The sequence below is a fragment of the Sinohyriopsis cumingii genome, chromosome 13 (genome assembly GCF_028554795.1).
Source record: "Sinohyriopsis cumingii isolate HCF-2022 chromosome 13, ASM2855479v2, whole genome shotgun sequence".
Classification (NCBI taxonomy): Eukaryota; Metazoa; Mollusca; class Bivalvia; order Unionida; family Unionidae; genus Sinohyriopsis; species Sinohyriopsis cumingii.
The window spans coordinates 14,500,613-14,644,791 of record NC_142973.1 but is presented as its reverse complement, the minus strand read 5'-3'; the positions used below and the strand labels follow the sequence as shown (position 1 = coordinate 14,644,791).

The 144,179-nt window shown below is 35.5% G+C and overlaps 2 protein-coding genes across 4 annotated transcripts; one reads left to right on the top strand and one right to left on the bottom strand.

Annotated features, from left to right (window-relative positions):
- Positions 1–12,827: 12,827 nt before the first annotated feature.
- Positions 12,828–36,744, top strand: LOC149784968 (ADP-ribosylation factor-like protein 1). The gene is made up of 6 exons (XM_089978626.1): positions 12,828–12,926; positions 15,792–15,926; positions 22,144–22,225; positions 22,889–23,000; positions 31,698–31,873; positions 34,213–36,744. Exons 1-6 carry the CDS (start codon positions 12,923–12,925, stop codon positions 34,241–34,243), a joined length of 540 nt encoding a protein of 179 aa, XP_089834752.1. The 5' UTR covers positions 12,828–12,922; the 3' UTR covers positions 34,244–36,744.
- A 14,552-nt stretch (positions 36,745–51,296) lies between these two features.
- Positions 51,297–96,291, bottom strand: LOC149784967 (metal cation symporter ZIP14-like). Of its 3 annotated transcripts, none has more exons than XM_089978623.1 (8): positions 95,883–96,290; positions 84,556–84,751; positions 75,629–75,798; positions 70,937–71,065; positions 65,051–65,281; positions 58,767–58,968; positions 56,960–57,147; positions 51,297–54,031 (listed from the first exon to the last, which is right to left on the bottom strand). In XM_089978623.1, exons 1-8 carry the CDS (start codon positions 96,165–96,167, stop codon positions 53,879–53,881), a joined length of 1,554 nt encoding a protein of 517 aa, XP_089834749.1. In that variant the 5' UTR covers positions 96,168–96,290; the 3' UTR covers positions 51,297–53,878. The 3 variants fall into 3 exon arrangements, with proteins under 3 accessions (XP_089834749.1, XP_089834750.1, XP_089834751.1); XM_089978624.1 differs by lacking the exon at positions 95,883–96,290 and adding an exon at positions 88,954–89,555; XM_089978625.1 differs by lacking the exon at positions 51,297–54,031 and having other exon boundaries at positions 56,975–57,147; positions 58,705–58,968; positions 95,883–96,291.
- Between the last annotated feature and the right edge of the window lie 47,888 nt (positions 96,292–144,179).

The following is a 144,179-nucleotide window of genomic DNA, read 5'->3' as shown; positions in this document are numbered from 1 at the left end:
ATCATCTGAGTACACCATAGGCTCTTTTTTACACGTTGTGGGGAGGGGTAGGTTTTATTCTAAAGGATTTATATTTGAAATCTCATTAACTGAGTACACCATAGGCTTTTTTTTTACACGTTGTAGGGAGGGTTTGGTTTGATTCTAAAGGATTTATGTATGAAATCTCATCATCTGAGTGCACCGTAGGCTTCTTTTTACGCGTTGTGGGGAGGGGTTGGTTTGATTCTAAAGGATTTATGTATGAAATCTCATCATCTGAGTACACCATAGGCTCTTTTTTACACGTTGTGGGGAGGGGTAGGTTTTATTCTAAAGGATTTATATATGAAATGTCATAATCTGAGTACACCATAGGCTTTTTTTACACTTTGTAGGGAGGGGTTGGTTTGATTCTAAAGGATTTATGTATGAAATCTCATCATCTGAGTACACCATAGGCTTTTTCTTTTACACGTTGTGGGGAGGGGTTGGTTTTATTCTAAAGGATTTATGTATGAAATATCATCCGATTACACCATAGGCTTTTTTTACACGTTGTGGGGAGGGGTAGGTTTTATTCTAAAGGATTTATATTTGAAATCTCATTAACTGAGTACACCATAGGCTTTTTTTTTACACGTTGTAGGGAGGGTTTGGTTTGATTCTAAAGGATTTATGTATGAAATCTCATCATCTGAGTGCACCGTAGGCTTCTTTTTACACGTTGTGGGGAGGGGTTGGTTTTATTCTAAAGGTTTTATGTATGAAATATCATCATCTGATTACACCATAGGCTTTTTTTACACGTTGTGGGAAGGGGTAGGTTTTATTCTAAAAGATTTATGCTTGAAATCTCATCAACTGAGTACACCATAGACTTTTTTTTTACACGTTGTAGGGAGGGGTTGGTTTGATTCTAAAGGATTTATGTATGAAATCTCATCATCTGAGTGCACCGTAGGCTTCTTTTTACACGTTGTAGGGAGGGGTTGGTTTGATTCTAAAGGATTTATGTATGAAATCTCATCATCTGAGTACACCATAGGCTTTTTTTACACGTTGTGGGGAGGGGTTGGTTTTATTCTAAAGGATTTATGTATGAAATATCATCATCTGATTACACCATAGGCTTTTTTTACACGTTGTGGGAAGGGGTTGGTTTGATTCTAAAGGATTTATGTATGAAATGTCATCCTCTGAGTACACCATAGGCTTTTTTTTACACGTTGTAGGGAGGGATTGGTTTGATTCTAAAGGATTTATGTATGAAATCTCATAATCTGAGTACACCATAGGCTTTTTTTACACTTTGCAGGGAGGGGTTGGTTTGATTCTAAAGGATTTATGTATGAAATGTCATCATCTGAGTACACCATAGGCTTTTTTAACACTTTGCAGGAAGGGGTTGGTTTGATTCTAAAGGATTTATGTATGAAATGTCATCATCTGAGTACACCATAGGCTTTTTTTACACGTTGTGGGGAGGGGTTGGTTTGATTCTAAAGGATTTATGTATGAAATCTCATCATCTGAGTACACCATAGGCTTTCTTTACACGTTGTAGGGAGGGGTTGGTTTGTTTTTAAAGGATTTATGTATGAAATCTCATCACCTGAGTGCACCGTAGGCTTTTTTTTTAATGTTGTGGGGAAGGGCTGGTTCGATTCTAAAGGATTTATGAATGAAATCTCACATCTGATTACACCATAGGCGTTTTTTACGCGTTGTGGGGAGGGGTTGGTTTGATTCTAAAGGATTTATGTATGAAATCTCATCATCTGTGTACACCATAGGCTTTTTTTACACGTTGTGGGGAGGGGTTGGTTTTATTCTAAAAGATTTATGTATGAAATGTCATCATCTGAGTACACCATAGGCTTTTATTTACACGTTGTGCAGAGGGGTTCGATTCTAAAGGATTTATGTATGAAATCTCATATCTGTGTACACCATAGACTTTTTTCCACGTTGTGTGGAGGGGTTTATTCGATTCTAAAGGATTTATGTATGAAATCTCATCATCTGTGTACATCATAGGCTTTTGTTTACACGTTGTGGGGAGGGGTTGGTTTTATTCTAAAGGATTTATGTATGAAATCTCATCACCTGAGTACATCATAGGCTTTTTTTACACGTCGTGGGGAGGGGTTGGTTCGATTCTAAAGGATTTAATCATAGACGGATCAGCTATGCCTTTCCAGTCCTTTAAATATTTCAGTTTCTCGTTTCTATGACAAGTTTGAAAATGAATGCACACAAGACATTCTTTATCACTTCGATAGTACTTTCCTACCCTTCCGTTTGTTGGTATCAACTACCTCTTTTAATAACAAGAAACAGCATGGTTTTATTTTATTTGTTTTTGTTTGAATGCACAAACCTTAGCCATTTCATTGCGTAGTTTAAGCGGAAGTTTCTTTAGCAACACGGTCGCCATATTTGCATGGGCGAATCTATGATTTCAGTCAGCATATGTAAGGTAGTTCAATGTCTTCGATAAGCTCTGCATATTTACTTTCATTTATGATGTACAACTTTCTGAGTACATTTACGCAAAAGTTCCTCCTATTTTATTTTTTTTAAAGTTTTGAAATATCAACACCAGGCATTGCAATATCTTATGCAGACAACAGAGGTTTTAATGAAATGGACAGTCACAGAAACCAGAAAAGGACTGGACTGTTCTAGAAACCAGGGTAGGACAGTGATTAGTCTGAGTGTTTAAATCAACATTTATCTTGACTTAAGTTTACAATGTTGGAGACCATCAAATTAGAAATTATAAATTTAATCAATGAATAAAATCGTCGGGAGGTCAGAGCCCCGGGGATGGGTGGGTCAGGGTTTCCGGACCCCACCTCCTTGCTAAAAAATACACACATACACAAACGTACTGTCATTTGTCATTTGAAATCTCACCAGCATTTTATTCTTGCGCAAGGTTTACTGGGTATTACTCAACTTTGAATAAATACATACATACATTTTTTAAGCCCTTTCGAGAAAAGTCAGGGCCCTTTTGAAATTTTGGAGAGAAAAAAAAAAGCACTTTACATGATCCGGCCCTGGAGTGGGCACCAAACTTCACAAATTCCGGTGTTTTAAAAGCCGACCACTTAGTCATTATGGGACGGTGGACTACATGCAAGATTTACTTACGTGCAAAACTGAGGTGCTTCACATACAAAAATACGCAGCTGCAAAAAACGATGATTTGACATTGGAAGTGCTCCAATAAGCGTTGGCAATTTTACGTTTTCCATAAACTGATGTTAAAACATTTTGTTTATGAAAACTTGGGCTTAGTTTAAATTACAGTCAAGAGATATATTAGAATGACCTCAGTCAGTCATAAAAATAAACAACGTAATGGGGCCAAGTGTTTGGAACTATGTTGTTACTCATAGCATACAGACGTTGTATCCGCGTAGAGGTTGTATCCAAAATTGGATAGCAAATCGAAAAATGGACTCAGGTCACAAGTATCAGTACACGCGAATGCAGTTCCAGGCTACTTTTAGTTGATTTGTTGAATCTCACATTTTGGTGGTGATACAAGAGTAAGATTTATGCTTTATTGGCATTGTTTTAAAGGTAGTTGTTTATTCGTTAGAATATGAGCATGATGATGGCTTTGTCTATTTCGGCGGCAGTGCACAGTGAGCTAGTGACATCTTTTGAATTTCTTGAGTTACCTCCCTAAGTATCTAATGCCAACTAACCAATAGCGTGCTGCATTGCACATCGGCTGAAAATTGTAAAGAGAATGACCTTAAAAGGATACTTTTGGAATTTTAACATCGAAAGTATGACTATGTACCAGCTGTATTTCAGTGAAAGGTGTATGTGCAAACACGGATCAGCAGTGGAAAATTGCTTATTCCCCAGTTCATTCAAGTTGTGTGCTCCCCTTATCTCGATCATGTAGGAACAGTGTTCAAATTTGAACAACTTCATTTTGATTGGATGTGGTTGTTTCCAATGCAATACACAGACCCGAAGCACAGAAATAGCTGCTCGATACGCAATGGTGTAGATACGTTACCACATTGGAATATCGGCTAGCGAAAATGGGATAACCTATGACAATAACTTCACTTTGAGTTCGTCTTTTAAGGTATTTTATCTTAACATATGATTTATTCGATTTGGACACATTGGAAAGTTCAGAACAAAGAAAACAATCAAGAGAGTATATAGAAAAAATGTGAACCGAGTCCGAGTCTTTTAACTTGTTATGGCAAGCCTATCCGGGTACCTTAGGCCGTCAGTTAAAATACTAGTGTTTTGAGCGACGAACCCAGGGTACTCGAATGTGGCAAGCCATGACTGATCGGTGTGAGAAAGATTGTCAAACAAGGAAAGGGTCCGACTAAACACGCAAAGACGCGCAAGGACACGGCAAAAACGGCATATATACATTTTAAACTGACAAGTACTTGGAAATATTGAAGATCGATTCCAACTCAATAAAAATAGAAATGTTTCTATTTTCTATTTGTTGTTCATTCTTTTTGTCTTTTTAATGTCTGTTTGCACTCACACATGTAATGAATTATTGTAAATATTCAAAATTATGTTTTGTCAACAAAAATGAAATCTTCGTGCCATTACTTGTGACATTTTATCTAATTTAAAAGGATGTGGTAAATTTTGTGGGTATATATAGGTAGGTATTGGGAAAGGAGAACGCGCAAAGACATTTTAAATCTTTACTTAACTGAAAATCTGCTGCTATTGGTACATCTTTCATCTAGTTTTATAGTCAAGTCATGTGTTGATTGTTGTAGATTTTTAGAGTACACCGCAAAGACGCGCAAAGACAGGACAAAGACAGGCAGAGATATGCAAAGATAGTTCTAAAACCTTTTTGGATTGTATTTTACTTGGCTAATTTCTTTGTTATACCTTGTTAAGCATATTTAACACATTTGTCTGTTTGGAATAGCACAGTTGTGTATCCGTGACTTGGGTCGTGGACCCTGCTTTTAAAAGGTTTTAGTCTGTTGACAATGCTCTTAAGCATAACCTTGCTTGGGTGACTGATGGGACTGCTGGTTTGGTAGTTCTGGCGCAGCTGCAGATTAATTTTCCAATGGAGAATGATGATCAGAGGCTCGTTCCATGTGGTGGGCCATTCTCGTGTTTGTCAGATTTTGTTGCAGATTGTTGTGAGGACATCTATCACGGAGGTTCCTCCAGCTTGAACAAGTTCTGCTCATATGTTATCTACCCCAACCGACTTCCCTTTCTTTAGTGCATTTATTGCCACCTCATATTCTTCCCTGAGGATTGGGTGGTCAACCTCTGTTGTGGTCAGTGGGAAGTTTAGTACAGCTTTGTCTCAAGAAGTCTCCTCGTTTTAAAGCTCATAACAGTATTCTGTCCATCTATTACGAATCTCTTATACTTCTGCGAGACTGTTGCCAGCGTTGTCCTGGACTGTCATAGATCTCACCTGTTTCACCGTTGTCAAGTCTTTCACTAACTGAAATGTTGATCTGGTTCAGACTTTTCTCGATTTTCTTACATTGGTCCTGCAACCAGTTTTCCTTAGTTCTCTTTTAGCTCTTCTTAATTCTATTGTTAATCTCGCTGTATTTTGTTTTGCAACTTCAAGGTCTCGCGGCTTCCTCCTCAGTTTTCTCATCATATCACAGAGGTCGAGGATATATTTTGTGACCATGAGCTTCTTTATCCTACGATGTTTGCATAGGATCTCACTGACTGTGCCTACTACTTGCAAATTTGACGTCTAGTGACGCCTCAAATGCTTCTGTTTTTGGCTTGATTTTAATCAAACGAAGTTTGATAGGCATCATTAGCAAGTCAGGGTCGCTTCCTATTACAGGTCATGGGAAGCTATGTGTTCTAAGAGTGTTTCTGCTATCCCGGAAGCGCTTCATCACCAAAATGTACTCAGTCTGATTATGGTGTTTCTGTCCAGACTCTGCCAATAACATCTTGCAAATGGTTTGTGGGTGCCAATGTTACTGTAGGTGGCATAGTCCAGGAGCTTTAGTCCTCTCTCACTGGTCTGTTCAATACAGCCCGGATCACAGACTTCTCTCCAGTCTCCACTCTTCATGTGCGTCTTCTCCTACCTTGGCGTTTCTGTCTCTCGAATGACAAGGGTATCCTTTTTGCATGTCTGGTCAGTGAGACTGGTCATAGAACGCATGCACATCTTCGTCATTAGGGTTAGATGTTGGGGCATATACCTCTATAATGGTGATGCTGAAAGATGATTCCCTTATGCGGATGGTATTCGTCCCGTTAAATGTTATGTTTTGCTAAATAACACAAAACACGGTTTGGTCTAACTACTTGAATGGCTAGATTACAGCTGACTAAAACAGGTGACCTGTAACTGTCAGATCTTTTGTAGCAAGAGAATGCTAATACCGTATATTACTACAACTCCCCCTAAACATGAGTTTTGTGCTTTTCTTTTAAATTCACGTATTCATTTTTCCCTTTCTTTTTAATAAATTTGTAAACATATTCAAACTTGACAAAGTTCTATTTTGCACACACACACACACACACACACACACACACATATATATATTTCAAATAGTTTCTGGTGAGTTGGAAAAGTTCTACTAATTGTAGTTATAATGAAGTTATAGCCCTATGACATTCACAATCATTCTTATACTCTAGAAAACAAGTACATGGTGATATATTGGCATTTCCACTCAAATCTTTAGTCCTAATATTTTGTTCTTCAATCCATTTGTTATCACTGCATATAAACTGATGTGATATAACAGATGTATTATTATGCATGTGACCACTTCCAGTTTGTAATATCCACAAGACACAATATAATTCAGAAAACAATTATCAAATTTACATTACAAAATCTCTGTATCTTGCAGGCTTATTTATTAGACGTACACTCCTTGTTCGAATCTGTCCTGTCTGGTTTGGCTCACTGATGACTAATGGTATCTTGTCATTTAGTTCAGTGACCTCCATGTTAGTATCTTCGTATGTCTTTTTTGTTTGTAACATATGTCTTCGGTTTCTCTTGCATATAGCACCATTCTGAGTTTTCACACCATACGACCTTGGACTGCTACTTTTTCTGACGACTACAGCTGGTTTCCAAAGGTCATGTCTTCTGATTCTTACTTTGTTTCCAGCAGCCAGGTGTGGAAGCTCTTTATCTGTTCTGTCATACTGTTTCTTTTGCTGATTTTTCTTTTCACCCATTTTTCACTTTAGGTTTTGTCTCTTTTATAACTTGCGGATGTAGCTGTATGTTGGTAGTAGGTAAAGTCGATCGAAGTCTTCGACTCGGCAGTATTTATGCCGGAGCTATTATATCAACAATTGGTGTATTTTGATACTCCAATATCGATAAAATATGGATCTTTTCCATCTCTCTTTGCCTTACTGAGAATTCCTTTGACAGTTTCAATGGTTCTTTCTACTAAACCATTAGACTGTGGATACGTGGGACTTGACGTGGTGTGTTTGAATCCCCAGGTTTTTGCAAACTGACCATATTATTTTGAGAACTATGGTCCATTATTACTTCTTCTCGTGGTATTCCATGTCTTGCAAAAACTGACTATGTGTGATTACTGTGCTTGCTTGTGTATTTTCTAACTTGGCAACTTCAAAATATCTGGAGCAATGGTCTATAATCAAGACTTAGTTGTAATTATTCCACATAAATTAATCTGGTCCAGCCATTTCCCATGGTACATTAGGTTGTGTAGACAACAATGTTTCTTTTTTTTATTTGACTTTCTTGTATTCCTGGCAAGTAGACCAATTCCATAATGTGTCTGCAATCTGTGCACTCATATCAGGCCAATACATAATGTCTTTTTGTAACACGATAACCGGGTTGGATTTCAGATTTATAACAGAACACTTCTGATGGCGAAGCAAATACGTTTGATGATGAATGACTTGAATGAGAAAATAATTATGATTAATTCGTGCGTGTATAATATCCAAATATTGGGCAAATGAACATAGTCCACGCGAACATAATAATGCAACAAATGAAAATACAAATAAATGACCTTACACAGTACAAGGACAAAACGTGAATGATTCACAGCAGTTTCACACGACGAAAAGAATGATGTGTTTTACACAAATAGTAAAAATGAATTCACTCATATGGTGACAAATGAAGTATTTTACTCAAATAGTAAAATGATGAAAACAAAGGGACAGATATCATACGAGATATCTTTACCATCCCCAAAACACTGGGTATTACAATCCCCCAGATTAGCCCGCGGCTAAAAGATTACATTTAAGGAGTTACACACTCCGTCACCAGCACACTTGGCTACCAGTCATACTGGTCAATCAAGCAGTCAGTATTCCAGGTAGTCACCAACCACCATTCATTTCCTTGGTCAATCAAGCAATCAGCGCCCACCAATCGGTCAGCAACGTCCAGCACCTGCTACTCGACCAACAACACTGTTCACTCAGCTCTACGGCGGCTATGGATCAGCTTTACAGCTGCTATGGTCAACTTCTGTGGTTAACTCTACAGATAGTACCACGTCGTCTCCGATCAGCTCTACAGCTGCGACTTCGATCAGCTGAAAATACATCTAACACCGTGTAATATGCATGGCACGGGCATATACAATAATACATAATGGCGTTATATACGGTAAGTTATACAAATTACATTATCAGCACATCATTACAAAGCAATAACCCGATAAGAATCCTATGGTACTAAACGTTTCTTAATAAAACGCAACTTTATTGCTAATATAAATCTCCTTCCAAGTCACAAACAAGAATAGAAAATATTTGCATTATACTACGTAAGCCGAAGATACATAGAAAATATTCAAAAATAAACGTGGTAGTACAATAATTATAACTTATACACAAGAAATTAGTAAATAACTCACATGCTTCTAAAGCTGAAGATGCACAAGTCCTTAAAGTAGATCGCTCACTGACAAGACGTTTCGTAATGTGAAGATTTAGTCTTACGGTGAGGCATTTATGCACAGACCATGAAGCCATACAATGTCTGTGCGTTGGAAGTATTCGGTTTTCCCATCAAAATCACTTCGCACGCGCGGCAAAGGATGAATCAAACTCACTGTTTCGAAATATTGTTGTTGTTGTTGTTGTGGGGTTTAACGCCATTTTTCAGCACACGATAGGCTATACATGGCGGCCAGTATTAATGGTGTCGAAATATTGTAACAATGTACATAAATCACCATCGGATATCGTAAAAACAAAAAGAAACTCGAGTACTTGTATTTAATAAATAAAGAGATTTATACAATTCCGTGACATTCTTTGCATTCTTTTCTCAATGCCCACATGACATTTGTGCAACTCTTTTAGGATTTCTTTCTGAAGAGCATCTGGTATTATAATCTTCTCTTTTTTTAGAACTAATCCGTCCATTTCTGAAAGTTCATCTCTGCAGTTCCAGAAGTTTCTGATTCCAAGAGGTGCGAGACGTTTATCATTTGATCATCTCTTTTGAATCATTTCTCGTAATTTTGTCATTTTATTATCACGTTTAGTTCCATTCTTTATTGCTTCTGTGTATCTGCAATCTGTATATTTGACGTGACCATATGCACGTAGCAGTCAGTTTCACTATCCATGTTCATGTCAGATGTGTTCGTCTGTCTGTATGCTCTCGACAATGTATCTGTTACAATTAACTATTTTCGTGGACAATACGTTAAGTTAAAACTGTACTTCTGCAGTCTTTAAACGTTGTCTGAAGTCTAGGCGGTGCGGCAGATAGAGGTTTCTTGAGGATTGATTCCAGAGGTTTATGATCCGATTCAACTTGTACTTGACGACCATAAGTATATTGATTACATCTTTCAAGGCCAAATAACACAGTAAGGAGTTATTTTTCCATCTGTGCATACCTTGTTTCTGCATCTGTCAAAGACCTTGATGCAAATGTTATGGGTTTGACTGACTGCATTAACACTTTCCAAGTCCTGATTTTGATGCAACACAAATAACAACGACAGGCTTCTTAACATCGAAGTATTTCAACACAGGTTCTTTGCATAATATATGTTTGATCTCTTCCAATGCATGTTTCTGTGCAGTTTCCCCAAAAATTCAGTGTCACTTTTCAAAAGTGCTCCGATTCGCTCTGTCACTGTAGACATAGTTGGGATAAATTTCGCTAGGTAGTTGACTGTACCCAGTAATCTTTCAATTCATTTCTTGTCCGTCGGAGTGGGCATTTCTGTGATAGCTATGACTTTTTCTGGGTCAGGTTTAATACCTGATGATGTCAACATATGTCCCACGTAGCACACGTCCGTTAGTCCAAATTGGCATTTTCCAAATTCCATATCAGATTTATTTCCTAGCATCTCTTTAAAATATTTTTCAGTTTTCCATCATGCTCTTCCTTTGAAGTTCCCCAAACAATTGTCATCCATATTAGCCTCCATCCCAGGCAGGTCCTCAAAACGCTGTGTAATGCGTTTCTGGAGTACTTCTTGAGCAGATTTAATATCAAAAGGCATTCTCAGATAGCAATATATACCAAACAGGTGTTTCAATATTGTCAATAACTGGCTTTCCTCACCTAGAGGTATGTCAGAGAATAAGACAAGAAATAACTTGGCTTCCCCTTAGAACGATTTGATAATTTTCGTTGTACATGTGTACAACGTTACCTAGGGAGGATAATTGTTTTCCTAGGTAAGCGACTGCACTAGCATGCATCTCGTCGTAGATCGCTTGAGAAGAGATACACTAAAAGTACGGTATGTACGGGTATTTTACCCTTACTAATCGTCTTTAACTGCCTTAAGCCATTCACCCGGCCAAGGCCTACTTCTGTACTTGCTCCTGTCAATGATTTAGTCGAAATCACTACGGGTGTTATTTCAGGCGTAGTAATAGTGTTGGGCTGCTTGGCTCGGGAAGGTCTGTTCTCTTGGGTCGTAAAAAAGAAGTCTGATACATTTCTTTCAGACTCCTTAACTCTGCTAAAATATCTAAGTGTACCGTTACCGTTTGACTTTCACTGTACTAGTTCTTTCCTAGACACTGTTTCTTCTCTGCTGATGCTTCTTCTTCCTGTCGTTTCCCTCTTGTCTCTTCTTCTTGCTGTTGTTGTTGAAGGAGAAAAGCTTATTCTGCTTCTTTCTGCTGCTGTAAAAATTTCTACAAATCTTCTTTATGTTTCTGTTTAAAATCCTCGACGTGTGGTAAAGAAGGACAAGATGGCGAAGGTACTTGTACCGGAACAAATTCTTGCGAAGAAGAGAGAAAATCGACTAAATCCTAATTAAATTGGTCTCTTCTCGAAGTAAGCCTGTTGACTTTGGTAGCCGCTGCTATACCATCGCTTCTCGTCTCCACAGCCGGTGCTCCACGATTCATTGTCTTCTTAGTTTCCGTCATGTTTTAAAACTTTGTCGCATGGATTCACTGCGCACAAACGCTAGCGTATCTATATAAGGAATTTGACGTTACAAGCAGCTCTCTTCGGACTGGAAGACATACTCTACACTGTGACTGAATTTTGTTACGCGCGTTAGGATTGGTGAAAAAACTCAATCCGTTTGTATCCGCTCTTCCACTATTAATAACCGCAGTTCATTTCATTCCCTTCACCTGTTGTCGTCACAAGATGTGGACCAACACTAAATCATCTACTCTCGTTTCGGATCACCGATACGAGCATTTGGGAAAGAAGAATTTATGTGGAGAGAAAAGGCTGTCTGAAGAGAGTCCTCATCTACTGTCCAGAAGTCAGAAGAAACTTGAGGAAGAGAAGAAGACCTATGCGATGCCCTCTATGTTAACGGAATAATTTAAAAAAAATAATAAACAAAGGTCATTTTCAGAGCCACTCATAAGCTCAAAAAGATATTTATTCTCTTTGCCATATATGTGTTTGATGTTTATCAATCTGTGTCTATAAATATGTTGTGTGCGTGTATATATATATATATATATATATATATATATATATATATATATATATATGTATATGCCTATGTCCCGCCAGCCCCACCGCGCCAAGAGTTCTAGTCCCCCCTCCCCGCTGTTTGGTCTGATTGAGGTCAACCCGTTGGTACATTGTTACCAATCTCTAGTACCGTAACACCACCTCACCTGTTTCATTCCTATTGTCCCGATGCAATAACTCCACTTTCCCTAGTCCGTATACAGGCCCAATATGCCCCATGTTCATTTCCCCATTGTCTGTATATCGCCACAGGTTTTTTTTGACTTGGATTTACATTGTCCGTATAAATTTTGTCCGTATATCGCCCCACGACCTTTTTGACTCTTCCACTAATTTATGTGTAATTAATATAATTACTGTGCTGTCATTATCCTGGCGAAATGAAAATATTGCCCATTAACTACTTACATTTCATGGTCAATAAGAAAAAGGGATAGTAGAAGTAACTTCCATATGTAAAAATACCTAATTATCTAAAGAAAGAACAATCAACATGTAGAAAGAGCGAATTTTGCATCAACAGTAAATATTTTCAACGAGTATAAGTTTAAAATGTTTATGTGCCGTCTTTGCTTGTCTTTGGGTGTATTTGCCCGTCGTTGCGGTGTTTAGTAGGCCCGCAAGTGAATAACTCTTTTGCTTCTGAAAATAAAAACAGACCGAAAATTTCCGTATATAAAAAAAAAAAAAAAAAACAAAAAACAATGTTTGTTCTTAAACAATGTTTACAGTGCACAAAATCGAATTAAAAATATGTACATGTCTAAACATGAATTTTAGATGATATATGATTAATAATTATTAGGAAACTTTTAAAAATATAGATTCATGGTAACTACGGATAGAATGGATAAGTTATCATGTCTACTTGCACATGCGCAGTTCGAGTGTACACGTCTGTCTAGTTGTAAAAGCAGTTTTGATGAAGGAGTAAAACATTCCATTTATGATCTAAAAGAGGCGATGGGTAACTAAATAAGCTAGCTGTTTTATGATGAAGTGATTTTATCCACTGTAAAAAAGATTTTGCAGTATGCAGGAAACATTACAGAGAAGGGGAAAAGCAACGTATATATGAGTCTGTTACCGGCATGTACCCAAATAAATCAATACAGCTTTATATTTACAAAATGGCCTTAAATTTAAAAGCAGTTTTCATATTTGCTTAAGATTTAATGCAAAAGTACAATTTTTGTCCGTCCACGAAAACATCTAATTAATAAGTGACCCTTGCATGTGTCGAATGGCAGTAACCAGTTTTCGACGTTGCCATCTAAATGGTCTGCTAGACCAACAAGTAGGTCTCCGCTTTTTTTCTTATTTTGACAGCGGAGACCAACGTTGTCGGGCCGTATTCCATACTGAAGTTTTACGCTGTTTTAACTTCCCCACCAGTTCTGACTATCGGACGCTTGCTAGTAATTAATAAATTTATTTATACTGACCTCGGTTAGTCCTACAATGTAAGACATAACACATGTTTTTGTTTTAGTGCTGTCTTACTATCCAAATAACGGCCTTGTATATGAGTAGTCAGAGTTTCAGGAATATCTCATACTTGGCCGCCTATATCGACACTCTTCCACTAATTTATGTGTAATTAATATACTTACTGTGCTGTCATTATCCTGGCGAAATGAAAATATTACACTAGCAAATGGACACATTTTCATGTTCCATTCACATACATCTGAATTTTTTGCAATGCGATATTAGTCGAGGTATGCTGAAGTATGTTTAAGTAGGATCGTGTGGGGGATGTGTTTCTTGAACGAAATGAAATGTTGTCTTCAGTTCCAGTAGGCATAATATAGTTTTATTCATTTCATTAAAGAGTAATATTTCATATATGAAAACGGGTCCATTTCTTTTGTGAGAATTTTGAATTTATTAGAGAAAAGACATCAGGGTAAGTAAAGTCTGGCCAAAACATTATAACTTTACTTTGTATAAATGCATCGTTATTGGTTGTGTGTGATATTACTGAAAATTTGACTTTTGTTACACTGTTAGTCGACATCAAAACAAACTACACGCGCTGTTATTTAGGCAGTAAGACCCATCACCCCCCAGAACAAAAATATCAGGTGATGTGTCTTATGTTGTAGGACTAGATCTTGGTATGCTGATGGTAACTAAAACACTCTTCTTTTGACCCATGGCGTTAAATTCTTCAGAGCAATTCCTTTTTAGTAATACTCCCTGTCAGAAGAGAACACCTGTGTATACATCTATTCTTGACCTTATTTTTAAATTGCTGGTGCATTTGTGGAAAACAGCATCACCCCATGGCAAGAACATGTGGAAACCTTCTGGTGAGGAGTATATCACTAGGAACTGACTAATACTTGGGATGGAACTGCAGTTAGGTCTAACTGTTACAACAGAATTTTTAGATACAAAGAGAGACAGGGACAGATGTGTCGGAAATTTGAGATCAAGAGAATAATAAATAATTTTGTTTAAACGGGATATTAAAAAAATGCACAAAACTTAGTCACTTCATTCATTTTGTATGTATGTATACATTATTATTATTATTATAATTTAGCAGATCTTTACAGCTCATTTACAGTTTTGATTTTTTTAAATAAAAATTTATTGTCTCTCGATCTCGAATTTCCGACAAGTCTGTCCCTGTCTCTCAAAATTCTGCCGTGACAGCCGGACCTAACCGCAGTTCCATTCCATGCATTAGAGCAGAGACCTACTTGTTTATCTCAATGGTCTACATGTAAAATCACGGTATTACCATGTTACTGTTTGGAAAACATACCCAGAGTTTCAGTAATCATACAGCTTAATGTTGATAAAAAAGTAAAACCAGAAAGAAAGAAAAAAATCGTGGAGTGACAAAATTATCTAACATTACTCCTGTGACCCATTCTGACACAGGGCCTTATCAGTAATATCGTTTATGGACTTGTATTGCCACTTTCCCAGTGCAGAAGGGGTGACCACTGTACTAAGTATGGAAGCTTATGATATAGTGGGTTCTCTGGTATTGCATTATTTGAAATTATTTTCTTCATAGTGCAACCTGTTGTGCACTAATCATATATACACGCTAATGACCATAAGTTACTAGTTCACTGCTACGGTGACCGCTTTAGTGGCCTAGTGGTTGTAGCATCCATCTCAGATGCAAGAGGTCATGGGTTTGATCCCCGGCTGAGTTATACCAAAGATTTACAAAAATGGTACTAACAGCTGCTTCGTTTGGCGCTCAGCATTAAGAGTTAGTGTTAGGACTGGTCGGCCTGGTGTCAGGATAATGTGAATGGGTGGGACATCATGCTACATGTCTGCGGCATGATTCCCCAGTGCTAGACATCACAATAAACTGCCGCACTGCAGACATCATAGCGATATGACTGAAAGTTTGTTAAAGCTGCATAAAAAATCCAAATCACACACACACACTGCTACAGTGGCCTAAGTGGTTAGAGAATCCACCTGAGATCTGGAGATTGTTGGTTCAAACCCCATCCAAGTCATACCAGTAACTGGTACTAGCAGCTGCCTCTCTTAATGCTCAGCATTAGGAGGTTAGTGTTGACCTGGTGTCAGGATAATGTGACTGGGTGGGACATCATGCTACATGTATGTGGCATGATGCCCCAGTGCTAGACATCGCTATAAACTGCCACACAATGCAGACATTGTAGCAATATGACTAAAATTGTTACAGCTACATTAAAAATCCAAATCACATACACCCACTCAATTATTTTTATTGTATTGCAACTAGAAATCCATAACAATTGGTTTTCCATGAATAAAAGTAAATTCGTATTATTTTGCAATACAGGTTGCTCATTTGTCTTTACAGGTGGCATTTTGAGTTACTTCTCTGGTCTTTTTGGAAGCAAAGAGAGAAGAATACTTATTCTTGGGTTAGATGGGGCAGGCAAGACTACAATACTGTATAAGCTTCAAGTAGGGGAGGTTGTCACTACCATTCCAAGTAAGTAAGCTAGGTAACCTATATGAATATAGCCTCAGGTAACCTGTATGAATAGAGCCTTACTTGCTTATTCATGGATAAACACTGTGAATCAACCAGCATAGTTTTGTCATACCTACAAACAGAAGTACACAGGTGAACATTTTTTGTTTTTAGTTGGAAATCTGTTGTTGGTTTTTTTAATGCTGACCAATTTTCCATTTTTGGGGTAAAATATTTGGTGCACTTTTTTTTTTAAAAATTAGAATATTTGTTCCTGAATGTAATTCAAGTAGGAAAGATGGAACAAAACACCAAGATACCGTATACCAGAAGTTACTTGTGCAGACAGGAATTGTTCATTGTTTCAGTTGTTTATTATGCAGTTCTGAGTAATGTCTCGCTCACTCAGATCTTTTTTGTGACTTCTACAGAACTGAAATTTGTTGAAAGAGGAAAATGTATGGATATAACTAACTTTGACCTGTCATTAAAAAAATCCAGCGTGGAAGAACAATATCATAATCAGGAGTTGTTGTTTTGGGAAATTGGAGGAATCAGAACTTGTCTGGTGCATGAGCTGCAAAGACAGAATTAATTTTGGATCAGCTGTCAGAAAAGCTCTCCCTGACCATGCTAAAACAATGAAGCATAGACAGGGAAGATCAGGTTTACGCAGTCATCCAACCATCCCAGTTTGTTGTTGTCGACCCTAGCACCTTTATCACCCTGGGGTTAAAAAAAAACAATAGCAAAATTGATATGTGCATCTCATTGAACTTGTTTATCATTATAATATATGTATAACATTTATAAAAAAATTATACCCTAATTTTAAAACCAATACAATAGGAAACACCTTTTTTTACCTCATAGCAGGCTCCCTTGGCCATTTGGAAACATTTTGATACAGCCTGAAAGAAGGGGCATCAGCAGTTCTTCACAATTGACTTGTCCAAACAATGAAAGAATATTCAAGTTAATAAATGATAATAATAGTTCTTTTCTTACATGTTTTGATGATTTTGAAAGTGTTGTGACTTTAGTCAGTTTCCTTACCTGAGTACAGTACTAGCTCATCTGGCCAAAAGCCTTGTATCCATCCATCATTTGATTGTGATTACTCTAGACACTTCATTTCTGATAAAAATTCCAACATTTTAATTTCCCTAACTCTTGTAAAAGTTAACGGCTGTAATAAATACATGGGGATAGAACTTCATAACCAACTAAAGATGAAATATGATGTAGGAAGACCTCCAAAAAGATAGAAAACTGTACTTTCACTTAAATACCGTCATTCTCTGTTGATTTACCTCTACACGCCAAACCAAAAAGTACTAATCCTATAATTTAGTTCAGTTTATGGATTTAATACAGCAGTGTAAAAGATCAGGACTCGAGTAGTAAAGTTGAAAACATTTCGGGTCACACCATTGTCTATCTCCCTTTACTGAACGATTTCATAATTACTATCTAAAACAGTTTCAAGATCGGTGAGAAAACTATTTCTCAGCTTAGTGTGCTGTGTGTCTTTGTGGTTATGGATATCACAGTAGATTTCATAATGTGTGAATTACACAGATACAAGGGCATAAAAAAAAGATATTTCCAGGCAGGTCTATGGGTATGAAATTATCTAAATAACAGATGTTCTGTTTATAGTACACTGCATTCATTGGCTTGGATATATGTACATGTATAGTGATAGCCTATGCAGTAACAGATGCTACAAGGTAAAGGGTAAAATGATACTTCTCATAAACAATCTGCTGTCATGTATGGCCACCATATAGAAATTAGAAAAACCTTTAAACCGCTTCTCAAAGCCACTGAACAGAATTTAAGCAGATTTGATGGAAAGTATTCTGGCATGATGGTCTTCTACATTTGTTAAAATGATCTAATCCACAGTTAGATATGGTTGTCATCACTAAAAAAGATCTTAAAATTGCTTCTGAAACACCACTTAACAGAATTAGAAGAAATTTAAAAGAATTCATCCTGGCATGAAGCTCATTCAGATTTGTTCAAATGATTTCAATCCTCCGTCGGATGTCATTGTAATTACTAAAAATAGCATATCCTTTAAACAACTTCCCCAAAACTGCTCAACATAATTTGACAGAAAGCATCATAGCAGGAAAGTCTTTCACATTTTTGGAAATACATGTAATGCTGATATGACATAATATATAGCCACCAATACAAAGATTTAGAGAAACCTTTAAATAACTTCTTCTCAGAAAGCAGATCAAATATCGCCGCCACTACTAAAAACAGAACAAGCTTTACATGACTTCTTCTGAATAAACTACTCCGCAAAATATGGCCAGATTTGATAAATAGCATCCTGGCATGAAAGTGTTTTAAATTTATTGTAATGATAACAGTGCATCTTCAGATATGGCTGCTGTTACTAACACAGAAAAACATTTACATGATTTTTTTCCTCCAAATAAACACGCAAGATAATTTGACCAATTTCATTAGAAAATGTTTTGGCATATTTTTTTTTACGATCATAGAACAAATAGTCAATCATGGAAATGATGAGTACCGTATTTCATGTTATTTTTCGTACACGAAAAAATAATTATTAATTTCAGTGTACGAAAAATTATATGTAAAATAAATAATTATCATTTTATGGTAATTACCTTGTACGAAAAATAAAGGGATCATACCTGACAAGGCCTGTGGAATACACAACACTCGACAACCTAAGGTACAAAACTAATGTACAAAATCGGTCTCTTTCTGCTCAACTGAAGAAAAATCTGTTGTTATTATGAGAGAGAGAGAGAAATAAGAAAATAATCTTTCTTGTTCAGTTACCTGTCAGTTGTCACTGTTATATTCCACTGGCAATTAAAACCTGAATAAATAAATTGTTTTGGTTGTAATTATGAGATCCATTGTCACTGTGCCACATGGCTATGCAGAGGTAATATACATGCTAATTAAATACGCTTGACCTTTAGCTTGGTCTTTTCCAGTAAATACTGGATTGAAGACCAGATTCACCTCTACATATCAAATTAAGGAGGCTCTATGTAGGGAAATGAGGCTACCCATGGGTATTGAAAATGTGTACGACAAGTCTATTAGCTCAAGAAAATATTAATTTACTGATACTTGTTCTGAAGCCAGTTGAAAAAAGGGCAAATGATTTTAAGAGAGAGAGAGAGAGAGAGAGAACAACAAAGCAACGTGTATATAAAAATATTTTTGTATTGTAAACATAGCATGTTATTTGAAGAAACTTAATAATGAAGACATGCCCAAGCATGAACAGACCAAGATCTTTGAAGATATTAACTACCGGTATATATAACTCGAACTCATGGAGTCAATGACTTTTGCATTTATGATTAAAAGTAACTGGGTTTTTATAGTTTTTTTACTGCATTACTATATTGAGCCAATAAGATTAATTGCCAAATGGTCTGTGGTCTTCACGTCTTCCTGTATTGAGATATTATTATTTTTACTGGATGAATAAACTCAAATGGCTTCTGAACTCGTTTTCAAATGCGTGCTTTGCTTTGTTACACCGACTGATGTAATCAAGAGCGCTCATTAACGACGCTGTCCAGCTGTTGATGAATAGCAGTATAAATTGCAATGACAACAACAGAACAAATACATCAGTCATATTTTCTTGTCGATACAAAAGACGAAGAAGGTCAATAAAATGAATGTGAATAGATTCTCAGTTAACAAAACAGTTGCCCTTTCTGAGTAAGCTGAGCAACAGGCTTTCTACACACTTATAGTTGGAGAATTCTTTGGAAATCTTTCTGTACATTTGAAACTTCAACACAGAAGGGGCATTTTTCAGATTTCTTGGAATTATTGGAATTGAAAGGACTTTTAGGAAACAAGAATTCATTCACCATGCTGTAATTTAATTCTTTCACTTCTGTATTTTGAGAAATAAATTATTTTCAATTATGCGAAACCTGTTTGTTTTGCTGTTTCTTGTTGCGTAGATTAAGACACTGGAGTCATAACATGGTATTGATAGCAAAAGTAAAAGATCAGTGAGCAAAATTAACATACATGTATTACTTACCCCGCCTGGATTCATGTTTGGTGACACACTCCTTCTTCAAAATATCTCAACCAGTTGAAAATGAATTGATGACTTGTGCCTCAGTTAAGAACATTCCCAAAGTTAGTCGTTACTCATAACTTGCTTAGCAAAACAATAACCTGGTCATTTGATGTACCTAAATCGAACTTTGGTATATTTTTGAATCCGTTTGAAATGGGAACCTGTCTTCAATTTTAATAAAATGAAATAAAAATAATGGATAAATAAAAAATAAAAATGCAACTAAGACAATGATTTTATCTCTTATTCTAGGGCATAAAATTTAAAGGGCCGTACTTTTTTTTATCACATTGGCAAAAGTAAATCTTCACAGAAGATCGTTTTATGTACAAAAAATAATAGGATGACCGACAAAATATTAAATTTTGTGTACAAAAAAATATGATTGAATTAATTATTATTTTTATGGCTTGATGGTGTACGAAAAATTAAAGGGTACGAAAAATAACATGAAATACGATAAATAACCTAATAGTAAACAGACTTTGGAACAAAGGGTCATGAGTTTGCACCCAATGTAGGGAATACTCTTTGTCATCACGTGATGTTATAAGTATTAATATTCTTACAATTATGAACTTTTCCAAATTTCAGTTTTTGTACATGTAGATTTATAATTGGTCAAATTTTAATATTTTAATTCAGAAGATTGCCTAATGTTGTTGACATGTCATGCATCAATAAATTTAAATTTGGTTAGCATTAATCAGCATTTTTGTATCATTTTTTTTAAAACTAACATTGATGGAAAATTGATTATTCTTTCAAAATTTTACAGAAACTTACAGAAGCAATTTATTACAATAATTTCTTTATGTAAAAGAGAGAGAGAGAGAGAGGGATTGATTCAGTCATAGTGGCTGATCATCTTCCTGCCTGGACCATGATCATATGCCATCATACAAAGTTTTGTTTGAAGATTAATGAGCAGGATGGCATCTGTGTGTGGATGATATGTCCCCAGACTTTGAATACAAGTGTATCGGATACTAATTAAATAGAATATTGGAGTGGTGGCTCCAGCTCGTTTTACTGTCATTGTTAATGATAATAATAATAATGTGGACTTAGTACAGCACCTAATCTTTAGAAACTCTAAGTGCTTTATAATATTAGATAACGCATAAAAACATATATGAGAAGATTACAAAAACAAACACCATGAAATTACAAGAACAAAAACATATTGACAATAATTAAGAAAGTAAACATTATTAAGTCTTGAAGTCTATTCTTGTAGTTGAAATACGTGAGTTTTAAGAGCATCTTGAATGAGATCGTAGTTTTCTTTGTGTCTATGATCTATGGGCAATTTGTTCCATGTAGCTGGGGCCTGGTATGCAAAAGAATGTTTTCCGTTTGACTCCATTCAAATAGTGGGATCAGGGTCCCGAGTGGTCTAAAGTGCTCACCATTCCGGATCACTGCCATCTCACCTCTTCATGGGTTTGAGTCTCGGGCTTGGCTAACACAGGTACATGAGAAAGCATGCCAGTAGTTTCTCATGTGTCAGTGGTTCTTCCCGGGGTTTTCCATGGTTCATCCTCCATCAGTTATACCAGCCTATCTTGTGCTGAAAATGGTGTTAAACCCTACTACAACAACAATGGGAACAATGAGAATGTGAGTGTCAGAAGGCTTTAGATGGGGAGTACACATGGGTGAGATGAGATAGATATATTTGACTGGAGCTAGTTAATGAAATGAAACAGTGAACAGAGTTTGTGTTTGATTCTGGAATATAACTAGACATTTTAAAATCTGATCTCTGTGTCTCAGGCTTTGATATTTCTATATTGGTCCAGCATTACATTGGAAAAGATTGTAAACAAAGAATACCAATCAGTGTTTAATTAATGACCAATGCAGAACTAAAGATGCAAATAATCACAAGAGAGAGAGAGTGAGGAGGGGTCATGGAAAGGTTTTTATATCCATTCTTCAGCCGAATTGTATGTAATATATTCTTCAACAAATATTTGTATTTGATTATATTTTTCTGAGCAAGTAATAAGTTCTAATTGTCCAGTCAGATATGAACCAGCTGTTCATGTTTAGTTTGTCACTCTGCATGTTCTTTGTACATACACAAACTCTGTTTCTTTATTTTTCTTTTAGCTATTGGATTCAATGTAGAAACAGTGCCCTGTAAAAATCTCAAGTTTCAAGTGTGGGATCTTGGTGGACAGACAAGCATCAGGTATTGGACAGCTCTGCCACTTATTTAATTTTATATAAAGTACTAAAAAAAGTTTTTAAAAATGTACCTTGCATGAATTTGTAAAAGCTGATGTTTATGTTTGACATTTAACATAAAACCTTGAGGTTTTTGAAAATGTTTGCAGTTACAGACAAGCATGTCTTTTGTTCGTTTCAGTATTTTCAGACATTTAAACTTCTCGTTGAATTTGTTCTCAATTGTGAGCAGGCTCTTTGCTGTGAACTTGAATGGCATATTGTCCTTGTCACCAAATTTAAAAAAAGAGAGTGCTAAATGAGTATTTAAAAATTATCCAATTCTGACATTGAAAGTTACACTCACAGAATACATAGGGCAATACATTGTTTGTCATGTTAAATATTCTGTCATTCAAACTTAAAAAGATTTCATGTGAATCTTGGACAAAGTCATGGTTTTTCTTGTTGTATGTAAACATTTTCCTGCCTTTCCTTTTATAGCAAAATAAAGTCATAGCTCAATCATAGAGACAGTTTCTGCTACTGTGCATCATGCATAAATGGTTTGATATAAGGAATAACATCAAAACCTTGAAATAATAATGTAACAGTTCGCTCATTTTGAGTTGAGAAGTTATGATAGTTTCTTACAAGTGAACATACTTAATGTTATGCTTGTTTTCAGACCATACTGGCGATGTTACTACTCCAATACAGATGCTATTATATATGTAGTAGATAGCATGGACAGAGACAGAATAGGAATTGCCAAGCAGGAGTTTGTGTCTCTCTTAGAGGTATGACTTTGTACATGGTTACAATGAATTCATTGTTTTTCATGTGTCAATTGATGTAACTTTTCACCAAAGAAATACATTTTTGCTTGTACCTATATACATGGATGTTCCAGTGATGTGGAATGGGGCCTACTTATTATGTTTTCAAGGATGGATTATTATTTGTTTGATCTTTTTATGTCTCCACTGTGATAGCAAAAGAGGGCCTAGTTTTATTGCCAGATGCCCATAAATCATGCAGAATTCGTTTTATTGCAGTAGCACAAAAACTACTGAAATTACAGACAAAAACCATATTATTTTACACAAATTAATGGTCATAAGTAGATTATCTGATTAGATTTTCAGGCCTTTAAAGCAGTCTTTCAATATTATACTCACAGTTTACTGTAGGGAGAGGTAGTACAAAACCTTGTTTGCCTGATTGAATAGAACCGACTCAAATTAGACAAATCTAATTTGTTTGGATTTTTTATTTATTGTTTATGGCAATGATCTGAACAGATTTTCAGGTCATTACAGCAATTTTTCAGCTTTTTACACATTAGCTTGTAGACCAAATATCTTATGAGTGGCCTGTTGTCCATCATCCTTCTGTCTATCTGTCTGCCCATTAGCACAAATTTATTATAAGTACTCTTTCTAAACTATTTGGAGGATTGCCAACATTTACACATTCATACCAATGTGTATATGGTCCTAGATGAAAATGGTGCTGCATAGACATCTAATATGGCTGCCACAACAGCATTCTTCAGAATGTTGTTGTTGTAGGGTTTAACACCATTTTTCAGCGCTCTCTGTTACAGATCACTGCCATCTCACCTCTGTCTGTGCCGGTTCGACTCTCGAATTCGGCCAATGTGGGTACGTGAGAAAGCTTGCCAGTAGCTTCTCTTGGGTTGGTGGTTCTTTCCGAGGTTTTCCCAGGTTCTTCCTCCACCATTAATACTGGCCGCCATGTATAGCATATCGCGTGCTGAAAAATGGCGTTAAACCCCACAACAACAACAACAATGTTTGTACTATATTAAAATGATGCCAAACTGGCATCAAGTATGGTCACCATGGCAGCCATCCTGAAAATCTTGTTGATATTACTCCCAAGACCAATTATACCTGGTTGGTTTTGAATGAATATGGTGCCAATCTGACATCAGATATGGCATCCACAATGAACATGTTGAAACTCTTGTCACTAATTCTACAGAACAGAATGGTTGGCCATATTAACATGGGTTTTCATCAAAAGTTCCCAGATGGTGTCTAGTTTATCCTAAATGAATATCCAATATGGCTACCATGGTGATTAATGTGAAAATCTTATATCTCAAGAATATTAGACATGGTTTCTCCACTCAGCAGTTAAAAAGAAATTGTGTTATCTTGAATTTCTGGAAATTCTTTTTGGATGTTAGATTGTCAGTCACTTTATGGGGCTCTTGCTTAACTTTGAATATATGCTTTTGTGACAGAATCCTTGTTAGAATGATTAAGGCGGATTGACAAATGAAATTTGGCATGCTTTGTATGCATATGTACATGACCTGATTAGTTCTAGATGCCGTTATAGCAATTTTGTAGAAAAATTTCATTTTATATTTTGTAAAAAAAAAAATTATCCAGTGGGGGGCATATATGTTGTACAAACACATATCTGTTTTTTTATTGTTTGTAGTAACCACAAAATTAATGAAAAGCTTTGTGCCTTACATTTAAAAGTAAATTGCAGTATTTAGGTGATGTGACTAATGGTGATTCAGCATGCTAAATATCTCTTCAGGTTCAAACTATTAATTGACATTATGTGTTCATTCATTATGGGCTTTATTCAGTCAAACCTGTTATAGCAACCACTCTATATAGCAGTAGTGTGTTTAAATCCCATTGATAGTTTTATGTAGTCTGCATGCATATTGCGACCACCTGCTCAATGCGACCAGCAGTTGCTATATTTGATATTTTGTGGTTACCATGAAAAGTGCTGGTCATTAGTCCTTGAAAAGTCCCTGAATATAGAAAGAAACACAATTCATTCAAAAATATCAATTTTCTATAACAAGAAATAAATGAGTGGAAATTAAAAAATGTCAGAAACTGGATCTTCCTGGAATTGTACTAAGTATCGGGTCATGTACCTTGATAATTCTAATTCAGGTGCTGCTCTTAAGTAAGTGCCCTTAAATACAGCAGTAGTTGATTTGTATCTTATATAGACACTCCCAAAAGTTGAAAATTTGGGTCAGGATTTTGTGTTATAAAATTAAAAATTTTGATTAAAATTGACATTGAACAAAATTTAACAAACTCCATATGCATACATAAAAAATGTAATTAATTTAGTCTTTAACTCCTTACAGTAAAAAGAGGTAAGGTTAATTCTGTTAAGATTACATAAACCTCTAAACCAGGCATTTGCCACCTATGGCACACCCTGGAGGAAGTTGCACATACCTGCTGCTAGTCAACAAATCTGAATGCAGATACCTGTGGTATAATTGTTGTTATGGTGAATAGACGGGTTGCAAGAAGCTTGTTGTTTGCTTTTTGCTTTTTGTATGGTCTTTAATTAGTTATGCAAAATGATTATCCAGGCGTAAGTTGAACTTTTATTCCGTGACTAGAATCTACCTGAATTAACACATAAAAAGCAGTGATGTAATACATGATGTTTTTGCTGCAGCATATGTGATGTGTGTTGAATTTACTTGAAGTAATGTTTTATGTGATTTTTCAGTGATTAGCAGGGTTCCCACATTACCGGGAAATCAGGAAAAAGTCAGGAGAAATGATAATTTTTTCCCGACTGTGAAAAGTCCGTTAATTTTGCAAATATTGACAAAAGTTGGGAAAAACCCAGAAATTTTCCTCCACAACTTGACATCTGAAACAATTATGCAATTGAGTCATAACTGAACTGATCATGAGTTAAAATTATCAAGTTCTAAAGAGAATATTAGGAGGATGTAGTATGAATCATTCGGGTGCTTGCCATAAATATATTTGTTCAGACAATCTAAATGCTCAGTGGATTAGATTTTGTCGGTAGACTTTTTGTTTCACAGACAGTTCGATATCCATATCTCTTTTTATATGGAAGGTATGAAAACCAGTCTAGAATCACAAGAGGCCAACATGGTGGCCTTAAAAACATAGCTGCTTTGCAGATGTGATAGCAAACTTAAACGTTGTTAAATCGAGTTATACCTGCATGTAATCGATATGAAGATTATTTTCTCAGAAATTGCGAGCATTAAAATCGTTATGCCTTTAATCTGCTGAAAGGTGATAAAACTAATGCTTTGATGAAATTTGAGCTGGTACTAGCGATTTTGATTGCCAGTCGCATGAGCACACAGAATCTCACAACTGTCATTTTCAAATATTATAGAAAAAATTAAATGAAAGTCATATACTGGTTTTAATAAAAACAAAAATGAAAGAGTACAAAATTCTCTACATTTATTCCGAGACCAACTTCAGGAGTTTTGTTGTGTCACATGACTACCACATCGACATGTGCTATCTCATGCAGGGAGCATACAAAACAGGGAACCAGACTACTTTGCTTGATGAATCAGACTGGCCAGGTTTCATGTAGTTGTTCTCGAAATAAATATGTTGAGAGAATTTTATGTTCTTTCTGGTTTTTACAAAAGGTATCAGACTTTCATTTAATATAATTGAAATTTTGTACAACAACATTAAAAAGGAGTTTGTTTTTTATATCACGTGATGTCTTTGTGTGAGAGTTGTGAAGTCATGTGACTATTAACGCAAATGGTGAGTACCAGGTCCGGTTTCATCTATCCAAGTTTCGTCTAGCCTGTCAGCGGATTAAAGACATAATGATACTTGCCATTTTTGAGAAAATAAATAATTTTCCTATTGATTTCATGCAGCTATAAGTCGATATAAGATATTTTAAATATGCTAGGCCTGCTGGTAAGCTATCTTACGGTGGCAGCAGATTTCCAGATTTTTTATATGTAATTGCTCTGAAACCACACTCCATCCTAAATGTCCAAATGTGAAAAATGGGGTTGCAATATTCGGAGGAAACCCGAATTAAAAAATTTCAAATCTCTGGGCTGAACTTTGGTGCGAAACTATTACACAGTGTCATGTAGCATTAGCATTGGTTTCAGATCTTAAATAGAATGCAGGAGAAATGGGAAATTGTCCCTTTTATTATATTTAAAGAAATAGTAAGAGCCCATGTATCAATACAGGTTTTGGGACTGGTTTATTGAACTACAAGAAAACAGTTTGATCTTGCAGAAAATTCAGTCCTTGTTTATACAACAGTATGTAATTTTGAAGGTCTTTTGTCAAAATTTAAATCTATCCCTTTGTAAATGTCTTTAAATGATGGAATCTTTTAACCAAATTGTCTTAAGGAGTTCATGTTGGTTGAAAAAAAACTTTTTTCGTTACAAGGTAAGATTCTAATACTTCGCTTTTATTTTATTTTTTCATACTGTGATAGGAAATGTTTACTTTGTATAACATGCACATATATTGCTCTAGAATTCTTTAGAATTAAAGGTTTGAAAGGAAACAAAATGATTTATGCTTATGTTGTTTCCATGTAGCAACATATTGCAGGTCAGCAAAATAAAGTTAGAATTTGTATTCTGTACATTGAAATGGCTTTAAATGCCAATTGATAGGAATATAGTCAAATTTGTTTTGTGCGACTCATTTTGTGGTCTTGTACATGATCGTCTTTTCTGACATAGATGTTTTTGAGAGTCTTGCAAGAGAAACCTCTTCTGATTTGGAAAATGCATGTTTTATAATCCAAAAAGTACTTTAATTCCATTCAGTAATGGTCATATGTTAACCTTAAAAACATTTATTTCTTCTTGGGAAAATCCTGGAAAAGACCTGGAAATTTATATTTAGAAAAGCATGGGAACCATAGATTACATATTTTGAAAATAAAAGTAATTTATACAGAAAAACTAAGAACTTAGTTAGAAAAAGCTATTTATTGACAGTTATTCCCAATGCAATTATTAAAAAGTATTCAACCCCTTAACAACCCAGTCTTATTGATGTCCAGATTCTTATTTTTCAGAGGTCCCTTGGTAAATCATGCCCTTTTTTATGCTGTTGTATGTGTTTTTGGACTCAGTTTTGTGCGAATTGTTAGGAAGAGGTATATATAGAAATACTGCTATATATGTAAAAGTGAAACCCAACAAAATTTGAGGTCTACATGATTCTATTGTGCAACGTAATTTATGCAGTTGTGTGACAAGTCAGTTAACTAAATTGATGCATGCACATCCTACAGATGGGTGGGGTGGGGTATGCACAAAGCTCATGCTTCAGTGGCACAGTTACCATCATGCATATTGAAAAATAGTGAAAATACAGAACATGTTAAATATTTGATTTGAAGCAGAATACCATGCATTGGTATAGATATGTAAACATGAATACTGTAATGTATTGATACATACTCATCATCGGATGTCGCTGCATCCATAACAGTGAATCCATAATAATTCTATGACAAATATACACAAGGGATCAAACATTTAGGTTGTTACATGATGCTTTGAATTCTGTACAAAATGTACTCCAAAATAATATAATGAAATATAGGCTGTCTGTATAAATTTTAGTCGAATAGAATTTTCTCTGCTTCATTCCATATGAATCTTCACATTATTTGAATTATTTTGACTACAGCACAGATAATTATTGATAAAGAAATGGAGTAACTTTTTTGTTAATAAATTCGTGATTCACTGGCAGCTTTTGTTTCTTGATATTTTATGAACCAGTGCCTCCCTTATAATTTCAGCAACCTTAAATTGTTGTGAGTTTGACATTGAGCTATTACTTAATTAGTTCTGATAATTAGCTGTTACTTAATTAGTTCTGTAAATTGATTGATCTATAAATTGAAATAAAGACAAACACAACGAAGACTTAATGGCCTTATTCTTGATGTTTCAATAAGAATTAGATTTAATAACAGTTATCAGCCTTTCCGAGAGCTGTTGTTTGTCAATATTAGCTGCGATCAAAGTGCAGTGATCAATGCCTGACTGTTCAAATGAGCATCCATAAATAGAAAATTTAACATGTTTATTTTGTATAAGAAAGATGCAATCGTAAGACATTTTTTCTTCAACAATACTTCACATTTTGACAAATTATTAAATCAGACACTTGTTTATTTTGGCACCTAAATTTTGTACTGCTTCTTTAATTTTATGTACAATTTTGGGAGCCAAACCACAGTAAAGTTTTTGTTCTAAATAAATCATGTGATAGCTGGGTTTCACTTTATTATAAAAATAAAATATGATTGTAGATATGATTCATATGTGGCATTTGCCTTCTTTCATTCGATCACTGAAGTTTTAAAAGATGATAGATTTATTCTTTACTGATGTCTTCAGATTAGTATGTGGTGGCAAATAATATTGTTTGTATTGATGGTTAAAAATAGATCAGTTTAGGATGTACAGACTGTCATCTGCTCCTCTAAATTTTGTGAATCACAGACTTTTGTTGTTGTATGACTTGCACTAAATTTACATGTAAGCCACAGTATACACATGTTACAGGAAAGTCAATTAGTTAGAACTTGTAGTTAAAAAGATAAAATCATAACACAATAAGCAGTCATTAAATCTTAATTTTGTGGCAACAGAATATTAAAAGAGAATTAAAATATTTCACCTGCATTTCAAAATCACAATTTTTCAAAACCCCTTGAGATGCATCTTTTGCAAGTGCCACCAAAATTGAAGGGGGCTAAAAAGAGTACCTGGATCGGAATAATCCCTATGTATAAGCAGTTAGACCTCTGTGCCTATTAGCACTGAACCTAGCTGGGATTACAACCAACTCATTATATTTAGATTAATGGATAGTGTGTTGACTGATTTGCCAAGGCTGATGACAAAAGTCAGTAAAATACAAACACCAGTCAGATGTTTGTAGATTTAGTTTATACAAAGTTTTTTTATATAAATGAAGTAAATGTTATGTAAGCTTCATTGGAAGATCAGTAGAAATGCATGTCTGCCTTGATAACTCATGCACATCGGGGTCCAATAACACAGACTGCACTATAAACGAGTTACCGTGGAACCTCCAGAAAACCTGCTCAACAGCCATAAAAGCACTGGGTGGGGGACTAGGCTGTTTTTTGGCTGAATCCTATTGTTTTATTATAGAGTCGAGAATAATTGTCAGTAAAGTGCTTTTTCTGATGAAGTTGTTTGTTATTCTCTATAAATTATATTTATTTTCAAAATGTCCAGAAAGATCAATAACATGATTGCAACTGGTTTCATCAATGAAACACAGTTCACGAAAACATTCGTGTATTATGTCACGGCATTCTGTTTTGCTGATTAGTCTGCTTCCAGCAGTGATGCATAGTAGTATTTTGTGAAAGTTGGATCTAGGAAGCAGGGAACCAGACTAACTGTTGACACACTACCAAAACAAGAATACGCAAGATTTATTTCGTAAGAAAATCGTCTACGTCAAAACTATATTTTTGTATTTTTCGATTAGTAAAATGTTGATGCCATGATATCATTGCAAGGAATAGTGAAACTTCTTATCATCCTTGAGGATATCATTATGTGTGAATTCAGGAATTCTCTGATACTCGTTTTTCCCACAATGGTCTGAAGCTGTTAAACGAAGCTCTTTATTTTTTTTACGAAGTACTCATTTTACTTGGTTGCCTTGCTATCTTTTATCACAGTTATGATTGAGTAGGTTAGTTTAAGGTAGTTTAATTAGATTATTTACACGATAAAATTTATCACAGTGTTTGATTGATCAAATGAAATGAGTTACCTGACATACAACTGGGGCCACTGGTTCTTAAGCATGTAGGATTTGTATGCCTTTTAACTTTATTTTATTCAACTTCCATTTTTTGATTCAAAAGATGTAATGACTGTGATAATATAAATGAAAGCCTGCTTTTTATTTAGTACAACAATACAACAAATGCTTCTGCTAGTACAATATCAAAACATGATGGGCACTTAATTAGGTTCTCAAAGAAACACTAGCGGACATAGCTGTTATGGTAGATTGACACATTTTGCGTTTAATTACAAGAAGACACATTGCATTTATGATGAATACACTAAAAAGGAACTAAAAGATAAGAACTAGAACACAAATTTCAATTGATAATTTTTTTTCAATATTTAATTAGTATTTATTTATCAAAGTACTGTTGCCATTTGCGTAAGTGACATTTTCATTTATTGAAATGTCCTTGAATATCGTTAATTGCAGTGTACTAAGAATGTCATTTGTAAAGAAAATGTAACAAATTATATGACTTCTTGTTAAAAGTTGATATTTCATAATGTTGATTAAAATTTCCAGGTCCTATCTACCGTTTTTGATGATAAAACGAGCGATATTTCTAAATTTCCATTACCAATTTTCTTCAAGTTCAACAGATAGGGATACATTTTTTTGTATTTTCTGGTTTGAAAATTGGGATCCATGCCTGACCCCATGTTATAAGTGGATTCGCGAGTTATCAAAGGAGTGGTGTACAATGTTTTTTTTTCATGGTCCACAGTGGTATTGTGTTATGCCTGGAATCATAAGGAAAGGTATTATGATCAGATCAATTTTACTTTGAAGAAAATGTTCAGTTGAATTTGCATTCGTTTCTTTTTTTTTCAGGAGGAAGAACTGAAAAAAGCAGTAATAGTAGTTTTTGCCAATAAGCAAGACATAGAAGGTGCAATGACTGTGAGTGAAGTAGCAAATTCACTAGGATTGGCGGGAGTCAAACATAAATACCAGATTTTCAAAACCTCAGCTATAAAAGGATGGGGTCTAGATGAAGCAATGGAATGGTGAGACTTTTTCGTTTCTACAAGCCTGTTGGAATGTTAAGGTCATAAAAAAAAATGGGGATAGTTCTGTCATGACCAGTTTATTAAGTTAATATATTTAATATGGCCAAATATCGACAATGCATATATATATATATATATATATATATATATATATATATATATATATATGAGAGAGAGAGACATAGTTGTATTGATCATTTTTTGTTATCTTTTGATAAATAGTGTAAATACAATTGATGACATCCTTGGCAGTTTACTAGTGGTAGACATTGTAAAAACTTTAAATGTATGTTGTGTTTCCCCACCAAAACACACAAACAGTATCATTCACACATTGGAGAAGGCATCAGTTACAACATTCATTTTGGTGAGGGAGTTTCTTGAACTCCTCTGACTGCAAAGTGTGGCAGTGGACCAGGTGTTGAACCTTGGCCACCCTCTGCAGATGGCCCTTTTGAATCAGTGGCTCCCGATCTTGAATTGTTTAGATGACCAGACTTCTGAGTGACAAGTGGCATTAGGGGAAATGGTGCATTTTCAATAACTAGTATCACTTTAACAACACCACATACTCTATGTATCCATTCCATAACTGGCTAACTGCTTTCTTTTTCTCGTTGAAGACAATAATCTAGCCACTATCACAGTCAAGGAATCCCATTCCATGATCTCGGATTCATTCAGACATCATGGTGGGTTGATATTAGTCGCAGGAAGGATCTCTCTGACTTGTCCAGTTTCAATATATTTAGGCCACATTTGCTCACTTTATTCCCAAAATTAAACCTTTTCTGGGTCTTGACTTGGCTCAATTTATCTAAGTTAGTCTTCCAACTCTCTGAAACAGTTGTCATACAGATTTGTGTCCTGATAGCATTAGATTTAGTTTGCTGGGTGAGTGAGCTGCATATGCTATCCTTGCAACTTCTGGAGTTGCCCTGGAAATTTGTTAGTGTAAGACACTAGCCAGAGATCACCCTCACACATATATAAATAAAGCTTCAACAGGTATCGGGATACCCACTCGTGGATAGTAACCTGGGTAATAAAATTGGCAACCAGGTACCTATTTAATACAAAAAACGTGTCCAAGTTAAGATCGAAGATATCAGGTGACATAAGGAGCAAGCCAGACACAGAATAACGAATACAGTTTATGGCTTGTGTCATGTGACTATTGGCTGCTGCACATTTATCCATCGTTAGACCTCTGTCTGATTTCCTTATTTTCTACTTTTAGTAAATGTACATGAAACATTTTCTAGAAAGCAGACAGGTTTCTTGAATGTGAAACATGTCACAGATTCATTATATTTCCATACACACTTACATAGTGGACCAATCTATATTGACAAAAATGGCACCAAATATTAAGCAAAACCAGCTTTATTGATGTGACTCATGGATGTTATATGACTGAAAAATGTTAAAGGAGAGGAATTTTGTTAAACTTTAAAAGGTGTTTCATCAGCAATCATCATACTTAAGTGAAAGTTAGACATGTAGACTAGTTCAGGTGTTATGCATAAATATTTGTCAGTTTGTTTTATGTCTATACTCTTGTACTAATACACATGGATTTAGCCAATTCGTGACAACAGATCCAGGTAAGCAGCAAAAATAAATGTACATTTTTGTTAGTTTTCTGTATTCATGGCATGCAATATATAGATTACTTTCTTTATGCTTAGATTACACTTTATTGCCACTGTATTAGTAATATTTATGCTTATACCTCCCTTGGCATTTGGCATGTATGAACCTACAACAGAGCAGTTCAGGTTCACATTTAATACAATTTCCCTCTGATTTGGTACCTGAGTAACTAATCGATGGGTACCGATTTGAAGTTTCCCTAAATTTTGGTGTCTGTATATATAAATACTTAATCTACAGCTGTTTTAGCCAGATGTATTTAATTCTTGTAGCACCTATTCTCCTAATAATGTGATCAGGTATGTTATTTGATGGAGAAAGGAATTGTTTGTACTAAATTATATTTCTCCCAAAATACTTACCCAATGACATTAATACCAATCCTTCCGTCCGTTTCCCCCCAAATTTAGGCATCAGGTTATAGGTTTCACATGAGCTTAAACTGGTAACATTATTGGTAACTAATGACAATAAAGGATGTTAATCTGTAAGACTTACTTCCCTTCAGCTATATGATATGTAGATGGAAGATGTGGTTTCATCTGTAAGAGAGAGCTAAATTCGGCGGTAGCAGTAATTTTTGTAACGTTACTGTGACTGAGTAAGTATTCTTTGAAAAACATAATTTATTTCAAAACTTCCTTTCTGGCATTTCACTTCACATGTTTTTGGTTTTACAGGTTGGGAAATACATTGACACAACAGAAGTAAAGTCCAGATGCTTTGAGGGAGAACCCAGACATTTGTTGCAGCAGGAGTTAGATACAAAATGTAATGGACATGCACTGTGTGGTGATTGGCTCCAGCTGTGTGCAGTGTATTTTAAACTAGTGGCATACATGGACTTTTGTTTTCCGTTAGCAGCAACATATTTTAAAAATTAAGTCAGATATTCACTAAGTGAATAAATGACATCTGTTATGTATGGACTGGATAGCCATGAAAATGAAATCCAGTGATAAATATTATGTTTACGATAAAGAGATTTTTGCAATAAAGATGTTTTGTTAGTTTAGACAGATCATTATTTTATATAGTTTCAGAGTGGTTTGAAATAATAACATAGGACAGAGCACAATACTTTAAGACAGAAGTGTACAATATATGGCCGATGGGCCACATGCAGACTGCTGACTCATTTTGTGTGGCCCACAGCGCATTTCCTTACTATATGTATGTGTATTTATCCTTTTTATAGAAACAAAACTTTCCCAGTTTTCCCCGCTTGGTTCCAAACTTGGTCAATTCTGGCTAATGTAAACATTCGAGATGTGCACCACTGCTGTATGAGAATCTGTGATATTTTCTGGTGTACAGAAGTCCATTTTCGATCAATTTTTCATTTAAAAAGAAAGATCAGAGAATTGCAGATATTTCAGGGTCTTTAAAATTAAAACAGGCTCTATATTATATATCACATTCCTTGTGTTTTGAAAAAAGTAGACCAAGTAATGATGTAGTTTGTATTACTAATATCAAGGTAAATTTTCATACTTGATCTTATGATTCATTTACAAGACTTTTAATGTAAATGACAATCAAAGACTATGCTGTATTTCACCTCTGTCCATAGGTCATAGAAACTGGTGCACTAAATCTTATTACAGAAAATGAGTACAAGTATTCACTGCAAATCACCCAGTACACATAATAGACTAGTTGGCAAATCATAGCAGTGTTTAAAAAATTGTAAAAGATGTTAAACATTTGTATATTTGTCATCAGTCTGTGGGTTTTTGATTTTATGTGGCTCACTTGTTCACAGTTTAACACATCTCTGTACTCGCAGTTTTCAACCGGATTCACTTAAGAGCAATGATGAACAATTGGGATGAAATAGTCAATTATATTTTTGATGCATTCTTATCTTAATTTCTCTTCATTAGCATTTAAATATTCCATCCTGAATCAGTCATAACAGTGAAAATATATTTGTTAAGTTGATTTTGTTTTGTATCACCCCAGTAATGAATATTGGGGGTGTACTAGTCTATCAAAGTATATCATCACCAAAATACATTGACAACAACTCCTGAAACTTTTTACAGGACATATCAAATCATGATACAAAAACATAACATGTCCTGTAAAAAAAAATTACTCAGTCTGATCAGCATTTTAAGAGTTACATCCATTTTGTTTGTGTAACTAACATTGGAGGGAAGTAAGACGTATGAGTTAGGTTTCCACTGGTGTCATCATTAAGGTTTAGGTTCATGATTTTCAGCTTGATGTGATTACAAATTGTGTCCATCCATCACACACTTGTCCAGTTAATATCTCCAGAATCATTTGATATCTTAATGAAACTTAGTATGCATTTGTAAGACAAGAATATATCCAGTATGAGTCACATTTCTCAGATGCGTACTTCAGGAATTATCTTCCCAGTTTTACATGCCTAACATAAGAGAGGGCATATTATGATGTTGCCCATCCATTACCTTCTTTGTCTCTGCACAATAGCTCAAGTTCTCCTTATTTACATTTACCAAATATTGTGTAGGTAATTTGCACTTGAGATATGTAAGGTTTACAGGTCAAAACATCAAGGTCAAAGACAGAAAGAAAACAAAATGTTTCCATGCAATAGCATCATAAGTTCTGAATTGCAGACTTGGACCAGACTTTGTGGATAGCTTGCACTGGAGATATAGAAGTAGTCATTACTTGTTGTGCTCTCAATAAAAGATTTGACAGGCTTTTGATAGATGTGTGAGAGTGAATACACATATTTATGAAGAGATAAATGTAAATATAGATGTAGATATGATGTTAGTGTGTTCATACATGTCAGTAGAGAGAGAGAGAAAAGTGGGAAATATTTATAGGGATTTGTTCTATTTCTGACTAAACACGTAGTCAATAGTCGGTTTCAACTTTCCATTCCCATAACATGGGCATTTGGAAAACAATAGGTAGTTCTGCATTAGGTTTTCATCTCAGCTGATTGTATTTACATGCACATAATGACATTTGATTATACTTTCTCAGTACCTTTATATTTGAAAAGAATATAAACTTTAAATTTATGCTAAACCATAGGTTCCAAGATTTGAACCCTCTGTATCATTATTAAACATTGACAGTATTTTGCTGTTCTGTTAGATGTAAATTTCCACAGCTACAAGAGCAGAATAAATCATTTTCAAAACTGTTTAAGGTATGTGCATGTAACATTTGTGTCAATAAAAGCATGTTTCTCTGAATAATGGCAAATTCTTGATTCTTATTTTTTAGCTTTACTAATTATAGACCAGAAGAGCTGATGGGATGGCCTTTTTATCATCATCCAGTGTCCATCAGTCCAAATTTTTGTTATTGCTGCTCCTGTTCCTCCACATACATTTATTTCAAGGTCTAGTGGGTCCTAAATCAATATGGTGCTGCTGCGACATCCAGAATGACCACCACAGCAGTCATCTAAAAAAATCTTACTGCTATTTCTCTTAAAAGGAAAGTTGTATTAACGTGGGGTTTTCACCAGAATACTAATCATGATCGTTGGTTCTGAACAAAAAATCGATGCCATTCGGACATGAGATATGGCTGCTATCCTGAAAATCTTGTCGCTACTCCTTGTAAATGGAGAGTTATTTCTTTTTGTGGATTCTTCACTTCTTAGTCCTGAATGAAGTTGATGCCAATCTGACCTCCAATGTGGCCACCATGGCAGTCATTTTGAAATCCTTATCAGTCCTACAGAATTGATTGTCATATTGACATGAAGATATGACTGTCACAATGAACATATTGAAAATCTTTTGAGATTTGTTCTTCTTGATGGATGGTCATATTGGCATGGGGCTTTCACACAAAAAAATTATAATGTCAAGTTTGTCTTATATGACATATGTGATAATCTTAAATTCAATATGGCTGCCACAGTGGCTAATTTAAAGATTTTATTGGTCATGGAATATAAGAGATGGTTTCAGCACTCAGCAGCATCATACAAAATTGCCTGCTGGTCCAATGTCGGCCAATTTCACTGTGGGGCATAAAATGAGTAGCCTGTGAGTCAGGTGTTATGTGTTTAGGCTCTTATGAAACATAAGAAGAAAGTGAAGACAACAAGCTTTATAAAATTTAACCAATAATTTATTTCCTAGAAAAACAAGGTAAAAATCAGAAAAAGAACTTAGTTTTACAACTCAAATCCAAAAATAATCCAAGAATAATCCAATAATTAAAAAATAGAAGTACTAGTAATAAAAAGTCCTAATGAAACTGAATTCAAATCCTGATGAAATCCAAAATGGAAGGTGATGACGTATGTTGTGGTCAGCACTGTACTGATGTGTCAACAGTTCTTTGTTGAATCACAGAAAATAATATTCCAGTGTTTGAATTCTGTGTAAATTTCTATAATTGTCCTTGTCCGAGAATTAATTTGCACAAGTATTTCCAGGGAAAGATAATCTCTTGGAATCCAAATAATTTGAAGAAAAATAAAATAATTAGCCCCAAAACTGGTCACAACATAAAACACTAACTTCTCAAGTGTTAAGGCACTAATGACTGTTTCTTCTTAAAACATCAATAGATAAATCTAGCTACAACACAAAACATGCCTGGATGTGGGTCAGTCCTATGGAGAAACCTAATTGATACATGTTATTTGTCACATACCCCAGGTATGGCCTCTATTTCACTTTATGAATCTTAATCTGAGAAAGAATTTTTAAAAAATTGCCACAAATCTTACTTGTTCTGAATCAAGGTCAGGAACTAGATCAGCATTAGATGCAAAGTTTCTATTATTAGTTGCATACTGCTGAATTGAATTTCTGGACAATTTCAAATCCAGTAAATAAAACTACAAAGCATGTAATGGAATAAAATAAAATTTAAACTAACAAACAAACAAATTAAATCAAATATAAATTAAATATTCACAGCACAGATCAGTTGGAGTTTTAGGCATAGCGAGTATATTTCATCTGCAAATGTTTTATTTTTATGATATCAAAATAAATATTAGAAACTAAGTGTAAAATAATAACTGAATTGTTTCTGATGACCACTTGTGCATCTGTGTGAGATGATAAAACATGTCACATTTAATCTGCGTTCATTAGATGCTTGTAACTTCAAATAAGACTTAAGACTAATGCACCTTTACGATGTCTGTTGACAGATGCTACTTCCAAATCCAACTGCTCCAGTGGCCTAGTGGCTAGAGCATCCTGAGTTTTTTTTAAAGCTACATTAAAAATCCAAATCACAAACACACATATACTTCCAATTCCAATGTTAACATGTGGAGGTATTTGGATGCCTGTAAGCCACCAGAGGCTAACCCAAAAAAAGTGAAGGACAAAAATATTCATAAGGTGTGACATTATTATATGCTCATTTTTCTTTGTTAACTTTATATTATCAGAAACATTCAATATTTTACGATATTGCACACCTTCATATTGCACCCACATGCAGGACACATGTGCCCGATAGTGTACTTGTATTAGGAACTACTTTGTAAACAAATCATGTACATTCGCATAGTAGGCGCAATACCATTTTGGTTGATTAAATTTGTTTCTGAATGAACTAAAGCAGATGTTTCGTGGACTGCAACATATCAACTGTTTTGCTACATTCCACGTTAACTTTTTGATACATTGTTTCAGATTTTGCGATAGACACCAGATTTCATAAAATTGCTTGGTACCTACAAATAACATGCAAGCTATAAAGACATACACTGTCTCCTTTAGCTTGCAATAAGGATGGAAAAAAAATATAGTTTTACATCCAGAATTTCCTCAAAATGTACTTTCTTAGTTCTGCAAACCAGAATTACATGAGCCATGTCATGAGTTCTCAAGCTGGATTACACATTTCGAAATTGTACTGTAATTTCGACTATATTCCAAGTGCAGTTACATCTTCTTTACTGTACTCAAAATAAAATAAACATTAAATTCAATAGCGCCTTTTTGATAATTGCATTTGAAACACTTCATATTTTTCCCACATTATGATTTCAAATAGTCAATGATAAAACAAACACACTTGCAGATGTAAACGCTTCTCCCGCGTCACTTCAAACTGATGTATTTCATGTACAATTTGCACAGATGAACCCAGTCCAAAATCACAAACTTTTGTCAAATCGAAACAAAATCTATTCATTCCAGATCAAATGGAAAAGTTGTTGCAATGCGCATTCATTCACAATATGACTGCAAATTTTAACACATTGACCCCTAGCGACAACTTATTGGGGCAGGAGGTAGTACCCTACTGCCGAGCTCTGTAGCGTCATGGTCATGCATGATACACTAAAGTGGGTGGTATTATAGAAAGGTAGATAGATGTAGCTCTACAATGATACCAAATAATCTGGAATATCTAGTTGCACTACAAAATACAGATAAAAAAACGTAATTTTTTGGACCCGACTTTTTCTACCCAAAATTTGCCTGTGGTCGGAATCTGGTTTTGTGTCTGGATTTTAGACCTTTTGGTCTCAGATCTAAGGCAAACAGGTATGAACTGCAAACAGACAGATGAGCCTTTGCAAAAAGTAGGATAAGATGGGCATTTGGAATAAAGAGTGGTCTCCATACAAAAATAATGGCTCTGTTTAGCAAAAAAGAAATAAAGAACTCCCAACTTTTACCCTTCTGCTCATGCGTGAGCCAAATAGCCAATGAAAAATTATGTTTCTAACACAACTAGGCAGTATGTTTTGGAAGATCACCTGGAAGTTGGTGTTTTCGAGTCTATTCAGAAATATTTTTCAAAATGTGTTTCCTACTCGATTTTCAGGCGAAAATGACAAAAAGCTCCAGGGGTTAATGTATTAACTAGACACGCCATTTTCTTTTGAAAGTTATGTCGAGTGTGCGACTAAGTTCAAATTTATCTGGGCGGAGTTATGTGCACATTAATAATGTTGTTGTATAATGATAAATCTGCGCTTCTGTATTTAGTTTGGAATACGGCATACATTCATTTACATTGTTTCTTGTAGTGTATTTTATTTATATAATTAAGACTTAGGTAGAATATGAAAATGAGCATATAATAAAAAGGTTACTGCATTTGTATGGGAAAATATGAACTCGTTTTGTCGGATGGGTATACTGCACTCCCAAGGTCGTGCAGTATTCCATCCAAAAAACTCGTTCATATTTTCCCATACAAATGCAGTAACCTATAACAACATAACAAAAACAATGACATTATTTCTAGTGGTCCTAAAGAAAAATGGTTCCACTCAGACATTTTGAAAATCTCATTGCTACTCCTCCTGAACTGATGGTCTTTAAAAATTATATCACTACTTGTGAATGAAATGTCATATCAAAATGGAATTTTTACCAGAAGACTTTTTATGAAGCCTTGTTGGTTCTAAATCAAAATGGTTCTGCTTTAGCATCCAGTATGACAATATTGTTTTGACTACTTCTCCTGAATGGATGATCATATCACTGAAAGACTTAATATGATGTTTGTTAATCCTAAATGAAAATAGTTTCATTTGAATGTTCAATTTGGCAAGTGACCATCTTTAAAATTTCGTTATTGCTACTACCCCTGAATTGATGGTCATATGAATATGGGAGTTTCACAAAAGGAGATAGTTGGTCCTGAATGAACATCCAATATGGCCATCATTGCAGCTGTCTTGAAAATGTTGTTAGCACTATTTTCTGTAAAATTTTTCAAATTTTATTCTTGGGTACGGGAGGTCACAAGTTCATACCAAAGACTTATAAAAATAGTACTAGCAGCAGCCTCGCTTGGCACTCAGAATCAAGAAGTCAATGTTAGGATTGGTTGGTCTGGTGTCAGTATAATGTGACTGAACGGGACATTATGCAACATGTCTGCGGCATGATGCCCCAGTGCTAGACATCACTTTAAACTGTCATACTATAGACATCATAGCAATATGACTCATTGTTAAAGCTACATTAAAAATCCAAAAACATACTCAATTTTTATTTAACCATTTTTGAAAAGTCATTGAAATGTTTTTCTTATTTTAATAATATAGTCATATTTGTTGCCAGATTGACATCATATTAACAGTTTGAAAAAGCTCCTGACAGGTTGCTTTTTTGCATTTGTCAAATTCTATTCAATCATTTTGAGAAGTTGCAAATAGAAACAATGAATGGATGACACATGACAGACAAAGGATTATACATTCCATAAGCCTTATGTCCAGGTGATCTAAGAATGGGAAAATATTTTAAACTGTCTCAAAAAGCTGCTTAATAGACAATATTAACAGAAAGCATCCTGGCATAAAGGACTTTATGTATTGGATAAATATTAAAGAACATTAAGAGTGCAATATTTTCATGTTTAAGTTGTTTAGTTTACTGCCTGTAAATGTTAAAAGAATCAATAACTCTTGGAACGAACATGTAGATTGTTATCAGTGATGCAGGAACTACCCAATCTAATTAAACGATGTTTCCACATCTCTGATTAAAGGACTTTTTTGTAGCATTTTTCTGTTATGTATATCTGTATTGTGTGCTTAACTGTTCTCCATGATTGTAGATTGCACTTTAATGGTTATTTGTAAATAGCATGTTTGAATAGCTAACTTTTGTCCATGATTGTAGATTGCACTTTAATGGTTGTTTGTAAACAGCATGTTTGAATAGCTAACTTTTGTCCATGATTGTAAGTTGTAAACAACATGTTTACATATCAAGAGTTCAAGATCAGTATTGTTTACAGTAAGAATAAGTTTTTAAATCAGAAAATCTTCACATTCTATTACATCATAGTCCTCTGTCTGCATGGGTTCGAGTCTCGGGTTCGGCCAATGTGGATATGTGAGAAAGCCTGCCAGTATCTTCTCATGGGTCGTTGGTTCTTTCTGGAGTTTTCCCATGTTCTTCCTCTACCATTAATACTGGCTGCCATGTATAGCCTGTCTTGTGCAGAAAATGGCGTTAAACCCTACAACAACATCATCATAGTCAAGTGAAAATTTAACAACTAGGTACTGGATAAATAAATAATTTATTTCCATTTTAAGATCAGTCTGCTGGAATCCTTTACAATTGCGTTATGATTTGAGAGGAATTATTTATTTAAATTATATATTGGAATTACATTAAGTTTTGATTAACACATTTATTTTGGAATTATTGTGAACTCATTCAAAGACATTCTGAATTGCATTGTGGTGCATCAAGACATTCAAAACTATTAGAATTCAATGAGAACATTCTATATTTTTTAATTAAATTTTCACTTCGTAAATAACTTGTTGATTTTACTTAAATTGTCAGTTCCACTCCTTTACATATATTACAACCTAAAGTTGTAACACTGTTAATTTGTTCCTAAGACATGGATTAATTTTGAATTCAGTGCAGCATTGCTAGGACTGCATATTACACAACATTATATATTAGGTCAATTCACATATACTGTTCAAATTTTTTCTTCAGGTTACATTATTTCCTTTTAAAAGACCTTTTTAATAAAAGAACCATTGATAAATAACATTTTTTTTTCAAACTTAAAGTTTTGTAAGCCACTTAATCATTTCTAAGTCGTTGTAGATCCTACAAAAGGATCTTATCCATATGTCCAGGCAGTTATGACAAGTTGCATTATATTTTTATATATATATATATATATATATATATATATATATATATATATATATATATATATATATCGACAGGTTCTATGGCAGTTTTATAAAGGTTATCAGATATATTCAACATTGACATGTCTTAGAAACTGAATTCTGTCATAATAAGCAGACAAAACGCAAACAGCAAATTAAAAAAATTACAAGCTGAGCAAATTACATTAGATACATTGCTATTAGTTTACATATAAATAGCGGACAGCTGTATAAACCTAATATGCAGATGAAAGGAAAGGTTGACATGCAAATCATTTCAATTAAAAAGCAAAATTAAAGTTACTGTATAACATCTGCACATTTAGAAATAGTGGTAAACATTGCAAAGTTATTGAAGATACAAAACTAGAGAAAACTTGAACTTCATAACTTACACGATCAACAGCATTGGAAAAAAGAAAACATTATATTGACCTAGATTTCTTGATCAGCTGCCCTTGCATTTGGCTTCTAGGTAGACTAAAGCTACCACTGTGATCTCAGACCTACTGCATCATCTAGCTGAGTTATCTCAGACCTAATCCATCGGCTGAGTGATAATGACCTACTACATCAGCTGAGTGATCTCCGACCTACTAAATCTTATGGTCCATCACTCTCTATATTTATGCTACTTATATGAGCACTCTATGGTCCATTACTCTCCATTTTTATACTACTTATGTAACTACTCTATGGACGTACATCAGCTAGCTGAGTGATCTCAGACCTACTGCATCAGCTGAGTGATCTCAGACCTATATCAGCTAGCTGAGTGATCTCAGACCTACTAAATCTTGTGGTACATCACTCTCAATTTTTATACTACTTATGTAAGTACTCTATGGACACACATCAGCTGAGTGATTTTAGACCTACTACATCAGCTGAGTGATCTCAGACCTACATCAGCTAGCTGAGTGATCTCAGACCTACTAAATCTTGTGGTACATCACTCTCAATTTTTATACTACTTATGTAAGTACTCTATGGATGCACATCAGCTGAGTGATTTTAGACCTACTACATCAGCTGAGTGATCTCAGACCTACATCAGCTAGCTGAGTGATCTCAGACCTACTAAATCTTGTGGTACATCACTCTCAATTTTTATACTACTTATGTAAGTACTCTATGGACGCACATCAGCTGAGTGATTTTAGACCTACTACATCAGCTGAGTGATCTCAGACCTACATCAGCTAGCTGAGTGATCTCAGACCTACATCAGCTAGATGAGTGATCTCAGACCTACTAAATCTTGTGGTACATCACTCTCAATTTGTATACTGTGAGCACTCTATTCTCCATCACTCTCAATTTATATACTACTAATGAGTACTTTTTGGTCCAGCATTCTCAGTGTTAATACTACTTAAGCAGAGATGCCCATCATTTCAAATTGTGCATGAATGTCCCAAATTGCTGATCCTGTTCATGTAACATGCTATTATAGAAAAAAAATCACTTTTTCCTCATTTTTTAAAAAAGTTGGCAGAAGTTGAACCATATGAGAGTATTTTCAGTCCTTTCACATCTTTTATGGTAATTTTAATGTATATAACTTGATAGAGTTTTTGGTCCTTTCTGGCCTTTGTGACATACGATCAATTTTTGGCATATAACATGCTATTTTTCAGAACAGTTCATTTGTCATTCCTAGTCATTTCTGGTAATTCATGTCAAATGATCAGTTCCACACCATCTTCCGTATAATATCATTTTACTTGATTGTGTTTTATTTATAATCAGCTGTGGGTTTTTAAAAAAAATTAGATTTCTAAAACATGTTTATGTGTGAACTTTAGATGGCAATGTTTATTTGAACCTTCTGTGTGTGTCTTGACTTCAAAATGTCGGACTGTGATTGTAATCAAGAAAAGACACTTAACACAGTTTAATCAATCTTCTCACCTCGATGACAGCCATGCTTACTGTACTATTTGCGGTGTGGATTTCTGTGGGTCATGGAGGGAGAGATGACATGCAGAAACATATTTCTTCAAAGAAACGTGCAGAGTAAGCCAAAAGTCCGCGGACATTGGAGCAGCCTGGGGTAAGAGTCTCTATCAGCCCTGCTAATGCAAAGAATCAACATGCTGGCTAAAAAAAGTATGCAAGTATCCTATGGTACAGCAAGTCAGATTTGTATACTAATTTTATGTATTATGAACACTTCAACACAATTCGTTTGGTTAAACTCCAGAAATGAAAATGTTTATGGATCGACAATGTGATAGCTATGTCAACCATACTGGTGAATGAAATGTAATGTTCTTCAGATCTGCTTTTGTGATTTGGATTTTTAATGTAGCTTTAACAGTTGTAGTCCTATCACAATGATGCTTGCAGTGTGGCAGTTTATAGCGATGTCTAGCACTGGGGCATCATGCTGAAGACATGTTGCATGATGTCCCACCCAGTCACATTATCCCGACACCATGTTGACTAGTCCTAACACTAACCTTTTAATGCTCAGCACTAAGTGAGGCAGCTGCAAATACTAGATTTAGCAGTCTCTGATATGACTAGGCTGGGGTTCAAATCTGCAACCTACTGCATCTGTGGCAGATAGTTTAACCACTTCTTAGGCCACTGGAGTGGTCTGCTTTAATAGATATTTACAGTTCTTAGATGCAAGTTTCCAATCCTTAATCTGGTTGGTCGATGGCAAATGTTTCAATGAATCTTTTGTGATTGTCTTAACAACCTTCGTTATATCTATCATAGTCATATCATATTCTTGTTGCGTGAATCAAGACAATGGAGTCATTCATACATACCATCCCATCATACTGGTATTGAAGTCAATGATTCCTCAATAACAAAGGCACACTGTGATACTAGTGTGATTTATATACCAAGTGCCATTGGAATTTATTCAATGGTTTTGAAATTTTGCTCCAGAAATGAAAGTGCAAATGATGGATAGTACAATGGACAAAACTGTAAAAATGTGAAATAAAAATGTTGACAGCAATGAACGAAAAAACATAAGACACATCTAGATCACTCTAAAATGTGTAAAAAGTTTCATTGACAATACCTTTAATGGTTTGGGAGTTTTGCTCTGGAAACAAAATTGTGAATGATGGATAGATGGATGAAAAGACAAATGGACAAAAACATTAAAATTATTGAAAATGAAGAATCTGAATGGCAAAAGGAACATGTACACCACTATTTTAATAAATGCACCAAGCTGAAATATCTTAAACAGAAACTATAGGCACTGGGGAAAATGACCATAACATCACAATAAATTGTTGCTCATTAAAAAGAGTAATTGGGTCAGATATCTAAAAACAAAACTAAAGGCACTGGGGAAAATGATCATGACATCACATTATGTGGTTGCTACTTAAGATAAATTCATAACCTGTTATTTAAATATAGTAATTGGGTCAGTTTTCAATAATCCAAAATTTTGACAGTGGACTTTATATGGCAGTTTCTAGATTTTGGGTAATGAAAATTATGATTTTGAAGGATTCAGTAATCAGATACTGTCTCCAATATGTAAGCAACACTGATTTTACTAATTTATCAGGTTCAGATTATTAAATGATACAGACATGGTCAGTGAATGAGTAGACTTTGAGGTCAAGGAAGGTCAAATTTGGACATGATGTAACAGTGAATGAAGTCACCCACATTTTTAAAGCATATAAAAAGTTCTTGATGACAACTTACAGTCATAAAGATCAGATTTTGCTTTAAACCTTTCTATAAATAGCAAATATTGTGATTCCTCTTTTGACCCCCACCCCTCCCCCAGCATCTACCTGGTTTATAGTCAGAATCCCTTGGCACTGATGAGCCTGTGTTCTAATGTACTGATGAATTTTGTGTTTGCAAGAGTATCCTTCAAGGACAGCTAACACAACCAGCAGCATGCATATTAGTGCCAAAAAAAATTTAAATTTGCCCCGTGATAGGCCCCATAATTAAGTTTATACATAGAAATCTCAAATATTTGTTGATTTCTAAATTCAACACATTGGCATTTATTCCAACATGCTGGTAAAGTAACTCAATTCAATGAATCTATTGAGCTCAGTAATATGATTATCCCTCATGAGATAATAGGTTTCGTCCTGACCGTTATTAACACTGATAAATAACAGAATGATGAGGTTGTTATACCTGTATATGCCCAATTTAACCAGAAATATTTGTCCCATATTTGAAAAAAACTTGGAATTTGTGTACCAGCAAACTCTAAACTGTTTTTAAAGTCTTTAAAGTTAACTGTCTCAGCATCAAAGTCTGTCAGAAGGGACACGTTCTTTTCATACAATTGTAGTCCCATATACCTGCCAACTTGGTACTTTGTGATTGACAGCAACAACACAGCACCAGTAGAAGAGTCAGTTTATCTCATTGATGGAATCAGGTGGTGTATTGGTGTATACAAATTGTAAAATACTGCCTCCCTAGTCATTCAAAATAGAAAACTTACAGTTAGGGCTGGAGTTGACACATTTATCAAGTTACTGAAACATAGTATCAGATTGCTGCAGCAGTTTAGCAAGTGAGGAACTTAGTTTTATCATGTATAATTTCTGTGATATAAGCCATCTCTTCTTCCAGTTCTGCTGTGTATGACTAATTGCTGTGAAGTCATCAAAGACATAAACCAACTCTTCTTCCCATGCTGCTGTGTATGACTAATTGCTGTGAAGTCATCAAAGACATAAACCATCTCTTCTTCCCATGCTGCTGTGTATGACTGATTGCTGTGAAGTCAAAGACATAAACCAACTCTTCTTCCCATGCTGCTGTGTATGACTAATTGATTTGAAGTCATCAAAGACATAAACCAACTCTTCTTCCCATGCTGCTGTGTATGACTAATTGATTTGAAGTCATCAAAGACATAAACCAACTCTTCACATGCTGCTGTGTATGACTAATTGCTGTGAAGTCATCAAAGATATAAACCAACTCTTTTTTCCATGCTGCTGTGTATGACTAATTGATGTAAAGTCATCAAAGACATAAGCCATCTCTTCTTTCAATGCTGTTGTGAATGACAAATTGCTGTGAAGTCATCAAAGAAATAATACAATATTATTATGTATGACTAACTGCTGCTGTGTATGACTAATTGCTCTTGTATGACTAATTGTTGTGTTCATCAGACATAAGCCAACTCTTCTTCCAGTGTTGTTGTGTGTGACTAATTGCTGTGTTCATCAGACATAAGCCAACTCTTCTTCCATTGCTGTTGTGAATGACTAATTGCTGTGAAGTCATCAAAGAAATAATACAATATTATTATGTATGACTAACTGCTGCTGTGTATGACTAATTGCTCTTGTATGACTAATTGTGTTCATCAGACATAAGCCAACTCTTCTTCCAGTGTTGTTGTGTATGACTAATTGCTGTGTTCATCAGACATAAGCCAACTCTTCTTCCATTGCTGTTGTGAATGACTAATTGCTGTGAAGTTATCAAAAACATACTACAGTGCTGTTGTGTGTAACTAACTGCTGTTGTGTATGACTAATTGCTCTTGTATGACTAATTGCTGCTGCACAAAACAATACAATTTAGAGCACCCCTCTTTCTGCTCAAGGAATGTTAATCCAAACTTTTAATTTCTTCTTTAAAACAAATAACCATATTTGTTTGTTGAGTGACTGGCTTGGTTTGGATTTTGCTGCTTTCTATCTATGGATGACTGTAAGTCATGTAATCTCATTAACCATGCTGAAGTTGAAGGCTTTCACTCGAACCAAGACACTAAAACTAAACACTGTATACACTGCATGTAGACACATTAACTATTTACTTTATAAGTGGACTCTTAAAAAGATTGTTAATTGTGTGTGGATTAAGTAGGTGACTGACAAATATTAATTTTGTGTAGATTAAGTTGGTGACTGGCAGTGTTAATTGTGTGTGGCTTAAGTTGGTGACTGACAGTGTTAATTGTGTATGGAGAAGTTAGTGACTGACAGTGTTAATTGTGTGGATTAAGTTGGTGACTGACAGTCTTAATTGTGTCAATTAAGTTGGTGACTGACTTAACTTGTGGATTAAGTTGGTGACTGACAGTGTTAATTGTGTGTTGATTAAGTTGGTGACAGACTGTTAATTGTGTGTGGCTTAAGTTGGTGACTGACAGTGTTAATTGTGTGTGGATTAAGTTGGTGACTGACAGAGTTAATTGTGTCGATTAAGTTGGTGACTGACTTAACTTGTGGATTAAGTTGGTGACTGACAGTGTTAATTGTGTGTTGATTAAGTTGGTGACTGAGTGTTAATTGTGTGTGGCTTAAGTTGGTGACTGACAGTGTTAATTGAGTGTTGATTAAGTTGGTGACTGACAGTGTTAATTGTGTGTGGCTTAAGTTGGTGACTGTTAATTGTTTGCGGATAAGTTAGTGACTGAGAGTGTCAATTGTGTGTGGATTAAGTTGGTGACTGACAGTGTTAATTGTGTGTGGATGAAGTTGGTGACTGACAGTGCTAACTGTGTGGATTAAGTTGGTGACTGACTTAACTGTGTTGATCAAGTAGGTGACTGACAGTTTTAACTGTGTGGATTAAGTTGGTGACTGACAGTGTTAATTGTGTGTGGATTAAGCTGGTGACTGACAGTGTTAACTGTGTGGATTAAGTTGGTGACTGACAGTGTTATCTGTGTGTGGATGAAGTTGGTGACTGACAGGGTTAACTGTGTAGATTAAGTTGGTGACTGACAGTGTTAAATGTGTATTAAGTTTGTGACTGACAGTGTTAACTGTGTGGATTAAGTTGGTGACTGACAGTGGAATGGGATTATACTACTGTCCTGGTGTTGATTTGTGATCATGCAATGCATCTCCTGTAAAGGTCAGAAACTCATTCATTCATTTTCTTTTCTAAAGTATTGCTTAATTTTCCCAAATTTATGCAAATGATAAACCATGCATTGATGATATCAGCTGATAAGCATTTGTGCTCGTAAAATTTGGCTTGTATCAATTATTTCTGTCCTTGCCAGTATAAAGTACTGGAAGTTGTGTAACCCTAGCGGAATCAACCGAATAATAAAGGCTAACCACTAAGCAGCACAGTACTGATCAACTCTGGTAACTAAAAATGGTATGTTAGACACAGTGGCTTCTATTTCATTGACTATAAAATGTACTTGAAAGGGTACCAGACTGAAAGCAATTAATCATGTGACAAGCCCACTTCCTTCAGTTAATGCTGATCATTTCATGTAAGAACCAAAAATTACCAATGAAGGTGCAAGCTTATAAAAGATATCTTCAGATATACTCAGCTTAGAAGGAAAAGCGAAAGCAATTCGACTGAACAAAAAGTGGGAGAGTCCTTTGATCAGTGCTGAGAAATCTGATGTCATAAGATTAAAATAAATATTTTCCATTACATACTCTGCTGCACTGGAAAAATCAAAAAGATGGACAATGATATTGACAAATGTTTATGCCCTAATTTTAGTGATGTTGTTTTGCACAACTGTTTATTCATAATTAATTTTTATCACATTGATCCTATAACAGACCTATGATTTTGAAATGAAAATATTAAATATTAAAAAATTGTAGTTATGCGTCATAATTTATAAATAATTATTACATCCATGTAAACCCCACTAGAAAGGCAACCTGTCTGATAAGCCACATTCCTGTTGTATAAGGGGTGGCCTTATAAGAAAGTGACCACTGTATGTACACTGCATTCAGTGGCTTTGGTACAATAACAACCTAAAGAGTAACAGATGCTTTGAGGTAAAGGGTAAAATGATCTAGGTTTATATTCTGGCCATGGTAAATCTGGACTTAAATGATTGTAGGATTTGAACTTGCTCTGTCACATTAAACACTGTGAGGCTTTGCCTTGGAACAAAATCATGGATAAAGGATTGAAGGATGGCCAGTCAAACTGATGAGCTGTGAATAACAAAGGACATGACCATTTGTCTAATGTATGTACCAAGCTTTATAGAGATATCTTAAATGAATTTCGAGTTATAAATGTTTACTGATGGATGGATGGATTGTGTACAGATGAATATATCAACAGTTACATCCTTATTTCTCCTGCCTCCATGCTACTTATATTGTGTGTGTGCCAAAGTTGTTTTGGAAATGCAAGTTTCTTTGCAATCAATCAAGAATTAAACAGTTCTGTTTACAAACCTTTTATTTCTTTTCTTGCACAAACATGTCATTTAATTTTGATTCAACTACTTCAATATATTCAATAATATACCCATAAAATATTATTACCCAGTTTTGAGCTTTGTAAATATATAGGATATACTAAAATAAACAAATGTAAATATTAAATGACACATTCATACTACACTGAATTAATCAAATAATGATGGATTAAAAATGAACAACACTGATGTACAGTAAAGACGTACAGGTGTAGACAAGAAAAAGGTAAAAAATAAAAAGCATTTAAAAAGTTAAATTATTTATATTTTCAAGATATGTATTATGGAGTATTGATCTATGATGATGTACTATGTATGAAAAATAATATTTTCATTTCCCAAATCTCTTTAATGAAAAATATTTCATCATATGTACAGAATAAAATAATGCCCTGTTTAATTAACATTTGAAACATAACATGAAAAAGAATAGTTCATTTACTCTGAGGGCTGTTCCATTAAAACATACATGGTACCCAGGGAAGGCAGTTTTTAAAAAATATAGGCATGGGTACCTTGATTCACAGAGTTCATATTAAAATGACAAGAAAATTTTAAATTGTACCTATGGGTGAAAACCCTACTTTAAAAGTGCCTTCCCTGGGTCCCACATATGTTTTAATGGAACAGCCCTGAGTCAACATAGGAATACAATCAAAAGTTTGTTTCAGGTTACAAAGTGTGGCATTCTCACTTGATCTTTCTCAATTTTCACTCAAGGGACTTTTTTGTTAAACAGGACTTTTTTCTGGCTATAATCTTTGTGATAGTGGGCCTGAAATTTAGCTGCCTTGCTGAGAGTTAAGAAACTGTACACCAAAGGAAAACACATTATGCATCATAAAGGGTTCATATAAATTTGTCTGTAAAATACACGATAAAACAAGGGTTCTGCACTGTGCTGTATGTCTCACTCCCCACCATACATGATTTGCAAATACTTAATACAGAACTGTATGTTAACAATGCTATTTATGTTTTATACTTTACTAATGAAGGTGACATGATAGTCAGTAATCTAGTTCAAGCATGTGTAGCTGATGTCATGAATCAGTATCAGCACACCATCAAAGACAGTCCTACCTCTCTATACAATTTCTTAACCCTTTACCTCATACAGCATAGTTACAAAGTGCAGTGCGCTATAAACAGAACACCTGTTACCTATTTGACTCCATACACATAGGCCTGCCTGTTAACTGTTAAGCAATGTAGTGTATGTTACGTTTAACAGCAATTTTAACTATTTTACATTTTTGGTACACATCTATTATGTGTGGAAAAATTTAAGAGTAAAGTCCGATTGTTATAGCTGTGTAATTATTTTTCATGGAAGAAATTTTTATGTACTTTAAAATCTTGAGAGAACTCGATCACCGTCAAGTCAGTGAGACCACGTGACCAACCGTAGCTGCCATTTCTCATATTTGAAATTTACAAGTTTTTTGTACACGTCTACATCACTAAGTCATCTGAATTTGATAATTTATAAAAACTAATTGCTGCCTACATCAATATCAGAGCATTTACCTAAGTTATTGAAGCTTTCATAGTTGTGATTCTAATCGTGAAAACTTCGTAAGTACTGAATGAAATCCATGACCTCCATTTTGGAGAGTGGAGATTACGAGCCAGTTACTTTAAATAGCAGATATCGACCAGAGGATAAAGACTGACCACATGATATGACATAATTGTCATTTGCAGAAATGAATGTAGTATTTAATAGGAGGTTTTCCCCGAAGGTGGATGTGGCCCTGAGTGACCAAGTGGTCTAAAGCACTCACCATTACGGATCACTGTCATCTCACCTCTGTCTGTATTGGTTTGAGTCTCGGATTCGGCTAATGTGGTTATGTGAGAAAGCTTGCCAGTAGCTTCTCGTGGGTCGGTGGTTCTTTCTGGGGTTTATCTGGGTTCTTCCTCCACCTTAATACTGGCTGCCATGTATAGCCTATCTTGTGCTGAAAAATGGCATTAAACCCTAAAAGAACAAAAGCAAAAAAATCCCCGAAGGTGGCGCTACAAAAACCAGCTTAAAATGGCTGTTGTTTACAGCAAACGTCAAAAGGTGCTTCCATGTGAATGGAGTAGAGACATCAAAAGGCACTTCCATGCGAATGGAGTAGAGGTGTCCAAAGGCGCTTGCATGAGGTAAAGGGTTAACATTTAAATGCCAATGTGGGTATGTGAGAAAGCTTGCCAGTAGCTTCTCATGGGTTGGTGGTTCTTTCTGGGGGTTTTCCGGTTCTTCCTTCACTATTTGTACTGGCCGCCATGTATAGCCTATATTGTGCTGAGAATGGCATTAAACACTACAACAACAACATTTAAATGCTTACAAACATGTACAATTTAAATATACACTAAGTAAAAAATTAAACATAAATGATCTATTGTGACAAATAAGCTGGTCCGCTTTGTAGGAATATTAACTTATTTCAATAACCAATAATCTTTATTCTGTCCTTGGTCTTGGCAAGATGTGTATTCAGCTTACTCTGTGCCCAATGCATTGCTGTTGACTAACATACTTCAGAAAGGGTCAATTAAAGCTGATGTCTTTGCTGTACACAGCTAGGATCAGTATGATTCCAAAGCCTATCAGCATGCCAGCATTCTGTAGCACCAGCATCATCATCTGCCCAATAGTCTCTTTGTTCTCTTCTGACTCCCACTCACTGTTCATCTCTGGCAACTGCAATGAAACATGGAGGCAGTAACAGAAATGTGAATTTGAGAAATATAATAGCATTTTGTACAATGTGTACTCAGTATGCATGGCTTAAAAGAAGCACTCATGACAAGTGAGACAGAGTGAATGTTACAATAACAAGAGGTGTAAGTGGGTCTGAGATCACTTACCTGGCAGACATCTGCCAACTGCCTAAATCAGCTGGACAAGAAATCTGAATCGACAGGATGCTTTCTGCCTAAAGGATAAGGTTTGATAAGGGCTGATTTTGACCCCCAAATTAGCGATAAATTAAAGCATCTGTAAGAGTGCTTGTTATGGTTAATTACTATTTGTTCCATGCAATATATACACACAATATAATGAAATACTATAGAATGAACACTTAAATTTTGTTGATAAATAGTTGTATTTATCCAAACATCAGATTTTGCTAAATTTCCTAAACTCCAAAGCCCTCTAAATCTACCAGCAGAATCAAGAACATTTTGACAGAAGACACTTTCTGTAACCATCTAACTAGTATGCACATTTCTTACATGCTTTTGTTTGTGCTTATCCCTAATGGTCAGTAAAATTAAGACACACTGTGTTGTTAGCTCACTGGTTATAATGTCTGTCCCAATATGGGTCTAGAAAGTCCATATCACAGTATTATAAAAATGACATTATCCTTTTCTTTAAACACACCCAATATTCAAATGTTGTCTGACTTTCGTATGAAAGATTCTGTTCTTTTCTGATCATGTTTTAGGGTCATTCTTTAGTCATTTTTTGGTGGCATTCTTTAGCCATGTTTTGGGGGCATTCTTTAATCATGTTTTTTTTGGGAGGGGCATTCTTTAGTCATGTTGTGAGGGGTATTCTTTACTCATTTTTGGGGGGCATTCTTTAGTCATGTTGTGGGGGGCATTCTTCAATCATTTTTGGGGGGGGGCATTCTTTAGTCATTTTTTGGTGACATTCTTTAGTTATGTTTTGGGGGCATTCTTTAGTCATGTTTTGGGAGCATTCTTTAGTTATGTTTTGGAGGATTTCTTAAGTGCGAATTATAATCAGAATATTGGGATGAGTGTATCCAAATACAGAAGACATGAATGATGGAGGGTGAGACATAATAACAACAAAAAGCAACCAATTGTTGTATTTGTTACTACAGTGGTCTAAAATAGATGGATTGTTGTTAAGAAAAAATAACTTCAGAGTATTTTTCATTACCTTCATCATTTTTTATTGCATTATCTTTTATTGGTTTTGTAAACTATATTCTACCCGTTTTAAAATTTATAATCTTGAACTCTGACAAACATGATCAGAATGAGATAATACTGTGAATCACACCCTATAAACATGATCAGAATATGGGATAATAATGTCAATCACATCTGTAAAAACATGATCAGAATATGAGATAATGTGAATCACATCCACATAAACATGATCAGAATATGAGATAATGTGAATGACACCCTTACAAACATGATCAGAATATGAGATAATAATGTGAATCACACCATATAAATCATGAAAGTTCAGTCTTGAACCCAGTTAAATTTGTTAGCATCGTTGTTCATTTGTGTCCATTAGATGAATTATTACACAACTTTAAAGTATCCTCTGAAAAATCTGTAGACTAATGTACATATATGCTTACAGTAGACTAAAGTTTATCTTTTCCTACAGCAGACAAATGTATATCGTTCTCTACAGTTGAAAATGAATATCTTTGCCTACAGTAGACTAATGTATATCTTTTCCTACAGTAGATAAATGTATATCTTTCGCTACAGTCAAAAATGTATATCTCTCCAGTTGAAAATGTATATCTTTGCCTACAGTAGTCTAATGTATATCTTTGCTTACAGTAGACTAATGTATATCTTTCTCTACAGTAGACTAATGTATATCTTTGCCCATCACAGACTAATGTATATCTTTGCACATCAAAGACTAATGTCTGTCTTTCTCTGCAGTAGACTAATGTATATCTTTGCCTACAGAAGACTAATGTATATCTTTGCCAACAGTAGACTAATGTATATCTTTGCCTACAGTAGGCTAATGTATATCTTTGCCTACAGTAGACTAATGTATATCTTTCTCTACAGTAGACTAATGTGTATGTTTGCCCATCACAGCCTAATGTATATCTTTTCTCTACAGTAGACTAATACTACATTTTCATTTCGGACATAAGAAGTGTTAACGTGAAAATTCCCATGAATGTCTTTTCCTGTCAATCTTTTAAAAGAGATGCAAGTCAGTAAGCTAAAATTCATTTACCAAAAAATGCTGCTAAAAATACTTTTGCATGTCCCTAAGACTGAAATTTCTTTAAACTGTATCTTTTTTAATCACTTCCTAACCCCAAAGAACATATAATAAGTGTTCCCTAAAAATTTGCAAATATTTCCTCAAATAGTTTCTGAACAAACTTTATGTAACAATTTATTCTGTCTTTCAAAAATTTTCAAACTGTTTCAAAATCATAACCACCCTAAAAAGCAATTTGTCTTTTAAGTTAATGTATAAACTTCTGTAAGTCACTCAATTTATTTACATGCATGCATGTATTCACAGTAAAGTCCACTTAAAAGGAATTCATAAATGATATTACTTATTACATTTTCCATAGAAAAGACTCATCTACCCTAATGATATTAGTATGCAATGATATCCATATTTAAATAAGGCACAAATGATCTCCAATATCACATTGACTATACCACTGACCAATCTGTCATAATGATATCAGTATCACATATTGTACATATCACAGACCCAGTTGTCCTGACTGCATCAGAGCTGGATGTATACCGTGTACAGTTACATCTGTAAATACATTTTTATTGGGTCTGTTGATTAATACTGTATTTGTAGATTACTGTGACTTTTTAACAGTCTGGACATAACAACAATGACCTTACTCACCATATCGACAAGAGAGATGTATAGGAACATTCCACCAGCCAACCCCAAAATCCATTCATGGGCCATGGTGTTCTCCCCCAGCAAAATGCCCAACATCAGACCCAGGTAACACATGCAGGCTGAGATGAAGTTAAAAAACAATGCCTTTTTCAACGCCATCCCAGAATTCAACAATATTGCCAAATCACCTGAAAAAATATTATATTAACAGGAATTTTTAGACACATATTTTGTGATTTCCATAAGGAATCATGTGCTATGAGCAAAAATATACTTAACTAAATTACCTTTCCATCTAAAATAATGACACATATAACGCCATACACATATAATATATATTCTAGGCCATAATCTTTCAGAGTCATGCTCCAAAAAATGAAAGTGTGGATGATGGATGGATGATAAATGGATAAAAACATGAAATATTGAAAAAAGAAGACTTGGGAATCGCAAAAGGCACTTTTGGACCACTAGTCCAAAAGTGTTACCAAGTTTCATAGAAATACCTTGAATGGGTTCGAGAACAATGCTCTAGAAATGAACATTGTTCACAGAAAGACAATCAGATGTAGCAATAGCTACATACTTGCCACATTACAAACTAGTAAAAAAAACTTGACCCAAACATATATCAGTTATTAAAGGATGGTTTACTCAGATCTGCCAAACCTAACAAGACATTTTCAGTAGGGCAGTCTATATTTTTTCATAAGTTAGTGCCATTTTCAGTAAGATACAACAAAATATCATGTACTGTTGAATTGAAAAGCAAGCATTTGAAAAAATTCAGATAAAAATTTCATAAAGCAGACTTGGACCTTAATGGCTCTCAGTTCAGTTTCAGAAACTGCAGTTTCAAACCCAATGTAGGTTAATGGCTTTTTGCTATAGTAAAATTCATACAGATCAACTATGATCATGTCAGTTGTGGATGCCATTTTTTAGAAATTCAATGTGATTCTACAAAACTGCATATGGCGATTCTTCACTTTTTTTCTATCCTCATATATCCATAAGGATCATTATTATTAAGTACATATCACAAAATCAATGTTTAGGTACAATAATTTTGGACACAATCAACCTTACAGTGTGATCCAGTACAATATAGATTTAATGTTGCAGGCTGTGCTGTCACAACGAAAGCTACGCATGTTGATAACCAAATTCCTAAAAACCCATCCTGTGACTATTAGACTAGATGAGTTCCTTTCTTGACCCAGCAAAGTACCTGGCCACCAATGTGAAAGTCCATAGTGATTGATAATTTTCATCTAGAAGTTTCTTGATGAAAGTTAAGGTGCAGATCATTCAATAAACAGGGGAATAAACAGACTTTGGTTAACCAATTAGTATTATATTTTTTTACAAAAACAACAATGTATATTTAATTTAAGAGGACAACTAGCACATACATGACAACTTGACTTTATCCTTGCTTTTCTTCAAAGTTCACATGGCAGAATCATTCAATCCTCTCAGATAATGGACCTTTCAGAAAGTACAAATTATTTACTTGGTGGAGGGAGACAATACATTTCGCAAATTATACTGTAACCCTAACCCGAACCCGGAAATCCATGTTTCATCTCCAACCCTGTTACATGAAATATCATACCCTATTAGGACATTTATGATCATAACCTATTTTATTTTATAACAAAAGTTGTACTCTGTTTTTTTATGTTAAATGCAAAGACCCCCCCCCAAACACAACTACCCCAGATTCCCTTATAAATACTGACCACTCCTTCATCATGGTTCAAGGCTCTAATGTAAAACTCTTCCTTCTTGTCCTCCAACTCACCCAGCTCATGAGGTAGTTCTTCACATATCACAGCCAAAGACACTGAGATTCCTGCTAATATACTTTCTGTAAATGCAGCTCCAATTGAAAGGCCATCAATAAAGTTGTGAACTCCATCTCCAAATATCACCATCCAGGCCACTGGAGCCACAGCAGGTTGGGAAGATGTAAGTGACTGTCTATTTATTGTTTCCTTCAATATCTAAGAAAAAAGATTAAAAATTAGTACTATCATTATGATACTGTGATACTGTCACCAGGCTCTTTTATTAGGATACTCTTACATGACGACGTCATTATAATATTTCACCTGACTCTGTCATTATGATACTGTCACCTGAATCTGTCATTATCATACTGTTGAATTCTTATTATAATGACAACATGTACATCTGGGGGTCTTTCAGCCACTGAATTCTCTCACTGCAAATATATAAGCACAGCTAAAATGATCAATTGATCAACATACTTTCCCACTCAGGGGTGGCTGAAGCAGGACTGACAAGCCTTTGAATATGCCACCCAGGTATGATTATGTGTTTCTGAGACCTCTGTGGACCATTCAAGCCTTTGAATTTGCCACCCAGGCAAGACCTCTTTAGACCAGTATTTTCTAATGAGATTTATGATGACCACTGAAGCAATAAGTTTTTAATTAGTGTAAGTGCAAGCCACTCCAAATAAAAAAAAATTCTGAAAAACCCACCTGTCTTTAAGCCACAACTACAATGATCCTGTTGATTGATTGTTTGACCCTAAATACAACATGACTCTTCCATACCTTAAGTGCAAGCTCTCCACAAACGTTGGTCAACATGCATGGTATAGAATATAATATTATGTAAAAGAATCATTTTTCTTCTCTCAGAGTGACTTTGACATTTGACCTTCTGAACCCCAAATCTTTTTCCTCACTCCAGGTGCAAACTATTCACAATGATTGGTCCAATGAAGAACTAATATCACTGTGTCAAAATCATTACAGTCACAGTGATAAAGACCTTTAACCTGCGACCACAAAAATGACATGCTTCTTCCTTTCCCCAAGTCTAACTGATTCACAAAGTTTGGTCCAAGTCTCTAATGTAAAACTTATTGTGCAGAAACCATTTTCTTTTTGTCACAATGACCTTGACCATGGAGCTACTTACCCCATAATCGATAAGCTTCTTTTCTGAGTTATGGTGTGGAAATGGAAATGGATGGATAGACAGAATATTAGTAAAACTATCTAGTTGGAAGAAGTAGTTACAAGTTTTGTCAATGTATGGAGATGATTCCTGGTCTGAGAGATGGCTAGCAAAAAAAGAAGACTGTTGTAGGCAGTCCTTTTCCACACATAAGGCAAGAATTTTGCTCCTTTTCTTCCATGATACTCGAGAAAGTAGACCCTTGTTAACAAGGATCTTGAAGGAAGCCTCACGCAAGGGTTCCTAAGGTTGTTTAGATAATTACCGAAAGAAATATAAATGGTTCCACCTAGACATTAAAGAGCAAGAGACTGTTCTTTGAAGCTCAACATACTTTATCAGTTCTGAAAGATAAGGGTCCAATAGTATGGTGGAACCCATAGAGAACTTGAGCTTGTTGATGAGAGCTGCTCTATAGCCCTTAATGGTGGAGCCTGAGCAGTATTTGTCTTCAAAAAGAAAAAGAAGGATATCTGCAACTGTAGACAAAATGGAGCAGATCAGATCAATGCTTTGCTTACTACACCAATTACAGAACACTCTCCACCTCGAAAATACTGAAGATTGATCATATTATAAGTTTGGCGATGCAGTCTGCAATCCTGCTCTAAAACTGATCGTGGCAGACATTGTTTGATATATGATGGTAGGAAACCTGTGAATTGTTATGGAGGAGGAACTTTATGTGCAGTGACAGAAGATCTATCCTCAGCAGCAACTCCCTGGGAACATCTACCAACAGGTTGTGGAGATCACTGAACCAGGTTTATTGGGGCCACAGGGTGGCTATCAGGATAAGTTATGACACAGAAGCTGTATCTGAGTACATTGCATATCAACCAGTCATTGAAATACTGGATGATGGAAATCCTCAATGATCTCAAGCAAGCGGCCATTACTCCCATTGCCCTGGTAAAGGCTCTAGAAGCAGAGGCTATGTCATAGCAATGAGCCCAAAATTTAAAAAATCCTCTTTTCCCAGAAAAATTGCAAACTGCACAGTCATTCTATCTTATGTCATTCCTGTCTCCATCTTGAAGCACTCTTCCTTAATAAATTAAATGGGGAACAACAGATAATTAGGCATGATTTTTCCCTCTACAAGAATAGAACACTGCCCCCCACCAACCTCAGATTTTAATTTGGTCTGCTGAAACTAAATAGGGGCCTTCACAGAGGTGGATGGTCTTGGAAGTAAAACTGGTACCCCTCTTTTACTGTGGAGATGATCCATACATTGAACCTTAGGTTTGACTAGTTTTCTGAAAAAAAGGCCTAGTCTGGAACCAACTGGGTGTCTAGAATAAGGGGACTGGACAGGAGAGGGTGCAGCTTGGGGATGGGGCAAGAATAGGTATACTTCCAGCTCAAGCTTTATGGCCACTCTGTTTAACAAAAAGGTAAATAGGAGATTTAAAAGGGGTCTGGCAGTTCTGCTGGGGTCCCTGCTTAAAAAGATTAAGTCAAAGGACCTACAGACCTTCTGGTATCGTATGAGAACATGTTTAGGCAGTTTAGCTGATCCTTTGACCAATATTGTTGATCCCTGGGATTTTCAGAGGCCTTTCTAGAGATTAAGTCACTGAAGGTGTCTATTGAAGCATTTCTAAATAGGTCAAGAAGTTCAGCTGGAAAAGCCGTCAGTTATGTCAAATCTCTGACATCAAAAGAGGCATGCCTGCAACTTCTCGTTGCTTGGAAGACTGACACCTCCTCTGACATCAAAGAGGCATGCCTGCACCTTCTCGTTGCTTGGAAGCCTGACACCTCCTCTGACATCAAAGAGGCATGTCTGCACCTTCTCGTTGCTTGGAAGACTAACACATCCTCTGATGGTCATCATCAGAAGGGATCACTTGGTAAGTCTGCCATCTTCCAGGCAAGAGGAATATCCTGGTGGTCTACCAGACTTGAACGATCAGTATTGAGTGTGAAACTGTTATAACAGGGTTTGAGCTTTAATCTCCATAGCTTCAAGCAACCCAATGGGGTTGTGTGTCCAGGTCCATATTGGTATCCCCACCTGGGATAATCCCAAATCTTTGGCACAAGGCTTTAGTGGTCAAGCAGGTGAATGCACCTTGTAGCTAGATTCTGCAATAAGAGGCCTCAACATGGAAGAGGGGGCTGAACAACCCCTCTGCAATCTTGCTGCCTCTTGTCTTTGTGTTACCTTCTTAACTATGAACTTCATCATAGCTGAGTGAGGAAGTAACTAATGATTGAATTTATGCCCGAGTCCACAATGGAGAGGATCCCGATGTCCAAAGACCTGAAAATGCATTATCGAATGTCCATACTTCTTGATCTTCCACTGCCTAACCAGTAGCGCATGACAGAAATGAAGATTCTAGTGGAGAACGAACAGACACAAGAAGATTCACACCAAAGGCTTTTGTGTCCACTGATTCATATAAATCTGAAAGGTACTTCACGTCAGAATACTTTCTTTCAAATTTGGTCAAATGCTACTTAGCAGTTTTAAGAAGCTATTTAAAGATTTATACAGTGGCTATATTGGATAAAAATCAGCATCATTTGTGTAAAATTTAAAGAGTTTGATGCCAATGTGCTTTCAGCGAAATTTTGGCAAAAGTTGTCCAGTGGCTTTTGAAAAAAAAAGATCTTGACCTTTAACCTTCTGATTCCAACATCAACAGGGTTCCTCCCTGCACCACGTGCAAGCCACCCCCAGAGTTTGATAATCATAGATGATTTAGAACTTAAGTTATAGTGTGGAAACAATTATTCTCTTGGTCACAATGACCTCGATCTCTGATATTTGGCGCTAGAAATAGGTACAGTTCTTTCTTACCTCACATGCAAGCCATCCACAAGGTCTGACAACTGCAGATGGTGGTGAACTTGAATTATTGTCTGGAAACTATATTTATTCTTTCAGTCAAAAGGACCTTGATGTTTGACTTTTTGACTCAAAAATCAAAAATCTTTTTCCTTACCCCAAGTGCAAGCAATCTGCAAAGTTTGACTAAAGCATGTCAGGCAGAACTAATACAGCAACTATTTGTGTAGTTCTTTCTGGCATAGTGACCTTAGACCATCTGACTCGAAAATCAATCTGGTTTTGCCTTACGCCAAGTGCACACCATCCACAAAGTTTGGTAATTGTAGATGATTGAGAACTAAAGTTATTTTGCATCAATGAAAGTCACAAGGTTCTTCCTCATCACAGGTGCAAGCTATCCTCAAAGTTTGGGAACTGATGGTAGATAACTACAGTTACTGTGCAGAAATCATTTTCCTTCTTTTAGTCAGCAAGCTTGACTATTAGTTTTGAGCCTGAAATCAATGGAGTTCTTCCTTACAACAACTGCTTGCCATCTACTAAGTTTGCTAACTGCAGATGAACAGTTGAAATTATTGTGCAAAAAACCAAATTGCAAATGGATGGACATTAGGATGGACTGATGGTTGATTTAATTCACTGTGTCTTAAGGCAAGCATATAAAAAGTACATGGTGTGAGGTCTTAAATCTCTATAGTACAGACACTGGGTCAATCATAGTTTGGACAGACAGATAATTAAATTCACTGTGTCTTAAGGCAAGCATATAAAAAGTACATGGTGTGAGGTCTTAAATCTCTATAGTACAGACACTGGGTCAATCATAGGATGGACAGACAGATAATTAAATTCACTGTGTCTTAAGGCAAGCATATAAAAAGTACATGGTGTGAGGTCTTAAATCTCTATAGTACAGACACTGGGTCAATCATAGGATGGACAGACAGATAATTAAATTCACTGTGTCTTAAGGCAAGCATATAAAAAGTACATGGTGTGAGGTCTTAAATCTCTATAGTACAGACACTGGGTCAATCATAGTTTGGACAGACAGATAATTAAATTCACTGTGTCTTAAGGCAAGCATATAAAAAGTACATGGTGTGAGGTCTTAAATCTCTTTAGTACAGACACTGGGTCAATCATAGGATGGACAGACAGATAATTAAATTCACTGTGTCTTAAGGCAAGCATATAAAAAGTACATGGTGTGAGGTCTTAAATCTCTATAGTACAGACACTGGGTCAATCACAGGATGGACAGACAGATAATTAAATTCACCGTGACTTGGGGCAAGCATATAAAACACATGTTGTCAGGTGTGTCATCTCTGTAATACAGACCATGAGTCAATTATTCAATTATAGGGTTTTGTCAATTATTTTGTGCTTCGTGGGTATAGTGTTTAAACAATTGGGAAATCATAATGATCATTGGGAAATTTATGTACACCTTGTATCTGATTTCTAAAGTGTCCCGTCAACAACTAATCATTTACGCTCATTTGTTGTTAATGTCAGGCAAATTTGCAAACATACATACATACATACATACATACACATGCACACAAACACATATATACATACACACACACACATACATGCATACATTCACATATACACAAACATAAACACATACAAACATACACACACACATACATACATACATACATACATGCATACATACACACATACATACATACATACATACATACATACATGCATGCATACATACACACATACATACAAACATACACACACACATGCATGCACACATACATGCATGCATACATACACACATACATACATACATACATACATACGTACACACACACACATGGGCCCTGAATGGCTAGGTGGTCTAAAGTACTCACCATTACGGATCACTGCCATCTCACCTCTGTCTGCGTGGGTTCAAGTTTCAGGCTTGGCCAATGTGGGTACATGAGAAAGCTTGCCAGTAGCTTCTTGTGGGTCAGTGGATCTTTCCGGGGTTTTCCTCGGATCTTCCTCCACCATTTATACTGGCTGCCATGTATAGCCTATCTTGTGCTGAAAAATGGCGTTAAACCCTAAAACAATAACACACACACACACAACATAATGAAATAAACTTCATTTGCATATGCAAAGCAACTATTGTTTTGATTACTCTAAAATTATTTTATTTAGATGAATGGGCTGAAAGATCAACCACATCAGAATATGAATATTCCATACAAATTACTCTTTTTTTTCTGAAACAAAAAGCAGGCTAAACATCGTACAATAAGTGAACTATATTTTACTTCATTCTGGTAGGTATCCTCTGTACTGACAGTTTCCACTGTGTCGGTGTCATTCAAGCTTGATTCCTGAGTGCCATTACCAAGTGTAGTACCAGAGGCACAGCTCTCATTGGCTGGCAGACTCCCTGTGTCACTGTACTTGGTTACTGTGGAAACTGGTGTTCTTTCATTGAAAGAAGAATAAACCTCATTTCTGGAGATTCTTTTGACAGGCTTCATGTGTTGTTTATCCTGTTACAAAAAGAAGAATTAGGCTATAATAGTCCTGGATGAATAAAGGGTATTAAAGGTAGCCTGATTATCAAATTCTGTGTGTCAAAATTTCTATATAAAAAGTTTTAGTTACCAAGTAATTTGACATTTCACCAAACAGAAATCTGACCACATTCACAATCTGAATAAAAATAAATCATAACGGAGTAAACTCACTAATGCTCCCACAAATAACATCTTCTGTTTCAATTCTTGTTCATTAAAAGTAAAAATGATTTTGCACTTAAATTTAGGAAGTTAAACCTTCCAACAAATGTATAATCAAATAGAATACAATAAAAATGTAAAGATACTGAATTTCTGTAAAATGTACATAATGGAAATAACAATTCTATAAAGCTTGATTATATTTGACTGCGCCATGCAAGAGACAGCAAGGTAGAGAAGTATTAAAAAAACATTTTTCTACCTGGCTGCTATGGAGGCCACTCTATTGCTTTGAGAGCCAATTCAAAACAACAGTTGGTAGAGAATTCCTACCAAGTGTAATAAAAATTGGTTCATCCATTTTAGAAGATTTGTTTTGGTCTGTCTTGATGTTGTATGGCACAACAACACAAGTAGGTTACTTAATGCTGAGGCAATAGGAGTAAAGGTGCCTTGCCAAGAATACATCATGAAAGACTACCCAGGCTGATCCAATGGTAGGATTCAAAACCCAAGCTATTTCAGTCACATATTCAGCAAGCTAAACACTCAGCCACTGTAAATCCTGACTCTATCAGTTACTTCTTACTATATGTACTAGTGCACTGTGCTTATTCTACATTCCAAGGTCTGCGGGTGCTTCTGGAGAAGAAGCTGAAAATAGATTTTCCACCTATTTGCTAAGGAAGTCATACTATTGTTAGTGAAGTCACTCTGGTCATAAATCTAACAGAACATGTTCAAAGAACTGCCTGTACCTGAACCTACAAACAGAATTCCCACCTATTTGAAATTGAAGTTACACCATTGCTATGAGAATCACTCTAGACACAAATTAGTAGAACATGCCCAACAAATTTTACATACCAAGTTTAATCACATGAGATCAAAGTTGGTCTAAGATTGCTCATCTAGAGGCATATTTTGCTTTATAGCCAAATTCAAAAGCAGTTGACCAAGAAATCTCGGTCAGTAGGCTGTTTTTAGTAAAAATCTCCATCTCATTGTTTTGAGTGCATATGCTATTATAACAGTTGCTTCAAGGTTCTCTGTTTTTTTAAAATATCTTTATCCATATCTAAAAGTAAATCAGTATAAATTTTCCATGAAAAACCTTTATGCCATGATACTTTCTGTTAAAGTTGCTCAAAGTGTTTTGAGAAAGCTTTGTGTGTGTGTGTGTGATTAAGATTTTTAATGCAGCTTTAAACAAATTTCAGTCATATTGCTACGATGTCTACGTAGCATGATGTCCCACCCAGTCACATTATCCTGACACCAGGCTGACCAGTCCTAACACTAACCTCTTAATGCTGAGCGCCAAGTGAGGCAACTGTTAGTACCATTTTTGTAAGTCTTTGGTATGACTCAGCAAAGGGTTCGAACCCATGAGCTCCTGCTTCCAAGGCAGATGCTCTAACCACTAGGCCAATGAAGCAGTTGAGAAAGCTTTAGATACATTTCTATTTTTAGCATCAGCAACCATATTTGATGGCTGATATGCTTCAGCTGTACAAACTGAACACCCTTCATGCCAAGACGTTTACTGTAAATTTGGTCAAAATATGCCGAGTGAAGAAGCTGCTAAAGGTTTTTCTATTTTAGAAATCGCAGCTCTATGTTAAAGTGATTCAGAATTATAGGTAAAATATGAAAGCTCTTCATCCCTTGGTCCATTCTGTCAAATTTGGTCAAATTCTGTCAAGAAGTTTCTAAGATGTCATTTCAACATTTGTCTATTTTTTTGTAATGGTATGTATGTATGAATCAGCATTTAAAGGCACCTCAGCACAATAAAAGCTATATGGTAAAAATTTCGTTTTATAAACAGCACTACCTCAATAAGCAAAAGACCACCTCAGACGGCACACCATCATATGGTTGCAACAAAATACTTGGCTGACATATTTAACTCCAAATCATCATAATTTGTACAAATCTGTAAACCCTTTCTGCCTTGACAAAAAAAGAGCTACAATATATACTCACATATAAGATGAATAATTTAGGAAAAAATAAAGTCCTGGAAGAAGGGGGGGTTTGGTTTATCCACAGGCAAATATTTAAACTTGACAGTTTTTAAGTCTTTTTGTTGACTACTGTAATGGCTGTAAATCTTGGGACACAAAAAAATAATTTTTTCGATGTCCTTAGACATATGCATACAAAAAATATCATTTTTGGTGACCCGACACTTATTAAACTGTTATAAAGTACTGGGATTGATTGTGTTATTTTTTTGCATGTGCATATATTCTGATTTCTCTAACAAGAAATTAAATAAAGGTAAATACAGACTTCATAAATAACAGGCTGGTTGAGTTTACCTAGGAGACCAGGCTGAACTATAATGTTCAGTACTTACACAGAGCAAAGCGTGCATAGCGTCACTTCAATCCTTATCTATTCCCGAACATATTAGATGAAGATTTTGCTTTATTCATTGTTTTGACCAAATTGCATTCTTTCAGATAACATTTCAGCTAGTCCATAAGGGCTGTTTCATTTACATTGCATCATGCACTCACAAGTTACTCATTTTCAATGATATAAGCGGTTAAACAACTTGAGGTAATATTTGTGAAAAGGTACACATGTTTAATTGAACAAAGCACATAATCAGCATAACTTGCATAGTCACGAAGAGTGGTAAAAATAAAGGCTAAAATTCTCATTATAGATTAACTAAAATCAACATCAATCAATTTTAGTTCTGTGTTTTGGCTGAACAACATCATAACTTTCTGCACAATGGAAAGCTTGATGTTTCGGCGTCTCTTGTGTTGATAGTCTGCGAATTTGTCTTTTGTTTTCCAACAGCAACAAAGGCCAGTTAATCATTAAAAACCTGAAACTGGATTGTGTTAAGAAGGAATTTTGACCAGCAGTTTATACCAGTGCATTGATGTATAATTGCCTATATTCCATAATGTTAGCACGATTATCGTAGGGAGACTGAATAAAAAAACAGAGAGATTGGGACATAAAATTGGGATGTTTTTCATGGCATTTTTAAAGCCTTGTTTTCACTAACTATTGATCGATCTTCCTGGTCCAATATACGTGAAATTCATAAAAAGAATTGCCGTTTTTCCCTGTGACACATCCTTTTTTTCCCCAGGACATGCTCTATTTTCATATTCTGGTCAGCTGTGGCCAAACTGCACAATAGCTAAAGGTTAGTCTTAAATAAATAAACAAGAAAGCCAGTGCGACTAATTAGAAGTTAATCCTTAAACTATTTTGTAAAAATGACTGACCCTCCATCATAATTCAAAGAAACCATGTTCTAAACTACTGTGTTATGTAAGCACCAGCAACTGATTGGCAAATAAAGGATTTCCAATTTTGCTGAACGAAAGGTACCTAAATAGGCAGCCTCATGGTACCATACATGTTGCAACAATTTTCCCCTCAATGTATATCCGATCTTATTCCCTTATTGTCAACTCGTAAGGCATTTAGTATTGTTTACTATAAAACAAATGTATTCTGAATTAGTTTTTCTGAGGACACATTTGCTGCGTAGTATGTATTTTCATTCCTTCTTTTAATTTAATGATGGTAATTAACTTTGGTATATACGGTATAAAATGCCAGGTGTTCACTCGTGTAAGTTTCTTTGGTGGGAATGGCACTATAGTTTATGGAGTTACGGCAACTGTAGTGATCATTCTTGGGAATTAAATTAATTGTCAACGATTTAATTGTTGTGGTTTATTTTTGTTCTGGTTTATTTTTTATTGTTCTAGAGGTAAAAAAATCATTAATTTACCTGAACAATGTTTGAACTTAACATTCTATAAACTTAACATTCTATTTAGTGACAAAGCGAATTCTTTCTAGTAAAGTAATTATCTCTTCACAACAACAGAACATGTAAGACTTTTCTTTTTTAGGAGAAATGAAAATCAAAGACATAATGTAATAATTGGGAGTTCTCTGCAAATATCAGAAGATATTATGAAATCGGGAGGTAGGCATGAAGCAACCCCAAAAATTGATAGCTTTGTTTCCCTCCTGGCATGAAAGTTGACAGGTATGGTGTAAGGTTGCTCACATCGAAGCAAACTACAAATCAGCTTTTACAGTATTAGCATAATTTTTGAAGCATTATTTCTGAAACTTCATTATTGTATTTTGGAGATATCAATAAAGTTTAGCACAGTGGTGCCAATGATTCGACTCCAAGGGATGTACTCCATTCAGCAGACTGTACTTCATTCAGTGTGTGTTCAAACCTACAATGTACATGTGGTGGTGCCATTATGTAAATACGTTCAGTATCCTAATTGCGAGTGTTGAATCAAACCGTATTGTTGTTCCTTGTATAGTCATACTGGGATTAAATTTTAATGAGTTAGGTATTTACAATTTCAAGGCAAAGTAAAAATGTAATTACTAGTGCACTGATATAAAATGTTCAATGCAATAATGCATAAACAAACAAAAATTGAGTCAAAAGGGAGAGGTAGTGTTACAGTAACTCACAACTGTTAATTTCTTGTCATCATTTGATCAAATTATACACAAATCTAAATTAGACAGAAACAATAAGAAAACAGAAAATTAAATAAATTACTTTTCAAACAAGCTTATACCATTTCTTTTTAATAATCATGCACGCCAACCTCAAGATAAGTATATGTGTAATTGTTGTTAATATAAGTTTGCCTAAATAAATGCATTTAGAACCTACCTTGTGCATCTTGATGTCTCGGAGTTGAGGGTCAGCTTATATGCAGGTCATGCACTTTTCAGTGTTTATACCTGTTCAATTTTTGGGGTGGTCAGCTTATATGCAGGTCATGCACTTTTCAGTGTTTATACCTGTTCAATTTTTGGGGTGGTCAGCTTATATGCAGGTCATGCACTTTTCAGTGTTTATACCTGTTCAATTTTTGGGGTGGTCAGCTTATATGCAGGTCATGCACTTTTCAGTGTTTATACCTGTTCAATTTTTGGGGTGGTCAGCTTATATGCAGTCATGCACTTTTCAGTGTTTATACCTGTTCAATTTTTGGGGTGGTCAGCTTATATGCAGGTCATGCACTTTTCAGTGTTTATACCTGTTCAATTTTTGGGGTGGTCAGCTTATATGCAGGTCATGCACTTTTCAGTGTTTATACCTGTTCAATTTTTGGGGTGGTCAGCTTATATGCAGGTCATGCACTTTTCAGTGTTTATACCTGTTCAATTTTTGGGGTGGTCAGCTTATATGCGAATGTGCTTATACACGAGTATATACTGTATATGTCAGTGGTGTAAAGAATTCAGAAAATCAAACTCAATGACAACCACTGGATATTCTTATCTGGACGTTTAGCCACTTCAGGTATGCCCAATAAGCTTATGGGGACTGCAACTTTTGCTGGTGTGACTTCTATTTTGGTAAAACTTGGAGTCCTGGACTCCTAGTGAGACCTGTGTTATTATCTAGTCCCTTTAACTAGCACCTAGCATTACCTTTCTCCAGTTGAAAACCATCTTCAGGATTCTTTCAATCATAAAGAAGAGGTAAATTCCCCCGATAATGATTAGTGATTTCCAGATGTAGCTCTCACGAGTCACCTCATTGGTCACCAGGCCAAATGCCTGAAAAAAAAACAAAGAAACTCAAGTCGGATTGAGATTGCTCCCTGACAGCTAGATGAAACTTGTCTAAAAAATATGGATTAGACTGATGCTTGCTGATATTTTAATATATTCTATTTTTATTAACAGCAGCTATATTTTATGAGTGATTGGCATCAATTGCATAAATTTTAAAGACCCTGATGCCAAATTCTTTCTTGTCTAATCTGGTCACATTCTGCTCAACAATTTGTTAGAAAATGTTGGTTAAAAGCTTTTCTATTTTTAGTAATGGCAGCCATATTTAAAGACTCATCAAAGATGCTTTCTGTCAAATTTGGTCAAATTCCATTTAGAAATTTTGCACAAAAAGTCACTTTTTCTAACTGGCCAAATTTGATTGCAGATCAACATTATTTTGTACAAAGACCTTCATGAGATAATGCTTTCTGTGATATTTGTACATACTACAAAGACCTTCATGAGAGGATACCTTCTGTCAAATTTGTACATACTTCAAAAGTCTTCATCAAATGATGCATTCTGTCTAATATGTACATACTTTAAAGACCTTCATGAGATAATGCTATCTGTCAAATTTGTACATACTTCAAAGACCTTCATGAGATGATGTTTTTTGTCAAATTTTGAACATACTTCAAAGACCTTCAAGAAATGATGCTTTCTATCAAATTTTGAACACACTTCAAAAACCTTCATGAGATAATGCTATCTGTCAAATTTGTACATACTTCAAAGACTTTCATGAGAGGATGCTTTCTGTCAATTTGTACATACTTCAAAGACCTTTATGAGATGACGTTTTCTGTCAAATTTTGAACATACTTCAAAGACCTTCATGAAATGATGCTTTCTGTCAAATTTGTACATACTTCAAAGACCTTCATGAGATAATGCTGTCAAATTTGTACATACTTCAAAGACTTTCATGAGATGATGCTTTCTGTCAAATTTGTACATACTTCAAAGACCTTCATGAAATGATGTTTTCTGTCAAATTTTGAACATACTTCAAAGACCTTCATGAAATGATGCTTTCTGTCAAATTTTGAACATACTTCAAAGACCTTCATGAAATGATGCTTTCTGTCAAATTTGTACATACTTCAAAGACCTTCATGAGATAATGCTGTCAAATTTGTACATACTTCAAAGACTTTCATGAGATGATACTTTCTGTCAAATTTGTACATACTTCAAAGACCTTCATGAAATGATGTTTTCTGTCAAATTTTGAACATACTTCAAAGACCTTCATGAGATAATGCTTTCTGTAAAATTTGTACATACCTGAAAGACCCTTATGAAATGATGTTTTCTGTCAAATTTTGAACATACTTCAAAGACCTTCATGAGATGATGTTTTCTGTCAAATTTGAACATACTTCAAAGACCTTCATGAAATGATGCTTTCTGTCAAATTTTGAACATACTTCAAAGACCTTCATGAGATGATGCTTTCTGTCAAATTTGTACATACTTCAATGACTTTCATGAGATGATGCTTTCTGTCAAATTTGAACATACTTCAAAGACCTTCATGAGATCATGTTGTCTGTCAAATTTGTATATACTTCAAAGACCTTCATGACAGGATCCTTTCTGTCAAATTTGGTCAATGTCGCTGTTTTTGGAAATAAGTCATTTAAAAGCTGTTTTACTGTAACAGTGGTCTGGATGCTTGAGTTTGACTGATATTGAACCAGTGATTTTTTAAAAAGAATTTATGATTGTAATAGTTAACAAGTGATGCATTATAGACAACACATGCAGGATCATACCACAGTTAACAAGTCATGCATTATAGACAATGAACAACACAAACAGGGTCATACAGCAAGTTCACTTATGGCCAAGTGAGCCAATTAAAAAAATTAAGGAAAAATGTGAAGATTCACTTTTATTTCAGTAGCACAAGGATGTCTTACATCTAAATTTTAGGATGCTAGGATAATCTGAGAAATAATTAGCAAGGAAGATGTTTGTTGTATTCCCTATCTCTTTTCAAATATATTTAGCACAATTTTCTGCAATTAAAATTTGTATTGTCATCAGATAGAAAAATAAAAGTGACAAAGTCTGTTCAGAGCAATAAACACCATTGTTTCCAAAAGGTTGGGACACTCCTCAATAATTTTTCTAAAGTAGCTTTTCTATAGGACAAAAAATCATTATGATGTTGTATCAAATGAACAATAACTTCTCCCCTTTTTAGGACTAGACTACTTTACTACTGTTGCTTTAAAACATAAGCATTTTACCAATAATTACGTTTCATGCCCTTAAAATTTAAATACCTAACTCTTTAAATTATGCTAGTGATATTACAATAATAAAAACAGCTCCCAAATATGGGTCACCTCTCATATTTAGAAAGCCTTTATTACATGTGCATAAACATTTTAATATGTGATGAATAAAATACACATCTTGATTTTTAACCACTTCTGCACAGTATTGAATTGATGCCTATAGAATAGAGATAAAGAAGTCACAGAACTAATGCTTTTGAAAATAATAGTTTGTTTTGATGTTAGCAACCTTATGTACTGAAGCTGTATACTCAGCAATCTTAATTCTGCCAGTATTATTTCCACTAAGTCAAGTGTGCATACCTTATTCAACTGGTCAATCTAACAATTTTTTGAAAATAACAGTTTGAGTGCTGCAATCATGAAATGTCTCTTATTACTCTAACTCCCCCTAGATTTTAAAACAGTTAATTGGTTTGGATTAATATCTTTATATTTCCACCTGACAAAATCCCATTCTCTCTCTAGTTATTTTAGGGTATAAAACATTCATTGGTCTGGATTGCTCATATGAAACAAAAGACAGATTACCACATAATATATCCAACAATTAAAACAATGTACCAAGGCAGCCAGCTTGCCAAAAGTACAGCTGAATGAATCGCGAGTTGAAATTACATATTGGGTCAAGTAGCCCCCCCCACACAAAGAGATAATGGTTGAGTTGGTCATTATTTAGCATTTTAACTTTGATTCATTCTTGAATGAATATATCATAGTGTATGATAATATCATGCATATGCACTTGACAGTTTTAATACTAATCCCACATACATCTCTTGTATATAGATTACATAACAGTTTTTAATACTACACGTAATCCCACATACATTTCTTGTATATAGATTACATAACAGTTTTTAATACTAATCCCACATACATCTCTTGCATATGGATTACATAACAGTTTTTAATACTAATCCCACATACATCTCTTGTATATAGATTACACAACAGTTTTTAATACTAATCCCACATACAACTCTTGTATATAAATTACACAACAGTTTTTAATACTAATCCCACATACACCTCTTGTATATAGATTACACAACAGTTTTTAATACTAATCCCACATACAACTTTTGTATATGGATTACACAACAGTTTTTAATACTAATCCCACATACAACTCTTGTATATGGATTGTATATGGATTACACAACAGTTTTTAATACTGATCCCACATACATCTCTTGTATATGGATTATATAACAGTTTTTAATACTAATCCCACATACATCTCTTGTATATGGATTACATAACAGTTTTAATACTAATCACACATACATGTCTTGTATATGGATTACATGACAGTTTTTAATACTAATTACACATACATCTCTTGCATATGGATTACATAAATTTTTAATACTAATCTAACATACATCTCTTGCATATGGATTACATAACAGTTTTTAATACTAATCCCACATACATCTCTTGTATATGGATTACATAACAGTTTTTAATACTAATCCCACATACATCTCTTGTATATGGATTACGTAACAGTTTTTAATACTAATCCCACACACATCTCTTGTATATGGATTACACAACAGTTTTTAATACTAATCCTACATACAACTCTTGTATATGGATTACACAACAGTTTTTAATACTAATCCTACATACAACTCTTGTATATGGATTACACAACAGTTTTTAATAGTAATCCCACATACATCTCTTGTATATGGATTACACAACATTGTGGAACTGCTTATATCATTACAAAGTAAAAATAATATCATTACAAAGTAAAATAATGGCAGAAGTAATTTCTAACATTAATGCAATTGGGTAATATATTTGATGGAGGAATAAAAGTAACATCCACCTCCTGATTACATCAAACAATCAAGGTTAATACGACAGCAATTGGTTAAGATACAAGCTGGAGAATGAGATACGGTAAAACTGTAAGTCAAAAGTTAAAATCTGCTTATAATAAATTTCAGAATAAACATGTATACAAACTCTGAAAACACAATAAATATGTCCCAGTGATTCTTTTCCAGAATTCAAGCTTTAATAAAACTTTTAAATTTTCTTTTAAAAAACTTTATTTTTTTCTCCAATATTGTTAGAAACCATGAGTGGTTGCCTGTAATTGAGTTAATATACCAAATCTCCATCAAAACCTCAAGATGTCATTCAATACTGTATGAGGACAATCGTAACTGGTCTCCATACCATGTTACCTATGCTTTTAATTATATTTCCCAACAATATGGTAATATTTTACCTCTGGAATTAGGACAAGAATTGCACTGCCCGCCAGAGTTCCCACCGCCAAGGCCACCATGAAAATCAGGATCTTCTTATAGACCTTCTTCTTCATGAAGGGCAGAACAAAAATGCCCAGCAGGGAACCCAAACAGATGACAGTCACAAACAGAATGCCATATCCCCAAGCTGAAACAAATTAAACCAATTATTAGGTAATTTTTTATTGTCATAAATAATAACATCTAGGTAAGATGCTATGATGTCCTTCCTATCTATCCACCAAATTCTGCCCTAAAAAAAAAAACGACATGTGAAATTGTCTAGTGCACCTGAAAAGGGTTACAATACAGAATTTTGCATTCCTTGCAGGCTCATATTCAGCTCATATCTTTACCCATTATTATCTAGTCTTTTTAAATATATGTTCTCTCTGTCTCTGAAAATATGTTGCACCTAATGTGCCAGTGTATCCTCTATGGGTGCAATATTGAGTCAAAAATCCCCTTAGTGTCAGAACTGGGGGTCAGACTAAAAAAAGAACTAACTTTGGTATCAAAACTGGGGGTCAAATTAAAAAATATGGGGGTCCCTGAAGCACAAGTGAGGGTAAATGGAACATAGACAAGTTCTTCAATTTTATTAAATGAACTGCCAAATCGTGATCACCATTTTAATTTTGGTGATCACTAGCACCAATATAGGATAATGATGATATCATTATATCTGATTATCATCACCATAGAGCACTGAAAAGTAAATTAGGAAAGTCTGTATTGATCTAATATCTTCCTCAGTGCTATTTTGCAAAATAGAATTAAAACTACCATCTGTATTGCTGTAAGTCGAGGCAAACTGAACAACACAGTTCCTGATCTGTCTTAGCATAATGTACCTGTTGATCAGGCTGTATGTTGAACATAGTAATTGTTCACAATCATGAAACTGAATATAGTCACTGTTCACAATCATGTGATTGTATATATCACATACATGTACCTGCCACAACATGACATGACAAATGAAAAATATGAATTTTACTTCCACACCCCCAGACATGATTGCCCCCCAAAATGATGACCTTCATTAATCTTAGCAGAAAAAAAAAGATTTTTTGACCACCACTATACACATTCAAAGCTTATAGTATGTATAAACCGTAATCAGTCCTGCTTTGAGCCATTGTAATTATATTCTAAGGGAAGTTTATACAGCTTATAATCATAAAGTCAATTCAAAGATAAGGTTGTCAGATATAAGCAACCACCATTTCAGAGATTATTTAATTGGCTGTGAAAAGCTAGGATAATGCTGTGTCAATTCCTCTGAAGACTACTGTGGGAAAGACCAAGGTTATTAGCATAGATAAAGTAAGTGGAAAACCCAATTTGTTTTAAGTTAGGTACAGTCATAGAGATACCTGCTGAAGAAGAAAAGTTATTACAAATCACTGACTTGAATGAGAATGCTTATACCATCATTATAAAATGATTACCAGCAAGTTTGTCATGTGCAGCAATGTTTCTTTAATGACGGAATTTACTCCATATATAAAATAAAACACTGTTATTCTGGTAGTCCGAATAGTGTACAAGTCCAGCAAAACTAAATTTCTGAACTCATGGCTGACAAAGTTTGACTTTGTGAAGCAAAGTTGCATGGGGGAGCATTTTATTTTGCACATTGCAAACACCATGCTGAATTAGTCATTCTGGAGTGTGCAGCATGCATTATCATTGCAACACCATCGGCATGTACAACAACTGTTGATGTAGCAACATTATTTAGCATGTACAACAACTGTCAATATAGCAACACCACCTGCATCTACAACTGTTGATATAGCAACACCATCAAGCATGTAGAATAACCATCAATACAGCAATACCATCTAGCATATACAACAACCATTGATACAGCAACACCATCTAGCATATACAATAACTACTGATATAGCAACATCATCTAGCATGTAGAATAACCATTATATAGCAACACCATCTAGCATGTACATCAGCTATTGATATAGCAACACCATCTAGCATGTACAATAGCCATTGATATAGCAACACCATCTAGCATGTACAATAGCTGTTAATATAGCAACACCATCTAGCATGTACAATAACCATTTAGCATGGTTACCACTTTCTCACTGCAATACAAATCCTGAATGATCCCCTTATATGCTCAGAAAAATCTAATGCAATCTTCAGGGAAATTCAAACAACAGTATCATCTAGCCTCAAATAAATGCCAAGAATAATACAAACATTTGAATTACCTTAAAACCCCAACACAACTACTGAGAGCAGCAAAGAAGATTGCATCTACTTAAGAAAATTATTCCAGAATCCAATGAATTTTAAAGACAGAAATTTTGTATACTTTTTGCAGTTTATTGGTACTGTGTGCCTGGTAAATGTATTTATTGAGTGTCGGCAAGTGTGTGCATGTGTTTGGTGATGATACTGGACACTGCCAAGTCTATCATCTATTTTTGGTTTGTAAGTATACTAACTGCTGAAAAGTAACAGACATGTCATTTTCTTTTAATCAAATTTGAATTTCCAGTAATTTTACATGGGTTTGTAAGAAAAGATAACTTACTGGAAAATGCTTACTTTTTTAGCTCACGTGCCACCTCCCACCAGCCTCAAAACACTTTCTGAATCTCAAAATATCTTAACACAGTCTGGTAATGTGGTAGGTATGATATCACCAATGTCTAATGGATCATTGACAGGCATGTGTGACTCAATGTTGTAAGAAAAACAATCACTGACATAGAAACATATGATTTTGTCTGATAGTGTTATGACACTATGTCTTAAATTAAGTAACAGAAAGAGGTGATAAGTAAAATCAACAAGTTATTTATCTCTCTACAATACAAAGAAAAAATTCATGAGACACTTATAGTACTGTTAATTATATCCCAAATGATCTTAAATGTCTCATCACAAGTCCAATAGTATAGAATGTTCAGAATTAATTCCATCTGTCTTGAATGTCCTGATGTACCACAATAATGCAATCCAGAATGACTTTGAATGAGTTCATAATAATTCCAAAATAACATTATTTCAAAGTCAACGAGCACTTAGTAATTCAAATGAATAATTTAAATAAATAATTTCTCTAAAATTATATCTGAACACAACAGGAAACTCTGATAACTAATGGATTCCAGAGACTGGTCTAAGATAGGAATGAATTATTTGTTTATCAGGTCCTTATTTGCACACATTTTCACCTGGCCAACATGCAAGTCATTCCAATGGAAACTTCCACACAAATTATGAACAAGTCTGTTTCTTGAATGTTCAGAACTTGAAAAGAAATGTAAACATGTTTATTTACAACTTACAATCATGGACAAAAGTTATCTATATAAACATTATCTTAAATTACATTCTAACAAAACTTACACACACAATATAGATATACATAACAGTTTCTCCTTTAAAATACAAAATGGTTTAGCACAAGTGAGAGGGCAATGAAAGAAGCAATCATTTGCATCGACATCAAAGTTATCTATAGCACAATTAAACATCTTTGCTTCTGATTTGCTACAGACATTTCTACCAACAATTTGCTTATTAAAAGCATCTGATAATAATTCAGGTGAGAATTGTAGCAGATAATATGATAAAATCAGATGCTTCATAACTGGACTAATGGCATAGATACAGAGTATGATCCCAATCTTAGTATTTTAGTTACAATTTTTCTGTTGTCACTGATCATGTTAAATGTACCTTGCATGTTGGTGTTCTAGAGTTTTCTGTGTAATATGAGTTCTAGTTTTTCAGCGATTCTGTGCACCAATCAAATGCACACTGCATGAACCATGAGTTTTTTTGTCTCTATTTAAAAGCTTATTTTTCAGTTTAGAACTATCAGCATTACTTATGTTTAAGAGACATGGCATTCTTGTAGATGAAAGAGAACAATGCTGCTTTGTTTCAGTACCAGTAGTTTCAATTTTTTGCAGTAATTCTCAATTTTTTTTCCTCCAGTATATCTAGGTACTGTTCTTAGCAGAATATTCATCTTCAAATAAGCATAACGGTGCAAATAAAGCATCATCTCACAATTTGTCCATGATTTTCATTTGAAACCAACTGGATATCTTGAGACTTTTAGTGGAAAGGGATTGATGGCCTCATGCTCTACTGTCTGACAAGAATTTTAAAAAATTCAAGATAAGACCATTTCCTCTTTTTAACTGCTGAGTGTTGAAATCATCATTGATATTCCTGGGTAATAAGATTTTCAAATCAACCACTAGGGCAGCTATATTGTCATATTAGACACCATTAGGCAAAAACTCTACATTGATATGACCATCCATTCTGCAGAATCAGTCACAAGAGTTTAAATATGTTCATTGTCTCAGCCATATTTGAGGCCAGATAAGTACCATTTTTATTCCGTTTGAACTAGATATCATGACTATCGTGATGAAATCTCCATGCTGTTATGACTTCCATTCAGAAGTAGCAAAAACAAAATTTCCAAGATGGCTGCCATGGTGGCCATACTGGATGTCAGATTGGCACCAATTTCATTTAGTACACATACAAACTATAACATAAGAAGCCTTCTGGTGAGAACCTAATGTTGCTATGACATTCCATTTAGGTAGAGTAGAGATATAATTTAACAAGATTTTCAAGATAGCTGCTGTGGTGGCCATAATGGATTGGTTCACCAAAAATATTCTAAATATAAGTTTCAGTAATTTACTTACTGACCATAATTAGTTTCCAGTTTAACTTCAGTGAAAATTTTTTAATTTTTTTTTTCTTACTGCAAAAGAAAAAAGAAGTGCCATGGTTTGAAACAAAATCATATGCTTCAGACTCCCCCTCCCCAATTTATTTTAAAATAGCCAGTCAGTAAGACAGCCAACTGTAATCTATTGGTAGGTGTATTAAAATGCTTCAGGAAAAATATATTTTATTTAAATCTGAATTTCCAAATGGCTTATATGAGTAGATAACTTCCTCTCAATTGCATGATGTTACTTTTTTGTAGCCCAGTGTACTGATCACCATGGTGACCTCTAAACACACATTACTTGTTTGGGCCCTGCACTGACCACCCTTGAGACTTGTAAACACACATCACTCTTTGGGGACTCTGGGCACTGACCACCCTTGGGACCTCTAAACACACGTCAACTCTTGAAAAAAAATTTCAAATCAACACTGTCTGGATATTTGGCAGGTATGCCAGAAGTCCAGCCTAACAAATCTGTCAAAAATTGGTGTGGGGTGGGGGTAACAGAGAAATATCCTAAGTAGCTATGTGAGAGTTGTCATTTATGACTATTCAAAGAATTATGAAAATTTTAAAGGACCATTTCTTTTTCCTTATTTTATTTTTGTACTGCATGAAGTGGTACACAAGTAAAAGAAACTTGTAACTAATTTAGCACACCACTATTGCAAATATCATTTACTCAAGTCATTTGATCAACCCAATTTTGTTCTATTTTATTTATTAATGTATTATTTAGGGATAAGTAAATAACAAACTCTGAATTTGATAATTGATAAATTTTATTCATATTTAATGTTCTGTATTTCCTCATAATAAATTCATGGAGTTTTGGAAAGAATTCAAAGTAATTTTCAAAAAATTCAAAGTCTTTTCATGGATAAAATAAACTTTTCCACAATCAAGTATTTTTCAAGGTGTACCATGGAAAATATTTGTCAAAAATACACAAAAATGGTTTATTGGCTTATCACAAGATAAAGATATTATACTAGGCATAGAAAGTGGAAACATAATCTACAGTTAATTAAGTTCTCAAATTTGGCCACTATCTTCATTTCACCTTGAACTGAAACAATGAGGTCAAACCATTATCATGAACAAATTTCCTGCTCACCCAATGTGATAGAATAACTTAATTGTCCAATCTCGCCAGATGTAAAGCGAGGAGAGATAATACGATTTGTATTTGCCTCTTTATCTGATCAAATAAAGAACTGGTAAAACATACAGGAATTATATATGTACTATGTTTTCCCTATTTTTTCATCTGCACATGACATGGATAACAAGACGAAAACAAATACAATCTTGCTATATCTTGAATTGTTATCAAGAAATGGAAAGACAAAAGTATTACATCATACATGTACACAGTAGAATAATTTATTTTTGTGGGTCTCAATCTTCCTGTTTTTTTTTTATAAAGACATTTTTGTGAGTTCTTAAATTCATGGTTTTGCCTGTCAATGTTTCATATTTGTAGATTTTTGTGAGGATTAACCTCAACAAATACTCCCAAACAGAGAATACAAACAAACAAGATCATGCTGACTACACTTCAACAAATGGCAGTCAATTCACTGGTAAAAACAATATTACCACCTGTATAATCACAGATCAAACACTGTCACTCACAATCAACATCAAATGGAGCCAACACAGCCAGCAACACTGTATGGTCACAGATCAAATGCCTGACAAGATCAACTACTTACAATCAACAACACTACTACCACCTGTATGGTCTGAGATAAAATGCCTGACAAGACTAACTATTTACAATCAACAACACTACTACCACCTGTATGGTCACAGATCAAAAGCTGACAAGATCAACCACTTACAATCAACAACACTACTACCACCTGTATGGTCACAGATCAAATGCCTAACAAGACCAACTACTTACAATCAACAACACTACTACCACCTGTATGGTCACAGATCAAAAGCCTAACAAGACCAACTACTTACAATCAACAACACTACTACCACCTGTATGGTCACAGATCAAATGCCTAACAAGACCAACTACTTATAATCAACAACACTACTACGACCTGTATGGTCACAGATCAAATGCCTAACAAGACCAACTACTTACAATCAACAACACTACTACCACCTGTATGGTCACAGATCAAATGCCTAACAAGACCAACTACTTACAATCAACAAATAAATTAATCAGTTTTTAATGTACATGTATGTGGTGTCTTCATTCAAGAATACTTCAAAACACTGCACCATAATATAATGTTCCATAAAGCAAGAAATATAATGGTTATCAAACAAATGGCAGTCAATTCACTGGTTAAAACAATACTACCACCTGTATATCAAACAACTGTCACTCACACTCAACATCAAAAATGGAGCCAACAAAGCCAGCAACACTACTACCACCGGTATGGTCACAGATCAAAAGCCTGACAAGATCAACTATTTACAATCAACAACACTACTACCACCTGTATGGTCACAGACCAATGCCTGACAAGATCAACTACTTACAATCAACAACACTAAGTTAATCAGACTTCATTCAAAAATAGTTCAAAACACTGCACCATGAATTACTTTCTGATCACCATGGCATTAACACAGTCACTTAAGAGTAGTCAAGTTAGATCCCCAGTGGTTTAGATAATGTCATACCACACCTAAACTAATGTGACCACCACCCCTTGTTCAATATGGTCAGAAAGCAGTGTCAACATTTGATGTGTTCAGTGCCCATCAAAGTACAAAGATGCTATCTAAATAAAAAAGGAATTGATTCATTACTTTGTTTCTGTCTGGTTCATGAACAAACCAACTTCAACCACTAGACCTTACATAAAACTTTATCAATGAAGCAGATTCATGTTGAATGATAAATATTTGGCCTGGGTGTTGGTGTCCCACTCTGAATTTCACTGCTTATTATATCGAATGAGTAACAAGCATATTATGGGTTGCAGTGTCAAATTTCTTATTTTTATCAAGACGTTTTCTAATGTCAACAGATTTTTTACAGGGTGTTAGCTATAGTGTAAGCTTAAACATTCCACAGTTTTCAGTTGATAACTTAACAATTAACATACACACAGCAATCTTATCTACCATAAGGAACTGACTGCTTAATTGTCAAGAGGGGAGGGGGCAATTTTCTTTTGACCTGAGACATTAAATTTTTTCAAATCTTGAGATAATTGGGTTCTTTTTCAAATAATACAATAGATATAAAATGCTGTTATGTTGCTATAAATCAGTGCAAGATATCTGGCCTACAGAAATTTAAAAGCAAAGAGTGGCAGCCTCCTGCCCCAGAAAATGAAATTGTTGGTCCTAATATAATAGTGGTATATAGTGGTACATATCAAGGTTTATTCAGTAATATTTCAGTACACCCAGCTCTAGTGTGTAACAGCATACTTAATTAGCACAATGCTGATTCAGCGGTTTTCTCCAAATATCAGTGAAGTGTGACTTTCAAGGCTCTGTGGTAATTAGTACATATGCCTGTGTTTCTTTAGAAATTATGTTTCAAGCAGTAGTTCCTTTTACAGTATTGTTGTTCATTTGGATACAGCATGTATGGATAAAATGTGACACACTTTCAGGAGGATTTACATTTTTCAACAACAGTTCAACTTGAATGAAGAATCAATTTGAACAGATATGAAATATAATTTTCATATAATAGTACAGTATCACTTATTGTACCTTTCATTTTTATTAATGCTAGCTTTTGAATACCTTATGCTTTTTCTTGTATCTCTCTATCCTTATTTGTGTCACAAAATATTGAATTAAGGCAGTAAGTGCAAATGACTGCTAAATATGCATAAATTGAAACATTATAAAATTCATTTTAATTATGTTTTTAAGGGTTAAAAGAAAGCAAACACTTGTAAAAGCTATTCATTTCTTATCAGAGAAATGATGTGAATTTACCAAAGGCTTTGTTGATCTCTAAGAATGCAACACAGTAAAATAAAGGCAGAGGCTTCTTTATCATATGTTTGTCGCTAATTTTTTGTTTGGTCCTTAAATTTGTGGTTTGGGGCCACAATGAAATCCATGAAAATTGATACCCCACAAAAATGTCTGACACTAAAAACCTGTCTACAAAGGAACCTCATGTGGAAATATGCTTCCATTTCTGACCTTCAATTGACTTTGGATGGCGACGCTGGCCTTGTTCCAGCTGCATGTCCCCTGTTTGGCTGCCATCAACTCTGCAGATCGGATTGATCAACTGGTACAAGAGGATAAAGGACAGAGTGGTCAATTCTGTGTCGGAAATGTTCTGTGGAGGTGGCATAATGTTTGAAACTTCCAGCATTGCATCTGGAGACAGACACTGAAATATTACCAAAACAAAGCAAGGGTTAAACTGCCATATGGACAATACATTGTACTACATGTATTTACTTTAAAACTATAAATTCTGGATCTTATAGGAGTCTGCTAGGGCCAACAACTGGACTTACCTAGTCTAAATATACTTAATATACTGGCTTATAAGTCAAGTCCAACAGCAAACTGCAGAAACCCAGATCTGCCATTGCATATTGAACTGGCAGATCTGGGTCTCTGCTGTTTGTTAGGAATAATCAGTAAAACAAACAACATAAAACCTGATATGCAGGCACATTATTCTACAGCATATCAGGATCTTTGTTGTTTGCAGTCTGACTCATGTTATAAGCAAATATACATGGTAAATGTGTAAATATTGTGATTATAGAAATACAAACTTGAGAAATTACTCCTGAAAATGTTACCGGTACTCAGATAAGTATCAACCCAATTCAAAAATCCAACCCAGTAATATCATACAATCATTAAGTTTTAAAGATTACAAATAATGTCCTGCTGGTTTTCTACATCATAACCCATGCAATCCAAAATGCTGAGCTGAACAATATTTGAATAATAAATCTGGGACATTAGAGTGGTTTCTGCTGAAAATGCTCAAGTGATGTGGTTTCCATATATTATAAAACATTATTTTTTAAGGTTTCTCTGGGTTTCGTATCTTCGTCTATATCTGATTGCATACCAGTATCATTGGACCAATAATAAAAGGCCTCTATGCCACGATGCTTTATGTCACAATAGGTCACATTCTGTCCAACATTTTTTCATAAAGCTGATTCAATATTTTATACTCTGAATAATGGCAACCATCTTTGACAGTGTAATTTTTTGTACCAGTCTGAAAGGTATTCAAACCAAGATACTTTCTGTAAATTTGGGTCAAATTTTGTAAAGCAATTAGGAATTACTGATATTTTTCTATAATTAGTAATACTAAAATGGCAACCATAGTGGTGGCAGATTGGTATCACTTGTACAAATCTGAGATGCCTTTAGGTCAGGTTGCTCTCTGCCAAGTTTGGTTAAAACTGGTCAGGAGGTATTTCAGAAGAGCAGATGGAAGAGGTTTTTGTGTGGCCATATTTTAACATGGATCATTTCCCCCTCCAAAAAAAAGAAAAGATAAAAGGTCATCGGGGCTGGGGTTTCAACAAACTATCCAAATATGTTCAGCGGTCAAGGTTTTTAGTAATGGCAGCCATATTTGCTGGCAGATCAGCATCATTTTTTTGTACAAAGGCCTTAAAAACAGGATGCTCTCCAGCATGCTTGAAACTTGTCTGATGGTCTTAAAAAAAGTTGAAAATATCTGGATGCCTGAAGACAAACCATGATCAAGACACAGTGGAGAATTAAGGCCAGATGAGATAAAAATGATTCCAGAATTCATCTCTAACTTTCCCAGATGACAAACCATTCTTAAAGACATATGTTAATGCAAATACATGTTTGGTACCAGCACCGCTTTTGTACACATTTTGTTTGCAGATTGAGGTCATGGGTGAAATGGGAGTTTCAATAAAATTACCATCACATCCACACTGTGCTTTTGCACTTTTGACCAGATTTATGGTTTAGCTGATATCACCACTAGTATGTTTTTGGTGAATCTGTTTCTTACTTCCCTGATGTTAACCCTTTACCTCATGCAAGCGTCTTTGGACGCCTCTATTCCATTCGCATGGAAGCACCTTTTGACACCTCTACTCCATTCGCATGGAAGCATCATTAGATGCCTGCTGTAAACATCAGCCATTTTGAGTTAGTTTTCGTAGCGCCACCTTCAGGGAAAACCCCATTAGATACTACATTCATTTCTGCGAATGACAATTACGTCAGATCACGTGGTCACTGTTTATGCACTGGTCGACATCTGCTATTTATAGAAACTGGGTCGTAATCTCCACTCTCCAAAATGTTGGTCGTGGATTTCATTCAGTACTTACAAAGTTTTCATGATTAGAATCACAACTATGAAAGATTCAATAACTTTGGTAAATGCTCTGATATTGATGTAGGCAGCAATTAGTTTTCGTAAATTATCAAATTCAGCTGACTTAGTGGTGTAGACGCAGACGGAAAACTTGTAAATTTGAGTATGAGAAATGGCAGCTACAGTTGGTCACGTGGCCTCACTGACATGATGGTGAATGAGTTCTCTCAAGATTTTAAAATACATAAAAAATTCTTCCGTGAAAAATAATTACACAGCTATAACAATCGGATTTTACTCTTAAATTTTTCCACACATAACAGATGTGTACCAAAAATGTAAAATGGTTAAAATTGATGGTAAACATAACATACACTATATTGCTTAACAGTTAACAGGCAGGCCTATGTGTATGGAGTTGAATAGGTAACAGGTGTTCTATTTATAGTGCACTGCACTTTGTAACTATGCTCTATGAGGTAAAGGGTTAAACAAGAATTGCACTTTCAAAAGAATTTCAGGATAAGGAGTCCTGAACTCATCACTCATGGAATTCAAGAGTCCCCAGCATATTATTGAGAGTCTGTGCCATAAACTTGGGAGTCCCTCAGTTTCAGAATGATAGAAAGGTAAATGAAAAAGCACATGCTTACTATTTTAATAATAATGGGATTGAATTCTTAGCAATATTGTCCAAATCAAACTAAGAAAGCTTTGATTACTTTCATGATTTATATTGGCATTATTACCAATTTAATTTAAACACTATTAAAACAAAAATAGTGCATCATTTTTTTCAGCCAATCAAATTCTGGGGATTACATACACACTCACGAGAACATGGTTCTTTAAGTATATCAGTGTAGAATTCAGAGGGTCAGTCCTTTTCACAAGATAATTCCAATGTTATGGATTTAACTGTTAATTAGTCACACTGGCTTCATGCATGTTTATTTAAATCAAGCATTCTACTATTTTGCAGATTGGCTATGACTGACCAGTATATGAAAAGGGGGAAGTGTCCTGGGGGAAAATGAGTCCCATCACAAGCATGCATTACAAGGAGAAATAGCGCATCCTTGGAGAATTTCACACATACTGGACTCAGAAGAAGCTCATGTGCTTGAGAACCCTGAAGACAGTTATGTTTTCTTTTATGATAAAATGAATTAAACAATTTTCTGGTAACACCACCAAAACACATTGGTAATAAAAAGGATTCTCTGTTCTAAATGTGATTTCCATATTAGAAGCAAACACAAGAAGAAACAAGACACAATACTGGGCAAAAACAATTTCCAGGAATCAATGATAAAACCATTGCTTCCTTTCAACCATAACTACTGAGTGTTGAATCCATTTCTTATAATCTTCAGTGATAACAAGATTTTTGCTTTGCAAATTAGTTGCTGTGGTGACATCTTGGATGTCAGATTGGCCCCATTTTCATTTAGACATCATTGAAGTCTTTTGGTGAAAACTATGCCAGTATGACCATCCATTCAAGGGAAGCAATAACAGCAACAGGCACTGTGGCAGCCAAATTGAAGGTATGGTTCATACCATTTTCCTTTAGGACCAACAATGTCTCATAAGAATTATATTAGTGAAACTCCATATTAATTCAGCCATCCATATGGAAGTAGAGATACCAATATATTTAGGATGGCCACCAGCCATACTGAGGGCCATTTTGCATCATTATCATTTAGAACCAAGTTTACACCATAAAAACTCTTCTGATGAAAACCCCATGTCAAAATGACTTTGCACTGAAGAAGAATAGAAGAAACAAGATTTTAAAGATGGCCAGTCTAGTGCTGCTCTGCCATACTGGATATCTGATCAGTACCATTTTAATTTAAGAAGGGCAAGACATTATAAAAGTCTTCTAGTGAAAAACCCAGAGCAGTAGTCAAAAGATTTTCACGATGCCAATGTGACAGCCATACTTAATGTGCACATGGAAACTTCTGATTTAAAACCAACATCATAAGAAACTGTCTGGTGAAAACCCCATGTCACTATGACTTTCCATTCAGGAAGAGTAGCAAGCACCATGCTGATGTGACCATCCATTCATGAGGAGTAGTAAAAACAAGATTTTCAAGATGGCTGCTGTGGTTGAAATATCAGATATCAAAACAACATTTTCATGGCCAAAACAATTCAAATTGAAAATGAGAAAAGCCCCAAGTTAACATTCATGAATAAGCATGCAAAGACATAGAAAATTTGTCTCGCTATACCTTCTCTTCTTCATGGAACATGGAATGTTCTGACATGCACTGCAAAACGTCTCTATGCTCTGTCAGAAAGTTCAAAATGATGACCTACTTTCCTTCATAATAAATGGAAATGTCCTGCTAAGCACTTCCAAATCTTCCTGATGTCAAACAATACAGGCCAACATAACCACCTGCTTTCCCTCATGGTAAATGAAATGTTCTGATATGCACTGTCGTATTTCCCTGTTCGCTTTATGTACCACGACTGAATTAATTTAATGTCCGGATGTTGGTTTTGAATGTGTAGATCTTCATTCGAATGCACGTACTGCAGCGTAACAGTGAACAGTACATATACAACGGTCAGTCTAACATACATGACTTAATGTGCGCGTGAGCTGCAGACCGTCAAACCTGCTGTGTGAAATTTATCTATAGGCCTAACTAATTCCGATGTCTCAGACTCTGCTTTTCGTCGTACAACTGGCCGCATATGACGTTTATTCAAAATCAGTCAGTCCGACTCTACTGCACTGGAGGGCATTCACCTCTGAACATGTCACTGAACACGTATATCAAGGACACGTGTACAAATTATTCCTTCAATAATATGGCTCGATCCTTCAAATATATTTTCACAACACAGATACATGACTAGCTAGAAATTTTAGCGACACGAAGTTTCTGAAAATTCAACAAAACACGGCTTCTTTTTTAGTTTTTCACTTAATTAGATTTGGTTTCTTTTTTATGGACGTGTAATTTTATTCTTTACGTAGAAGAGTACTTCCTTTGATGGACTGCCTTTCTTGTTCTTTTGCAAAGACGAATGCTGGCTGATTCGGACCGTGGCTGATTCGGTCCATAGGCCTAGCTGATTCGGGTACAAACACATATAATACAGACAACCGTAAATTGAATTGAGTATCATCACTTAGGGTGCCAAACATGGTTTCCCTCAGCTTTCTTAGCAGAATATAACTTCGGAGTATGCACAGCACTTCATGTAGAGAACTGACGTGTTTCATTCTCAGAGAAAGTAACTGCACCCGCCAACGGAAGTGGCGAAGGTGGATACATGTTCTTTTTTTCTTCGTGGAACATGTAATAAAGAAATACAGACATTTCCCTTTAAATGTGTATAATTGATTAGTAATTATGATTGTATCAATAAAGATTTTAGAAAACCTATAATTAGAACTTTTAAGATATGTAGCTAACATCGGGTCCATGTATTTACCGCAAATGACCACAAACCTACCTCAAACCACCTTTAAAATGCATTATAATATTAACTTATATGTGAAAATATGCTATAAGTAAACAAAATGTGAAACGTATCATGAAATACGTGAAGAAATTTTGAAATGAGGTTATTGATTTTACAATGAGTCCGATTTACAGCTGCAAAGTGTTATCACGATATGTGCATTTCTTTTTTTCATAATCATTAAAACATCTATTACATTCATTATATAATTGAAATAAGTAATTTATTTGACTATATTTGAGTGTACTTTATTATATTTCATTGCATTTTAGTAACTAGCTACGATGTCGTAACCTCAACGTCCACGAAGTTGGGGTACTAATATCAGTACGGTTTAGTACTAACCACCTCCTTTCCCTCATAGTAAATGAAATGTTCTGATATGCACTGTCATATTTCCCTGTTCCTAAATAATGCAATACAACACAATTTTCATGGTAAATGGTATGTTTCAATATGTGCTAAATAAAACATTCTAAAATAACTATTATGATCTACATGAGGTTGAATTATGGTACAAGGAATGTTCTGATATGCACAACTAAACCCTTCCTGCTAAATAAAAACATCCAGCATATGACAAAATCAAAATCTGTCAGTCTAGCTAGCTATGCATCAATTGCTTTTGAAATCTTTTATGTAAATGCTGTTGTTTCCAAATGAGAGAAATGCATGTACCTACATCAAAACTGTCAACATTAGTGAAGCAGCAATAACATGGCAAGCAAGAGTTCACCTTTTGTATTCTGACTTCCATGTTACTTTAATCATTTTCAAATTCACTTATACCATCTCAATAGTTTTTTGCTGTGCATTTTACATTTAGTTTATAGATTTTATTTGTAGTGGGCTTTTTTCTTCACCTTTCAAAGATGATTTTCTACAGCCAATTTATGGTCATAATTCCTTTGTTCTTCACCTCCCACAGATGTTGACTAGATAATGCTTCAGTTTATCATGTCGATGGCTGCAACATTTACCAAAACTTCTAAACATGTACATAGTTTACAATAATCAAAATGATTAGAAAATGAACCTTTCCCTATCTATCCTGTTAGGTGTACAATCCCCTATCTACTTACTAGGTGTACAATCTCCTCTCTGCTTGTTAGTTGTACAATCACCTATCTACCTGTTAGGTGTGTGTGTGTTTGGATTTTTAAAGTAGCTTTTAAAAAAAGTCAGTGATATTTCTGTAATGTCTGCAGTGTGACAGTTTATAGTGATGTCTAGCACTGGGGCATCATGCTACAGACATGTTGCATGATGTCCCACCCAGTCACATTGTCCTGACACCAGGCTGACCAGTCCTAATACTAACCTCTTAATGCTGAACACCAAGTGAAGCAGCTGCTAGTATCATTTTTATAAATCTTCTACAACCATTTCTAGCACAAGTCTTCTACTACCTGTTAGGTGTACAATCCACTATTTACCTGTTATGTGTACAATCACCTATCTGTTAGGTATAATAATAATAATAATAATAATAATAATTATGCTTTATTTATAGAGGGTGCCTCATTAGTCAAGGACTATTCTCCCTTGAGGCCCTCTAAGGAGAGTATAACAATGCACATGATATGAAGATAGCAATAATTACTGTTTATTTGAACATGTTTAGCATTAAAATACAATCCTCTCAACCTCTCTACCCATTAGGTGTGCAATCTTCCATCTACCTGTTATGTGTATAATCCCTTATCTACTTGTTACATATAAAAATACCCTATCAACCCTTTAGGTGAACATTCTCCTATCTACCTGTTAGATGAACACTCCCTATTTACCAGTTAGGTGAACACTCCACAACCTAACTGTTAGGTGTACAAACTATCTACCAGTTAGCTGAACACTCCAATATCTATCTGGTAGATATAAAATCCCCAATCTACCTGTTTCAGGTATACAAAAACCTATCTACCCATTAGGTATACAATCCCCTATCTATCTGTTATGTGTACAATCTCTTACATGCTTCTTGGTGTACAATCCCTATCTACCCATTACTGGAAGGTATACAATTATCATACAAATAAAACGTGTTATAACATGATGCTCAGGGTCCAAAGAATAACATCGTGATATAAGCAGAATCACATTAAAAATATTTTCAAAAAACTTTCTCACAGAAAATGTGCAATGAAATTTCAATGTCATCAGTTTTAACTAACCCCCTAATCATATTTAGCAATGTTTTAGAAAATTTTGGAAGTTAAGACAAAATTAAAAATTGGTGCTGGGATTAAAAATCTGCTAGGGATACAAATAATCAGATTTTCTGAGACCATATATTTCGGATGTTAAAAAAAGATGTCACCTTAAATTAAAAAATGGGAGACATACTGCCATCACATTATAATGAGTTTTACCTTTATCTTCCCATTAGTCAAAAAATGTGTGTTTTTCCTACTGCAAGTGTCTTAAATTTAGAGTAGGTATTTTTTTAATTTTATATGAACATATAACGATTGTTATACTGTATATAAAAATACAAAGAACTTCAAGTACTGGGCGGCTAAATCAGTTCAGTTGTGATTTGTGTTTTTTAACATAGCTTTAACAATTTGAGTCACATCACTACGATGTCTGCAGTGTGGCAGTTTATAGTGATGTCTAGCACCGAGGCATCATGCCATATACTTCTGGCATCATGTCCCACCCAGTCACATTATCCCGACACCAGGATGACCAGTCCTAACACTAACCTCTTAATGCTGACAGCCAAGGAAGGCAGCTGTTAGTACCATTTTTGGTATGACTCAGCTGGCTTCAAACCCGCAATCTCCTGAATCCAAGGTGGACATTATAATTACTTAGGCAACTGGAGTGGTCCACCACCTCAATTATTTGCACAAATCAATTTCAGGAACTTTTTTATAATTTAACATTTTTAAAATTGAAAAACAGTCTTTTTTATCCTGGGGGAAAACATTGCTAAGGTCTGCAATGAAAAACAGGGATTGTCTTTTTTGGACTTTGGTGTACAATACCCTACCTACCCATTCGGTGAATGCTCCCCTATCTGATCATTAGATGTACAATCCCTTATCTACCCATTAGGTGTACAAAGCCTTATCTAATCATTAGGTGTACAATCCCCTATGTATCTGAGAGGTGTAAATTACCTATCTACCCATTAGGTGTACAATCCCCTATCAACCCATTAGGTGAACACTGCCCTATCTACCCATCTGATGAACAATCTCTTTTCTACTATTAGGTGTATAATCCCCCTATCTAATTGTCCTGTTAGATGTACAATCCCCTATCTACCTGTAAGGTGTACGATCCCTGATCTACCTGCTAGGTATACAATACAATCCTGCTTTGTTACATATATGAACATGATTTTAAAAAATCTATAATGGAACATTACTGTCTGAGCAGGGTAATGCAATAATTTTGAACAATATACAATGACAAAAAAACTATGTGGTCACTTAAAGTGTACAAACTTTAAATAGTCTCTTTAAAATAAAATGCTGTTAATCAAAGGTTCTGTTCAGAAACATGTGGTTTAAAGGTAACATGAAACTATCAACATTATCAATAAATCAACACTGTTTAATACATGCTATAGCCATTCCATGTCAACTTCTGCCATTTTCCTTGTAATGTCACACTTGATGTAAAGATGTGAAAATATATCACTTAATTGCAATGTGCAGTTCCTGTGTCACTGACAGCTGCATGCATGATTGTTTACACATTTACCAATTTAATAAATGTTTCATGCAGTAAAACTAGACAAATTGTTTACATGTACATGTATAATCACTGTTGCCCATGTCACATCCTGGATGTAAAACTGAATTGTGGGTAAAATCACTTACCACTCTGAAGCGAACAGACGAGAGTGTAATAAGATATGAATCAATGTTTGCCCCTCCTTAAAGGTTTGTAACCCTTACAGAACACACAAAAAAGTAAAATACTAGTATTCAAGTAAAAACAAAAAAGGAAGAAGCACACAAATAACAAACCTGCTAGAACACAATGTGTCACAGGAAAAACAAGATTTTTGACTCCCAAACCCCTCCGACACTGTTGTTTTGAGAGAGAGAGAGAGAGAGAGACTTTTCTTCATACACATTCTACCCATAGCCTGTATAAACAGTAGTGCTTATTGGTCATGGAAAACTGTCATCTCAGGTAAATTGATAAGGTTTATTGTCACGAAGATGATCAAAAGGCAAGTCGGTCCAAGATAAACAACCACCTTTTCAAAGATTATTTGACTAACAGTAACTAGGGTGATGTTGCCTTAAAAATATTGTTTTATTTACCTTTATTAATAGAGACTAAATCAGTTTCAAAATACTTTATCTTATCACCATGGCAACATATTTACAGAACAAGTATGTGCAAGTAAATTCTTCCATTATTATGATGCAGATAAAGTGATTATTAATAATGGTATTATGAAATATATCACACAATCATCATTGACCTTCACATGACCAATGTACCTACATAATAATATGATATGAATGATCCAGTGTCCAACAGTATTATCAGTTGTAGTGTCCATTTCTGTCCGGTCAAGTAGAGGACAGCTACAGCTACAGTATAAGAAAATTTTCCATCCTACAGATAGTTCCTTCATGTCCTCCATCTAGATTATTTATAAAAGTGACGGAGATATTAAAAAAAAGAATCTAGAAACTTGAAATATAATTATCATGTACATCTGTTTTAATGTTTCCCTCATTGAGATCTTAATTTTGCAACTCTACCAAGGACCATTTGACTCAAATCATGGAGATGAACCTTAATTTCTCCAAACAAAAAAACATTTTAATCTACCATTTATGAAATCCATAGAGTAAAAGTAAGTCTAGAATAGTCTAGAATACTGATGAATGTTCAACGTACTTTCTCAATAATGGGAAGGAATATCAAAAGTTACACCCTAGAAGCTCAGAAAACATAAATCAGCTTCTTAAATAAATGGTTTTCAGAAAGTTTTCATTTTGGGTTAAATCTGACACTGTAGTGAACTGATCAAAATCACCAATTGGTAGTATTATTCATAGGTCTGGCACCAGAGAGACAAAGGCCACAAGGAATTTGCATTTCAGACAACCCATGCAATGAGATATATTACTATTATATTTTATAGGTATTGACAATAATAATAATAATAATAATAAAAACAAAATAACAACACCAATATCATAATCATCACAACAGCAATAAAAATATAAGTTTTAGAGTTCTATCCCTTTCTTTTAGTATAGATACAGAGGATACATTAAATTTTAAGAGACAAAACTGCTACAAGGGCCTTTTTTTGTTCCCAAGTCAGTATCCCTCTGTGTGGTTTTTAGTATACCCTTTGTGGTCTATAGTAGCTGACTTACTCTGTATAACACAATATGGACAAAAACATGATATGAAATGAAATCAGGAATGGAAACAAGTTGATCCTGTGATTGTCGCTGTGGGCTTAACGCCATTTTCCACTACATGATAGACTTCATGATGGCCTGAATATCTAGTGGATGAAGAACATGGGAAAACCCCAGGAAGATCACTAATCTGCAGGAAACTAATGGCAAGTTTTCTCACATATCCACTTTGTCCAAGCCCAAGATTTGAACCCGCACAGGCTGTTGTGAGATGTCATTAATCTGTAAAAGTCAACTTTTATAATACATGGAGTGTGTAAACTCACCTTTGTAAAGAAGCATTCTTCTGTGTGTGAACAACCAGTATCATTCATACAGTTGCAAAACTTGGAGTTCGTTGTGTTAAGTGATAGTTTTGTGAAAAGCTTATCTAATGCTGCGATCGTTATTGTACTATTCTGTTGAAAGTTGGTCCGAAGTCGCTTTATGTACCACGACTGAATTAATTTAATGTCCGGATGTTGGTTTTGAATGTGTAGATCTTCATTCGAATGCAAGTACTGCAGCGTAACAGTGAACAGTACATATACAACGGTCAGTCTAACATACATGACTTAATGTGCGCGTGAGCTGCAGACCGTCAAACCTGCTGTGTGAAATTTATCTATAGGCCTAACTAATTCCGATGTCTCAGACTCTGCTTTTCGTCGTACAACTGGCTGCATATGACGTTTATTCAAAATCAGTCAGTCCGACTCTACTGCACTGGAGGGCATTCACCTCTGAACATGTCACTGAACACGTATATCAAGGACACGTGTACAAATTATTCCTTCAATAATATGGCTCGATCCTTCAAATATATTTTCACAACACAGATACATGACTAGCTAGAAATTTTAGCGACACGAAGTTTCTGAAAATTCAACAAAACACGGCTTCTTTTTTAGTTTTTCACTTAATTAGATTCGGTTTGTTTTTTATGGACGTGTAATTTTATTCTTTACGTAGAAGAGTACTTCCTTTGATGGACTGCCTTTCTTGTTCTTTTGCAAAGACGAATGCTGGCTGATTCGGACCGTGGCTGATTCGGTCCATAGGCCTAGCTGATTCGGGTACAAACACATATAATACAGACAACCGTAAATTGAATTGAGTATCATCACTTAGGGTGCCAAACATGGTTTCCCTCAGCTTTCTTAGCAGAATATAACTTCGGAGTATGCACAGCACTTCATGTAGAGAACTGACGTGTTTCATTCTCAGAGAAAGTAACTGCACCCGCCAACGGAAGTGGCGAAGGTGGATACATGTTCTTTTTTTCTTCGTGGAACATGTAATAAAGAAATACAGACATTTCCCTTTAAATGTGTATAATTGATTAGTAATTATGATTGTATCAATAAAGATTTTAGAAAACCTATAATTAGAACTTTTAAGATATGTAGCTAACATCGGGTCCATGTATTTACCGCAAATGACCACAAACCTACCTCAAACCACCTTTAAAATGCATTATAATATTAACTTATATGTGAAAATATGCTATAAGTAAACAAAATGTGAAACGTATCATGAAATACGTGAAGAAATTTTGAAATGAGGTTATTGATTTTACAATGAGTCCGATTTACAGCTGCAAAGTGTTATCACGATATGTGCATTTCTTTTTTTCATAATCATTAAAACATCTATTACATTCATTATATAATTGAAATAAGTAATTTATTTGACTATATTTGAGTGTACTTTATTATATTTCATTGCATTTTAGTAACTAGCTACGATGTCGTAACCTCAACGTCCACGAAGTTGGGGTACTAATATCAGTACGGTTTAGTACTAACCACCTCCTTTCCCTCATAGTAAATGAAATGTTCTGATATGCACTGTCATATTTCCCTGTTCCTAAATAATGCAATACAACACAATTTTCATGGTAAATGGTATGTTTCAATATGTGCTAAATAAAACATTCTAAAATAACTATTATGATCTACATGAGGTTGAATTATGGTACAAGGAATGTTCTGATATGCACAACTAAACCCTTCCTGCTAAATAAAAACATCCAGCATATGACAAAATCAAAATCTGTCAGTCTAGCTAGCTATGCATCAATTGCTTTTGAAATCTTTTATGTAAATGCTGTTGTTTCCAAATGAGAGAAATGCATGTACCTACATCAAAACTGTCAACATTAGTGAAGCAGCAATAACATGGCAAGCAAGAGTTCACCTTTTGTATTCTGACTTCCATGTTACTTTAATCATTTTCAAATTCACTTATACCATCTCAATAGTTTTTTGCTGTGCATTTTACATTTAGTTTATAGATTTTATTTGTAGTGGGCTTTTTTCTTCACCTTTCAAAGATGATTTTCTACAGCCAATTTATGGTCATAATTCCTTTGTTCTTCACCTCCCACAGATGTTGACTAGATAATGCTTCAGTTTATCATGTCGATGGCTGCAACATTTACCAAAACTTCTAAACATGTACATAGTTTACAATAATCAAAATGATTAGAAAATGAACCTTTCCCTATCTATCCTGTTAGGTGTACAATCCCCTATCTACTTACTAGGTGTACAATCTCCTCTCTGCTTGTTAGTTGTACAATCACCTATCTACCTGTTAGGTGTGTGTGTGTTTGGATTTTTAAAGTAGCTTTTAAAAAAAGTCAGTGATATTTCTGTAATGTCTGCAGTGTGACAGTTTATAGTGATGTCTAGCACTGGGGCATCATGCTACAGACATGTTGCATGATGTCCCACCCAGTCACATTGTCCTGACACCAGGCTGACCAGTCCTAATACTAACCTCTTAATGCTGAACACCAAGTGAAGCAGCTGCTAGTATCATTTTTATAAATCTTCTACAACCATTTCTAGCACAAGTCTTCTACTACCTGTTAGGTGTACAATCCACTATTTACCTGTTATGTGTACAATCACCTATCTGTTAGGTATAATAATAATAATAATAATAATAATAATAATTATGCTTTATTTATAGAGGGTGCCTCATTAGTCAAGGACTATTCTCCCTTGAGGCCCTCTAAGGAGAGTATAACAATGCACATGATATGAAGATAGCAATAATTACTGTTTATTTGAACATGTTTAGCATTAAAATACAATCCTCTCAACCTCTCTACCCATTAGGTGTGCAATCTTCCATCTACCTGTTATGTGTATAATCCCCTATCTACTTGTTACATATAAAAATACCCTATCAACCCTTTAGGTGAACATTCTCCTATCTACCTGTTAGATGAACACTCCCTATTTACCAGTTAGGTGAACACTCCACAACCTAACTGTTAGGTGTACAAACTATCTACCAGTTAGCTGAACACTCCAATATCTATCTGGTAGATATAAAATCCCCAATCTACCTGTTTCAGGTATACAAAAACCTATCTACCCATTAGGTATACAATCCCCTATCTATCTGTTATGTGTACAATCTCTTACATGCTTCTTGGTGTACAATCCCTATCTACCCATTACTGGAAGGTATACAATTATCATACAAATAAAACGTGTTATAACATGATGCTCAGGGTCCAAAGAATAACATCGTGATATAAGCAGAATCACATTAAAAATATTTTCAAAAAACTTTCTCACAGAAAATGTGCAATGAAATTTCAATGTCATCAGTTTTAACTAACCCCCTAATCATATTTAGCAATGTTTTAGAAAATTTTGGAAGTTAAGACAAAATTAAAAATTGGTGCTGGGATTAAAAATCTGCTAGGGATACAAATAATCAGATTTTCTGAGACCATATATTTCGGATGTTAAAAAAAGATGTCACCTTAAATTAAAAAATGGGAGACATACTGCCATCACATTATAATGAGTTTTACCTTTATCTTCCCATTAGTCAAAAAATGTGTGTTTTTCCTACTGCAAGTGTCTTAAATTTAGAGTAGGTATTTTTTTAATTTTATATGAACATATAACGATTGTTATACTGTATATAAAAATACAAAGAACTTCAAGTACTGGGCGGCTAAATCAGTTCAGTTGTGATTTGTGTTTTTTAACATAGCTTTAACAATTTGAGTCACATCACTACGATGTCTGCAGTGTGGCAGTTTATAGTGATGTCTAGCACCGAGGCATCATGCCATATACTTCTGGCATCATGTCCCACCCAGTCACATTATCCCGACACCAGGATGACCAGTCCTAACACTAACCTCTTAATGCTGACAGCCAAGGAAGGCAGCTGTTAGTACCATTTTTGGTATGACTCAGCTGGCTTCAAACCCGCAATCTCCTGAATCCAAGGTGGACATTATAATTACTTAGGCAACTGGAGTGGTCCACCACCTCAATTATTTGCACAAATCAATTTCAGGAACTTTTTTATAATTTAACATTTTTAAAATTGAAAAACAGTCTTTTTTATCCTGGGGGAAAACATTGCTAAGGTCTGCAATGAAAAACAGGGATTGTCTTTTTTGGACTTTGGTGTACAATACCCTACCTACCCATTCGGTGAATGCTCCCCTATCTGATCATTAGATGTACAATCCCTTATCTACCCATTAGGTGTACAAAGCCTTATCTAATCATTAGGTGTACAATCCCCTATGTATCTGAGAGGTGTAAATTACCTATCTACCCATTAGGTGTACAATCCCCTATCAACCCATTAGGTGAACACTGCCCTATCTACCCATCTGATGAACAATCTCTTTTCTACTATTAGGTGTATAATCCCCCTATCTAATTGTCCTGTTAGATGTACAATCCCCTATCTACCTGTAAGGTGTACGATCCCTGATCTACCTGCTAGGTATACAATACAATCCTGCTTTGTTACATATATGAACATGATTTTAAAAAATCTATAATGGAACATTACTGTCTGAGCAGGGTAATGCAATAATTTTGAACAATATACAATGACAAAAAAACTATGTGGTCACTTAAAGTGTACAAACTTTAAATAGTCTCTTTAAAATAAAATGCTGTTAATCAAAGGTTCTGTTCAGAAACATGTGGTTTAAAGGTAACATGAAACTATCAACATTATCAATAAATCAACACTGTTTAATACATGCTATAGCCATTCCATGTCAACTTCTGCCATTTTCCTTGTAATGTCACACTTGATGTAAAGATGTGAAAATATATCACTTAATTGCAATGTGCAGTTCCTGTGTCACTGACAGCTGCATGCATGATTGTTTACACATTTACCAATTTAATAAATGTTTCATGCAGTAAAACTAGACAAATTGTTTACATGTACATGTATAATCACTGTTGCCCATGTCACATCCTGGATGTGAAACTGAATTGTGGGTAAAATCACTTACCACTCTGAAGCGAACAGACGAGAGTGTAATAAGATATGAATCAATGTTTGCCCCTCCTTAAAGGTTTGTAACCCTTACAGAACACACAAAAAAGTAAAATACTAGTATTCAAGTAAAAACAAAAAAGGAAGAAGCACACAAATAACAAACCTGCTAGAACACAATGTGTCACAGGAAAAACAAGATTTTTGACTCCCAAACCCCTCCGACACTGTTGTTTTGAGAGAGAGAGAGAGAGAGAGACTTTTCTTCATATACATTCTACCCATAGCCTGTATAAACAGTAGTGCTTATTGGTCATGGAAAACTGTCATCTCAGGTAAATTGATAAGGTTTATTGTCACGAAGATGATCAAAAGGCAAGTCGGTCCAAGATAAACAACCACCTTTTCAAAGATTATTTGACTAACAGTAACTAGGGTGATGTTGCCTTAAAAATATTGTTTTATTTACCTTTATTAATAGAGACTAAATCAGTTTCAAAATACTTTATCTTATCACCATGGCAACATATTTACAGAACAAGTATGTGCAAGTAAATTCTTCCATTATTATGATGCAGATAAAGTGATTATTAATAATGGTATTATGAAATATATCACACAATCATCATTGACCTTCACATGACCAATGTACCTACATAATAATATGATATGAATGATCCAGTGTCCAACAGTATTATCAGTTGTAGTGTCCATTTCTGTCCGGTCAAGTAGAGGACAGCTACAGCTACAGTATAAGAAAATTTTCCATCCTACAGATAGTTCCTTCATGTCCTCCATCTAGATTATTTATAAAAGTGACGGAGATATTAAAAAAAAGAATCTAGAAACTTGAAATATAATTATCATGTACATCTGTTTTAATGTTTCCCTCATTGAGATCTTAATTTTGCAACTCTACCAAGGACCATTTGACTCAAATCATGGAGATGAACCTTAATTTCTCCAAACAAAAAAACATTTTAATCTACCATTTATGAAATCCATAGAGTAAAAGTAAGTCTAGAATAGTCTAGAATACTGATGAATGTTCAACGTACTTTCTCAATAATGGGAAGGAATATCAAAAGTTACACCCTAGAAGCTCAGAAAACATAAATCAGCTTCTTAAATAAATGGTTTTCAGAAAGTTTTCATTTTGGGTTAAATCTGACACTGTAGTGAACTGATCAAAATCACCAATTGGTAGTATTATTCATAGGTCTGGCACCAGAGAGACAAAGGCCACAAGGAATTTGCATTTCAGACAACCCATGCAATGAGATATATTACTATTATATTTTATAGGTATTGACAATAATAATAATAATAATAATAATAATAATAATAAAAACAAAATAACAACACCAATATCATAATCATCACAACAGCAATAAAAATATAAGTTTTAGAGTTCTATCCCTTTCTTTTAGTATAGATACAGAGGATACATTAAATTTTAAGAGACAAAACTGCTACAAGGGCCTTTTTTTGTTCCCAAGTCAGTATCCCTCTGTGTGGTTTTTAGTATACCCTTTGTGGTCTATAGTAGCTGACTTACTCTGTATAACACAATATGGACAAAAACATGATATGAAATGAAATCAGGAATGGAAACAAGTTGATCCTGTGATTGTCGCTGTGGGCTTAACGCCATTTTCCACTACATGATAGACTTCATGATGGCCTGAATATCTAGTGGATGAAGAACATGGGAAAACCCCAGGAAGATCACTAATCTGCAGGAAACTAATGGCAAGTTTTCTCACATATCCACTTTGTCCAAGCCCAAGATTTGAACCCGCACAGGCTGTTGTGAGATGTCATTAATCTGTAAAAGTCAACTTTTATAATACATGGAGTGTGTAAACTCACCTTTGTAAAGAAGCATTCTTCTGTGTGTGAACAACCAGTATCATTCATACAGTTGCAAAACTTGGAGTTCGTTGTGTTAAGTGATAGTTTTGTGAAAAGCTTATCTAATGCTGCGATCGTTATTGTACTATTCTGTTGAAAGTTGGTCCGAAGTCGCTTTATGTACCACGACTGAATTAATTTAATGTCCGGATGTTGGTTTTGAATGTGTAGATCTTCATTCGAATGCAAGTACTGCAGCGTAACAGTGAACAGTACATATACAACGGTCAGTCTAACATACATGACTTAATGTGCGCGTGAGCTGCAGACCGTCAAACCTGCTGTGTGAAATTTATCTATAGGCCTAACTAATTCCGATGTCTCAGACTCTGCTTTTCGTCGTACAACTGGCCGCATATGACGTTTATTCAAAATCAGTCAGTCCGACTCTACTGCACTGGAGGGCATTCACCTCTGAACATGTCACTGAACACGTATATCAAGGACACGTGTACAAATTATTCCTTCAATAATATGGCTCGATCCTTCAAATATATTTTCACAACACAGATACATGACTAGCTAGAAATTTTAGCGACACGAAGTTTCTGAAAATTCAACAAAACACGGCTTCTTTTTTAGTTTTTCACTTAATTAGATTCGGTTTGTTTTTTATGGACGTGTAATTTTATTCTTTACGTAGAAGAGTACTTCCTTTGATGGACTGCCTTTCTTGTTCTTTTGCAAAGACGAATGCTGGCTGATTCGGACCGTGGCTGATTCGGTCCATAGGCCTAGCTGATTCGGGTACAAACACATATAATACAGACAACCGTAAATTGAATTGAGTATCATCACTTAGGGTGCCAAACATGGTTTCCCTCAGCTTTCTTAGCAGAATATAACTTCGGAGTATGCACAGCACTTCATGTAGAGAACTGACGTGTTTCATTCTCAGAGAAAGTAACTGCACCCGCCAACGGAAGTGGCGAAGGTGGATACATGTTCTTTTTTTCTTCGTGGAACATGTAATAAAGAAATACAGACATTTCCCTTTAAATGTGTATAATTGATTAGTAATTATGATTGTATCAATAAAGATTTTAGAAAACCTATAATTAGAACTTTTAAGATATGTAGCTAACATCGGGTCCATGTATTTACCGCAAACGACCACAAACCTACCTCAAACCACCTTTAAAATGCATTATAATATTAACTTATATGTGAAAATATGCTATAAGTAAACAAAATGTGAAACGTATCATGAAATACGTGAAGAAATTTTGAAATGAGGTTATTGATTTTACAATGAGTCCGATTTACAGCTGCAAAGTGTTATCACGATATGTGCATTTCTTTTTTTCATAATCATTAAAACATCTATTACATTCATTATATAATTGAAATAAGTAATTTATTTGACTATATTTGAGTGTACTTTATTATATTTCATTGCATTTTAGTAACTAGCTACGATGTCGTAACCTCAACGTCCACGAAGTTGGGGTATTAATATCAGTACGGTTTAGTACTAACCACCTGCTTTCCCTCATGGTAAATGAAATGTTCTGATATGCACTGTCATATTTCCCTGTTCCTAAATAATGCAATACAACACAATTTTCATGGTAAATGGTATGTTTCAATATGTGCTAAATAAAACATTCTAAAATAACTATTATGATCTACATGAGGTTGAATTATGGTACAAGGAATGTTCTGATATGCACAACTAAACCCTTCCTGCTAAATAAAAACATCCAGCATATGACAAAATCAAAATCTGTCAGTCTAGCTAGCTATGCATCAATTGCTTTTGAAATCTTTTATGTAAATGCTGTTGTTTCCAAATGAGAGAAATGCATGTACCTACATCAAAACTGTCAACATTAGTGAAGCAGCAATAACATGGCAAGCAAGAGTTCACCTTTTGTATTCTGACTTCCATGTTACTGTAATCATTTTCAAATTCACTTATACCATCTCAATAGTTTTTTGCTGTGCATTTTACATTTAGTTTATAGATTTTATTTGTAGTGGGCTTTTTTCTTCACCTTTCAAAGATGATTTTCTACAGCCAGTTTATGGTCATAATTCCTTTGTTCTTCACCTCCCACAGATGTTGACTAGATAATGCTTCAGTTTATAATGTCGATGGCTGCAACATTTACCAAAACTTCTAAACATGTACATAGTTTACAATAATCAAAATGATTAGAAAATGAACCTTTCCCCTATCTATCCTGTTAGGTGTACAATCCCCTATCTACTTACTAGGTGTACAATCTCCTCTCTGCTTGTTAGTTGTACAATCACCTATCTACCTGTTAGGTGTGTGTGTGTGTGTGTGTGTGTGTTTGGATTTTTAAAGTAGCTTTTAAAAAAAGTCAGTGATATTTCTATAATGTCTGCAGTGTGACAGTTTATAGTGATGTCTAGCACTGGGGCATCATGCTACAGACATGTTGCATGATGTCCCACCCAGTCACATTGTCCTGACACCAGGCTGACCAGTCCTAATACTAACCTCTTAATGCTGAACACCAAGTGAAGCAGCTGCTAGTATCATTTTTATAAATCTTCTACAACCATTTCTAGCACAAGTCTTCTACTACCTGTTAGGTGTACAATCCACTATTTACCTGTTATGTGTACAATCACCTATCTGTTAGGTATAATAATAATAATAATAATAATAATAATTATGCTTTATTTATAGAGGGTGCCTCATTAGTCAAGGACTATTCTCCCTTGAGGCCCTCTAAGGAGAGTATAACAATGCACATGATATGAAGATAGCAATAATTACTGTTTATTTGAACATGTTTAGCATTAAAATACAATCCTCTCAACCTCTCTACCCATTAGGTGTGCAATCTTCCATCTACCTGTTATGTGTATAATCCCTTATCTACTTGTTACATATAAAAATACCCTATCAACCCTTTAGGTGAACATTCTCCTATCTACCTGTTAGATGAACACTCCCTATTTACCAGTTAGGTGAACACTCCACAACCTACCTGTTAGGTGTACAAACTATCTACCAGTTAGCTGAACACTCCAATATCTATCTGGTAGATATAAAATCCCCAATCTACCTGTTTCAGGTATACAAAAACCTATCTACCCATTAGGTATACAATCCCCTATCTATCTGTTATGTGTACAATCTCTTACATGCTTCTTGGTGTACAATCCCTATCTACCCATTACTGGAAGGTATACAATTATCATACAAATAAAACGTGTTATAACATGATGCTCAGGGTCCAAAGAATAACATCGTGATATAAGCAGAATCACATTAAAAATATTTTCAAAAAACTTTCTCACAGAAAATGTGCAATGAAATTTCAATGTCATCAGTTTTAACTAACCCCCTAATCATATTTAGCAATGTTTTAGAAAATTTTGGAAGTTAAGACAAAATTAAAAATTGGTGCTGGGATTAAAAATCTGCTAGGGATACAAATAATCAGATTTTCTGAGACCACATATTTTGGATGTTAAAAAAAAGATGTCACCTTAAATTAAAAAATGGGAGACATACTGCCATCACATTATAATGAGTTTTACCTTTATCTTCCCATTAGTCAAAAAATGTGTGTTTTTCCTACTGCAAGTGTCTTAAATTTAGAGTAGGTATTTTTTTAATTTTATATGAACATATAACGATTGTTATACTGTATATAAAAATACAAAGAACTTCAAGTACTGGGCGGCTAAATCAGTTCAGTTGTGATTTGTGTTTTTTAACATAGCTTTAACAATTTGAGTCACATCACTATGATGTCTGCAGTGTGGCAGTTTATAGTGATGTCTAGCACCGAGGCATCATGCCATATACTTCTGGCATCATGTCCCACCCAGTCACATTATCCCGACACCAGGATGACCAGTCCTAACACTAACCTCTTAGTGCTGACAGCCAAGGAAGGCAGCTGTTAGTACCATTTTTGGTATGACTCAGCTGGCTTCAAACCCGCAATCTCCTGAATCCAAGGTGGACATTATAATTACTTAGGCAACTGGAGTGGTCCACCACCTCAATCATTTGCACAAATCAATTTCAGGAATTTTTTTATAATTTAACATTTTTAAAATTGAAAAACAGTCTTTTTTATCCTGGGGGAAAACATTGCTAAGGTCTGCAATGAAAAACAGGGATTGTCTTTTTTGGACTTTGGTGTACAATACCCTACCTACCCATTCGGTGAATGCTCCCCTATCTGATCATTAGGTGTACAATCCCTTATCTACCCATTAGGTGTACAAAGCCTTATCTAATCATTAGGTGTACAATCCCCTATGTATCTGAGAGGTGTAAATTACCTATCTACCCATTAGGTGTACAATCCCCTATCAACCCATTAGGTGAACACTGCCCTATCTACCCATCTGATGAACAATCTCTTTTCTACTATTAGGTGTATAATCCCCCTATCTAATTGTCCTGTTAGATGTACAATCCCCTATCTACCTGTAAGGTGTACGATCCCTGATCTACCTGCTAGGTATACAATACAATCCTGCTTTGTTACATATATGAACATGATTTTAAAAAATCTATAATGGAACATTACTAACTGTCTGAGCAGGGTAATGCAATAATTTTGAACAATATACAATGACAAAAAAACTATGTGGTCACTTAAAGTGTACAAACTTTAAATAGTCTCTTTAAAATAAAATGCTGTTAATCAAAGGTTCTGTTCAGAAACATGTGGTTTAAAGGTAACATGAAACTATCAACATTATCAATAAATCAACACTGTTTAATACATGCTATAGCCATTCCATGTCAACTTCTGCCATTTTCCTTGTAATGTCACACTTGATGTAAAGATGTGAAAATATATCACTTAATTGCAATGTGCAGTTCCTGTGTCACTGACAGCTGCATGCATGATTGTTTACACATTTACCAATTTAATAAATGTTTCATGCAGTAAAACTAGACAAATTGTTTACATGTACATGTATAATCACTGTTGCCCATGTCACATCCTGGATGTAAAACTGAATTGTGGGTAAAATCACTTACCACTCTGAAGCGAACAGGCGAGAGTGTAATAAGATATGAATCAATGTTTGCCCCTCCTTAAAGGTTTGTAACCCTTACAGAACACACAAAAAAGTAAAATACTAGTATTCAAGTAAAAACAAAAAAGGAAGAAGCACACAAATAACAAACCTGCTAGAACACAATGTGTCACAGGAAAAACAAGATTTTTGACTCCCAAACCCCTCTGACACTGTTGTTTTGAGAGAGAGAGAGAGAGAGAGAGACTTTTCTTCATATACATTCTACCCATAGCCTGTATAAACAGTAGTGCTTATTGGTCATGGAAAACTGTCATCTCAGGCAAATTGATAAGGTTTATTGTCACGAAGATGATCAAAAGGCAAGTCGGTCCAAGATAAACAACCACCTTTTCAAAGATTATTTGACTAACAGTAACTAGGGTGATGTTGCCTTAAAAATATTGTTTTATTTACCTTTATTAATAGAGACTAAATCAGTTTCAAAATACTTTATCTTATCACCATGGCAACATATTTACAGAACAAGTATGTGCAAGTAAATTCTTCCATTATTATGATGCAGATAAAGTGATTATTAATAATGGTATTATGAAATATATCACACAATCATCATTGACCTTCACATGACCAATGTACCTACATAATAATATGATATGAATGATCCAGTGTCCAACAGTATTATCAGTTGTAGTGTCCATTTCTGTCCGGTCAAGTAGAGGACAGCTACAGCTACAGTATAAGAAAATTTTCCATCCTACAGATAGTTCCTTCATGTCCTCCATCTAGATTATTTATAAAAGTGACGGAGATATTAAAAAAAAGAATCTAGAAACTTGAAATATAATTATCATGTACATCTGTTTTAATGTTTCCCTCATTGAGATCTTAATTTTGCAACTCTACCAAGGACCATTTGACTCAAATCATGGAGATGAACCTTAATTTCTCCAAACAAAAAAACATTTTAATCTACCATTTATGAAATCCATAGAGTAAAAGTAAGTCTAGAATAGTCTAGAATACTGATGAATGTTCAACGTACTTTCTCAATAATGGGAAGGAATATCAAAAGTTACACCCTAGAAGCTCAGAAAACATAAATCAGCTTCTTAAATAAATGGTTTTCAGAAAGTTTTCATTTTGGGTTAAATCTGACACTGTAGTGAACTGATCAAAATCACCAATTGGTAGTATTATTCATAGGTCTGGCACCAGAGAGACAAAGGCCACAAGGAATTTGCATTTCAGACAACCCATGCAATGAGATATATTACTATTATATTTTATAGGTATTGACAATAATAATAATAATAATAATAATAATAAAAACAAAATAACAACACCAATATCATAATCATCACAACAGCAATAAAAATATAAGTTTTAGAGTTCTATCCCTTTCTTTTAGTATAGATACAGAGGATACATTAAATTTTAAGAGACAAAACTGCTACAAGGGCCTTTTTTTGTTCCCAAGTCAGTATCCCTCTGTGTGGTTTTTAGTATACCCTTTGTGGTCTATAGTAGCTGACTTACTCTGTATAACACAATATGGACAAAAACATGATATGAAATGAAATCAGGAATGGAAACAAGTTGATCCTGTGATTGTCGCTGTGGGCTTAACGCCATTTTCCACTACATGATAGCTTCATGATGGCCTGAATATCTAGTGGATGAAGAACATGGGAAAACCCCAGGAAGATCACTAATCTGCAGGAAACTAATGGCAAGTTTTCTCACATACCCACTTTGTCCAAGCCCAAGATTTGAACCCGCACAGGCTGTTGTGAGATGTCATTAATCTGTAAAAGTCAACTTTTACAATACATGGAGTGTGTAAACTCACCTTTGTAAAGAAGCATTCTTCTGTGTGTGAACAACCAGTATCATTCATACAGTTGCAAAACTTGGAGTTCGTTGTGTTAAGTGATAGTTTTGTGAAAAGCTTATCTAATGCTGCGATCGTTATTGTACTATTCTGTTGAAAGTTGGTCCGAAGTCGCTTTATGTACCACGACTGAATTAATTTAATGTCCGGATGTTGGTTTTGAATGTGTAGATCTTCATTCGAATGCAAGTACTGCAGCGTAACAGTGAACAGTACATATACAACGGTCAGTCTAACATACATGACTTAATGTGCGCGTGAGCTGCAGACCGTCAAACCTGCTGTGTGAAATTTATCTATAGGCCTAACTAATTCCGATGTCTCAGACTCTGCTTTTCGTCGTACAACTGGCCGCATATGACGTTTATTCAAAATCAGTCAGTCCGACTCTACTGCACTGGAGGGCATTCACCTCTGAACATGTCACTGAACACGTATATCAAGGACACGTGTACAAATTATTCCTTCAATAATATGGCTCGATCCTTCAAATATATTTTCAGAACACAGATACATGACTAGCTAGAAATTTTAGCGACACGAAGTTTCTGAAAATTCAACAAAACACGGCTTCTTTTTTAGTTTTTCACTTAATTAGATTCGGTTTGTTTTTTATGGACGTGTAATTTTATTCTTTACGTAGAAGAGTACTTCCTTTGATGGACTGCCTTTCTTGTTCTTTTGCAAAGACGAATGCTGGCTGATTCGGACCGTGGCTGATTCGGTCCATAGGCCTAGCTGATTCGGGTACAAACACATATAATACAGACAACCGTAAATTGAATTGAGTATCATCACTTAGGGTGCCAAACATGGTTTCCCTCAGCTTTCTTAGCAGAATATAACTTCGGAGTATGCACAGCACTTCATGTAGAGAACTGACGTGTTTCATTCTCAGAGAAAGTAACTGCACCCGCCAACGGAAGTGGCGAAGGTGGATACATGTTCTTTTTTTCTTCGTGGAACATGTAATAAAGAAATACAGACATTTCCCTTCAAATGTGTATAATTGATTAGTAATTATGATTGTATCAATAAAGATTTTAGAAAACCTATAATTAGAACTTTTAAGATATGTAGCTAACATCGGGTCCATGTATTTACCGCAAACGACCACAAACCTACCTCAAACCACCTTTAAAATGCATTATAATATTAACTTATATGTGAAAATATGCTATAAGTAAACAAAATGTGAAACGTATCATGAAATACGTGAAGAAATTTTGAAATGAGGTTATTGATTTTACAATGAGTCCGATTTACAGCTGCAAAGTGTTATCACGATATGTGCATTTCTTTTTTTCATAATCATTAAAACATCTATTACATTCATTATATAATTGAAACAAGTAATTTATTTGACTATATTTGAGTGTACTTTATTATATTTCATTGCATTTTAGTAACTAGCTACGATGTCGTAACCTCAACGTCCACGAAGTTGGGGTACTAATATCAGTACGGTTTAGTACTAACCACCTGCTTTCCCTCATGGTAAATGAAATGTTCTGATATGCACTGTCATATTTCCCTGTTCCTAAATAATGCAATACAACACAATTTTCATGGTAAATGGTATGTTTCAATATGTGCTAAATAAAACATTCTAAAATAACTATTATGATCTACATGAGGTTGAATTATGGTACAAGGAATGTTCTGATATGCACAACTAAACCCTTCCTGCTAAATAAAAACATCCAGCATATGACAAAATCAAAATCTGTCAGTCTAGCTAGCTATGCATCAATTGCTTTTGAAATCTTTTATGTAAATGCTGTTGTTTCCAAATGAGAGAAATGCATGTACCTACATCAAAACTGTCAACATTAGTGAAGCAGCAATAACATGGCAAGCAAGAGTTCACCTTTTGTAAGTAGTGAATGGGGGCACTTTACGGACAATGGGAATTAGCATTAAAAACACCCCTGGGTCAGATTACGGACAATGGAAATTTAACATGGCGAAAAATCGTGGGTCATATTACGGACAAGGGGAATTAACATGGCAAAAAATCGTGGGTCACTTTACGGACAAGGGGAATTAACATGGCGATAAATCGTGGGTCACTCTACGGACAAGGGGAATTTAACATGGGGAATAGTTTGGGCTTGTTTAGGGACAAGGGGAATGGAACATGGGATTTTTTTTTAAAAATTTTTTTTAAAAAAGGGGTAGGCAATTCAAAGACTATCTCTTTTCGAGAAATATGGGGGCCCTGAAAAGGGCCTTTGGGTTTTCTTCTTCTTCTTCTAATTTCTTCTTTTTCTCCACCAAGTTCTTATTTTATCTCCTACACTCTTCTTCCCTTTCTTTTTTTTCTTCTCCTCCTCTTCTTTCTTCCTCTTCTCATTTTCTTCTTCTTTTTCAATTTTTTCGTTCCATTTTGTGACGATCGTGGATAAATACCTATGTATCTATAATCAGCTGAAATTCCTATGAAATCCCACTATCTATTTATAGCTCCAACTTGTGGGTTTTTCCTTTGGAAAATCCCACTATCTTTTTATAGCCTCAGCTTGAGTGACGTTCCTGTTTATGAATTCTAGTATATATGTATAGCTACAAAATGTGGAAATCCCCAAGTCGATATTTATAGTCTCAAAATTTCCACAAAATGTGGAAATCCCCAAGTCGATATTTATAGTCTCAAAATTTCCAGCGTCAGTGACGTCACTGTACTGAACACTAGGGGCTAAATGGCAACAGTGTTGCAAGTGGCTGACCTGAATACGCGCTACTGTAGGTAGGTAGGTAGAGTGTATCTGATAGGTATAAAGTGAGTTTTATAGGGACAAACAGAGACCAATACACACACACACACACACACACACACACACACACACACACACACACACACACACAACATACGCGCAGACATACTCACACACACACATAAATACACACACTATAAAATAGATAAAATTAGTAACTACTTACAATATCAACTTCTGTGACGATCGTGGATAAATACCTATGTATCTATAATCAGCTGAAATTCCTATGAAATCCCACTATCTATTTATAGCTCCAACTTGTGGGTTTTTCCTTTGGAAAATCCCACTATCTTTTTATAGCCTCAGCTTGAGTGACGTTCCTGTTTATGAATTCTAGTATATATGTATAGCTACAAAATGTGGAAATCCCCAAGTCGATATTTATAGTCTCGAAATTTCCAGCGTCAGTGACGTCACTGTACTGACACTAGGGATAAATATCAACAGTGTTGCAAGTGGCTGACCTGAATACGCGCTACTGTAGGTAGGTAGGTAGAGTGTATCTGATAGGGATAAAGTGAGTTTTATACGGACAAACAGAGACCAATAGACACACACAACGTACGCGCGCAGACACACACACACACACACACACAAACACACACACAACGTACGCGCGCCGACATACTCACACACACACACACATACTCACACACACACACACACACACACACACACAGAGAAACACACAACGTACGCGCGCAGACATACTCACACACACACACACACATAAACACACACACTATAAAATAGATAAAATTAGTAACTACTTACAATATCAACTTCTGTGACGATCGTGGATAAATACCTATGTATCTATAATCAGCTGAAATTCCTATGAAATCCCACTATCTATTTATAGCTCCAACTTGTGGGTTTTTCCTTTGGAAAATCCCACTATCTTTTTATAGCCTCAGCTTGAGTGACGTTCCTGTTTATGAATTCTAGTATATATGTATAGCTACAAAATGTGGAAATCCCCAAGTCGATATTTATAGTCTCGAAATTTCCAGCGTCAGTGACGTCACTGTACTGAACACTAGGGATAAATATCAACAGTGTTGCAAGTGGCTGACCTGAATGCACGCTACTGCAGGTAGGTAGGTAGAGTGTATCTGATAGGGATAAAGTGAGTTTTATACGGACAAACAGAGACCAATACACACACCCACACAACGTACGCGCGCAGACATACGCACACACACACACACACACACACACACACACATACACATACAGAGGGAAGAGGAAAAAACAAACCCCAAATATACTATCAACACAGAAGGGAGATGATACAAACCCCAAATAAACTATCCACACAAACGTACGCGAACGCATACAAACCCCAAATATACTATCAACACAGAAGAGAGATGATACAAACCCCAAATAAACTATCCACACAAACGTACGCGAACGCATACAAACCCCAAATATACTATCAACACAGAAGGGAGATGATACAAACCCCAAATAAACTATCCACACAAACGTACGCGAACGCATACAAACTCCAAATATACTATCAACACAGAGTGAAGAAGTAAAAGTTTTTTGAAAGCACCTAAGCCCTCACCTGCAATGACCAACTCTGCCAAACACCTACACCCCACCCACCCCACTCCCAACACTACAAAACCCATTTAACCCGTTATTTTATGGCATCAGTGTGTGATTTAGGAAACATCAAGACACAAAATAATGGAGGAATAGGCTGACTATTGTTTACCGACTTGCATGCCTAAAGAGCGTGCGTGAAGGAAAACATCCTTCCATTTCAATTCTAACTAAAACATGATCCAGAGGGATAGAGATAGGTGAAAGGGCACAATTTCATAAAGTGTGAGTAGAAAACAAAACACGCCATCCTTATTATACAATGTCAAGACCAAGAGACACTTACGTGTTCTTTCTGGTCTATTCTCTTTTAGAAGGTAGTATGAAATTTCACATCAGGACCAACGCATCGGCTCACATTGTCAATTTTTCCATTTCCATGTCTTTACTGGCACAAGTTCTTCATCATCTTCAATTTCTTCTTCTTCTGAATCCCTCTTCTCTGTTTCGTCTTGTTTTTGTTTATTCTCTTTTCTCGTAGGGCACTCTGAATTCCAGTGTCCTTTCTCCTGACAACGATATTAGGTATCTTGACTTTTGTCTCTCTTTCTTAGACGAAGCAGGTATTCTGGAGACAAATACCCATTTACCTTTGCAGATATAGCAAACTTCATTAGCACTTACACACTTTCGTATGACTCTTATCAAATCAACGACCAAAAGAGTAAGTTTTGTTGCCACTTTCGCATGTGAATTATGCTTTCGTATGACTTTTAGCAAATATTTGACCAGCAGGTCGATCTGTGCTGACTCTTCCATCTTTGATCTTTGAGAGCGAAATGAATACTCTGACGCTAAGACACTCTCCTTATATACAGAGACCTGCTGCGTATGAAACCTAGTCAAATGTAATTTTGCAATAAGATGAAACGATTTCATTGAGGAAGTAAAAGGCAATGATGTACCGTATCGCCTCACACAAAACCTGAAGTGTTAGTTCAAATCCGTGTCAGCGATTTCGAAGACGACATAACTGGGCTTTAATCAATGCTCTCCATTTCTGCCACAAAACCACGAGTCCTGATTCACGCCAAAAGAAATTTCGTTCGGTCCATAAAAAATAGTATCACATCCGAGAAACGCAAAAACGAACTTCCAGAAAACTGAGAACGACGGCTTACACCTACAACGTGAAATGTATGAGTTCAAGTAGTGCGTAAAACTTAGTCAAATTAAATTTTTATAATCAAGACGAAACGATCTCTTTTCGAAGAAGAAAGCAGACACCAAGCGACAATGGCGATCCGTGTCACACAACACTTTTCAAAATGTATATGATCAGAGGTTTGTTCTAGCGATCTGCACGGTTAAATTAAATGTTGATGTATTTTGCAATAAGACGGACAATGGTCGCCCATGGAACCATTGTTCGTGCATTAGTTTAATTTTTTAAAATATTTTTTTTATATAAATCGCCTATAGGATAGACCCAGTAAAGCATGGCCATTCTCGTCACTGTGTGAATAGCTGCTCAAGTCAATTCGAAGTGAACGCGGTAAGAAAATAAGTATAGCCAATGAAATGGCTTACAACGGGTGATGCATTGTTTTGTTCTAGGACTGTGTGGCATAATAATCCCTATGTTCTTGCGTTGTTACCATTACAGTGCAGACAGACTGAAATGTGAACTTACAAGCCCTCTTTGTGTGTGTGTGTTGTACCATTTCTTCTTACCACATCAAAAGACTGAGCGTCACAGTATTGGTTCGCGTTTTCAAGCTGACCATTTTTTTTAAATCTCACTTAAACATTTTAACATAAACACTCACACTCACATCGGTAGAGTCAGAACAGACGTGTTACAGTACTGAGGGGCATGTTATCTTTTTTTTTCAAACTAATAAATTTGGGGTTTGTATGAAGTAAAGAACCGAAAGTACAGTGAAACTCAAGGATGATGACCCAATCTGTCTGTCTATTGATGCGTGTATTTACTTAAGAAGAAATATGACCTCTAAAACACAAAGAGATACGGCAAGCATGATTAGAATGAACATAACGATGTTTTCCTTCACGTCCGTGTAATTTAGAGTTTCAATCCTCTTTGAAAACAAACTTGGTCTCCTTTTGTAGGGCTTGAAATAACAAAAAACCTGAAAAAATCTTAAGCACTTTGCTATAGATAATTTCATCAACAGACTAAACAACATAAATGCCGTTACAACACTAGAAAGCCTTAAATCTTCTATCAAAAAGAAATGTATCAAAAAATTAAAGATTAACGATAACTAACCAATGAAACCGAATTTAACAAAGGCAGTGACATGTGAAGAAATGTCTCTCACTTTGGAAAGGTAGGCGAATGTACTCTGTCATGCACCATCAACTTGAAAAAAAATTATAAACAGAGAGAAACCTGAATTCAAAATTCAGTTGTTTTTTTTCTTCAAAATTGTTTCGTTTCTTTTTTCTTTTTTTGGAACAAATCTAAGCACTAATATAGAGTGGAAAAGGGAAAATGCACATACAAGCTTTGATATTTCTGAAAAAATGAGGGGATATTCCTAACGTTCATAACCACCTATGGACTTGGACTTGTCTGTGACTTATCCACAAAACAAGATGTACATATTTCTGGTCAAGCTGCAAGTGTGTGCGTGTTTTTGAAAATGGTAAAAATGGGATATACAATTTTCTCGTGATACTTATAAAGTGAAGAGTCTGTGCAAGTGTCAAAAGCCAAAGTCATATAAGTTTTGTATTTTGTACGGCTTGTAAAGATTTCCACTTTAGAAAATGTGAAGTATCACAAGTTATTATCACAAACAGAAGTGGAACATAGGGACTTGCAAGAAAGAAAATAACCCAGACAGTTGGTGTCATCAAGAGTGCTAGAGACGGTACCCGAACTTGCTTGCTTGCTTACTTGAATTAAAGTGATTTTCGCCCTAATGGAGCATATATCACTGGTTTAATAACGCACCGCGTGATTTTTAATTACTCCTAGGGAAGGAAAGAGAGCCTCATCTCCCAGGCTTTTATGTACTCACAGACTACTTTTAAATTTAGCCACTCAGGTGTAGGACTAACTAGTCCTTAACAACCTGACTGAAAGGCTTTAAACATGAGTGGGAATAGTCTCACCACACACTCATATTTCTGTCCGAGCGTGGTAAAGGAGGAAAAAGGTGCTCAAAAAGACAGCCATGGGTGTTAAGTACTTAACAAAACGCTAGCCCGTACTTATTTCAAATCAAGTCCCGTTTTTGCTAATGGACAGTAAAAAGTACCAATAATGTGTTAACCACTTGTGCAATTAGTTCAAATCTAACGAGTCTGTTAAATTTCCTACTTCCTAACATATCTATCTAATATTAGTACTTAGTGTACATAAAAATAGCCATACTGATCTTATTTAAATTATTATGTCTAAGAGACATATACCAGTTTGGTCACTGTTAGGTTTAAAAAGTTAAATTTGTTGCGGTGTTCCAATGGGTCAAGTTTGTTTCGAGAATAGTTTAGTCAAGGAGGGATACCAAGCCAAATATGGTTCCCTATTTAATAAAAAGCAATCTTTTGGAGCCCTAAAAAAGTTTGTTTTTTCTATTAGAAGGTAACACGTCTCTCTTTTGCTTTCACGTTCTTTCCTGCACTCCTAGTCTCATGATTCTTGATATCAGGAAATGCGTAGCCATGATGGGCGGCAATGTAAGCAGCGGCTTCTACCAGTTGACTGAGGGGGTATCCAGTGTAGGTTTGTCTGTAGAATTGGGGAAGAACTCTGACCCTAATCCCCATTGAGAAGGTCTTGGTTTAAAGGTGTCTAGAGATTTGTAGGCAACGTATTGTATGGCTCTAATAAACTGCCCTGATTTGTTAACGTCATACAATGCTTGATCTAGTCCCATTTCGGTGTACTTCTCAACGAGGGTCAGCGTCCCCCTCTTCCTCCTCAACCGCCTCAATTTCCTCTTCTGGTTCTGATACTAATTCTTTAGTTGAGGTAGATAGTTTTAAATCCGCTGCTATGGCGTCTGTCGCTGTTATTGTTGTTGTGGTTGTTCTTTCAGCTGAGATTGCCTGTAGTATCGGAGTGAGAAAAGAACGTTGTTGTTGTAGGGTTTAACGCCATTTTTCAGCACGCGATAGGCTATACATGGCGGCCAGCATTAATGGTGGAGGAAGAACCCGGGAAAAACCCGGAAAGAACCACCGACCCACGAGAAGCTACTGGCAAGTTTTCTCACATACCCACATTAGCCGAATCCGAGACTCGAACCCACGCAGACAAAGGTGAGATGACAGTGATCCGTAACGGAGAGCGCTTTAGACCACTCGGCCACTCTGGGCCCCAGAAAAGAACGTAGTGCCTCCGATAATTACATTTGAGTTTGCCATACCGTTTGTCTAACATAATTGGCCCTTTGTTTTGCCACCACTCTTTCCGGGTCAGGTTGTTTGTTAGGTATAGTCGGCTGTTAACTAGATGTTATTTGTGTTCTCGAGGTGGGTGGAGTGCTAACTGGCTAGGTCTGCATTTCTTGCTCCCGCTACTGTTGCGTATATTTCTTCCCTCCACACCGAGTTCTGGGCCTAATTCTTTTAATTTCGTTGTACCCGAACTTACATTATCCATATTATCGCCAACAAAAAAAAAACAAAAACGCACAAACCTAAAAGAAACACTCACTCACTTTTTTACAGAACATTGCTATTTTTAAAATTTTGATAAGCGACGGAAACGAAGGACTTAGAGTCGCACTTTCTAACCAAGATAAAGAAATCATGTGCTGATAGACTCACTTCTGTATTTTTTCTTCTAACTGACTAACATATCATAGGCAATGGAATGTTATTTCTTTTCGAGAGTATGGGGTAGCCCTGAAATTTTTTTTTTTTTGGAACTTGAAGCTATGGCGATCGCTTAGGTTATAAGATGGCGGCCTCCTCTGCTGAGAGGCTTTCTCATAGGATAAGGTCTGCTTCTTCGGAAAAGAGAAGAAGAACTCTTTGGTGTCGATACAACTGTTGACAAAGCCTCTGTTAGGTTCATGCTGCTGCTGTTGCTGCTCTCTCTGCTGTTTATGAAGTCTGTACTTCTCCATCCATTCTTCTTTCTCCTTCTTGAATTCCTCCTTGAAGAGCTCTTCTTTCAGGTCTTCAGTGACTTTTAGCATTCTCACATTTTCTATCTCTTCTGGCTTCGGTATCAGACTGTGTCTGACCCTATGTAAATTCACGTAGGCTTCGTTTAGCTTAGCTAGTTTGGAGCACATCTTCGTAGAAGGATGAGTTAACAATGGATGGGCAGACTGGAAACTTCCCCGGTTCTTAAAGTCAAAGCGCGGACGTGAAGGAAAACATTACTACACGGTTTTCTAGCCGGAACGTTCAAATAGTGTTATGGGAGGGATAGAGAGAAGTCAAAGAGCATGAATCAAGATTCCTATAGCCAAATAAACCACAAAATCATTTTTTTCTTCAAAACACAACATTTTTTATTCATACTAACAAACAACTCTAACATTTTTTTAACAATAATCCAACACTATAACATCAAACATTTTTTTCAAATACCAAACATTTTTTTTCAATTCACACTCTACTTTAAACAGGGCTGACAACGTTGTGAATGAAATTGTGATTTCCACTGTCGGAAGTCATTAGGCCATTGATGGACACTACGTTTTCTAGTTAGAGACAAAAGATAAGCATACTGGTCACAAAACCATCGATGTACTTTCACATCGTTTCTAGAAGAATGACGAGCATCAAAATGAGTCACTAAATGTTCTAAAGAATAGCCCAGGCTGCAATCATGCAGAAAAAACACACACAGTACTGTCCACACACCAAGGAATATGTGCCTTGTTATTTCACATTATTGAATCGTGTGGTCTATGCATTTCTTCTCATAAAGTCAATGATATCGTCTTCCAAAGAGGGCAGTCCATAGGAATCAAAGTATTCCACACATCCTTCTTGAGGAAAGTAGACGGCTACCCAGTGGGTTCCTGGGAGATGACTGTCGTCCGTGTTGATCACATAAGCTTGATGGTTTTGAGGTGTGCAATGAGGGAGTTCATCTTTAGCACAGACGACAGGATTCCAAGAAGCTGTATACGAACTGTGGTTCAAAAGGTAATAAAGTTCCCAGGTATCCATGTTTTTTCTTCTTCACAGGTAATAATAAGTCGTCAATTCGATCCTGACTTTTTGCTTGAAAATGTCTGACGAATAAACGGTTATTCGTTCTGTTTCCTCACTCTGATTTAGGAGAGCTTCGATACGATGGATCTCTTGAGTGGTTAATGGTGAACAAGAATGTTCACGCAAGTCTTTATACCACTGGTGCAACACGTCTTTGTTCGAGATGAGACTCCAAGCTTCGTCCAGATACTCGTCCAATTTTTCTTCTTGACTCAACATCAGGCATTTATCGTGTTGAATTTGACTGGGATGATCGTTTTGACATCCATAACAATTTTTCTTGATCAATTCCTTAATATTTTTCTGTCAAGACTATAGCATAACAGGAAACTAAATGTGGTTCTTGTTCTGGCCATCTAGACTTCATCATGATGACTTCTTCGTCTTTGTCTTGGGATTCTCCTTCCTCAGGGATCTTCACATTCCATGTCCAAAGAATCCCTACTATACAAACATTGATAAAAATCCTCCATGACTTCTAATAGTCTAGAATGACTTCTCTCAAACTGTTGGTTTATATCGTATTGTCCAATTCAGCATACAGGATGACGTTCACCGTATTATCTGCGCGTAGATTTTCTGCAAACTGAAATTCCACACGCATCTGGCCGGATTTTATAGGGTGGAAATGTCCCTCCTCGCTGTCTTGACTTACAATTCGTTAGAGAACCGTTTTCGAAAATGGAGTTTCACTGTAACTTTCCCTTTGGAGAATGGAATATTTTGTCCCAGATCTCCTTTTATAGCAATGTTGACAGTGTCTAAATACGACTTACTGACGGGCAGATAGTGAGGATGTACAAATTCACGGTGTACGTGATAGGTGTTTGCACCTTCCTGGTCATTGTTTGTGGTACTATCCACTTTGAAAGGAATGACACGCAGTAACGGAACAGAGGTGTGTCCCACCACGTTGTACTCCACCACATCGGAATACACAAAGATCAAATTAAGTCCTTGGTTCAGTTCTACCGGGTTTCCAAAAGCTCTGTAAAAATCCATATTACTTTTGATCTTGGGGCTCATATTGTTTGCGACCATTTCTGCATGTCCACCCAAAATTTCAAACAAACTACCATTGAACCTGAGGGACAATGTGTCCGTATCTTGAAATTTGATCACGAGACGATGAGCCACTTTATTGTACTCAATCTTCACACTTTTTTTGGCTCTGTTCAGTGCTTTGCCAAAGGCTAAGTTGAACCTGTCCGCAATAGTGTCCACCAAATGTTCACCACTAAAATAATAACCTGAAGGAATTTTCAAGGTGTAGATAATGAAGGCTGGATTGCTGGCTGGTCTTGTGTCCCCTAAAAGCCCTATTTTGTTGATTTCTTCCTCCAATTGGGCATTCAGGATTTCCACCTCGAAAGTGTCTTGCTTTTCGGTGATGTTTTTGATTTGTGTTGGGTGAATGATTTCCACTAAAGCCACTTCCCAATGGGCTTCGTGATCTAACTGGATGGTCTGAGGTAATTTGACCGTGTAACAGCATAACGTGTTCTTGGGAAACACCTCCATGGAACTGTCACTGGGTAAGGTTAAGTAAAATTGGTTCTTATTGCTCATAATTCCAGAGTTTTGTGGCTCTCCGAGGCGATACTGGAAGTTAGAGGAGTGTCTCCGCCCAAAATGGGGTTGTTGTTGGAGTGGTGACTGGCACTGACACTGGACACAAGGTTCCCGTGGTTCCCGTTCGAGGAGAATTTCAGGGAGGGATTAGGAAGCAGGTAACCGATGTAACTGCTCAATACAATGGTCCACAAGTGTTTGTCTCCTTGTTGCAAACTCAAATTGGCAATGGCTGCACCGATGACACAATACACCACGAAGGTTTGGCAGAAAAAGACGATTTGCGTTTTAGGCACACGTTTTCCATACCACACCCACAAGGGTTGTGTTTGTAAATCTTGCAGAGAAGAATTGGGTGAAGGAGTGATCGCAGTAGCTGAATCTGTGTGAAAGGGCATGATGGTCACTTCTTTTTATAGTGCGAAGCGTCGATGCAAGAATGAAAACTGGGTGGATATCCTTTCCAACGTACTTTGACTTCTTTGACACGTCGTTTGCCCACTTTACGGTTTCTGCGTTTGACAATGCCTTTGATGTCGTACACGTCGTCTTTTTTGGTGACACGACTTGATTTGAAATAAGTACGGGCTAGCGTTTTGTTGAGTACTTAACACCCATGGCTGTCTTTTTGAGCACCTTTTTCCTCCTTTACCACGCTCGGACAGAAATATGAGTGTGTGGTGAGACTATTCCCACTCATGTTTAAAGCCTTTCAGTCAGGTTGTTAAGGACTAGTTAGTCCTACACCTGAGTGGCTAAATTTAAAAGTAGTCTGTGAGTACATAAAAGCCTGGGAGATGAGGCTCTCTTTCCTTCCCTAGGAGTAATTAAAAATCACGCGGTGCGTTATTAAACCAGTGATATATGCTCCATTAGGGCGAAAATCACTTTAATTCAAGTAAGCAAGCAAGCAAGTTCGGGTACCGTCTCTAGCACTCTTGATGACACCAACTGTCTGGGTTATTTTCTTTCTTGCAAGTCCCTATGTTCCACTTCTGTTTGTGATAATAACTTGTGATACTTCACATTTTCTAAAGTGGAAATCTTTACAAGCCGTACAAAATACAAAACTTATATGACTTTGGCTTTTGACACTTGCACAGACTCTTCACTTTATAAGTATCACGAGAAAATTGTATATCCCATTTTTACCATTTTCAAAAACACGCACACACTTGCAGCTTGACCAGAAATATGTACATCTTGTTTTGTGGATAAGTCACAGACAAGTCCAAGTCCATAGGTGGTTATGAACGTTAGGAATATCCCCTCATTTTTTCAGAAATATCAAAGCTTGTATGTGCATTTTCCCTTTTCCACTCTATATTAGTGCTTAGATTTGTTCCAAAAAAAGAAAAAAGAAACGAAACAATTTTGAAGAAAAAAAACAACTGAATTTTGAATTCAGGTTTCTCTCTGTTTATAATTTTTTTTTCAAGTTGATGGTGCATGACAGAGTACATTCGCCTACCTTTCCAAAGTGAGAGACATTTCTTCACATGTCACTGCCTTTGTTAAATTCGGTTTCATTGGTTAGTTATCGTTAATCTTTAATTTTTTGATACATTTCTTTTTGATAGAAGATTTAAGGCTTTCTAGTGTTGTAACGGCATTTATGTTGTTTAGTCTGTTGATGAAATTATCTATAGCAAAGTGCTTAAGATTTTTTCAGGTTTTTTGTTATTTCAAGCCCTACAAAAGGAGACCAAGTTTGTTTTCAAAGAGGATTGAAACTCTAAATTACACGGACGTGAAGGAAAACATCGTTATGTTCATTCTAATCATGCTTGCCGTATCTCTTTGTGTTTTAGAGGTCATATTTCTTCTTAAGTAAATACACGCATCAATAGACAGACAGATTGGGTCATCATCCTTGAGTTTCACTGTACTTTCGGTTCTTTACTTCATACAAACCCCAAATTTATTAGTTTGAAAAAAAAAGATAACATGCCCCTCAGTACTGTAACACGTCTGTTCTGACTCTACCGATGTGAGTGTGAGTGTTTATGTTAAAATGTTTAAGTGAGATTTAAAAAAAATGGTCAGCTTGAAAACGCGAACCAATACTGTGACGCTCAGTCTTTTGATGTGGTAAGAAGAAATGGTACAACACACACACACAAAGAGGGCTTGTAAGTTCACATTTCAGTCTGTCTGCACTGTAATGGTAACAACGCAAGAACATAGGGATTATTATGCCACACAGTCCTAGAACAAAACAATGCATCACCCGTTGTAAGCCATTTCATTGGCTATACTTATTTTCTTACCGCGTTCACTTCGAATTGACTTGAGCAGCTATTCACACAGTGACGAGAATGGCCATGCTTTACTGGGTCTATCCTATAGGCGATTTATATAAAAAAAATATTTTAAAAAATTAAACTAATGCACGAACAATGGTTCCATGGGCGACCATTGTCCGTCTTATTGCAAAATACATCAACATTTAATTTAACCGTGCAGATCGCTAGAACAAACCTCTGATCATATACATTTTGAAAAGTGTTGTGTGACACGGATCGCCATTGTCGCTTGGTGTCTGCTTTCTTCTTCGAAAAGAGATCGTTTCGTCTTGATTATAAAAATTTAATTTGACTAAGTTTTACGCACTACTTGAACTCATACATTTCACGTTGTAGGTGTAAGCCGTCGTTCTCAGTTTTCTGGAAGTTCGTTTTTGCGTTTCTCGGATGTGATACTATTTTTTATGGACCGAACGAAATTTCTTTTGGCGTGAATCAGGACTCGTGGTTTTGTGGCAGAAATGGAGAGCATTGATTAAAGCCCAGTTATGTCGTCTTCGAAATCGCTGACACGGATTTGAACTAACACTTCAGGTTTTGTGTGAGGCGATACGGTACATCATTGCCTTTTACTTCCTCAATGAAATCGTTTCATCTTATTGCAAAATTACATTTGACTAGGTTTCATACGCAGCAGGTCTCTGTATATAAGGAGAGTGTCTTAGCGTCAGAGTATTCATTTCGCTCTCAAAGATCAAAGATGGAAGAGTCAGCACAGATCGACCTGCTGGTCAAATATTTGCTAAAAGTCATACGAAAGCATAATTCACGTGCGAAAGTGGCAACAAAACTTACTCTTTTGGTCGTTGATTTGATAAGAGTCATACGAAAGTGTGTAAGTGCTAATGAAGTTTGCTATATCTGCAAAGGTAAATGGGTATTTGTCTCCAGAATACCTGCTTCGTCTAAGAAAGAGAGACAAAAGTCAAGATACCTAATATCGTTGTCAGGAGAAAGGACACTGGAATTCAGAGTGCCCTACGAGAAAAGAGAATAAACAAAAACAAGACGAAACAGAGAAGAGGGATTCAGAAGAAGAAGAAATTGAAGATGATGAAGAACTTGTGCCAGTAAAGACATGGAAATGGAAAAATTGACAATGTGAGCCGATGCGTTGGTCCTGATGTGAAATTTCATACTACCTTCTAAAAGAGAATAGACCAGAAAGAACACGTAAGTGTCTCTTGGTCTTGACATTGTATAATAAGGATGGCGTGTTTTGTTTTCTACTCACACTTTATGAAATTGTGCCCTTTCACCTATCTCTATCCCTCTGGATCATGTTTTAGTTAGAATTGAAATGGAAGGATGTTTTCCTTCACGCACGCTCTTTAGGCATGCAAGTCGGTAAACAATAGTCAGCCTATTCCTCCATTATTTTGTGTCTTGATGTTTCCTAAATCACACACTGATGCCATAAAATAACGGGTTAAATGGGTTTTGTAGTGTTGGGAGTGGGGTGGGTGGGATGTAGGTGTTTGGCAGAGTTGGTCATTGCAGGTGAGGGCTTAGGTGCTTTCAAAAAACTTTTACTTCTTCACTCTGTGTTGATAGTATATTTGGAGTTTGTATGCGTTCGCGTACGTTTGTGTGGATAGTTTATTTGGGGTTTGTATCATCTCCCTTCTGTGTTGATAGTATATTTGGGGTTTGTATGCGTTCGCGTACGTTTGTGTGGATAGTTTATTTGGGGTTTGTATCATCTCTCTTCTGTGTTGATAGTATATTTGGGGTTTGTATGCGTTCGCGTACGTTTGTGTGGATAGTTTATTTGGGGTTTGTATCATCTCCCTTCTGTGTTGATAGTATATTTGGGGTTTGTTTTTTCCTCTTCCCTCTGTATGTGTGTGTGTGTGTGTGTGTGTGTGTGTGTGTGCGTATGTCTGCGCGCGTACGTTGTGTGGGTGTGTGTATTGGTCTCTGTTTGTCCGTATAAAACTCACTTTATCCCTATCAGATACACTCTACCTACCTACCTGCAGTAGCGTGCATTCAGGTCAGCCACTTGCAACACTGTTGATATTTATCCCTAGTGTTCAGTACAGTGACGTCACTGACGCTGGAAATTTCGAGACTATAAATATCGACTTGGGGATTTCCACATTTTGTAGCTATACATATATACTAGAATTCATAAACAGGAACGTCACTCAAGCTGAGGCTATAAAAAGATAGTGGGATTTTCCAAAGGAAAAACCCACAAGTTGGAGCTATAAATAGATAGTGGGATTTCATAGGAATTTCAGCTGATTATAGATACATAGGTATTTATCCACGATCGTCACAGAAGTTGATATTGTAAGTAGTTACTAATTTTGTCTATTTTATAGTGTGTGTGTTTATGTGTGTGTGTGTGTGAGTATGTCTGCGCGCGTACGTTGTGTGTTTCTGTGTGTGTGTGTGTGTGTGAGTATGTCGGCGCGCGTACGTTGTGTGTGTGTTTGTGTGTGTGTGTGTGTGTGTGTGTGTGTGTGTCTGCGCGCGTACGTTGTGTGTGTCTATTGGTCTCTGTTTGTCCGTATAAAACTCACTTTATCCCTATCAGATACACTCTACCTACCTACCTACAGTAGCGCGTATTCAGGTCAGCCACTTGCAACACTGTTGATATTTATCCCTAGTGTTCAGTACAGTGACGTCACTGACGCTGGAAATTTCGAGACTATAAATATCGACTTGGGGATTTCCACATTTTGTAGCTATACATATATACTAGAATTCATAAACAGGAACGTCACTCAAGCTGAGGCTATAAAAAGATAGTGGGATTTTCCAAAGGAAAAACCCACAAGTTGGAGCTATAAATAGATAGTGGGATTTCATAGGAATTTCAGCTGATTATAGATACATAGGTATTTATCCACGATCGTCACAAAATGGAACGAAAAAATTGAAAAAGAAGAAGAAAATGAGAAGAGGAAGAAAGAAGAGGAGGAGAAGAAAAAAAAGAAAGGGAAGAAGAGTGTAGGAGATAAAATAAGAACTTGGTGGAGAAAAAGAAGAAATTAGAAGAAGAAGAAGAAAACCCAAAGGCCCTTTTCAGGGCCCCCATATTTCTCGAAAAGAGATAGTCTTTGAATTGCCTACCCCTTTTTTAAAAAAAATTTTTAAAAAAAAAATCCCATGTTCCATTCCCCTTGTCCCTAAACAAGCCCAAACTATTCCCCATGTTAAATTCCCCTTGTCCATAGAGTGACCCACGATTTATCACCATGTTAATTCCCTTGTCCGTAAAGTGACCCACGATTTTTTGCCATGTTAATTACCCTTGTCCGTAATCTGACCCACGATTTTTCGCCATGTTAAATTTCCATTGTCCGTAATCTGACCCAGGGGTGTTTTTAATGCTAATTCCCATTGTCCGTAAAGTGCCCCCATTCACTACTTTTGTATTCTGACTTCGATGTTACTTTAATCATTTTCAAATTCACTTATACCATCTCAATAGTTTTTTGCTGTGCATTTTACATTTAGTTTATAGATTTTGTTTGTAGTGGGCTTTTTTCTTCACCTTTCAAAGATGATTTTCTACAGCCAGTTTATGGTCATAATTCCTTTGTTCTTCACCTCCCACAGATGTTGACTAGATAATGCTTCAGTTTATCATGTCGATGGCTGCAACATTTACCAAAACTTCTAAACATGTACATAGTTTACAATAATCAAAATGATTAGAAAATGAACCTTTCCCCTATCTATCCTGTTAGGTGTACAATCCCCTATCTACTTACTAGGTGTACAATCTCCTCTCTGCTTGTTAGTTGTACAATCACCTATCTACCTGTTAGGTGTGTGTGTGTGTGTGTGTGTTTGGATTTTTAAAGTAGCTTTTAAAAAAAGTCAGTGATATTTCTATAATGTCTGCAGTGTGACAGTTTATAGTGATGTCTAGCACTGGGGCATCATGCTACAGACATGCTGCATGATGTCCCACCCAGTCACATTGTCCTGACACCAGGCTGACCAGTCCTAATACTAACCTCTTAATGCTGAACACCAAGTGAAGCAGCTGCTAGTATCATTTTTATAAATCTTCTACAACCATTTCTAGCACAAGTCTTCTACTACCTGTTAGGTGTACAATCCACTATTTACCTGTTATGTGTACAATCACCTATCTGTTAGGTATAATAATAATAATAATAATAATAATAATTATGCTTTATTTATAGAGGGTGCCTCATTAGTCAAGGACTATTCTCCCTTGAGGCCCTCTAAGGAGAGTATAACAATGCACATGATATGAAGATAGCAATAATTACTGTTTATTTGAACATGTTTAGCATTAAAATACAATCCTCTCAACCTCTCTACCCATTAGGTGTGCAATCTTCCATCTACCTGTTATGTGTATAATCCCTTATCTACTTGTTACATATAAAAATACCCTATCAACCCTTTAGGTGAACATTCTCCTATCTACCTGTTAGATGAACACTCCCTATTTACCAGTTAGGTGAACACTCCACAACCTACCTGTTAGGTGTACAAACTATCTACCAGTTAGCTGAACACTCCAATATCTATCTGGTAGATATAAAATCCCCAATCTACCTGTTTCAGGTATACAAAAACCTATCTACCCATTAGGTATACAATCCCCTATCTATCTGTTATGTGTACAATCTCTTACATGCTTCTTGGTGTACAATCCCTATCTACCCATTACTGGAAGGTATACAATTATCATACAAATAAAACGTGTTATAACATGATGCTCAGGGTCCAAAGAATAACATCGTGATATAAGCAGAATCACATTAAAAATATTTTCAAAAAACTTTCTCACAGAAAATGTGCAATGAAATTTCAATGTCATCAGTTTTAACTAACCCCCTAATCATATTTAGCAATGTTTTAGAAAATTTTGGAAGTTAAGACAAAATTAAAAATTGGTGCTGGGATTAAAAATCTGCTAGGGATACAAATAATCAGATTTTCTGAGACCACATATTTCGGATGTTAAAAAAAGATGTCACCTTAAATTAAAAAATGGGAGACATACTGCCATCACATTATAATGAGTTTTACCTTTATCTTCCCATTAGTCAAAAAATGTGTGTTTTTCCTACTGCAAGTGTCTTAAATTTAGAGTAGGTATTTTTTTAATTTTATATGAACATATAATGATTGTTATACTGTATATAAAAATACAAAGAACTTCAAGTACTGGGCGGCTAAATCAGTTCAGTTGTGATTTGTGTTTTTTAACATAGCTTTAACAATTTGAGTCACATCACTACGATGTCTGCAGTGTGGCAGTTTATAGTGATGTCTAGCACCGAGGCATCATGCCATATACTTCTGGCATCATGTCCCACCCAGTTACATTATCCCGACACCAGGATGACCAGTCCTAACACTAACCTCTTAATGCTGACAGCCAAGGAAGGCAGCTGTTAGTACCATTTTTGGTATGACTCAGCTGGCTTCAAACCCGCAATCTCCTGAATCCAAGGTGGACATTATAATTACTTAGGCAACTGGAGTGGTCCACCACCTCAATTATTTGCACAAATCAATTTCAGGAATTTTTTTATAATTTAACATTTTTAAAATTGAAAAACAGTCTTTTTTATCCTGGGGGAAAACATTGCTAAGGTCTGCAATGAAAAACAGGGATTGTCTTTTTTGGACTTTGGTGTACAATACCCTACCTACCCATTCGGTGAATGCTCCCCTATCTGATCATTAGGTGTACAATCCCTTATCTACCCATTAGGTGTACAAAGCCTTATCTAATCATTAGGTGTACAATCCCCTATGTATCTGAGAGGTGTAAATTACCTATCTACCCATTAGGTGTACAATCCCCTATCAACCCATTAGGTGAACACTGCCCTATCTACCCATCTGATGAACAATCTCTTTTCTACTATTAGGTGTATAATCCCCCTATCTAATTGTCCTGTTAGATGTACAATCCCCTATCTACCTGTAAGGTGTACGATCCCTGATCTACCTGCTAGGTATACAATACAATCCTGCTTTGTTACATATATGAACATGATTTTAAAAAATCTATAATGGAACATTACTAACTGTCTGAGCAGGGTAATGCAATAATTTTGAACAATATACAATGACAAAAAAACTATGTGGTCACTTAAAGTGTACAAACTTTAAATAGTCTCTTTAAAATAAAATGCTGTTAATCAAAGGTTCTGTTCAGAAACATGTGGTTTAAAGGTAACATGAAACTATCAACATTATCAATAAATCAACACTGTTTAATACATGCTATAGCCATTCCATGTCAACTTCTGCCATTTTCCTTGTAATGTCACACTTGATGTAAAGATGTGAAAATATATCACTTAATTGCAATGTGCAGTTCCTGTGTCACTGACAGCTGCATGCATGATTGTTTACACATTTACCAATTTAATAAATGTTTCATGCAGTAAAACTAGACAAATTGTTTACATGTACATGTATAATCACTGTTGCCCATGTCACATCCTGGATGTAAAACTGAATTGTGGGTAAAATCACTTACCACTCTGAAGCGAACAGACGAGAGTGTAATAAGATATGAATCAATGTTTGCCCCTCCTTAAAGGTTTGTAACCCTTACAGAACACACAAAAAAGTAAAATACTAGTATTCAAGTAAAAACAAAAAAGGAAGAAGCACACAAATAACAAACCTGCTAGAACACAATGTGTCACAGGAAAAACAAGATTTTTGACTCCCAAACCCCTCTGACACTGTTGTTTTGAGAGAGAGAGAGAGAGAGAGAGACTTTTCTTCATATACATTCTACCCATAGCCTGTATAAACAGTAGTGCTTATTGGTTATGGAAAACTGTCATCTCAGGCAAATTGATAAGGTTTATTGTCACGAAGATGATCAAAAGGCAAGTCGGTCCAAGATAAACAACCACCTTTTCAAAGATTATTTGACTAACAGTAACTAGGGTGATGTTGCCTTAAAAATATTGCTTTATTTACCTTTATTAATAGAGACTAAATCAGTTTCAAAATACTTTATCTTATCACCATGGCAACATATTTACAGAACAAGTATGTGCAAGTAAATTCTTCCATTATTATGATGCAGATAAAGTGATTATTAATAATGGTATTATGAAATATATCACACAATCATCATTGACCTTCACATGACCAATGTACCTACATAATAATATGATATGAATGATCCAGTGTCCAACAGTATTATCAGTTGTAGTGTCCATTTCTGTCCGGTCAAGTAGAGGACAGCTACAGCTACAGTATAAGAAAATTTTCCATCCTACAGATAGTTCCTTCATGTCCTCCATCTAGATTATTTATAAAAGTGACGGAGATATAAAAAAAAAGAATCTAGAAACTTGAAATATAATTATCATGTACATCTGTTTTAATGTTTCCCTCATTGAGATCTTAATTTTGCAACTCTACCAAGGACCATTTGACTCAAATCATGGAGATGAACCTTAATTTCTCCAAACAAATAAACATTTTAATCTACCATTTATGAAATCCATAGAGTAAAAGTAAGTCTAGAATAGTCTAGAATACTGATGAATGTTCAACGTACTTTCTCAATAATGGGAAGGAATATCAAAAGTTACACCCTAGAAGCTCAGAAAACATAAATCAGCTTCTTAAATAAATGGTTTTCAGAAAGTTTTCATTTTGGGTTAAATCTGACACTGTAGTGAACTGATCAAAATCACCAATTGGTAGTATTATTCATAGGTCTGCCACCAGAGAGACAAAGAAGCTGAAAGCTGCCAAAGGCCACAAGGAATTTGCATTTCAGACAACCCATGCAATGAGATATATTACTATTATATTTTATAGGTATTGACAATAATAATAATAATAATAATAATAATAATAAAAACAAAATAACAACACCAATATCATAATCATCACAACAGCAATAAAAATATAAGTTTTAGAGTTCTATCCCTTTCTTTTAGTATAGATACAGAGGATACATTAAATTTTAAGAGACAAAACTGCTACAAGGGCCTTTTTTTGTTCCCAAGTCAGTATCCCTCTGTGTGGTTTTTAGTATACCCTTTGTGGTCTATAGTAGCTGACTTACTCTGTATAACACAATATGGACAAAAACATGATATGAAATGAAATCAGGAATGGAAACAAGTTGATCCTGTGATTGTCGCTGTGGGCTTAACGCCATTTTCCACTACATGATAGACTTCATGATGGCCTGAATATCTAGTGGATGAAGAACATGGGAAAACCCCAGGAAGATCACTAATCTGCAGGAAACTAATGGCAAGTTTTCTCACATACCCACTTTGTCCAAGCCCAAGATTTGAACCCGCACAGGCTGTTGTGAGATGTCATTAATCTGTAAAAGTCAACTTTTATAATACATGGAGTGTGTAAACTCACCTTTGTAAAGAAGCATTCTTCTGTGTGTGAACAACCAGTATCATTCATACAGTTGCAAAACTTGGAGTTCGTTGTGTTAAGTGATAGTTTTGTGAAAAGCTTATCTAATGCTGCGATCGTTATTGTACTATTCTGTTGAAAGTTGGTCCGAAGTCGCTTTATGTACCACGACTGAATTAATTTAATGTCCGGATGTTGGTTTTGAATGTGTAGATCTTCATTCGAATGCACGTACTGCAGCGTAACAGTGAACAGTACATATACAACGGTCAGTCTAACATACATGACTTAATGTGCGCGTGAGCTGCAGACCGTCAAACCTGCTGTGTGAAATTTATCTATAGGCCTAACTAATTCCGATGTCTCAGACTCTGCTTTTCGTCGTACAACTGGCCGCATATGACGTTTATTCAAAATCAGTCAGTCCGACTCTACTGCACTGGAGGGCATTCACCTCTGAACATGTCACTGAACACGTATATCAAGGACACGTGTACAAATTATTCCTTCAATAATATGGCTCGATCCTTCAAATATATTTTCAGAACACAGATACATGACTAGCTAGAAATTTTAGCGACACGAAGTTTCTGAAAATTCAACAAAACACGGCTTCTTTTTTAGTTTTTCACTTAATTAGATTCGGTTTGTTTTTTATGGACGTGTAATTTTATTCTTTACGTAGAAGAGTACTTCCTTTGATGGACTGCCTTTCTTGTTCTTTTGCAAAGACGAATGCTGGCTGATTCGGACCGTGGCTGATTCGGTCCATAGGCCTAGCTGATTCGGGTACAAACACATATAATACAGACAACCGTAAATTGAATTGAGTATCATCACTTAGGGTGCCAAACATGGTTTCCCTCAGCTTTCTTAGCAGAATATAACTTCGGAGTATGCACAGCACTTCATGTAGAGAACTGACGTGTTTCATTCTCAGAGAAAGTAACTGCACCCGCCAACGGAAGTGGCGAAGGTGGATACATGTTCTTTTTTTCTTCGTGGAACATGTAATAAAGAAATACAGACATTTCCCTTTAAATGTGTATAATTGATTAGTAATTATGATTGTATCAATAAAGATTTTAGAAAACCTATCATTAGAACTTTTAAGATATGTAGCTAACATCGGGTCCATGTATTTACCGCAAACGACCACAAACCTACCTCAAACCACCTTTAAAATGCATTATAATATTAACTTATATGTGAAAATATGCTATAAGTAAACAAAATGTGAAACGTATCATGAAATACGTGAAGAAATTTTGAAATGAGGTTATTGATTTTACAATGAGTCCGATTTACAGCTGCAAAGTGTTATCACGATATGTGCATTTCTTTTTTTCATAATCATTAAAACATCTATTACATTCATTATATAATTGAAATAAGTAATTTATTTGACTATATTTGAGTGTACTTTATTATATTTCATTGCATTTTAGTAACTAGCTACGATGTCGTAACCTCAACGTCCACGAAGTTGGGGTACTAGTATCAGTACGGTTTAGTACTAACCACCTGCTTTCCCTCATAGTAAATGAAATGTTCTGATATGCACTGTCATATTTCCCTGTTCCTAAATAATGCAATACAACACAATTTTCATGGTAAATGGTATGTTTCAATATGTGCTAAATAAAACATTCTAAAATAACTATTATGATCTACATGAGGTTGAATTATGGTACAAGGAATGTTCTGATATGCACAACTAAACCCTTCCTGCTAAATAAAAACATCCGGCATATGACAAAATCAAAATCTGTCAGTCTAGCTAGCTATGCATCAATTGCTTTTGAAATCTTTTATGTAAATGCTGTTGTTTCCAAATGAGAGAAATGCATGTACCTACATCAAAACTGTCAACATTAGTGAAGCAGCAATAACATGGCAAGCAAGAGTTCACCTTTTGTATTCTGACTTCCATGTTACTTTAATCATTTTCAAATTCACTTATACCATCTCAATAGTTTTTTGCTGTGCATTTTACATTTAGTTTATAGATTTTATTTGTAGTGGGCTTTTTTCTTCACCTTTCAAAGATGATTTTCTACAGCCAGTTTATGGTCATAATTCCTTTGTTCTTCACCTCCCACAGATGTTGACTAGATAATGCTTCAGTTTATCATGTCGATGGCTGCAACATTTACCAAAACTTCTAAACATGTACATAGTTTACAATAATCAAAATGATTAGAAAATGAACCTTTCCCCTATCTATCCTGTTAGGTGTACAATCCCCTATCTACTTACTAGGTGTACAATCTCCTCTCTGCTTGTTAGTTGTACAATCACCTATCTACCTGTTAGGTGTGTGTGTGTGTGTGTGTGTTTGGATTTTTAAAGTAGCTTTTAAAAAAAGTCAGTGATATTTCTATAATGTCTGCAGTGTGACAGTTTATAGTGATGTCTAGCACTGGGGCATCATGCTACAGACATGCTGCATGATGTCCCACCCAGTCACATTATCCTGACACCAGGCTGACCAGTCCTAATACTAACCTCTTAATGCTGAACACCAAGTGAAGCAGCTGCTAGTATCATTTTTATAAATCTTCTACAACCATTTCTAGCACAAGTCTTCTACTACCTGTTAGGTGTACAATCCACTATTTACCTGTTATGTGTACAATCACCTATCTGTTAGGTATAATAATATTAATAATAATAATAATAATAATAATAATAATAATTATGCTTTATTTATAGAGGGTGCCTCATTAGTCAAGGACTATTCTCCCTTGAGGCCCTCTAAGGAGAGTATAACAATGCACATGATATGAAGATAGCAATAATTACTGTTTATTTGAACATGTTTAGCATTAAAATACAATCCTCTCAACCTCTCTACCCATTAGGTGTGCAATCTTCCATCTACCTGTTATGTGTATAATCCCTTATCTACTTGTTACATATAAAAATACCCTATCAACCCTTTAGGTGAACATTCTCCTATCTACCTGTTAGATGAACACTCCCTATTTACCAGTTAGGTGAACACTCCACAACCTACCTGTTAGGTGTACAAACTATCTACCAGTTAGCTGAACACTCCAATATCTATCTGGTAGATATAAAATCCCCAATCTACCTGTTTCAGGTATACAAAAACCTATCTACCCATTAGGTATACAATCCCCTATCTATCTGTTATGTGTACAATCTCTTACATGCTTCTTGGTGTACAATCCCTATCTACCCATTACTGGAAGGTATACAATTATCATACAAATAAAACGTGTTATAACATGATGCTCAGGGTCCAAAGAATAACATCGTGATATAAGCAGAATCACATTAAAAATATTTTCAAAAAACTTTCTCACAGAAAATGTGCAATGAAATTTCAATGTCATCAGTTTTAACTAACCCCCTAATCATATTTAGCAATGTTTTAGAAAATTTTGGAAGTTAAGACAAAATTAAAAATTGGTGCTGGGATTAAAAATCTGCTAGGGATACAAATAATCAGATTTTCTGAGACCACATATTTTGGATGTTAAAAAAAAGATGTCACCTTAAATTAAAAAATGGGAGACATACTGCCATCACATTATAATGAGTTTTACCTTTATCTTCCCATTAGTCAAAAAATGTGTGTTTTTCCTACTGCAAGTGTCTTAAATTTAGAGTAGGTATTTTTTTAATTTTATATGAACATATAACGATTGTTATACTGTATATAAAAATACAAAGAACTTCAAGTACTGGGCGGCTAAATCAGTTCAGTTGTGATTTGTGTTTTTTAACATAGCTTTAACAATTTGAGTCACATCACTATGATGTCTGCAGTGTGGCAGTTTATAGTGATGTCTAGCACCGAGGCATCATGCCATATACTTCTGGCATCATGTCCCACCCAGTCACATTATCCCGACACCAGGATGACCAGTCCTAACACTAACCTCTTAGTGCTGACAGCCAAGGAAGGCAGCTGTTAGTACCATTTTTGGTATGACTCAGCTGGCTTCAAACCCGCAATCTCCTGAATCCAAGGTGGACATTATAATTACTTAGGCAACTGGAGTGGTCCACCACCTCAATCATTTGCACAAATCAATTTCAGGAATTTTTTTATAATTTAACATTTTTAAAATTGAAAAACAGTCTTTTTTATCCTGGGGGAAAACATTGCTAAGGTCTGCAATGAAAAACAGGGATTGTCTTTTTTGGACTTTGGTGTACAATACCCTACCTACCCATTCGGTGAATGCTCCCCTATCTGATCATTAGGTGTACAATCCCTTATCTACCCATTAGGTGTACAAAGCCTTATCTAATCATTAGGTGTACAATCCCCTATGTATCTGAGAGGTGTAAATTACCTATCTACCCATTAGGTGTACAATCCCCTATCAACCCATTAGGTGAACACTGCCCTATCTACCCATCTGATGAACAATCTCTTTTCTACTATTAGGTGTATAATCCCCCTATCTAATTGTCCTGTTAGATGTACAATCCCCTATCTACCTGTAAGGTGTACGATCCCTGATCTACCTGCTAGGTATACAATACAATCCTGCTTTGTTACATATATGAACATGATTTTAAAAAATCTATAATGGAACATTACTAACTGTCTGAGCAGGGTAATGCAATAATTTTGAACAATATACAATGACAAAAAAACTATGTGGTCACTTAAAGTGTACAAACTTTAAATAGTCTCTTTAAAATAAAATGCTGTTAATCAAAGGTTCTGTTCAGAAACATGTGGTTTAAAGGTAACATGAAACTATCAACATTATCAATAAATCAACACTGTTTAATACATGCTATAGCCATTCCATGTCAACTTCTGCCATTTTCCTTGTAATGTCACACTTGATGTAAAGATGTGAAAATATATCACTTAATTGCAATGTGCAGTTCCTGTGTCACTGACAGCTGCATGCATGATTGTTTACACATTTACCAATTTAATAAATGTTTCATGCAGTAAAACTAGACAAATTGTTTACATGTACATGTATAATCACTGTTGCCCATGTCACATCCTGGATGTAAAACTGAATTGTGGGTAAAATCACTTACCACTCTGAAGCGAACAGGCGAGAGTGTAATAAGATATGAATCAATGTTTGCCCCTCCTTAAAGGTTTGTAACCCTTACAGAACACACAAAAAAGTAAAATACTAGTATTCAAGTAAAAACAAAAAAGGAAGAAGCACACAAATAACAAACCTGCTAGAACACAATGTGTCACAGGAAAAACAAGATTTTTGACTCCCAAACCCCTCTGACACTGTTGTTTTGAGAGAGAGAGAGAGAGAGAGAGACTTTTCTTCATATACATTCTACCCATAGCCTGTATAAACAGTAGTGCTTATTGGTCATGGAAAACTGTCATCTCAGGCAAATTGATAAGGTTTATTGTCACGAAGATGATCAAAAGGCAAGTCGGTCCAAGATAAACAACCACCTTTTCAAAGATTATTTGACTAACAGTAACTAGGGTGATGTTGCCTTAAAAATATTGTTTTATTTACCTTTATTAATAGAGACTAAATCAGTTTCAAAATACTTTATCTTATCACCATGGCAACATATTTACAGAACAAGTATGTGCAAGTAAATTCTTCCATTATTATGATGCAGATAAAGTGATTATTAATAATGGTATTATGAAATATATCACACAATCATCATTGACCTTCACATGACCAATGTACCTACATAATAATATGATATGAATGATCCAGTGTCCAACAGTATTATCAGTTGTAGTGTCCATTTCTGTCCGGTCAAGTAGAGGACAGCTACAGCTACAGTATAAGAAAATTTTCCATCCTACAGATAGTTCCTTCATGTCCTCCATCTAGATTATTTATAAAAGTGACGGAGATATTAAAAAAAAGAATCTAGAAACTTGAAATATAATTATCATGTACATCTGTTTTAATGTTTCCCTCATTGAGATCTTAATTTTGCAACTCTACCAAGGACCATTTGACTCAAATCATGGAGATGAACCTTAATTTCTCCAAACAAAAAAACATTTTAATCTACCATTTATGAAATCCATAGAGTAAAAGTAAGTCTAGAATAGTCTAGAATACTGATGAATGTTCAACGTACTTTCTCAATAATGGGAAGGAATATCAAAAGTTACACCCTAGAAGCTCAGAAAACATAAATCAGCTTCTTAAATAAATGGTTTTCAGAAAGTTTTCATTTTGGGTTAAATCTGACACTGTAGTGAACTGATCAAAATCACCAATTGGTAGTATTATTCATAGGTCTGGCACCAGAGAGACAAAGGCCACAAGGAATTTGCATTTCAGACAACCCATGCAATGAGATATATTACTATTATATTTTATAGGTATTGACAATAATAATAATAATAATAATAATAATAAAAACAAAATAACAACACCAATATCATAATCATCACAACAGCAATAAAAATATAAGTTTTAGAGTTCTATCCCTTTCTTTTAGTATAGATACAGAGGATACATTAAATTTTAAGAGACAAAACTGCTACAAGGGCCTTTTTTTGTTCCCAAGTCAGTATCCCTCTGTGTGGTTTTTAGTATACCCTTTGTGGTCTATAGTAGCTGACTTACTCTGTATAACACAATATGGACAAAAACATGATATGAAATGAAATCAGGAATGGAAACAAGTTGATCCTGTGATTGTCGCTGTGGGCTTAACGCCATTTTCCACTACATGATAGCTTCATGATGGCCTGAATATCTAGTGGATGAAGAACATGGGAAAACCCCAGGAAGATCACTAATCTGCAGGAAACTAATGGCAAGTTTTCTCACATACCCACTTTGTCCAAGCCCAAGATTTGAACCCGCACAGGCTGTTGTGAGATGTCATTAATCTGTAAAAGTCAACTTTTACAATACATGGAGTGTGTAAACTCACCTTTGTAAAGAAGCATTCTTCTGTGTGTGAACAACCAGTATCATTCATACAGTTGCAAAACTTGGAGTTCGTTGTGTTAAGTGATAGTTTTGTGAAAAGCTTATCTAATGCTGCGATCGTTATTGTACTATTCTGTTGAAAGTTGGTCCGAAGTCGCTTTATGTACCACGACTGAATTAATTTAATGTCCGGATGTTGGTTTTGAATGTGTAGATCTTCATTCGAATGCAAGTACTGCAGCGTAACAGTGAACAGTACATATACAACGGTCAGTCTAACATACATGACTTAATGTGCGCGTGAGCTGCAGACCGTCAAACCTGCTGTGTGAAATTTATCTATAGGCCTAACTAATTCCGATGTCTCAGACTCTGCTTTTCGTCGTACAACTGGCCGCATATGACGTTTATTCAAAATCAGTCAGTCCGACTCTACTGCACTGGAGGGCATTCACCTCTGAACATGTCACTGAACACGTATATCAAGGACACGTGTACAAATTATTCCTTCAATAATATGGCTCGATCCTTCAAATATATTTTCAGAACACAGATACATGACTAGCTAGAAATTTTAGCGACACGAAGTTTCTGAAAATTCAACAAAACACGGCTTCTTTTTTAGTTTTTCACTTAATTAGATTCGGTTTGTTTTTTATGGACGTGTAATTTTATTCTTTACGTAGAAGAGTACTTCCTTTGATGGACTGCCTTTCTTGTTCTTTTGCAAAGACGAATGCTGGCTGATTCGGACCGTGGCTGATTCGGTCCATAGGCCTAGCTGATTCGGGTACAAACACATATAATACAGACAACCGTAAATTGAATTGAGTATCATCACTTAGGGTGCCAAACATGGTTTCCCTCAGCTTTCTTAGCAGAATATAACTTCGGAGTATGCACAGCACTTCATGTAGAGAACTGACGTGTTTCATTCTCAGAGAAAGTAACTGCACCCGCCAACGGAAGTGGCGAAGGTGGATACATGTTCTTTTTTTCTTCGTGGAACATGTAATAAAGAAATACAGACATTTCCCTTCAAATGTGTATAATTGATTAGTAATTATGATTGTATCAATAAAGATTTTAGAAAACCTATAATTAGAACTTTTAAGATATGTAGCTAACATCGGGTCCATGTATTTACCGCAAACGACCACAAACCTACCTCAAACCACCTTTAAAATGCATTATAATATTAACTTATATGTGAAAATATGCTATAAGTAAACAAAATGTGAAACGTACCATGAAATACGTGAAGAAATTTTGAAATGAGGTTATTGATTTTACAATGAGTCCGATTTACAGCTGCAAAGTGTTATCACGATATGTGCATTTCTTTTTTTCATAATCATTAAAACATCTATTACATTCATTATATAATTGAAACAAGTAATTTATTTGACTATATTTGAGTGTACTTTATTATATTTCATTGCATTTTAGTAACTAGCTACGATGTCGTAACCTCAACGTCCACGAAGTTGGGGTACTAATATCAGTACGGTTTAGTACTAACCACCTGCTTTCCCTCATGGTAAATGAAATGTTCTGATATGCACTGTCATATTTCCCTGTTCCTAAATAATGCAATACAACACAATTTTCATGGTAAATGGTATGTTTCAATATGTGCTAAATAAAACATTCTAAAATAACTATTATGATCTACATGAGGTTGAATTATGGTACAAGGAATGTTCTGATATGCACAACTAAACCCTTCCTGCTAAATAAAAACATCCAGCATATGACAAAATCAAAATCTGTCAGTCTAGCTAGCTATGCATCAATTGCTTTTGAAATCTTTTATGTAAATGCTGTTGTTTCCAAATGAGAGAAATGCATGTACCTACATCAAAACTGTCAACATTAGTGAAGCAGCAATAACATGGCAAGCAAGAGTTCACCTTTTGTAAGTAGTGAATGGGGGCACTTTACGGACAATGGGAATTAGCATTAAAAACACCCCTGGGTCAGATTACGGACAATGGAAATTTAACATGGCGAAAAATCGTGGGTCATATTACGGACAAGGGGAATTAACATGGCAAAAAATCGTGGGTCACTTTACGGACAAGGGGAATTAACATGGCGATAAATCGTGGGTCACTCTACGGACAAGGGGAATTTAACATGGGGAATAGTTTGGGCTTGTTTAGGGACAAGGGGAATGGAACATGGGATTTTTTTTTAAAAATTTTTTTTAAAAAAGGGGTAGGCAATTCAAAGACTATCTCTTTTCGAGAAATATGGGGGCCCTGAAAAGGGCCTTTGGGTTTTCTTCTTCTTCTTCTAATTTCTTCTTTTTCTCCACCAAGTTCTTATTTTATCTCCTACACTCTTCTTCCCTTTCTTTTTTTTCTTCTCCTCCTCTTCTTTCTTCCTCTTCTCATTTTCTTCTTCTTTTTCAATTTTTTCGTTCCATTTTGTGACGATCGTGGATAAATACCTATGTATCTATAATCAGCTGAAATTCCTATGAAATCCCACTATCTATTTATAGCTCCAACTTGTGGGTTTTTCCTTTGGAAAATCCCACTATCTTTTTATAGCCTCAGCTTGAGTGACGTTCCTGTTTATGAATTCTAGTATATATGTATAGCTACAAAATGTGGAAATCCCCAAGTCGATATTTATAGTCTCAAAATTTCCACAAAATGTGGAAATCCCCAAGTCGATATTTATAGTCTCAAAATTTCCAGCGTCAGTGACGTCACTGTACTGAACACTAGGGGCTAAATGGCAACAGTGTTGCAAGTGGCTGACCTGAATACGCGCTACTGTAGGTAGGTAGGTAGAGTGTATCTGATAGGTATAAAGTGAGTTTTATAGGGACAAACAGAGACCAATACACACACACACACACACACACACACACACACACACACACAACATACGCGCAGACATACTCACACACACACATAAATACACACACTATAAAATAGATAAAATTAGTAACTACTTACAATATCAACTTCTGTGACGATCGTGGATAAATACCTATGTATCTATAATCAGCTGAAATTCCTATGAAATCCCACTATCTATTTATAGCTCCAACTTGTGGGTTTTTCCTTTGGAAAATCCCACTATCTTTTTATAGCCTCAGCTTGAGTGACGTTCCTGTTTATGAATTCTAGTATATATGTATAGCTACAAAATGTGGAAATCCCCAAGTCGATATTTATAGTCTCGAAATTTCCAGCGTCAGTGACGTCACTGTACTGACACTAGGGATAAATATCAACAGTGTTGCAAGTGGCTGACCTGAATACGCGCTACTGTAGGTAGGTAGGTAGAGTGTATCTGATAGGGATAAAGTGAGTTTTATACGGACAAACAGAGACCAATAGACACACACAACGTACGCGCGCAGACACACACACACACACACACACAAACACACACACAACGTACGCGCGCCGACATACTCACACACACACACACATACTCACACACACACACACACACACACACACACAGAGAAACACACAACGTACGCGCGCAGACATACTCACACACACACACACACATAAACACACACACTATAAAATAGATAAAATTAGTAACTACTTACAATATCAACTTCTGTGACGATCGTGGATAAATACCTATGTATCTATAATCAGCTGAAATTCCTATGAAATCCCACTATCTATTTATAGCTCCAACTTGTGGGTTTTTCCTTTGGAAAATCCCACTATCTTTTTATAGCCTCAGCTTGAGTGACGTTCCTGTTTATGAATTCTAGTATATATGTATAGCTACAAAATGTGGAAATCCCCAAGTCGATATTTATAGTCTCGAAATTTCCAGCGTCAGTGACGTCACTGTACTGAACACTAGGGATAAATATCAACAGTGTTGCAAGTGGCTGACCTGAATGCACGCTACTGCAGGTAGGTAGGTAGAGTGTATCTGATAGGGATAAAGTGAGTTTTATACGGACAAACAGAGACCAATACACACACCCACACAACGTACGCGCGCAGACATACGCACACACACACACACACACACACACACACACATACACATACAGAGGGAAGAGGAAAAAACAAACCCCAAATATACTATCAACACAGAAGGGAGATGATACAAACCCCAAATAAACTATCCACACAAACGTACGCGAACGCATACAAACCCCAAATATACTATCAACACAGAAGAGAGATGATACAAACCCCAAATAAACTATCCACACAAACGTACGCGAACGCATACAAACCCCAAATATACTATCAACACAGAAGGGAGATGATACAAACCCCAAATAAACTATCCACACAAACGTACGCGAACGCATACAAACTCCAAATATACTATCAACACAGAGTGAAGAAGTAAAAGTTTTTTGAAAGCACCTAAGCCCTCACCTGCAATGACCAACTCTGCCAAACACCTACACCCCACCCACCCCACTCCCAACACTACAAAACCCATTTAACCCGTTATTTTATGGCATCAGTGTGTGATTTAGGAAACATCAAGACACAAAATAATGGAGGAATAGGCTGACTATTGTTTACCGACTTGCATGCCTAAAGAGCGTGCGTGAAGGAAAACATCCTTCCATTTCAATTCTAACTAAAACATGATCCAGAGGGATAGAGATAGGTGAAAGGGCACAATTTCATAAAGTGTGAGTAGAAAACAAAACACGCCATCCTTATTATACAATGTCAAGACCAAGAGACACTTACGTGTTCTTTCTGGTCTATTCTCTTTTAGAAGGTAGTATGAAATTTCACATCAGGACCAACGCATCGGCTCACATTGTCAATTTTTCCATTTCCAT

Coding starts and splice junctions, on each gene's coding strand:
- LOC149784968 (XM_089978626.1), top strand. Junction 22,226..22,888: donor GGTGGACAGACAAGCATCAG/GTATTGGACAGC, acceptor GCTTGTTTTCAG/ACCATACTGGCGATGTTACT. Junction 23,001..31,697: donor AGTTTGTGTCTCTCTTAGAG/GTATGACTTTGT, acceptor TTTTTTTTTCAG/GAGGAAGAACTGAAAAAAGC.
- LOC149784967 (XM_089978623.1), bottom strand. CDS start 96,167: ATGTATGTTAGACTGACCGTTGTATATGTACTGTTCACTGTTACGCTG. Junction 65,282..70,936: donor TGGTTTTCAACTGGAGAAAG/GTAATGCTAGGT, acceptor TTTTTGTAACAG/GATAAACAACACATGAAGCC. Junction 58,969..65,050: donor AGGATACCTACCAGAATGAA/GTAAAATATAGT, acceptor CTTTTTTCTTAG/ATATTGAAGGAAACAATAAA.